Genomic DNA, 144179 nt, shown 5'->3' with positions numbered 1-144179 from the left:
ACTGCAGAGGTTGTCAGGATGCTGAAAATAAGAAGCCAACATTACTGCGGCTACATCTGTGCCTCTCAACACCAGAAGCTGGAGAATGGAGCCTGAGAAGCACCTCTGACCTTGTTTCTCACAGAATAATATTCAAAGGGGACAGAACGATTGTGTCTGTCTCCCAAATCTTATACCAGTGCACATGGCTAATAAGTCCTCCTGTTTAACCAGAAACATAACTACACGGGTATAACGTAGCACTAGTATTGGCATCCAATGGGCAGCATAGTTAAATCACTACCTGGACATTATCCATAGTGTCCTGAAGTTGGGACTAGCATTATCATTTCCTTTAATCACTATGTTGAAACATAATATAAGAAATACAGAGGAAACAAAACTTTAGAAGCAATTAAAATATTGAAAAGAGATCACTATTAATTTGTCACATGTTGTTATCATTGTTTAAGAATTTATACACTTGTATATTCATTAGTTAAACTTAGCAAGTAAAACAATGCCTCGCTATGCCTTAGGAAAACACACCCAAGCAATTTATATAAAAATTACCGATGAATGGATAGATAGATAGCAATAACTTACTAGTAAATATGTATACTATAGTGCTTTACTCCTTATACACTATAATTGAGGCATAAGAGAGTATAATATGTTCATTTACTTTTTTAAAAATCTTTATTGTTGAACAAATTATTAGAATATATAATGGCATTGAGAGAAATAGAAGACAGAAAGCATTTAAAAGTGTTCAAATCAAACAAACAAAAATGTTCAAATTCAGAAAGAAATGTAAATTGTGTCTACCAGAGAAAGCAGAATATAAAACAAAAAGTTTCTAAAGTCCTTAAAATGATTCCTCCAGGAACATTTCATATCAATTATTCATGTCCTTGAGCACAACTATAATGCTTCCCCACATTCTCAAGTTGCAAAGTAATCATTATGGTAGACAACCCCTTTTTTGTTCTTAACTTTATGTGCAAGAGAATAATTTGGTTCATATTGTGAAAAAATTAGACAATTGTGGACAGAGGCTGTCAAATAGACCAAACTGTCAGTTTGGTTTAAACATTTAGGAAAAGATGAAGTAATTTGCCAAGACTTGCCAAAAATATGCCAGCTTCTTCAGTGCATGCTTGAATAAACATGAAACAATATTTGGATATACTGATTAATGATAAGATTTTGTTATATATTTATAATATCCCAATTAAAACTGTTTCTTTCAGTAGGTGAGCCAATAATGCTTTTAATATCAAAAGAATACTAAAATCTATTTCTTAGAAAGTGTAACAAATAGAAAGATAATATTAATTACACAAAGGTTAAGCATAATGATCTGAGGTAAAACATTTTACCTACCATAAATTTTTGATTTAATAATTATATCTTCTTGCATAAATCTCTAATTTTCAGTAGCAAAACACTTGCCCATACACAGTATTTTAAAATAATTTTCTTATCTATTTGAATAGGATATAACATTGTGATTTTCTTATCATTCATATCTCTAATCTCAAGTAGGTTCAAAAATACTGACCAGCACAGACAGTGACAGACAGAGACCCAGTGGTCACTGGTTCTCTGCCATGTGGTGGCATTAATTTATTTTTTAAATATCTGAGTGTCCACTGGGTGCCAGATGTTGTTTTAAGTGCTTGGGGTTCGGCTTTTCCATGACAGGAAAGCTGTCTATTTTAGTAAATGCTATTAGTTCATAAGAAAAATATTTTAAAACAAACAAAAATATATGATATAAATGCTATGAAGTAATTTAACTCAGGTAAAAAGCACCAATATCCCTATTTGGACTCAAATTGGGTATTTCAACAACCTCTTTTAACCTCTCCTCATAACCTCAACATTAAAATACACAGTTACCTATAAACACATTTAGCACGTATACACAGTAATAACTGTTTTTCACACAAAGCCACAGCTTAAAAATATATTTATTAACATTAGCCTGTCTTTTTCCTCAAATGGAGCACTAGTAACGTTTCTATATCCATTTTACAAAATGGAGAAAATGAGCCTCGGGGACCTTAAATGGCTGGCCCAGGTCTAGTGACACAGCTGGGAACTGAACCTAGGTCCCCTGAAGAAAATGTTATTGAAATTCTTTGATGAGTCAGACACGTGATAAATATTATAAAAACAAATACGGTTCACTGTTTTTAATCCCTGGATAGAAGCAATCATGCTTCTTCTAAAATTAACCTAGTAAAGCACCCTAACCCTTAGAAAACACATGAGCCTGGAAGTAAGAGGCTTAGTCTCAGTCATGCTTCCTTCTGGTAAATGCCTGTCTCACTTCCAGAAGCTATCAGAGATTGCACGCCAAAAAATCAGTCTATCTAACTTAAAACGTAGCTTTCCCTATGATAATTTACAGACGTTATCTGAGGTGAGTGGAAAACAAACACAAAACACAAAGCAGAATGAGCTCAAAAGAGAACATGCGCAGAAACGTCCTTGTTTTCCCCAGGCGTGACTGACTGACACTGGGAGGCTGAGGTGTGGCTTCCAGGGCCCCCGTGGTCATCAACAGGGATGGGACAGGGGAAGTGGCCCTGTTTTTCCAGTTTAAATGTCATTTGATACAAGTAGCTTCTCTGGATCATTGATGTATTAAAGGCTTTTGGAGAAATGGACTTATTGAGAGGCAACCCAATAGATTTCCCTAGAGCTACTCAGGTAGATTTTCAAAGGAACGAAAAGGATTGTTAAATTCCTAGAGGTATCTTCTTTTGAATTAGATTCAAGTGGAGAGTTCATGTTGGTGCTAAAAGGCCTAATACTGGCTAATGTCCACAGCAGGACAGAACAATTAAGCAAATTTACAAAATTGCTTTCATTTATGCCTTCGATGATATAGGTAAGTTTTGCAAATCAAGTTCTTTCTTGCTTCAATGAATTCATGTTTATTAATAAATTCAAAGGTATCTTTTTAAAAAGTTATTTTGACTTTATTGTACTTTATGTCTTAGGAAAATCTCTTAAATACCACTAATCAAAACAATTATAAACTGCATAAAATAGGATTTAATCATGAGAATTAAAATATTAAAAGGGGAATAATTCACTAATCATTCATTTTAACTATCTTTACTTTCCTCCCAGAATTTTCTAATGGTTATGGCCCCATTATCTTGGGGAATAAGCTTCTATATAGCTTTTTCCACATAAGCCCTGAGTGTTGGAGGAGATCATCGAAAGGATGTAACCACCATGGACTCTCCAGCTGGACCCAGGCATTCAGAGGCTCCTTGCCCCTCCCCTGTCTTTACTAGTAGAATGTACATTCTGCAGTTTCCACAGTAAAAACCACATTCAAGAATACAGCCTGTAGAGAACTATGTGTTGTTGTGTCCACCCAAGAAAAAGCTGCTATGTAAGTTCCTTGCTCATTAAACCTGCCACCTACCAACAGGGAGTTGCCTGCCTCTTTCTTGTCTCTCCGGGCACTCTCTGTACAGGGGCCAGTTTCAGGTTTCACCTGGGAAATTCCTGAGGTCGCAAACCCTCACCAACACCAGTCAATCAAGGTTCCAGTAAATGAGGACAAGACCCCAGAGTCTCCATGGCAGTTAATTTCACAATTCCCTCCCAGGCTCCCATCCAAACCTGCCGCAGTCTGGTCCCTGGTGTGGAGCCTTGCTCAGAGGAAGTGGCCAGGTATGTACAGTGAAGCTGATATACCGCACCCAAGGGACATTGGTTCTTCAGAAAGCCCAAGCACAAGACCCCTGTGCAAACATCTGCTCTTAAACTCAGGACTGATATTCTCCCAAGTCAAACTCACTGGTGACAGTGCTTGGCACATGAGGAGCACTCAATGAATACCTGTTTAATTTAATTAATAACTTGAGGATAAGAAAAAATGGCAGGATCCCCAAAAGTGAGCATAAGAGTGGCAAATTTTAAAAGCTAGCAAAACAGAGTCAAGAGAAGATGATGAGAACTTTCTGTTTAATTTGCGTCCGATAAATCAAAATGTTCAATATGCTAAAACTGACAGAATCATAAGACTACAAGGGAGTCTAAGGGTACATTCGTTCCACTCTTTTGTTCTCAGAAAGGTGGATTTCTAAACTTTCCAATGGAATGATTCTCATATCTTTTCTAGAAAATCTCTAGGGACAAATGACTTCACCTTCTCCTGAGCATATTGACCCAACAATTGTATGAGAGTAAACCTAATGGTGTAGATATAAAAGAGATGAGTAATCACTGTGTCATTTTGAAACTTAAATTTTTCTTACTTTCCAATAAGTCATTTATAATGACTGTTTCTGTTTAATTTGTATTCATTTTTCTCATAATATAATGATTGTAAATATAAAAATTAAAATATATTTTCTTTGTAGAAAATTTTAAAAGCACTGGAAATTATGAAAAGAAAAAGCACCTGTGTTCCTATCAACCAGCATCCCAGCATGAACATTTTAAAATATTTTGGTATATTTCCCTTCCCTTTGAACACTTTGAATTCACAAATTTAAGTAAAATTAAGTTATTTACTCTGTGTGTTGCATTATCCTTTCTTAATTGGACATTACATCATGAAGATTTCTCAAGACTTTAAACAATAACCAATCTAAAATTCTTAATAGCACTGTTACAATGTAACCTATTATAGTGTATTGAATGGTAACCCCTCTCCCCAAAGATGTGTTTTTGAACCTGTGAATGAGACCCTATTTGGGGAAAAGGTTCGTTGCAGACTAAATGAAGGATTTTGAGATGAGATTAACCTGAATCAATATGGGCCCTAACTCCAATGAAAAGTGTATTTATGAGAGAATAGATGGAAAGAAGACACAGAGAGGTAATGTGAAGATTGAGGAACAGTGATGCACCAAGGATTGCCAGGAGTCACCACAAGTTAGGAAGCATAGAATGGATTCTGCCTCTGAGTCTTCAGAAGGAACCAATTTTGCCAACACCTTGATTTCAGATTCCTGTCCACCAGAACTATGAGAAAATAAATGTCTAATGTTTTAAACTACCCACTAGGGAGTAATTTGTTTTAATGACCCTGGGTAATTAATACGCATGTAAAAAGACTCTGACTTATTTAACAATTCTCAGACAAAAGAATTTTCCCATTTTTTTTTTTTTCATAAATAATGCTAGAATAAACATCCTTGATATTCACTCATTCACTCAACAAAAATTACACACCTACTTTATGCCAGATATTCTTCCATATAACTGGAGGAACAAGATGTCAGGAAACAAGACAAAGATTTCAGTCCTCATTGAGCTTTCAATGAACAATATACATGATAAACACATAAGTAATAGAGTATGTTGGAAGGTGTCGTGCTATGGAATAAAAAAACGGGAGGGGGGCAGAGGAAGGGATTTTAGGTTGAAATGGTTGGATTTGCAATTTAAATAGGTCAGTTAGGAAAAGCCTTATTGAGTAGTTGACACTTGATTAAAGATGGATGTAATAAGGGAGTGACCTATGCATTTAACCCAAAAAAAAGGCCTTCCAGGCAAAAGGGAAAAGTCAATGTAAAGTGCCAATTTCTGAATATGTCTTTAGGATAAATTTCTAGAAATAGAATTACCAAGTCAAAATGGATGAACATTTTTAAACCTACTGATAAATATCTACCTGAAAGGTGGCATCTTATTAGTCACCACTGGAAATATATATCAGTAATGAATTCCCTAAATTTTTACACTGCATATTATTCTTTTTAATTGCCAAATTGAAAGGCAAAAACAAAACAAACAAAAAACCTTCATTGTTCAAATTTGCATTTTCTGGTGCAAATGTATTTTTTCATGTATCTAGTAATCACTTGTATTTTTTTCTTTTAAGAAATGTCTATGCTTTGAAACGTATGTTTTTTAAAAAACATATTAAACTAGAGGCCTGGTGCATGAAATTCATGCACGGAGGGGGGTAGGTCCCTCAGCTCTACCTGCATCCTCTCCAATCCAGGAGCCCTCAGGGGATGTCCTACTGACGGCTTAGGCCCACTCCTCGTGGTTCTCTGCTCTCTGTGGGGCCTGCCTGCTCGATGCCGTGGCGATAGCCAAGCAGGCCCTGCTGTCTGCTGTCTGAGGGGCCGCTTGCCTGCTCGCCGCTGGAGGGACTGAAAGGACTGGGGGACTCCAGTGACAGGCAAGCAGTGGGGTGGATCTGCCTGGAGGCAGTCTGGCTGCGCCACCCACCTGCCGACCACTGGGACTGGGGCACTCCGGCAGGGCTGAGGGGACTGGGCACCACCGTCTTGTGGCTATGGGTGCCACCATATTTGCGACAGAGTGATGGTCAATTTGCATATTCCCTCTTTACTAGATAGGATTGAGAATGTTTATTCTTCAATCTGTAACCATTAATATTTAATACAAATGTTTTCCCCTTTTGGAGCTTGCCTTTTCTATTTGATTGTGTTTATATTAACATTCATGAATATTTTTAAGTTCATGTAGTAAAATATCTATCTTTTTCTATAAAATTCACTTTCAGGTAGTGCTCAATTATTTCTTATCTCCAGGAAAAGAAGGTTAACCAAGAATATTTTTTTTGCTGATTTATAAATCTATTTTTGATTGAGTATATTTTATAAGAATACTTATAACTTTTCATGAAAGATGACTAGAAACTCAAAAATACTTAAATTTACATTTCTTGCAAAATTCAAAGCTCAAAAGTTTATCTTGGGCAAAATATTTTGAAAATGAAAGCATGAAAAATTCAGCAATGATGTTTAAAATATATCACTCTGGATATTTATTGCAAAATTTAATTCTGCTGTACTACAAAGTGCTTATATTTGAGAAATACTAGTTTTAAAATAAAACTTAGAATTATTTTTATACATTGTACTTTATAATATTTAATTTTATTTAGAATGTATAGTATTGTGTAAAATACATTCAAAAATGTGTGTATATGTGTGTGTGTGTGCGTGTGAGTGTGTCTGTGTGTGTGTATCTAGTAGATAATATATACTGACAACAAACAGAACAAAATGTGGAACAAAAATGAAATGGATATATCAAACTCAGAGTAACTAAATTACCTTGATAGAGCATTAAATTTAACACAAGCTTCCTGGCTTAAAAAAATATTTGATACAACAAAATCAGGTCTACCCTCTGCTATCACATAACAAGTGGCCCACAGGGCTTTTGTAACCTTTGTTTGATTGAATTACTGCTTCTGAGAGGTTCAGTGAAGCATTTTATACCTCATAGCAGTCTCCATCATTCTGATATTTGTAACATCAAACAGCAGCAGGCTGCAGAGAAAAACTTTCACTGGAATAACACAGCTTTTTCCAAGTGTCCAATATAAATTAGCCCATTTATAAGTTTCTACTAAATTGTTAGCCACCTTTTAGCTTTTTATAATTTCTTACACTTAAAAATATAGGCACTGCAAAAAAAAAACACATTTAAAAGTCTTATTCATTCAAAATTTTTATCTGTTTATATGTGCATACTAGCATTAGAAAACTGTATTCATGTAATCAAAAAGATGTGACAAAATAAAAGACATTTATTAAGTATTCTAGTTATTTTTCCTGAATTTGATTTTCAAAAATAAGTCAGAATCACATTTACTATACTCTACACATTATTTCAATTTTGTTATCTGCATTCTATACATAAATTTATGCCAAAAAATTTCCTCATTGAGAAAGAAATTTAGGTTCTTTAAATTATGTGACTTATGGAGGACCTAGAAATATTTAGGCAATTTTTATTTTGTACCTATTGATCAACAAATACACTTGAAGGAATAAATTTTTTGAATTCTTAAACTTATTCCATAAATCAGTAAAAGAGAACACATTTTAAAATGATTTTTAATTCCTCACTAGTAAAACAGTGCCTTGTACCCCCTCTGCTGGCTTTAAAGTGTAGTTTAACTTTTAAAAGATTCATATAACTGTATTTGTATTATAATTTAATATAGAAAACAGAAACACTCAGAAGTGCTTTAAATCTTACATAATTGCTTCACCTTAATAATAATTTAACAAAATAAGCATGTTTATCTTCATTTAGAATTAAAAATTATAGTTCTATGTTATAGGAAGTGAATATTGAAAGAATATTAACATAAAATCACAGGACATTAATCAAAACAGTTTTGAGGTAAACATAAGAAAAGATCAGTGTAGAGAGTAGAATATACAAAAGATTGTACTAGGAATTTAATAAATGACAAACATGATAATTTACTCAAGTGCGGAATAAGGAGTTTGACAACAATTCATACTGATATAATTTTCTGGAAGAAAATAAAGATACACCTCCATCTCATACTCTAAAAATACATAATTCTATTGGTCTAGCACTATTTATTTAAAAGATAATACTTTCACCATTGAATTATCTTGTCACCTATTCAAAAATATTGATCATTTTCTAGTTTATTTCTGAAGTCTACACTTTCCATTCATCTTTGTGTCTATTCTTATGCTGTTTGCAGCATCAGTAAATGGGAACCTAAGTTTATGGTCTGACTTGGTGATCTTTTCTCAGTCTAATATTTTTGGTTGTTCTAATAAATTGGCTATTTCCATTTTTATCATCAACTTATAATTTATTCTTTCTTTTTATGTTTTTTAAATATATTTTTATTGATTTCAGAGAAGAGAGAGAGGGAGGGAGAGAGAGAGAGAGAGAGAGAGAGAGAGAGAAACATTAATGATGAGAGAGAATCATTGATGGGCTGCATCCTGCATGCCCTCTACTGGGGATCGAGCCTGCAACCTGGGCATGTGCCCTTGACCAGAATCAAACCCGCAAGCCCTCAGACCACAGGCCAACGTTCTATCCACTGAGCCAAACTGGCTAGGGTTCTTTTCTGTTTTCTTGAAGGCTTTACTACTATACACTACATGCAAAAAAAAAAAAAGAGCCAGTCTTAGAGATTCATTGAAAGGACTATACCAGGTAATCTTTATAGAAATACTAGAGGCCCGGTGCATGGATTCATGCACCAGTGGGGTCCCTCGGCCTGGCCTGCTGGGATCAGGCCAAAACTGGCTCTCCAACATCCCCCAGGGGGGTCCCGGATTGCCAGAGGGCTGTTCTCAGGTGATGCACCCCAGAATTGGGCTCCCTCCTCTCTGGTACCAGGTACATCACCCGAGAACCGCAGTTGCCAAATCACTGCAGCTTGGCAGTTCCTGTGTTGAGCAGCTGCCCCCTGGTGGTCAGTGCGCATCATAGCTACCAGTCAGACGATCGGCCAGTTGCTTAGGCTTTTATATATATAGATACACATGGTTACAGGTTTTGGAGTTTAAGCAGACATTGTGCAGACAATTTTAGACAGTCCAGAGGACTGAATTATGACATCCAGGAATGATTTTATCCAGAAGCAGAAGATTTAAAGAAAACAGATCCAAAATAAAAAGAAATTACTTGCATAGAATCAAATAAACCAATGAGGCATATTTAATTGTGGTCATTTCTTTTGGTGTACTATTAGCATTATTTCTAGAAATCTGCTTTCTGGTGGATTTATGAGGAAGTTTTTTCCTTTATTAAACATCTACCTCTAACCTAGCAATGATAAGGGGGTTACAAGGAGAATCAGCTTCTGAGGCAGTGTAGTCATTGAAATGATTTTATACAGAAAAGGTTTTTTCTTCCTTTTCCAGTCTTATATTTAGGTAATTGGTGGTGGACATGGGAAAAACATCAACATTCTCAGTTTCATCCATGCTTCTCAAATGTTCTTTTCTCATGATATAAAACTCTATCCCTTCCCGTCAACACTTTTCTATCAATGTAAGAGACCTACAGGGCTTGATAAATTAGTTGAGTTAGAACTCTGGAACCTTCACAACTGGTCCTTGGACATGGATGTCACCCATATCTTCCTTCTGGCCACAGGAAATGAGGGACTTTTTTAAGACTTCTCTTTAATCTTCCTGATCATCCATGCCAGATATTTTTAGTTTTCAATTGCCCATTTTATACATTTATACTCTCTAGGGCCATTAGATGGAGCCAGATAACACCACAAATCTTATCATCTGTATTTTTGTCATAGCAAAAATTTTATAATCTGTGTTGTTGTCATTTTTACAACCACTTGATATCCCAGTGCCATAACCTGTCCATGTACTTTATCCCATGCCACTGTCAGTGATCATTTGAGTCATCAGAATGACACATCATGGATTACCCATCATCCTTTTTCCCCAGGACACCTTAAATATGAGAGCAATTCATTTCCTAAATTTGAAGTTCTGCTTCCTTGACCTCTTTTTGGTATCAATTATTGTACCAGTCAAGGTCCTGGCAAGAAACAGATGAAGCAAAGTGGAGAAGGGGTTCGTAAAGAAACTATTTACACAGGTGCAGGTAAGGTGTAGGAAAACCACAAGGGATCATGTAGAATCCTGGATACTATAACATTTCCAAGTTTTTATTTCCACTTCCCTAGAACTTTATTTCACTGTGTCAAGCAAAATACAAATTTGGGAGTCATTCAATATTATTTTTTTCTATTACATACTACTTTTAATTATTTAAATAAAAGTCCTTCTAAATATCCACCTAAAATATCTACTCTTTCTACAACATTGCCCCATCCAGTGTGTCATCATAATTCAATTCTTATTGAATCATAAGAATTTTAGTGTAATTTAGATTTCATATACAAGAGTAGTAAGAGAGGATACTGGAGAAATAAGGAATTAGTAGGTCATGGAGGACTATGTCATAATGAGAAGTTCATTCTCCTTTAACTAATAGCAAAAAATAAATAAATAAATTGGGATAGCAGAGCCCTTTATATTTCCATATTATTTGTGTTATTGCAGTTGAATGCTCAATTTGAAAAAAAATACATTAATACAACATCAGCACAAAAGATGTGAATTTTAATATGTAGCACATCCAATTACAGCACTATAAAGAATTTGGAGAAAAGCAGCTATAAATATCCAGCTGCAGAGTTTAAGCTGTCTCATGCTGTGACTTTAGAAAGAGGCAAAGTATACGTTTTCATTTCATCTTGTATTTTATTAAAGATCAAGCTATATTATGACCCAGGAATTACAAACTTTAACACAATTCAGGGGACATATAGACTTATTTCATTATTTTCATCATTATTACTAAGGAAATGTTACATGGCATAAAATGGATAAGGCCAACATATCTAAAGCTCTCCCTATCTCAACTATGGTACTATTTACTAACTATTAAGTATAGAATGAAACATATCTATGATTCCTCCCACCTATTGTGTATTGCCTATGTATTTTATATTAAATACTAGAGGCCCAGTGCACGAAATTTGTGCACAGGTAGGGTCCCCAAGCCTGGCGAGTGATCAGGGCCGATCGCGGCCTTCTGGCTGCCAGCTGGGGCCTTCTTTCATTCTGTGCCGCCCCCTGGTGGTCAGCACATGTCATAGAGAGCAAATTGAACTTCCCAGTCTCTGGGTCAAACTCCTGAGGGGACACTTTGCATTTTAGCCTTTTATATATATGGATTAATTACTGTATTACTTTCCATATAAACAACTGTAAGTCTACTTTTGCCCCACACTGTATTTGTCTGGAGGCGTATACTGTATTTGCGTTTCCTGTCTTCATTGCTGAGACAGACATAGAAGCCAACCCAAGAGGTTAAATGAGCACTTTGCTGACAGGCAGCCTGCTCAGTCCCTAGTATTTGGGCTCTGAAATCTACGCTTGTTTAGGTGAAACATTAAAAAAATTTGTCTTCCTCCAGTAACTGAATTTATAAAACAGAGTGGACAATTACCACCTTAATTTGTAGAAATAAACAGGGTATAAAAAGAAAGTGGGGGGAGTTTGACCAAAAATTCTACCTCAAAGGTCATGATGACATTACTTCTTGACCAACAACCTTAACTTAATCAGCTTTCATATACTAAAAACTTGTGGGAAAGGGTAAAGGTTTAGGGGTTTGGAAAAGGACCAAGGAGGCCTTTAAAATCAAAGCAATTTTAGAATAAAAGAGAACAATTACTAAGATTCAACCTCTGAGTTTTCAAAGGTTTGCCATCGGGCCAAATAACAATGGTAAGTTCTTTGGGTAAGATGCACATTTACCAAGTTGGACATTTATAGCCACTGCCATTTGAAATATTGAACCTCCATTCATTTGAAACTTGCCTAATACTATATGACCTCTTGTATTTGTCTTGTACTGTTTTTAACTCTTGAAATACTGAACTTTTTAACACTGTATGTCTTATTCCCTCCAACTGAGACTGTAAACTCTTGGAGAAAATGCCTGTATTATACTCCTCACTTCCATTCCTTACCAAGAGGGTCAACCTTGAACTGAACCTTGAACTCTTTCATTTATTTTGGAACGCCCTTGGGATATGCATTCTGAAAATGGACACAACATGTTTTTAGTGAAAATCTAATGGCCAAGAGCCCAGCCAGTGTAAACACATTCTTTCTACGTCTTCACTTTAATGACAAAGGATTGTTTAGATTTAGAGAAGAAAAAGAGTGGATTTATTTTACAGTGTGTTAAAGTATTGGAAACGAAGCCACTGAGAGTTCTTTGGATTTTATGTGGCATCATGGTGCAAAGCCCAGGCCTCCCTGTTATCCTAAGGTGACCAGACGTCCCGCTTTTGGCGGGACAGTCCCGATTTTTAACAATTTGCCCCACGTCCCGCGGCGTTTTAAAAAAGTCCCGATTTTTGGAAAGAATGCACGACAAGCTAGGGAACGGCGGGAGAATGGGAAGGGAATATATGGTTTTCGGTGGCCATGTGGCTATTTAGCCAGGATATGAGTTTTATATTATTTTTGTTAATTTTATAATGTTAAACTTTAATAATAACAAATAATTGTTGAGAACTGATTATCGAGAACTGCTTATCAAAGTTCTTATTGTTGATTAGTTGTTAGAATTCGACCACCATTGTTTGGACTTAATGAACAATGGCATTTTTGGGGATTGGCAACGATGAAAACATTTTGTAACTGTCTCCCAGACGATACACATCGTACTGCATGCTAGTAAGCTAGTTAAACAAGTGATGTCATTACAAATCAGCTATTCAGACAATTTAGGTAAGTAATTTATTTATTTATTTCATAGATACATAAATTTTCTTGAATTTAGCAGACAGTACTCGTATTATTTATATTTTATAGTGGCAGCAAAAAGTCTAGCGCCGGCCTTGAAAGTGACACTTACGACTTAAGTTACGGCAAATTCAGAGGAAAAATAATACAAGTTAGTATTGTTATTATTTAGAACAAAATATAGGATTAAAATAATTTTTAAAATATAGTTACTTTATAACAATCAAATTAATTTAATTTATAAACTAACAATAAAATATGTTCATGTAATTATGTACCTACTTACTGTGTTTTTAAGCAATATGTATATAATAATTTATAACATAATTTTAAATTATTTTTTTAGATTTTTAACATAATGAGTAAGAAAAGAGGATGCAAATTCAATGATGATCTAAGAAGTGAATTTCCTTTTATTAAAAAAACCAAAAGCGGCCGAAACCGGTTTGGCTCAGTGGATAGAGCGTCGGCCTGCGGACTCAAGGGTCCCAGGTTCGATTCCGGTCAAGGGCATGTACCTTGGTTGCGGGCACATCCCCAGTAGGGGGTGTGTAAGAGGCAGCTGATCGATGATTCTCTCTCATCGATGTTTCTAACTCTCTATCCCTCTCTCTTCCTCTCTGTAAAAAATCAATAAAATATGTTAAAAAAAATAAAAAAATAAAAATAAAAAAACCAAAAGCGATTACAATATAGACCAAATTTTTAATCAAGAACCCCCCCCCCCCCCACTGGGCCGAAACTGGTTTGGCTCAGTGGATAGAGCGTCGGCCTGCGGACTCAAGGGTCCCAGGTTCGATTCCGGTCAAGGGCATGTACCTTGGTTGCGGGCACATCCCCAGTAGGGGGTGTGCAAGAGGCAGCTGATCGATGTTTCTCTCTCATCGATGTTTCTAACTCTCTATCCCTCTCTCTTCCTCTCTGTAAAAAATCAATAAAATATATTTTAAAAAAAAAGAACCACCTCCCCCCCCCCCCCCCATCAATGGTGTCCCACTTTACCAATGTTAAAATCTGGTCACCTTATGTTATCCTCAAAGCTGAACAACAGATTCCAGGTAACATAGCTCTCCAATACCACCCCCACCGCATGGGCACTTGAAGCTGACAGTTGTTTTGCTTCAGGGTCCGCACCACCAGGCTATAGACCAAATGCAAACTCCGGGCTTTTCAGCGGACAGGCCCACAATGAGAGGAGTGGAGCCGCACGCAGAAGAGCACCCCCAGAAAGCAGTCAGAGGCCGCTTTTCCAGCGTCCCGCTTTTGAAGATAAACCTACATAACAGAAGCGCATTTGTACACGACAGAACTGTAAGCCGGAGAGACGGACGGGCACATATGGACTGGGGACATTCAGAGCAAGAGAGCGAGGGCACAAACCACGCAGGATGATGAGAGTCCACCTGCGGCCAGGGTGCTGTGTGCTAGTGAGTATGTGGGCGTGTGAAATCTGCTCCAGAACCACTGGCCGTGCAGCCTGGCCCGGCATGGCTTCCAAGTCGAAGAGAAGCAGGTGGCTTTGTTTCCAGAATGTGAATGAAGGAGCGGAGCCCGGGCTTAGAGAAGACAATGTTCCCTGGAGGGAACTCGTAATCTACACCAAGGCTTGGACAGCATGAAACTCACTATCCAACTTCCCAGCTCAAGCTTCGAACCGAGCCAGAAGCCCGCAGTGGGGACAGCCTCGACGGCCAGCAAACAGCGCCCTGGGGAAGACACGGTGTGGGCCCCGCAGTGTCCCCCAGCTAGAGCGACGGCTCCAAGCTCCCACCCTCTCCCACCCAGCCTGCACTACATCCCATTTAAAACCAACACCCACGTGCGCCAGTAAACAACTGCAGGCGGCGAATAAACACCTCAGCGGCGTCACCCCAGCTGGCCTGCTGTGTCAGGAAGGACCTCGCAGCTGCCGTGAGCCCCCGGCCTCGCAGCCGTTGTGGCTTTGTCCGGAGCTGCCTTTCTCAGAACCCCTGCCCCACAGTGCGGGAGGCCAAGGTGGGGCGTGGCCGGGCCAGAGCTCTTAGCTGTGGAACTCGGACTTTCCCTCACCTGCCTTCGCTGCTGGGCTGTCCCTCGCTCACCTGCCTTCGCTGCTGGGCTGTCCCTCGCTCACCTGCCTTCGCTGCTGGTGCGGAGGTTTCCCGGCAGAGCGGCTCTGCTGCCACTTGGTAGAAGGAACCTGTGGTCCTTCCGGGCAAGCGGCAGCGGCCATTGGGAGCGCTCACAGCTGCCGCCGCCATGTGGGGAGTCCAGGCCGCCCTCCGCCAGGCCTGCCTTCCCTGCCCCCATCCCCGCTGCCGCTTGCCCAGGGTCGGCCCTGAGCAAGCAGCAGCCGCCATCGTGTCCCCAACGCTGCAAGTCCCCGCCCCCATCCTCAACGCTGCAAGTTCCCACCCACCTGTGCTGTTACTGTGACGGAGTCCTGACCAATTTGCATATTGCCCTTTTATTAGTATAGACTAGAGGCCCAGTGCATGATTGAATCATGCACGTGTAGGGTCCCCTACACGCTTTCGATCGCGGGGGAGCTGGGCACCTGTCCGCTGGTGCACCAGGCCTTTCAGAAGCCTCCGGCTCGGTGGAGGCTTCTGAAAGGCCTGGTGCCGGAGCAGACAGGCACTCAGCTCCCCGGCTTTTGATGGTCCGAGGTGGGACGTGAGCTCGCTGCCCCAGAAGCCCCTTCTGTGCCGCAGCACAGCCATGGCGCAGACGCTGAGCTCGTGCCGCCGCTGGCAACGCAAGCTCAGCGTCCCACTGGCCCAATCGGCTACCCCAGCCACCCTGAGTCCCGCCCCCTGTGTCTCCCGCTGGCCCAATCGTGGGTGTAGCGGAGTGATGGTAATTTACATATTACCATTTTATTAGGTAGGATAATATAATATAATATAATATATAATATAATAATATAAAAGTTGAGATTACCTATAAAATGTGAGGGTGAAGCATACCCATTGTTCTCCTATCTATATTGTAGTAACATGTGTTAATATAAAGTGTTGATTGTTGTATTACTTGCAAATTAAATGTAGGCCAAATTCATGGATTCTGTTTGTCATTTTAAGATATCATTTTATAATAATTTACTTTTAAGAATAAAATATGATAAAGAATCACCTTTTATGAGAGCTCTATGAAAAAAGTAATATCTAAATAAATTATGCACATGATTCCCCATTCCTCAATTTATTTATCAAATTTTTCTTCATTGAATAGCTTCTCTCGAGCTCATTTACTTTAACCCAAAAATGGAAGACATATTTTTTGAAGGAGAATCTCTACTACAGGATAAAACAGATGACTCTTTCAGGATATTCAATATATCTCACCGTGTTAGACATCTTTTAATTGCTAGAAAAAAACAGATCTTGGAATTTTGAGCCTTAATGAAGCATTATAGAATAGAGCATTCATGAAACAAAATGAGGCTAGGTAAAAGCATCACTTTTCCTTTCTTTTATAAACTCCATAAGGAATTGTTCAGGCCAGACAGCTTTGGGTTCAAAGAGGACATATCTATTAGGAAGAAAGATCAAATATCATGTATTCCAAGAAAAGGATTAATTAAAAGACAGGACAATAGCTGTACTTTTCTGCTATTCTAAAACTAATCAACGCATTGTTAACAGTTCCTACTGTGCATAGGAGGAAAAAAAATCAGACAAGATATATGTATAGTCCAGGTCAGCAGTCTCCCTATAACCTCTGTCCATCAAATACATTTTTAGTTCTTCAATTTGGGTTTCTATTTTTTGTGTGTGTCTTTTTTTTGAAGGCACGGGGCAGTTAAAATTCCAAAATGTCATTTCAAGACCTAATGTTAATTGCTTTAAAAATTATTTTCTGAAAACATATTTCTTTTCTGGAAGATATAGAAGAAATGGAACCATTCTAGAGAACTGAAAGGTTCTCGAAATATACTATAGTATCTCAGGATATTATTGAAAAGCAATGTGGTAATTATTATGCTTCATGTTTTTTGGAGCCTAAAGCCAATTCTATGAAATTATATTTTTTTCTAACTCTCATTTGCATGAACTACCATTTCAAATTAACTAGAAAAATAAAATATCTTTTCTTTTAAAAATAGTGGGAATTATTATATTCTTATGATAATATAATAGAAACTTTCATCTTTCAATAAACCTATTTATAATTTGGTTAGAAAAATAATCATATTTTTTCACTCTCTGAACTAAATAATATACAATACTATTTTTCTACATTTTCTTTCTATGAAAACTGATTGTGTGATATTTGAGAGGTTTTTCTAAGCCCAAAAAGAAATACGTTGCAACATCTACCTGATATACATTTATGGTGATAGCTAATAGGCTAAAGCTTCCCAAATATTTACTTGAACATAAAACATGATGTGAATTTCTGTATAGATATTTTACATAAGACAGAAATTTGTAAAGAAAATTTAATTGAAAAATGTTTAAAGATTTGTATACACAAATTTTATTATATTGTTTTTTTCTTTTAGGATAGTTATAATCTAAAAGTCAGTAATTTTCTGTAATTAAAACATTATGGCTCAACATTATAGTAAAATATTATTCAACTATAAATTATTAAAACATTGGTTTATCAGATTAATGATGCTTGCAATATAGTAATATAGATGAAACAGACCAGGGATGCCCCTTCTTCCAGCCTCTAACCACCCTCCAACCCCTTTCCAGTCATCACCTTCGGAACCACCTTAGCCATCCATCCTCAGCCTCTGAGTCCAGCCAACATCTTTTTTTTTATCTTAACTCCTTATTGTGGAACATCCATGAGCCCCCAAATTAGTCAGAACTATTCCACCAAGGTGGAGGCTGCCATCAATCGCCTGGCCAAGCTGAATCTGCCGGCCTCCTACATTTACCTCTCTCTGGGCTTCTATTTCAACCAAGACGACGTGGCAGTGGAGGACGAGGGCCACTTCTTCCTGGGGTTGGCGGAGGAGAAGAGGTGAGAGGGCACTGAGCATCTCTTAAAGATACAAAACCAGCACCGTGGCCGCATTCTCTTCCAGGATGTCTGAAGACTTCCCAAGATGAGTGGGATAAAACTCAGGACGCCATGGAAGCCACCATGGCCTTGGAGAGGAACCTGAACCAGGATCCACCTGCCCTGGGTTCTACCTGCGCAGACCCTCAGGCTCTGTGACTTCCGGGAGAGCCACTTCCTGGATGAGGAGGTGAAACTCATCAAGAAGATGGGCAACACCTGACTAACTTCCACAGGGTGGCTGGCCCCAGGCCAGGCTGGATGAGTATCTCTTCAAAAGGATCACCCTCAGGCATGACTGGGAGCCTCTGTGGCCGAGAGGCCTTTGAGGGGCACCTCTGCATTGCCCTGATGGCTGGCTTTTGCCTGAGCTTCCCCCCAAAACCACTAGCCATCCTTTTAACCAACCTGGAGCCTGCTCTCATGCATTGGACCAAATGAAAATAATAAAACTTTTGCAGTAAAAAAAAAAAATCTGCATTTTCATCTGACTCTAATATTTAGGAAAAATGTAATACTCATATACATATACCCTTTTAAATGTACTGTTACTCAGCCTATCCTTTAGCAGAATTAATACTGTATAACAATGTATTGGCCACCAGGTAGCTGAGAGAACTATTTTTGTGTATTCATTTGATACTAGAAAATGAAAAAAAAAAGTTTAACAATTCTTTAGTTAGCATTTCTTTGGAAACATATTATATGTTAGTTTAATAACTTTCAAATATCTTTTCTACTCAGTTTCATAATTATAAAATGATTTACTGGCTTACAAAAAGTATCATCAAATAAGTAAAGAATATCATTTCTATTTGGGAAACAAGGTGTTTGAACCAACTGTGGTACTAACTTTAAAAAATTTTATACAAAAAAACAAATTTTGAGAAGTTTAATTTGGGTGAATACTATTCTATGTATGAAATGTATGAATCCTGTCTTGCAAATCAATTCATTTACCAAATATAAGTAAGGGATTATATTACAAAGAATGATAATTTTCTCAAGTGTGAATGGCAGCAGTAATAGTATTTATCAAAGGATTGTTAGGAGATTAAAAGAAGTAATGTATGTAATGTATGTAAAGTTCTTAGTACAGTATTGGACAATATTAATATTACTATATTCATTATAATCATCATCATATTATTATTCAACCATTCATAGGGGTGAGTATAATCATAGAGTTCATTGGGGATTAAATAATACTTATAAATCTTATCACAGTGTCACATTATTATAATAATAACAAAAATAGTAATTAATTTCTGACATATGTTCAGCATCATATTAATATCTACTGGTTTCTCTAACATGTACCTCTTTAATGACCTCAAATTAATGGTTTGCTATTAACTGACCTCAAAATAATATTTCCACTTCAGGTGGAAATAACTGGTAATTACGAGAGGAAAAATATGTATTTAACTTTTAGCAAAGTAGTTCCAAAAGTCCAACATATCTGAACACTTAGCTTATATGGATATAAAAATACATTTTTAAATCTACATTTGAAAATGGACTTTAAGTGAAATTATATTTTTACTTTTCAAGTGGTATTAACATTAACCTATTTAAAGAAGCCTGTGCAATTAAATTTGAATGACGATAAAATTTAATTCATATCATATGATTAAAATCATATCTTTTTAAGTAACAAAAGTGTTAAAAGTTTTCAGAGAAAAATAAAGAAGAATGGATAATTTAAATATTGGGAGGTTTTATTTGTAAGACATCTAGAACGCTTGTCATTTGAGAAATTTTTTCTAGTCCCCTAACATTTGTAATTGTCATTATTAATTGACATTAATAATTCCCTTTTTAAAATGACACTCATATCTCCAGGTACCCATCTAACATTCCATATTTGATAATTTGTAATCATGAAAAGGAAGAAGGAATGGAAAAAACATTTAAAACCATATTAAATGTTTACATGGAAATTAATCACATTTATACTACATATAAGCTGTGTGACTTTGCAAAATGACTTACCATCTCTGCTCCAGTATTCCTATCAGTAAAATGAGCCTGTGACATTATTATAGTCAGTGACAAATATAATCCTGTATCATTTTACTTTGGCAATGTAAAAAAATATTGTTAAATATTACTGATACAGAACATAAAGTAATTAACATCTAAAATATTACAAGCAAATAATTTCAGACAGGCAATTGCAAGTGCTTCCTATTGAAAACATATATGCTTTTTTATGCCTTCATTATTTTTTAGTTTTAATTTTTTTCTTACAGCACGAATTTTGTCAATGACTCAACCAAATCTATTCAAGATTAATTTACTGTGAAACTTTGGTTAACTGGCCATATTTCATTGCAAACAAGATGATTAAATGTGTAACAACGGAAGGAAAAAATGAGATACATAATAGTAAAATAATAATAGCTAACACATATGAGTACTTAATATGTGCTAGTTACCATTCTAAGTGTTTTGCATGAAAAAACTTATTTATCTACTTAAATTACCCTACGATGTGCATATTATTTCAGGTCTATGACCTTTTGCCTACAATTTGAAAGCAAATGTTTCTGAAAACTTTGTGTGTGTTTTTCTCACACAAGCAGAAATCTGATCAGAATTGAAATGAACGTATTTATATTCTTAAATTATCCTTTAGTTTGAATAATTAATTTTGCTGCAGCAATTTTAATATGCTTCTTGAGACTCTGCTGTGACAGTTATATAAATATAATAGTGGCCTGGTGCACAAAATTCCAGCACTGAGGGGGCAGTTCCCTCAGCCCAGCCTGCACTCTCTCCAATCAGGGACCCCTTGGGGGGATGTCGGACATCCCTCTCGCAATCTGGGACCGCTGGCTCCTAATCGATCACCTGCCTGCCTTCCTGATTGTGCCTAACTGCCTCTGCCTGCCTGCCTGATCTCCCCTAACTGACCTCCCCTGCCGGCCTGATCTCACCCCCAACTGCTCTCCCTGCTGGCCTGATCTCCACCCCCAACTGCCCTCCCCTGCGAGCCTGGTTGCCCCCAACTGCCTTCCCCTGCTGGCCTTATCTTGCCCCCAACTGCCCTCCCCTACCAGTCTGATCTCGCCCCCAACTGCCCTTCCCTGCTGACCTGTTTGCCCCTAACTGCCTCTGCCTGCCTGATCACCCCTAACTGCCCTCCCCTGATGGCCTGATCTTGCTCCCAACTGCCCTCCTCTGCTTTCCAATTTGGTTCTGATTGGTCAGTTTCTGTGCCAGTCAGCGTCTCTGGGCCTATCAACGGGGCCTGATCAGAAAGGCGGGGCTGATCAGCAGCTCTGGTGGAGGCCTGCAGAGAAATGGACACTGGGTGGCTGGCCAGGGTTGGAGGGAAAGAGAGAGGCAAGTACTGGTCAAAAGCTGCCTCAGACTCTACAGATCAGCCCCTGCTTCTCTCTTCAGGTCTCTTTCTGGGCCTGATTCAAAGCCCCCTCAGCAGTCACTGCTAAGTCACCGGGCCTGCAGCCTCAGTAGTCAGCGCTGGGTCACCATGGCAACCCAGCGGCTGACTTCTGGTTGGTCAGCCTTTGGTCCTGATCGGTTGTTACACCCTAGCTCTTTATTATAGAGATAATGTTTGCAGTAAATTACCTATTTAAAATTCAAAACATCCTGAATTTGAAATAGCCTTGTACCCAAAGATTTTAGAAAATAAGTTGTAAACCTATATTATTACTAGTAGCCCATTTGCAATAAGAATCCTGCAAGCAGCCATTGCAGCCATGTGCACTGCCACTGCCGCCGCCTTTGTGGCTGCCGCGCCTGCACCTGCTCGCCACTACCGCCCGCCCCACTCCGCCCCGCTCCGCCCCGCTCCGCCCCGTTCTGCCCCGCTCCGCCCCGCCTGGGCTTTCCCTTTGGCAGCCACCTTGCTTTCCACTTTTCCTCCCTCTTCCTTCTAAGTTGTCTTCAGTCTTCACTCCTCCCTCCCTCAGCGTATGCAAATTAACCGCCATCTTTGTTGGGTAATTTGTATACTCACCCTGATTGGCTGTTGGGCGTGGCTTTGACTGGTGGGTGTGGCTTTGGCTGGTGGGTGTGGCTTTGGCTGGTGGGAGTGGCTTTGGCGTAGCAAAGGTGTGGTCAATTTGCATATTACTATTTTATTAGGTAGGATGCTCATTTAATCTTTTAAAAAATCTTTATTGTTGAAAGATTATATATGTCTCCTTTTTTCCCCCATTGATCCCTTCTAGCCTGCCCCCGCCTCCCACCCCAGGACTTCACCACCCTATTGTCTGTGTCCATAGGTTATGCACAGATGCATACAAGTTCTTTGGTTGATCTCCTCCCACCCACCCCCACCTTCCCTCTGAGATTCAATAGTCTGTTCCATGCTTCTATGTCTGTGAATATATTTTCTTCATCAGTTTGTTTTGTTCATTGTGGAATCAATTATGCTTATTTTACTGATAGGTAAACTGGGGCACAGAGACAGAAAGTCATTTTGCAAAATCACACAGCTTATAAGTAGAAATGTGAGTAATTTCCATGCAAACATTTAATATGATTTTAAATGTTTTTCCTATTCCTTCTTTCTTTTCTGCTGACTCCAAATCTCAAATGTAGAATGTTATATGAATACCTAGAGATATGAGTGTCTTTTTTAAAAAAATGAAAACTAGAAGCTTACTGTTCCCAATACTGCTAGCTAAAAAAACATTTGTATTTTTTAAAATATTTTTATTGATTTCAGAGAGGAAGGGAGAAGGGAAAGAGAGACAGAATCATCATTATGGAACTCCCATTTGACCCAGTAATCCCACTTCTAGGAATAAATCCCAAGAAACTAGAAACACCAATCAGAAAGGATATATGCATCCCTATGTTCATAGCAGCACAATTCAGCATAGCTAAGATTTGGAAACAGCCTAAATGCCCATCAGCAGATGAGTGGATTAGAAAACTATGATACATATACACAATGGAATACTACGCTGCTATAAAAAAGAAAGGCATTCTTACCATTTGCTGCAGCATGGATGGACCTGGAGAGCATTATGCTAAGTGAAATAAGCCAGGCAATGAAAGAAAAATACCACATGATCTCACTCATTTATGGAAAATAAAGAACATTATAACCTGATGAATAAAAAGATAGATACAGAGGAAGTAAAACACCAAACAGACTGTCAAATTACAGCAGGAAGGCTGGGGAGTTTTGGAGAAGGGGGGAAAGAGATCAACCAAAGGACTTGTATGCATGCATATAAGCACAACCAAGGGACACAAGACACTGGGAGGTGGGATGAGGGCATGCAACAGTGGGTAGGGGAGGCTGGGGGAAGGTCAATGGGGGGGAAAAAAGGAGATATATGTACTACTATATGTAATACTTTAAACAATAAAAAAAGAAAAAGAAATAAATGGTAGGAAAGGGAAAAAAATACCTATCATTTCATAAAGTAAAAAAAAAAAAGAGAGAGAGAGAGAGATAGAATCATCAATGATGAGAGAGAATCATCGATCGGTTGCCTCCTGCACACCCTCTACTGGGGGTCTATCCTGCAACCCAGGCATGTGCCCCTGACTAGAATCAAACCCAATTGAACCCAGGACCCGTCAGTCTGCAGGCTGACACTCTGTCCACCAAGCCAAGCAAGCTAGGGCTCATTTGTATTTTAGGAAGACCATACTGGTTGACCCAGATGAGTCAGCTGAGACTGGAACATTATTTATTGGAATGTATGTGTGTCATGGTTACTCCAAAAGAGTGCCAAGTGCAGTGCCAAGTGCAGTGTAGCATCTGCACACACTAGACATTGGAAGGCCTGCCCTACAAATAGATATAAAGTCACATTTGCATCCATTAGAAATTGGAAGATATGCCCTATAAATAGATATAATTTGATTTCATAGGTTCCTTCCTCAGTTTTAGCAGGTAGCCATTTTTTCAGTACCCAATCTCTTTACCGATGTCACATTTCCTAAAAAGTTAAATATATACCTACCATATGATGGAACCATTCCATTCCTAAGTATTTACCCAAGAGAATTAAGACCTATATACAAATGTTCATAGTAGCTTTATTTGTAAGAGCCCCCAACTGGAAACAACCCCAATCAATAGGTGAATGGATAAACAACTACTGGTATATCCACATAATGGAATACTCAGGAATAAACAGGAATAAACTATTCATAAATGCAACAACATGGATGAATCTCAAAATAATTATGCTGACTGAAAGAAACCAGGCCAAAAAAAAAAAGAGTACATGGTATATTATTCCAATTTTATAAAATTTTTGAAAATATCAACTATCTATAGTAACAGAAAGCAGATCGGTGGGTGCCTGGGACCAGTTTGAGAGCCACTAAGATGTTTAATTACTAAGGGCCATGAGGAAACTTTTGGAGATGATGGTAATGAATTTCTGATTATAGAGGTGGTTTCATCATTGTATACATGTACCCAGACTCACCAGATTATACTCTTTAAATATGGTCAATCTTTCATACCTCAATAAATCCACTTGTAAAAACCTGGGTCACTAGGCCCATGAGATGTGCATCTCTGATGCAGGACTCTCCTTCGGTTCCATGGGTGATTCAATCAGGTGTTCTCCATGGGAATTGTCCAAATACAGAAAGATATCAAAATATTTTAGTATAAGTATTTCCCCTTATTCAAACTCCTAGGGGGGAAATTAACTCTATATATTAAATACCTTTCAAGTTAGTATTCAAAGACCAAAATACCAAAACCCAGAATCAAATTCTCTTGCCCTCATAAGGTAAAAGTCCAATGAAAATAAAGTCCTTCCCAGTTTATTTTGTTCACTCACAACCAGAAATGTTCTTAATGGCCTAGATGGATTTTTATAGCAGCTGCAGCCTGTGTGTCTTTCTTGGGAATAGATGTGAATCATTCAGCTCCTTAAAAGTTAAATTAACTCCACAGTAAGTCTATGATGTGTCTCAATTTTTAAAAGGTCCAAAGAATAGAACACCCAAATTCACCATAACACTTGCCTAACCTCTACAAAATTTAACAAGCAGTAATCCTGAACAAAATTATGTTCCCAGAAAATTGCCAAAGGCAATAATAGCAGAAACCCTATCGTAGAAACTCATGAATCTGTAGGAAGGATTAGCTGTCAAGGGCTTTCCTCCTCGGAATGCCAATCAGTATGTGCCAGAGTCCATGACCTGCACACTAAAACTAAATTGGAAAAAAATTCTTATCAAGAAGTTAAATTTGCTCTAGCCAGTTTGGCTCAGTGGATAGAGCATCGGCCTGCGGGAGAAGGGTCCCAGGTTCAATTCCGGTCCAGGGCACATGCCTGGGTTGTGGGCTCGATCCCCAGTAGAGGCGTGCAGGAGGCAGCTGATCAATGATTCTCTCTCATCATTGATGTTTCTATCTTTCCCTTTCTCTCTGAAATCAATAAAAATATATTTTAAAAAAAGAAGTTAAATTTATCACCATGCATTTAGCCTGGCAAACTATCTTCTCTGTGTCATTTGAGACACTAATGCTATCTTGCAAAGGATAGATAAGCAGTGATGCAGTACCAATCACAATCTCTCTAGGATATTTAAAAATCTCTTTATAGTCAAAATTTCCTGTTTTACATTGCATTTTAACGACTGGCATGAGCAATTTAAACTTGAACTTCTCTAGAAATCCACATGGCATACAGTCTTCTGCCTTGAAATTTAAAGTAGCAAATATTGAGTCATTAATGTTTAGCATATCTACAGTATTTTTTTTTTCTGACATTAAATCCTTTCCTCAAATGAGTTGCTTTCCCATGTCCCTGCAGCCTCTAATGAATTAAAATGTAGGTCAAGGTCAAGCCTGCACCCTGAAAGCTGCCTAACCATGCCAACGCCTGTTAATGCCAGCAAAGCCAGGGCAGCTCACCAAGTCTCATCTTAGCTGGCACTGGCTGCAGCCATCCAGGAAGCCAGCATATGTGGGAGCCACAGTGACACGTTCTGTGACTTTGCTGAAGCTTGTGTCTCCACCCTCCCACGCCCCAACCCTGCTTCTTTGTTGAGGTCTGTGCACTTCTCTGCTTAAGGCCCAGTATTTCACCTTGTCTCTAGAAATAACCAATTTTCTGTGGACAAAGCTACCTTACATTTCATGTTAAAACCCCATGTGCCCTAAGGCTGAAACCCTCTTGCCAAAACCGCAGCAATTAAAAGCCTACTGCAGTAATAAAAATAAAATTAATGGCCCAATATAAGCTTCTACAAACTGCCAAGATCAAAACTCCCTGAATACACATGAAAGTGTGAAACAAGCTCTGGCCACCCAATGCTTCTCCACTTGTATATTGTGTTCCCTCAGATTTCATTCCTGCTTTACTTCTCACTGTACTCGAGCATACAGCACAAATTGGGAGGTTTAGCTGCTTCCTTCTACAAAACACGAGGTCTCTGCCCTGCTCTGCCTCCATCTCCATCCCCACTACCCATCAATACAGCCTGTTCTTTACAATTTTCAGTATAAAAATAGTAATCAAGAGTACATGCACTGTACAGACAGGCCAGGTCCTCCTCCCAAACTTAAGTCACTACCTCCCTGGGCAGAAAAGTAGACACCATGTTGGGCTGAGGGTGCCCCTCCATAAGGAAGGAAACAACAGGAATGGGAAGTTGAGTGTGAATCCCCCATCAGTAATAATATACAGGTAACATAACTACTCTTTAGACTTTTAAATTCACCATAAGTTTTGTTCCCTTTGTAATTTTCTTCATGCTGTCACCTCTAATTCTCTTCTCATTCTGGAAGGCTTTTCTCACATGCCATCTCATACATGAAACTTTCCTTGATGTCTTCAATGAGATGAAACCTCTCTTCTAGGGCCTGGGTCCAATGCTTTGCAAAGTGTGGTCTAAAGACCAACCACAACAGAATGTCTTAATAGTTGTTAAAATATGTATTACTGAGCGCATCTATGCTATCCAAATCTTGGGGTAGGGCCCTCGAATGTGCATTGTGAGCTCTCTAGGAGATTCTCTGGTGCACTCAAGTCTGAGTCTTTGTTTTGTACCTGATCATTACTGATTACTTTTTGTCCTATAACCTTACTTGGCATTTGCTCTATAACAGTGGTCGGCAAACTCATTAGTCAACAGAGCCAAATATCAACAGTACAACGATTGAAATTTCTTTTGAGAGCCAAATTTTTTTAACTTAAACTTCTTCTAACGCCACTTCTTCAAAATAGATTCGCCCAGGCCGTGGTATTTTGTGGAAGAGCCACACTCAAGGGGCCAAAGAGCCGCAGTTTGCCGACCACAGCTCTATAAGATCCTTGGAGAATCTTTTTTTTTTTTTTTAATGAGTAACTCCTTAACCTGGACCTTGCATATATAGCAACTGCTCAACAACAAACTTGTTAAAATAAACTTAATTTTTACTCTCAAAAGGACTAGATCTCCTGTTTTGTCCTACCCTGATAAAGTGTCTAGAAGTAAAACACAAGCAAAATCATTATAAAGGAATTAAAATATTTTACTCTGCTTCATAATGTACTGTCTTCACTAATGTAGCCAAATGTAGGTTTTCTGAGTTACTTTAAATGCAATATTATGCACTGAAAATTTTTAAGCATTTTCACTGCAATTAAAGATTGCCTTTCTTTAATAAGTTGCTTCCTCAGCATCTATTACACTTTTAAATGCGGAGTGATCAGTAGAATGCAAGGACTCCTCAAACCTTAATGCAATTTCAGGCTGTATCTCTTATTATTTTATAGACTTTATTATGCAATGTTTTACAAATATCATAAAAATGATGGCAGTGAAGGCTTTCTTATTTTGCAAAGATTGCAAGGAGGCAGGAGCAGCAGTATTTCAGCACTGTGTCTCGGTTCACAAGTATACACAGAGATAACAGAGTAATGTTCCAGTGACAATGTCTTACACAATAACTTGACCTGGACAGCTTAATTATTGGTGTGACACTGCCAAGTTCCTAAGATCTGACACTAATAAGCTATGTATTCCCACTTTGGGAATGTTTATAAGTATCAGGCTTTCTGTGTTTTTACACCAAACTCTGCTTTATGAATGCCCCATAGTTAAATGGTGGGGACAGAAGATATCGCGTAGCGTGTTCTCAGGTTTCTAGAAAGCCCACTCCCCTATAACATGTGCTTAGTCTAAAAATAAATAAATAAAAACATCCAAGGAGAATCACTGCCTCCATTATTAAAATGAATTTTAAAGCCATAACAGTTGTTTACTAAATTAAAAATTTTCATTGAAATGCTCCATTGAAAGCTCTGCTCCATTTTAAAAACATTTTTATTTCATCTGAATTTATGTGGTACAAAAGTACTATCACCCAAATAGCAGGTTCTTTCAGTCATTCAAGCAACCCTTCCTTCAGGGGCAAATAAATAGAAAGCAAATGATATTATGCAGAGTATATGTAGAAAATTTTCCTTTATATAAATGAACAAAAATTTTTGGACATTTTATATTTAGTATAGCTTAGCAATCCAGTTTATATTGACAAACCTAGTGAATTGTTAGGAAGTGCATTACATATACAAAAGAACTCAATAGGCAGCAGGTATTTTACCCCTTGACTTAATATAAAGTGTCTGATTTAATTGTTTTCTTGTATTTTTTTTAGAAGATACTCCATCTGTAAATTTAAGTTTGGTTGGCCCTTTTTAGTCTTTTTGCTCAATATTTTAAACATTTCCATTTTCTTCTTTTTGTAGAGTCTTTGAGCTTCTTCTCTCTCTTGCTTTCTCCTCTCAAATTCCTGAAATTAACATATGTAATTTTCATTAGTAACAAACAGTAAATATAGTTCCAAAATTGTGTTGAAACAGGTATCACCATGCTAAAACTTTAGGTCTGTCTCTTTTATTTTCAAATGTTAAATGTTAAGGCAAAGAGTATGCACTATAATACATGCTATTACATAAAGTTATTAAATAATTTTAATTATCTGTATGCAAATAAAGTCAGAGCACAAAAGGCATCTTTATGAAATGATTTCATCATTTAACTAGAACCATTTAAGAGTTAAAAGTGACTTTATCTAGTCATGTAACACTAAAACCTTCATTTCCAGAATATCTCATATTCTTTTTAATTTGCCACCTGACAGATTTAATTCCAGAAAAATGTTTGGTTATATACCGTATATGTGTAAAACACTGTGCTAGGCATTATGATTTTTAAGCATTTAAGAATGATCATGCTCATTTCATTTGCTAAGAGAAAGACTCAAGTTCATTCGAGTCTAAGGAAAATGATTCCGTTATATAGTGTATAGATCCAAAAAGCACTACTTAAAATGCACTATAACATTTACTAAATCAAATATAAAAGTTAAAACAAAAGTTCTTTAATAATGCAATATATGGACTGTTTTTCAATTTCCCCTGTAACACATATAGCCCTCAAATGACAGCCTTACATTTGTATGGTCACTCATATTCAACCAAGTACTTTCACATACATCATAGTACATTTCATTCTTTAAAAGTGTTATCTAGATTTTTTATCTTCATCTTACAGACAAGGAGCTGATGCTCAGTGATATGGATAGTGATTTGCCCCAAATTCCAAATAACTGGTACAGCCAAGTCTCATATCCAGATCTTGTGAATTCAAAGTCTGAGCAACTCTCTATTATGCTACACCACTGTCACTTAAATTTGTTCTTACATGGTATGGTACCTCATTTATTTTAAAAAGCACATCAAGATCTGGAACTTATTTGTGGGAATTTAGGTATGTGGAGTTTCACTAAACAAAGTAAAAGGAAAGTAGTCTTACTATTAATTATGGGTTCTTATTTAATTAATGTTCTTAATTTTGATTTCTCATAAGTAATGATGCTGGGTATTAACATTTGAAATCTAAAAGACTGTCAATTTTCATAATTATAAAGTCCTAGCATTTATCTATGTAAAGAAAATTTTAAGACATTAAATGTTTTACAGTACAATGGTCCTTACTGTACTTCATCTGGTATACTGTTTCCCAAGGTGGCAGATATCAGATGCTTGGTTAGGAAAAAGCAGAAAGTAACAAGCTATGAAACAAAGGTCCACTATTTCCATGGTGAAATGTTTCTGCTTCATCCTAGTCTGCCGCCAGTTTACGAATAATCATAAAATTTTAGATGTGAAACTTCCAGAAATTTCCAAATTCTAAAGCTAAAACACAAAAAAATTCTAAATCAGTGCCATCACTGATATGCTATCCTTTTTAAAGTGCTAAATTAATAAAGCTTCAATACAAAAACTCAAAGTTAATCAGATTAAACAAAAGGCCGATTTTGTTGAAGTTGTAGATAATTTTGTTTTCCTCATTAGAAAAAGTCTATTCTAATTGTGGGTTTCTGAATGATTACAGAGAGTGGTAATGTTTTGCTAAGTTAATGTCATAGACTTTTTATTTTATTTTTGAGAGAGGAAGAGAGGAAAGGAGGGAGGGAGGGAAGAAGGGAAGGAGGGAGGGAAGAAGGGAGGGAGGAACATCAATATGTTGTTCCACTTATTTATGCATTCAGTGGTTGTTTGTTGTATGTGCTCTGACTGGGGATCGAACCTGCAACCTTAGTGTATCGGGATGACACTCCAACCAACTGAACTACCTGGCGGCCAGGGCTCTAGTAGGCTTTTCAATTAGCAAGACTAACTCTTTATAGTAAAGAAATACTGTATTCACTTCCCCTCTGGCTTTTACTTGCTTCAATGTAAAATTATGCAAGTAATCTATATTTTTCTTACATCAGTGGTTCTCAAATTTTATTATTCATAAGAATCTCTTGAGGTACTTGTTAAAAGTGCCAGTTCCTAGACCAAACTCTTAGTAAACATTATCCCAGAAGCTCATATCATTAACCTCTACGCAGTATCTTTAAAATTCTATTTCTGACCACCTTTCAAGGATAATATAAACAATCAAGGAATCTGAATATGTTAAAATTCTCCAACTCTGATCATACATTCAACAAATGTTTACAGAGGGCATACTATGTTCCCCACACTAAGAAACACAGATTATATATACATTTAGCATAAATAGGAATCTGAATATTTTTAAAGATCTTACTTGTTTCTTAGCAGCACGCTTAGCTTGTACCCGTTCATATTCTTCTTGTGCTTTTTGATTTGATGTTTTCTTTTTATTTTTCTTTGGAATAGTAATGAAGCTTTATAAGATAAAGAAAAATAAGTTGTAAAGATTAAAAACAATATAACCGAAATTATGACAAGTATGTCAAATATAGTACTTGTATATTAAAATCTCACTAATGCAAATTAATAGAAGGGGGAAGAGATAAGAGGAAAGAAAGAGGACATTAATCTTATTGATAAAATATACAAATAACAGTATTAAAAATACAGTTATAACTTTCAAGATAGATTACAAGGGGTAACTGGAGACTCTTGGAGAAATATTTCAACCAGGGAAAATACAGAAAGATTTGAAAGATCCTAGAATGTAAAAAAACAAACAAAAAAACACACACACACACAACACACACACACACACACACACTAAAAAACACAACAGGAAACCAGCATATGAATGGCAGGAATGACAGACTGAAGAAGGCATTAAATCGAAGGTCATAACGGAAGTTGTAGGTGGATATGAACTTTAATCCCAAAGTTCTTTGACCACTTCATCTCTATTCCACTTCACCTACTTGTTCATAAATGACCACAAGTCCACTTAGAACTATTCTATCTTTTGTTTTTTTTCCCCTCACTTGAGGATATTTTTTCCATTGTTTTTCAGAGATAGAAGGAAGGAAGGAAGGAGGGGAGGAAGAAAGGAGGGAGGGATAGAGAGAGAGAGAGAGAGGGGAGGGGGGGGGAGGGGGGAAAATTGGCTATCTCCCATAGGCACCCCTGGGTCGGACAGTGAACCACAAAGTGCCCTTGATTGGGAATGGAACTCATGACCCTTATGTGTGTGGGGCGACACTCCAACCACTGGGCCACACTGGCCAGGGTGAACTATTCTATCTTGAAGTACTTCTCATGTCTCTGAAGGTATCCCACCCTGTCACAGATAATTCAACCACTTAGACCCAGACTCCATCCATTTCCTCAGGCTATCTGATTCATTAATAACCTTCCTTTTTCCTGTTTCTCAACTTTTCACTATACCAACTTCATAAACATAGTATAAAATATTTCAGTAGCTACCTTCTTAAAGTAAACAAATGCACTAATTATCCATCACCAAACTCTAGATCCTCTTCTAACTACAATCTCTTATTCCTCATCCTTTCGTGGTCAAGTATCTAGAAAGAATAGTGCCTAGACTAAGATAGGCACTTCATCTTCACTCAACTCTGTAATCTGATTTCTGCTCTCACATTGTAATCAAACTACCCATGCCAAAACAGTAATGGTCTTTTAGCCAAATATGATGACCAAGTCACTGGGCACTTTTCAGTTTCAATTAATTGACCACTAACTACTTTTGAAAATTCCATTCCGTTAGTTTTGGTGACATCCTTTCGCCCTGATCCTTTCTAACTGCTCCTTCTGTGTGCTATGCTAGAGCCTCTTTCTCTTTCTAACCCCAGGTTTCCCCCCAAGTGTTTCTCTCTTTGGTCCCCATGTTCTTCTTGGATAATCATATCCATGACCATGGCTTTGGATGCTACATGTAAGGGTAAACATTTCATCAGGGTTATCTATTGAAAATCTTCTTTACTAGGTCACTAATAACTGCCTAGAGCACAAACCCAGAAGACCTGCTCTCAGTCTTGTTTTCTTGGACTTTATAGTATTTGAGTTGACCAATCCCTACTCTGCACAATTTTCCTATATTGACAAACCTGTCACTGTATTATTCCCCTCTTTCTCCAATTAAGGCAGTTCTATTTAACTTCTTCAGTGACAACATTTCCCTTCAAAATAAGAAATCTTTAAAAATATTATTTTAACCAAAGAATTCTGTGTCATGATTAAACTCTCCTCACTTCAGTTATCACTGGAAATGATTCATTCCTCCATTTCTAGTGCTATTTTTTTTTGCCAACCTTTACACCCATTGATGGACAAGCCTACTGAAAAGCTGAATTTTTAGTGTCTCTGTCTTCATCCCCAACTACACTCTTTCCTGGGGTCCAAGTTCCTATTATGTTTAGCACAAATAACTCCAATTTGAAAGGACAGAATTTTAGTGAAGTTAAAGGTTATGGTCCCAAGTAACACCTAGCTTCTCTGCAAGTTTAGGTTTTAGTATCTTTTTTTAACTTGAGATATGTGCAGAGAAAGCTTTATGAGTTAGCATTTATAAAACCAAAGTGTAGGTGCTATGCTGTTTCTTTTTGAACTGATACTAAATCCACATCCTGTGGGGGGAAAAATCTGGATTAATAATAGTAGTAGCAGCAGTAGTAGCTAACACGTGGTACTTCTCACGTACCATATACTTTTTAAAGTACTTTATAACAAATGAACTCATTTAGTATTAACAATGTCACGATAGGTCAGGGACACCAGAGTCTGAGAATAATTCATTCTGGAGAGGTACAACATGGCAACTCTGAATTAAATACTTATTATTATAATTTCCATTTTAGAGAAGTCCAGCTCGAGTCCATTCATGCTGTTAACCACCAAACTATACCTCTCAAAAATTAGTTTTTAAAAAAACATATATTAACAACAGGCATTAACCACAGTCCAAGTAAGTTAATGTACTTGAAAGGCTGAAATCTAAAACCCAGATATTTTAATACCCATTCCATTACTTCTTCAACTAAGCTAACCTAGCCTAATTCAGTCATTTAAGATTGAAAAAAAGCGCCTCCATGAAAAAATTATCGCCTAATTACAACTGTGACTTCTAAAATGCCTCAAATAACAATTCCAATTTCTACATAAATTGTCTAATTTCATAAAATACTACTTAAAGTTAAAACAAAGGATTTCAAAATAAGAAAATACATACTTTACCCTTTCTTCTTTACATTGTTCTTCTGGCTGAGGCTGGTCAATGCTACAATGTTCTTCAGACAAAGTCTGGTCAATGTTACATTGTTCTGTTGGCAAAGCCTGATTAACTTGTTCTTCTGACAAAGGCTGCTCAACTTTTCTACGCTGCTTCCTGAGTCTTTCCTCTTCAGCTAAATAAAGATGTTTCAGATGATCGGGATATCGATCTCTGAATTGGGATTCCTGTGAGGTTTGAGCCTTGTTTTTCCGCCATAGCAATTTCTTGTAATTTTGCTGAATCTTCAATTTTCTTCGAAATGCAAAGCCTTGTCCTACATTGAAGAACATAAATCGTTAATTGCTTTCTCAGAAAATAAGTGGCATGAAAAAATGTAGCTGTGACTTTTCCATCATCATATTCAGATGCTAGAATTACTTTGTTTTGCTTTGAAAGGTCATTTCAAGAAAACAAGTTTAAACTAACGGAGTGAACAGTATGTTGATCCTTTGCAAAAGACCGGCAAACTTAGTCATGCAGACACTTCAAGCAAGAATCTCAAATAAGGCAAAATGACTAGAGCGTTGCACGACTCCAGTTTATTGCACTCACAAATCAAAACAAATTCCTTAATTCATCTAAAAGACTCAATCTAGGTCTTCAATAAATCCTTAAAAAATACAGCTCACGACTAATATTTTTACCTTAGAGAAACTACTGTACGACTTACTTTTAAAAGTAACTCAACACAAAAGAGAGAAGATGGTGCATGACTTTCTGAACAGCTACCTGAACTTAAGATGTATGCATTCCAAACGAGATCTGAGGGAACTTCCAGACAACAGGACAAACTGACAAACACAAACCAAAGCCAAGGAAAGGAAGATCGGTGAAAGAAGACTGGAGGGCTCTGGGTTATTTGTAATCAGCAAGGGTATGGGGCAGATCTCTGGCCCTATCCTCCTTTCTATCCTTTTCGGTAATACAGGCACCAAGGTATACACATAACACGTCCACAAGTGGCACCGTGGATGCTCTCTGCTTACGCTTTCGTGGGGTAAATATGGAGGAAGAGTTTTGAACAAGAACGAAGATAAGTGGGGGAAGATGACGAAAGACGGCCATCAACCCTGCCTCGTCTTCCCACCGGGAGCAGAGACCCCAAGGCTTCAGCTGGCTCAGGAATGCCTCCCTCCGCCCCAGGGAGGGCCCGGTCCAGTTCCTGAATCCAGCTTCCCTGCACCGCTGGGTCGCGTCCTCTCTGAGCTCAGAGGCCTGGGGACTGGGAAGGCCGCCTTCTTACATACCCTCGCGAACGCTCCCCACGAAGGCCTGCAGATGGTTGGGTCGCCACGTCCTCTGTTTCACATTCTTATTCTTGAATCCCACCGGAGAAAACCCTTCGCCGGGCGTCCCAAAACTCCCCTTCCGCCGCCCCGGTGCCGGCCTCATGGGCGCCATGGCTTACCAAGCGCGTCGCCGGAAAAAAATCACCAAGGTCGCTGTCAAAGTACGTCACCAGGCAGAAGCAATCCATCGCCCAACTGCAGTGTTAGATCGGAGCTCGACTGATCCGGCCTGTGCGACTTTCAGCGGAGCCCCCGCCTCGCGACCCCGTGGGCGCCACCTACAGCTCGGGCCGGGGAGCGTCATGGCGGCTTCCAGCCCGCTGCCGGTGGCCCAGGACTTGTCCACGTTGCGTGCCAAGCTGCAGGGGCTGCTGCGGTTCCTGAGGCAAGCCCTGTCCATCTCCGATGCACACACAGTGGACTTCTACACGGAGTCCGTGTGGGAGCAACTGGTCGACTTGCCGCCGGAGACTGTGCTGGAGGTGCTGAGGGCGACGGCGGAGGACCGGACCTCGGAGGCGCGCCCCCTGGCGGAGGCCGAGGGAGGAGCAGGTGAACGGCGGTGGGAGGGGCGGGCAGGGAGGCGCAGAGGAGGTTCCGCCCCGCGAAGCGCGCCCTCCAGCGGCCGCCGGGCGGAATCGCGCGAAAACCGGGGGCGGGCCTGGGCGGGGCGCGCGAGGCCTGCCTTGGGGGCCGCCGAGGTGGGGCGGGGACACGGTTCCGGGACCTCCTTTTCGTCCCCGGGTGCTTGTGTGTTTCCACAATCTAAAGAGAACCGGAGACCGGCAGGGGAGTCCATTCATTTAGTAACTCGGCACTCGTTGTGACCGGGAGGAAACGGGGAACCGGGTTCTCACCGAGCCGGTAGGTTCCTGGTGGAAACACGGCAGAAGGACACCCACACTTGACACGTCAAGATAATGTCAAACGATGAGGACGGGGAGAAGAAAATGAAAGCTGGCACCTGGGACAGCAGTTGTGGAGGAGGCTGCTCGAACCTCGGTGGCCGGAGCGGGGGAGGGCGCCGGCCCACAGGGAGCCCGGGAGGGGGCGCTGCGGCCGGAGAGCGGGGCCGACCCGGTTCGGGCGGAGGCTGGCGCCGGTGCCGGGCAGCCCCGGGCCTGGGAGGCGGGCTGGAGCCGGATCGCCTGGGGAGGGTATTGGCTCTTAAGCGGGATAGGAAACTTTGGGGCCCTTTAGTCAATAAACGTAGTGACCTAACTTACCTTTGAAAAGATAACTCTGATGATTGTTTGAAGAGCAGACTAGTGGGGCCAAAGCTGAGAGGCCGGTCAGAAGACCATTTCAGTAGCACAAGAAAGAGATGGTGCCGGAACCGGTTTGGCTCAGTGGATAGAGCGTCGGCCTGCGGACTGAAAGGTCCCAGGTTCGATTCCGGTCAAGGGCATGTACCTTGGTTGCGGGCACATCCCCAGTAGGGAGTGTGCAAGAGGCAGCTGATAGATGTTTCTCTCTCATCGATGTTTCTAGCTTTCTATCCCTCTCTCTTCCTCTCTGTAAAAAAATCAATAAAAAAAAAAAAAAAAGAAAGAGATGGTTATATCATGGCCTAGGATGGCAGCAGCGAAGACCTGGAATATTTATTAGTTCATTTGAAATTTGTTTATAAAGTATCTAGGATGTGCCATGGACTTTGGTAGGCTGTGGGTTTTGTTTTTGTTTTTTTGTTTTTTACCCTCAAGAAACTTAGATTCAACCAAGGCTAGTGTATTTTGGAAGCAGAAGGATGAGAGGACCCGAACAGGCTCCTGGGCTCGCTCCTGCTTTGCTCCCAGGTGCTCCCAACCTTGCCCCTGCGAGTGAACCTTGGGCATTGGGCTTTCTCTGAGTGCAAAGCCCCCCTAGAGGAGCCGCCTATAATAGGACGTGGTAAATATTGGTTTCTTTCCAAGTCACAGTTTATTGTTGACAAAGCTAGGCATGGCTTCAGTTTGCTCTCCTGATAGCCACTACTTCTGATAATGTGGCAAGTTACACGTCAAAAGGTCAGAGACCACGTCTTTCCTGCAAACAGCTGTATTCCCAGGAACTAGCCAAATCCCTGGCATGCATTAAATGCTCCATGAATATTTGTTACGTGAATGAATTAATGAATGACTCAGGACAGCTTCCCCCGTAAGAGAAAAGAAACTACCTTTAAATGTAAAGCCCATGACTTTCCTATGGCTTTAGCTTTGTCTTCATGCAATGGAAGAATTAGGTTGTCTTACATATTCCAATCATAACAATAGGATTAATTAATGTTTATTATTTAGTCTGCAGTGTACTACTAGTAAGTGCTTTCTTGCACGTTTTCTCTTTTAATCTTCCCATCAGCCTTGCGGGATGGGTTCTGTTTCTCCCAAGTTATGAAATTGCAAGTTGAGGAGTTAATTTGTCCAGGGCCCAGCTCTTCATGGGGTTTCAAACTTCTGACTCCAGAGTCTGAGCTCTTTGCCACCATGATAAAACTGTAGTCTGACTTATTTAGGGATGAATTCCAACGGCCATTATTATCAAAACCAGTGCTTTTTATGGCATTAATACATTTCTTAACTTTAGCTTTGTTTTTATTGTTTCCCCTTCAGAGATGGAAGAATTGTTTTGTTCCTGCTGTATACTTATTGCCTAGAAGAGTGCCTGGTCAGATTAGGTGGTTAGTAAATATTTGGCAAGTAAGTAAATGAATGAATAAAGGACATCACTTATTTAGGCTAGGGATAAAATTCTAACATCTTTTGGGAAAACCTTACAATCAATTTTGTATCTATCCAACAAAAAATGGAATCTGGACTCAGTTGTTCACCTTTGAAATATCTTTGGCCCTGGAAACAAAATACTTAATTTTACAGATGGCCAGTTGCCTATAGTGTTAAAAAGAATGAATTTTTACAATTTATGCTTGTAAGGAATATTAATTTCTGTTTCTGTAGAGATTATTTGAAGATGGGCATTTTCTCCATTCCTATTTGCAGTCTGTTGTTTGTGTCAGAGAAGAGCAGTGGAATCCTTTGACCAGATTTGTACTTAAGAATTGTTCGTTCCTATGGACAGTATAATTTAACAGTTAAAATTTTACACTTTTGTGTCTGACAGGGTTCAAACTCCAGTTCGACCACTTACCAGCTGTGTGACCTTGGGGAAGTTCATTCACTCAGCAATGAGTGTCTCCTGTGGGCCAGCACTATCTAGGAGCTGGGGAAATAGCAGTAAAGAAAACAAACAAAAATCCTCACCTTCATCTTGCCTGCATTCTAGAGGGAAGAGTTAGACTCCTCCCTCTCACTCCCCAAAAAAACTGCCACAGAGAAAAATTAAGTAGAGAGAGTAGGTAAGGCTAAGTGCAGAAGGAAAGTATGTTTGCAATTTTAAATAGATTGTTTCAGCAAGACCTCATGGAGATGACACTGGAAAAAAATCTAAATAAGGGGGAAAATGAGTCATGAAGCTACCTGGAGGGAAAGCAGGCCAGATAACGAGAACAGGGAGCGCAAAGGCCCTGGGGTGGGAGCCTGCGTGGTGTGTTTCAGGAGCAGCGAGGAGACTGGAGCAGCTTTCCATCCGGGACTCACAAGAAGTATGGTTTTCTGCTGGTTTTGTAGGAGGAGTTAGAAATAAACACAGTTCCCGGAGCTGCAGCCCGCTAACGCACGGTGTTTGGAAGTGCACTAACAGATGTTTGGCACAATCATTTGGTGTTTTATGAGAACAAGTTGTTTCTGAAATCCTCAGTGTAGCCATTTCAGTAGATTTCTCTTGCCAGGTGATCTTTGGGCCCAGTCAGAGTCCTGAAAGTTTCTTCTCCTCAGTTCAACTAAAAAGACCTAGAAAACAAAAACAAAAACAAAAAAAAAAAAACCCCACAAACTTGATTCTCCAGAATAAAAAAGAAAGATGTTTAAAATAGCTATATTTCAGAGACATAAATTATGGGTGTAATAGATTGAATTGTGTCCTTTCAAAATTTACATGTTGAAGCTCTAATCACCAATGTGACTGTATTTGGATATGGGGCCTTTAAGGAGGTAATTAATGTTTAATGAGGTCATGTGGGTGAATGCAATAGGAAGAGGACGAGACACTAGGAGGGCATACACTGGCAAAAAACTGTGTGAGGATACAGGGAGAAGGCAGCCATCTAAAAGCCAAGAAGAGAGGCTTCACCAGAAATCTACTCCGGCAGCATTTTGATCTTGGACTTTCAGGTTCCAGAACTGTGAGAAAGAACATATATTTGTTGTTTAAGCCACCTAGTCTGCGACAGCCTGAGCAATAGTTCAATAGGCTTTGCACGCACTACCTGGATTCAAAGCCTGGATCCCAAACTTAGTAGCTTTGTTAACTTGGGCTTTAATTCTCTGTGCCTCCGTTCCTCATCTGTAAAATGGGGATAATTATAGTACCTACGTGGTGGAGTACCATGAAAGTTAAATGAGTTAATACATAGAAAGGGTTGGGAATATGCCTAACGAATAGCAGCACTTAATCCATTCATGTATTTGACTAATGTTCATTTTGCACCATCTACCTGCCAGGTCCTGTTCTAGGCCCTGCAATTACGGTGTTGAACACAACAGAGTTCCTGTCCACATGGAGCTGATGTTTACTGGCAGTGAGGGTAGATACATAGTCAACTCTGTACGTAATACCAGGCAGCAGTAAATATAGCGACTAAAAGCATGACAGGTATGGGGAAGTGAAAGATGATGGTGTGGTGGAGAGAAATGCTATTTTAGGTACAGTGATCGTGATCAGGAAGTCTTATCTATCGAGGCAGAATTTGAACAGAGACTTGAAGAAAGTGAGAGAGCCAGTCGTGTAGTTGTCTGAAGGAAGAGTGCTTCGGCCCTAGTGAAGAGCAGGTGCCCACGCTGGGGCATGCTGGGTATGCTGGGAACACAGCAGAGCTGTCAGGCTAGACCGGTGAGCGATGAGGTTTGAGAGGTGAGCTGGGGCAACTTCATGTAGGACTTGTAGGCCACACTGAGGGCTTGGCTTTTACTCTGAGTAGCGTGGAAAGCTCTTTAAGGATTTTGTGTGGTGGCGTGATATGTGATTTATGTTTCAAAGGGATGACTTTGACTTCTGTGTGGAGAGAAGGCTATTGAAGGTAAGGCAGGAAGCAAGAAGACAAGATACGTAGAGGCTATTAAAATAGTCCAAGGAGACTTCAGGTAATGGCAGCTCGAAGAGGTCAGGCAATTTCTCTACTAGATAACAAGATAAACTCTGGCCAGGTTCCTCTTGGTGAGCATCTGTATAATTAATTTACTGTATTTTAACTGAACAACACAGAAAGTATATGCCCATGATAGATTATTACTTTCTGGAGCTTTCTCTTACATTGTGTTTCTTTCGTTTAATAGATTAAATTTCTTTTTGGCCATCCTTGGTGGTTTTTGTTGGTTGTGATGGTGGTGACTGTGGTGTATTGAAATGGCGCTCACCTGTGATTTGGAACACATGGGGCCAGGAAGCATGTTGGAAATAAAAAGGGAGAATAGAGAAAGTATTAGTGACATCTGTTTTGCTCTGCTGTATTTAACCTTTATTCATTCACTTTCCTCATGTAATTTATCCTGAACTCTGTTTATTCCTTTTTTAGTTTTTCCTGGGTTGCTACTGAAATTATAAGTAAGGATGAGCAGAAATGCAAACAAATCTGCAGAAACCCATAATAATTTGTCATCATACTTTGTTTATTTGATTTATAGAAAGTGCTGTCATATTTTTTAGATGAGTCCATTTAGAATTTAATTTATATTCTAGTTCTCAATGGTAATTCCCCCACTTCTGTTCTCTACCCCTCCCCATAACTCTCAATCATTAAAAAGTTCAGTAAAACAAAATTCATGGACAGTACGCTCATCTATGGCATTTTTTCCCCCTCATTCTACTTACATGACACTTTTGTTTAGCCAATCAGAATAAATTTGAATACCTTCTATCTGTTCAGATATCCATTTATGTTGTTGTTTGTTTAAATTTGTCACATCATTAACATTTCACTGCAAGCTTGCAGTTATAGTAATCTAGCTTCGTGATTTATCATAATTTAGATTTCTTCCCTGATTTATAAAGAAAGAAAAAAAAAAAAACTTGCCTACATGGCTTCATGACTACTAGTGTTTATATTTCTTTTATTTTTCTCATCTCATCACCTCAGTGGCTCCTCTATAAAGGGTATTAACATCCTTCCTGTTACTCAGGCTTATTTCTTCGTCCATTTCTCTTGGATCTGCTGCTGCTTATTTCCACAACCAATAGTTTGGCCCCGCCTTTCTTAATTCTGCAACAGAATTTTAGCAATAACTCAGAGCGCTCATTCTTGCCTCCAGACCCTATTTTTCAATTGCTTTTTCATTCAAACTTGATCTCCAGTTATCTTTCAAAATCATAGTTCTGCTCTTGTCATTCCTCTGCTCAAAAACCATCATCTCGGTCTCCATTTTGTACAAATTAAAGTTCTTTACCTTCTGCCCTTATTTACTATCACCTCTCTACCTGGAACCTCCCACTATTAATGAAAGCAAATAGGAGGCAACATAGAAAGGATATGGGTCTTGTGGTTATCATGTATAGATTTGAATCCTTGTTCTGATGCTTTAGTGCTATGTAATCTTGTGTAAATTAGTTAAGCTTTTGAGCCTCAGTTTTTTTATTTTAAAAAATAGGGATCAATTCTGGCCTGAATAGGTTATACAGAAGTAAATGAGATAGATGTTAAAACCTACTCATATAAGTGAGTCCGCATAATAAATATTAGTCACCTTCTTTATATTCTGCTCCCGTCAGGTAGCGGCAGAAGCCCAGAGTCAGAGACCTGCTTCTTTCCATCTCTAACTCTGATTAGCTGTATATCTTGCACAGGACATTTAGCTGTAGGCCTCAGTTTTCTCATTTAAGAAGTAACTGCCTAGGGTGTTCATCAATAGCTGAGGTGGAAAAATAGCCAACCCCAGTCTCACATGGCTTATAAACATGTCTTGCATGACCAATACGTTTACATTTTTTAATATTTTAGGAAACATTTCAAAATTCACACACAAATCTGGATTTACAGCTTCTCTTGAAAAAAAATTTTTTAAAATCTGACTACTTTGTTTATAGCTCCCTTTACTGGGTGTATCCTCTTCCCCTACCTAACTTCACAAACTGAAATAATCTTCCTGGCCCCAAAAAGACTATGGCTCTTGGTTTGTGGGCGTCAGTCAGTTTCCTTATACCCCTTGAAAATGAATTCAGGAGTTCGCTTCACATTTTCAAAGCAGAATAAGAATGAAAATAGTTATGGATCATTTGACAAAAAGATACCTAGGGTTGCTTCTGGTACTCAAATCCTATGAAAATATAATGATTTAAAGTTTTCAATCTCCATACCTTAATAATCCCTAATCCCAATATTAAAGCCATAATCATGTTGAGGGCCTGAATCAACTGGTATCTTGGGATGAAATGCCTATGGCAAGTTGTTATTGGGTCAGCCAAGTTGATAAAGGATTGAACTTCTTACATGATCCAACTATAGATAAACTTTAATCAGGGAGGTGGCTGGAATAATTTGATATCAGTTCTCAATTTTTAAAATGTGTCTTCAATTAAGAGTCGAAGAGAGGGAATATGAGGGAGTAGTATAGCATTATCAATGCTTTTTTAACCATTCTCTTTCTACACCTATACCTTATACTTCAGCTGCCTTGTTTCCTGATATGCCATGCATTTTTTTCCCTCTGTAATTGGGTATATGCTGTATTCTTTGCCTGGAACTCTCCCACCCCATCTATTTAATACACATTCATTTATTTCTCATCTTCTTTCAAAGCCCAGGTCAAATTATACTAAATTAATAACCAAACTAGTCATCTACATATTCTTTTATTCCTACCTTTATTCGAGCACTTAGCACATTTTGTTATAATGATTTGTTAGCTTTGACTCTCCTAGTCTGAGTTCTGGTACCTAGTATATAAGTGCCACAGAGTGGGCGCTCATTAAATGCTTGTTGAATTATTATGGCTAAGTAGAGAGTATATGGGCCTTCCAGGAAAGTAGAACAGTGTAAGCAAAAGAATGAAGAGATTTGGGGATAGTAAGGAACACAGAGCAAAGTATTCATCTATAATAATAAAAGGGTAATATGCTAATTAGACCTGACGACCTTCTGGACGAAGCTAGGGCTGCGAGGGAAGCCCGGGTCCCGGGTGCCTGCTGGCGGCCGGAGGGAAGGAAGGCCTACTCTTGTACAAATTTCTCGTGCATTGTGTCTCTAGTACAAATAAGGTTAGAAAAAATATTATAGTCAATTTCTGGAGACGGGTCTGGTAAATCGTTTGGAATCATCCTTCCTTGGGGACATGGGTTAAGATCCTTTTGTGCTAGTCTAGAGATGAACACTGTTTCTGGGGCAAGATGGAAATGGAAAGGAAGTGATGGTGATTGCCAGAGGGAAAGGAGGGTGAGAGGAGGCAGCAAAGGGTAAAGGGGCAATAAATGGTGATGGAAGTGATGCTATTATAATAACCTGGTTATTATTTAACAGGAAAGGAGGAAAGGGGAGACCAAATAATAACGGCATGCCATTTTATACAGATTTGCCAAAAAACTGCATTTAACACTCTCCATTCAAGTCTGTTCCCACTGATTGATGGGGGAAGGGACTGGACAAATGCCATTTAGACACATGCTCAGGAAGGTCTGAGTGATGTGGAAAGGTACCTACCTGTCTGTCAGTCATATCTGGGAACAAATAAGTGGCCACAATGGGCATTGCCACTGCAAACATACAAAATCTAAATATACTAGAGGCCTGGTGCGTGGATTCGTGCACCAGTGGGGTCCCTTGACCTGGCCTGTGGACATCCCCCGAGGGGTCCCGGATTGGGAGAGGGCGCAGGTCAGGCCAAGGGACCCCACTGATGCATGATCGGGGCCGGGGAGGGACCGCAGGAGGGCTCTAGAGCATGTCTGGCCCGTCTAGCCCAGTCCCAATTGGCTGGACCCCAGCAGCAAGCTAACCTACAGGTCAGAGCGTCTGCCCCCTGGTGGTCAGTGTGCGTCATAGTTACCAGTCGAATGGTCACTTAGGCTTTTATATATATAGCTAAACTTCTAGACAAAGAAGCCTCTCTCCCTTCTTCTCTAGCTCTTGGCTTCAGGGCACCAGGCTCCTGTGACTCCTGTTGCAGGGACACGCTCCCCTGAACCTACATGGCACTCGGGACTTTACATGGACTAATGGACTTTAATTAGCTTGGATACTAAGCCACCGCTGGCTACAACATAAAATGAAAACTCTGGACACTGGCCTTCCTTCTGGCTCTGCTGGAACCCCAACTGCACCTTTCCCAGACTGGCTTAAGGGGCAGGGGACTTTGGAACCTGAGAAATGTAACTCCACACAAATAAAACCTTTTTCCACATACCATCCTCCCATGCAAATCTTAGAAAACTCATTTTCTGAAGTTGTTGTAAGAACCTCGCTCCCAGGAGCAACAGAGGAATTCAATCCTCTGGTAACAGAAGGAGACTTAATTTGGGGTGGTGAACACACAATACAATATAAAGTTGATGTATTATAGAATTGTACACCTGAAACCTATATCATTTTAATAACCAATGTCACCCAATCAATTCAATTAAAAATAAGTAAATAGAAGGAAGTGATAGTTTAAAAAGATATTGTACAAAGAAAATTGGAAGTCTTGGTGAATGATATTTATATAGAGGTCATAGAAATAGAGGAATCAGAGATAATTCTGAGATTTTCACTCTGGGAAGGTCTTAAAGAATAATAATGAATAATACTATTAGCAAAATTAGGAAAATCAGTAGAGGAGCTGTTTGGGGAAATAATGCATTCTGTTTTAGATATATTGAATTTGAGATAACCCAAATAGTGCATCTATGCTCACAAATGGACATGAAACTTGACATACAGCTATAGGTGATTCATAGGCCTCTAGCTTTTACACCTCAGGACAAGAGGTTGAAAGCATTATTGGTCACAGAGCTCTTTGAAGTTATCTGGATTTAGTCCAACACCTCTGCTCATTCTGCATTTTCTTCTTGTAACTTTTTGTTCTTTATTATGGTATATTTACATATTTCTAAACATTTATTTAACTCATCTTAATCAAGTGCTGAAATAGGTCCTCTGTGAGGGGAATCAGCACCAATTGTCAACTACTGAAGCTTAATTCTTCCCTCTTATTTGATTATTTAAATAAAATGGTAAAACTTAAAGTTTAGGCTAACATTTTATGTTTATTCTCTGTACAGCAGCCACCAAATAATAAAATTGATTTGATTTTTATGAATTATGTACATTACTAATATTAAGCAAGTAAATAATAAGATCTGCTGGAGATACAGTGGAAACTAGATAGAGAAAAATATATATTTAACACAAATTCCTTTTGCATATTTCTTTACTTGGCAAATGTTATAACTGAATTTATGAGACAGTAGACTAGACATGCATGTATTTTGTATTAATGTTGAAATGTAAATAATGGAGTTTAGAATAAGAATAACAGAAGAAATTAAACTCAAGTTAATAAAATGCACAAAAAAGTACAATTTTAAGGGAAAGTTGTGACAATTTCACTCTCTCAAATCCCTCTTTAGTAATTTAATTACAATTACAGTTTACATGGGACAAAAAGTCTTTTATGTATCTTGCCTCAATAATAAAAATCTGAAAAATTTATTTTATTCTTGAAAGCCTGGAAGTGTAGGCCCATGTCAATGTATAGAAAAGAAATACTGGTCTTCTCGGTAAGAGGTCAATGGCAGAGTTAGTTCCTAAAATACTGGCATTTTGTTGAGGCACCGTGGGGAGTAGAGCCTACAGTGGGGTTGACAGTAGAAGTAGGGAAGGAAATGTCTGTGGTAGGAACAAGAGAAGAACAAGAAACTGATTTCAGAGCACTTAATGCACTGAAATGCATTCATTTTTTAAAATAGCCTTTACAATTATAACATCAATTTTTTGAAGTTTTGCAATCTGGAATTTGCTTATTTGCTAACAATCACATTGATTTATTAAATTTAAATTAACTTTTTGGATAATGTTTATTTCATTTATTAAATACTTCTAATTTTAAATTGAGTTTTGAAGTTGTTCAGTTTCTAGAAATCTATTACTTGGTTTTGGTTATCTTCTGAAAATAGAAACTTTTGATCATCCCATAGCCTATATAATAAAAGCCTAATATGCTAAGTGTCAGGTCGTCCCGTCATCTGTTCAACCAATCAAAGCATAATAGCTAACAATATGCTAAGGCCGCTCAACCGCTCGCTTGACGTGCACTGACCACCAAGGGGCAGATGTTCTGACCGGTAGGTTAGCTTGATGCTGGGGTCCGGCCCATCGGGACTGAGCGAGATGGACTGGACATGCCCTGGAGCCCTCCCGTGGCCCCTCTCCAGCTGGCCAACCTCCTGCGACCCTCCCCAGCCCTAATCGTGCACCAGTGGGGTCCCTCGGCCTGGCCTCACAAACTGGGACCCCTTGGGGGATGTCGGAGAGCCGGTTTCAGCCCAATCCCGCAGGCCAAGCTGAGGGACCTCACTGGTGCACAAATTCGTGCACTGGGCCTCTAGTTTTATAGATAAATCAAGTCTTAGAGCAAATAAATAGTTCATGGCCACACAGAGATAAACAGTCTGAGAATCAGAATTCAGACCTAATTCTTTTTTTTTTTTAAACAAGTTTGTTTCTTGTTTTTATTTTTATATTGATTTCAGAGAGAGGAAGGGAGAGAGGGATAAAAATTTCAATAATGAGAGAGAATCATTGATTGGCTGCCTCCTGCAATGTTCCCTATTTGGGATCTAGCCAGCAACCTGGGCATATGCCCTGACTGAATCGAACCGTGACCTCCTGGTTCATAGTTTGACATTCAACCACTGAGCCACACTGGCCAGGCTCAAAACTAGTTTGTGCTCATTTCTTTGTTCATTCATTGAGAACTTAACCAAGTGCCAGGCATTATTCTAGGTTCTAGAAATATGGCAGTAAATAAAAATGTGTTCTCTTGGACTTGCAATGTTAGATTGTGTGCTATAAAAATTAATAAAGAATCAGAGAGTAATAAGTTTGAGTGGGGTGCAGTTTTGAAAATAGGATTGTCAGAGAAGTTTTCACTGAAATGGTAACATTTGAGCAAAGACCTGAAGGAAGTGAGAAAGTCAGCCATAAAAATATCTGATAGAAGATGGTCTCAGACAGAGTTAAAAACAAGTGTAAAGACCTGAGTAAGCACATCCCATGTGGCATCTCAATAAAATTACAGCTGGGTAGTGCTGATCCCCTTGGAGTTAGGATCCACACTTTGAACACTTGTTGTTGAAATACTTTGTAAATGATAAGACACAATGTCCCATAGATGAATCACAAATTGTAACAAATTAGCTTTATTCAGGTTCAGTTATTATGTTGTACACTAGAGGCTCGGTGCACGAAATTTGTGCACAGCGGGGGGAGGTGTCCCTCAGCCCGGCCTGCACCCTCTCCAATCCGGGACACCTCAGGGGCTGTCCGACTCCCAGTTTAGGCCCAATCTGACTGCAGCCACAGGCGCCGGGACCACGGGCAGCTTCACCCAGGTCAGCCACAGGTGCCTGGGACCCCAGGCTGCTTCGCCCGGGCCTGGCTTTGTCAGGAAGGACGTCTGGAAGGTTGTCCAGAAGACGTCTGGTCTAATTAGCATATTACCATTTTATTAGTATAGATAGTGGGCACCTCTGAATTGTTTCTTTTTTTATTTTATTTATTTTATTTTTTTATTCTTTTAAATTTCTTTATTGATTAAGGTGTCACATATTTGTCCTCATCCCCCCATTCCCATCCCATACCCCTCCCCACGGATGCCCCCACCCCCCTGTTGTCCTTAACCATTGGTTAGGCTCATATGCATGCACACAAGTCCTTTGGTTGATCTCTCCCCCCCTACCCCCACCCTCCCCTACCCTCCCTCTAAGGCCCGACAGTCCGATTGATGCCTCCTTGTTTCTGGGTCTGTTCTTGTTCATCAGTCTATGTTGTTCATCATTTCCCCTAGATGAGTGAGATCATGTGTTACTAGAAATATACTTATAAGAACCGAATGTGAGACGAGCAATAATAGTTATGCTGACAGGCAAATGAATCAGTCTGTAGTGAGTTTCTTTCTGGACCAACAGTTCTTTTGAGACCCAATTTCAATGTCCACCAGTTCCTTATGTGTACATGTCGGCACTGACTTTTCAGTTCTGGATGGTGGACAAATGGTGGTAATGCAGGTCCGACTTCCTCTGGTTTGGTCTCGCCCGGACCCAGGGGCGCGGCCTCACCCAGACTCAGGGGCGCGCGGCCTCACCTGGACCCAGGACCCAGCATCACCCGGGCCCCGGGGCGCGTGGCCTCACCCGAACCCAGGTGCACGCGGCCTCACCTGGACCCGGGATCCAGCCTCACCCGGACCCAGGGGCGCGCAGCCTCACCCGGACCCGGGATCCAGCCTCACCCGGACCCAGGGGCGCGTGGCCTGTTTCTTTTTTTTAAATTGATTTTTAGAGAGAGAGAGATAGAGACATCAAATTGTTCCACTTATTTATACATTCATTGGTTGATTCTTGTATGTGCCCTGACTGGGGATCAAACCTTGGTGTATCAGGATGACGCTGTAACCAACTGAGCTACCCGACCAGGGCTCAATTGTTTATTTTAATCAAATTTATTTTTCATTTACCAAATCAACTTATAAATTGCTGGGAGTTTTGTATGGTTTTATATTTTCCTTCAAATCCTATCTAATAAAGAGGGAATATGCTAATTGACCATCACTCCATCACAAAGATGGCTGCACCCACAGCTGAGGCCAAGTTCCCATAAGGAGCCTTAATGAGCAATCAGCAGGGACCTGAGGCTACGCCCTTCCCCGCCCCTGTGGGGCTTGACAGGGGATCTCAGGCCGTGCCCCCCGCCCTGGCATCAGGCTGGGGGACCTCAGGCTGCACCCCCTGCCCCAGTGCCAGGCCAGGGGACCTGGGGCCACGCCCCCTGCCCGGCAGGGCTTGACAGGGGACCTCAAGGTGCACTTCCCATCCTGGTGCTGGGCTAGGGGACCTCAGGCTGCTCCCTTCACCCCAGCATCAGGCTGGGGAACCTCAGGCCGTGCCCCCCACCTGGCGGGGCTTGACAGGGGACCTCAGGCCATGTCCCCCACCGGGTGGGGCTTGATGGAGGACCTCAAGGCACGCCCCCCGCCCCGGTCTGGGTTGGGGGACCTCAGGCCATGCCCCCCGTCCTGGCGCCGGGCCAGGGGACCTGAGGCTATGCCCCCTGCCCAGCAGGCTTGATAAGGGTGGGACTGGCCAGGTCTGGATCTAGCCCAATGGGGGTGGGGGGCAGCTGGGTCTGTGTCTCATGCGATTTTGAGGCGCATGTGGGTGGGCGGGGACTTGACTCTGGGTCCCGTGGTGAGCCCCAGACTCTGACAGGAGGAAAGTTTTCATATACATTTTACTAATTTTCTTTCATCTCTGACACTTCTATTATAGAGAAAGGGCAAATAGCAATATTAAATTATTTCCTCTAATTAATCCCCTTTTAATGTGCACGAATTTTGTGCACCGGGTCACAACTATAGAAAGGGTCTGTTAGAATTAAAATACTGTGGTTAGATTTTTCCTATTTTTATATTTTATTTTTGTGAGTAACAGTTAAATGTGAATAATGCTTTTGAAATGCTTACACGTGCTTTATACATCCAGTCTCATGTTAATATTGGCACAATACGAACATGCGTGTCAATTCTTTGTTAGTAATATCTTATTCTTTCTAAGAGGTTTTCATGTGGAAATAACATATTTTTTCATTTTGCATGCAACCATAAATTACACTCAAGTAGCATTGGCAAAGTTTCTTAACACATAATTGGATGATATAAATTGATTTATTTTAAAAAGCATCAGTATGTGTTCTGTTTTCTTTCTTACATAAATGATAGAATTATAGGTATATTAAGGCACTCATAACATTTAATACATCCCATTTATATTTTCATAGTTTAACAAGTCAGACTTTAACTTTGTATTGAAGTCTCCTAAGCAAGTATAAAGGATTGAAGCCTCAAGTCAACAGAAGCCAAAGTCTTTAAACTACGTTATTAAATTTGCATTGAATATAAGTAAGTTTCCATTCTAGAAAACATGTCTAATTCAACTCAGCCAACACTTATTGAGCATTGTTCTATCGTAGTTTTGTCAGTAAGGAAAAATATCACCTATGGAGCTATTGCCATGGCACTGATGAGAGTTAATGGAGTTTGAAGCACAGCATGATAGTGTGTGTGGGGGGTCCCCACATGAAGGACATTTTCCATTAGGATTGATGGGAGGCTGGGTATGTCCATTGAAGGCACAAGATGCTTTTATGGTAATGTAAAGATTTTCAGCTTCAGCACCGGGTGAGGGATGACACTGTTAAGTAGATAGGAAACAGGAGAAAGAAAAGGTTTGGCAAACATGAGAACTTTTGTTCAGTTTTGAACTTTTTGAATTGCAGATATCTGTAGGGCATTTATGTAGAAACTAGAGGCCTGGTGCACAAAATTCGTGCACTCGGGGGGCGGGGGGGCTCCCTCACCCTGGCCTGCGCCCTCTTGCAGTCCGGGAGCCCTCAGGGGATGCTCACTTGATGGCTTAGGGGAGCGGGCCTAAGCCGTCAGTTGGACATCCTTAGCACTGCCACGGAGGTAGGAGAGGCTCCCGCCACCGCTGCTGCACTCACCAGCGTTGAGTGTCTGCCCCCTGGTGGTCAGTGTGCGTCATAGCAACTGCCGTTTGGCCTATTTGCATATTAGGCTTTTATTATATAGGATGAATTCAGAACATTTTTATGTCCGTGTGAAGATTGTTAAGAGGGCACTACTAATTTATTCTTGAAATTCTGGGCATGGGACTGTTCTAGTCTGTGTTATAATAGCAATAGTAACTTTTGCCCTAATCCCTTGTAACACAGTTAAAGCCCAGAATTAATACACTGTTGCATTTTATATTTCATCACATTCTAAATTTTCTAAATCACTCTTTTCTTCACCTTGCAATTATAAACTTTAGGGCTGAAGTGAGGTTTCATGCTGCTCTCACAGGCTCGGCAGTGCTAGTGAAGTCCTCCTAGTGGCCTCAGTAATCACTGCCACCACAGAATCTGAGAATTCATTCTGCCCAGGGTACCTGGTGATGCTACAGTAGCAAATGTACTGAGGAATTGTTTTCATTCATTCATTCATTCATTCATCCATTTATTTCCTATTAACTGAGTACCTGCTACATACAAGGTATGTTGCTTTTCAACTGGACGTGAAGCAGTACCATTGTCTTGTTTCTAGAAGTAGATACCACAACAAAACCTTATCATAAAAACTTTTATTTCCTTTTCAGAGACTTATCAGTTGTTTTAAATGTAGAAATTACTTTTTTAATTTCTTGAAACCTTAAGACCCCTTCTGGTAAAGAGGGAGGTGTTGAGGGGAGTAAAGAAAGTGAAAGAATTAAGAAGATAAACAAAGTGAGTATGAACTAGCTTGAGATATTACATGTATTGATCTATGCCAGAGGCAATTCTTGCTAGATCTGATTCTGACATTCCAATCTGTCTAGCACTTTTCTTAACTGCTCTTTTGACTGACTTCATTTGTTGTCCAGTGGACTTATTGTTATGGCATGCTAATTGAATGTGGGAATTAGAAGCAAGGTCGAACACTGCCCTGGTTCACACCTTGCCACTTCGTGTTTCTGTGAACCTGGATAAATTGCAGCCTCTCTAAGTCTCAATTTCTTCCTCTATAAATGGGGGTAATAGCACTATGTAGCTAACTTATCAGACTATTCCATTTAATGTAAGCTGTTTAGCATGGTGCCTGGCATATAGTATATGTGTAATAAGTGTTAGCAATAAAGCAATAATAGTGATGAGTTTTTGTGTATCCTAATAATACTCTGACTTCCTTAAAGAGCTAGGTAATATTCAAGTAAAAGAACACATATTTAGTTTTGACATTTTTTATTTATTAACTATAAATATTATATATTCATTGATTGTTTCTATTTTATTTTTAATACATTATTAGTCATTTCTTTACCTTAACTTCTTTAAAAAAATATATTTTCATGATTTCAAAGAGTAAGGGAGAGGGAGAGATAGATTCATCAATGATGAGAGAGAATCATTGATCAGTTGTCTCTTGCACACACCCCACTGGGGATCAAGCCCACAACCCGGGCATATGCCCTTGACCAGAGTCGAACCCAGGACTCTTCATTCTGCAGGCCGATGCTCTATCCACTGAGCTAAATCAGCTAGGGCTTTACCTTAACATTTTTACAATCCAATGTGTATATATAACTTCTCTGTCTTTCCTTATACATTGGTCTCTGCTGTTAAAAAAAACACAATATTTAGAGATTTCCTGATCTCATATTGTAGACAATACCTTCTCCCCTGCCTGTTTGCTCCCCTTGCTTCCTCATGCCCTATTAAGAAATCTCTGTGGAATAGTGATTTAGGGTGTATGAAAGCTATGTAAATATGGAACTGGAGAGCTAAGTGAAATAAGCCAGTCAGTGAAAGATAAATACCACATGATCTCACTCATTTATGGAATATAAAGAACATTATAAACTGTTGAACAAAAATAGATAGAGGCAAAGAAGCATGGAACAGACTGTCAAACTACAGGGGGAAGGTAGGGGAGGGTTGGGGAGGTAAGAGATCAACCGAAGGACTTGCATGCATGCATATAAGCACAACCAACAGATGCAAGACACTGGGGGGGGGGGGCGGTGAGGGCAAGTGTTGGGGGGTAGGGGAGTCAGGGGGGAGGTCAGTGGGGGAAAAAAAGGAGACTATTTGTAGTACCTTAAACAATAAATTTAAAAAACCCCACCTAAGTAAATAAAGACAATGCATGTAATAAAGCAAAACACGTATGTCCAGCAGAGGGAGATGTTGGCAAAATAATCAAGACACATAATATGCAGGTGCAGTGGGCAACAAATTTAAAAACAAAGCTTTCCCTGTATAAAAACATCTAACTAATTAAGAATTAACTAAATATAAATTCAGTAGCGCTGTGGATTCTGTTTTGCTAGCTGTCAAACCCAAACTCATCATACAATTACCTGGAGAAGCACTATGAGGAGTATGTACACTTTACCACTCCATGGAGTTTTGCTCACGTATTGTTTCAGAGATGGAAGTAATGACAAGAATATTGACACACACCTCTTCCTCTCTCTCAGTAGAAGTTACAGGCTGATTACTTGAAAACAAAGCAAGCACAGAATCTATATATATTTTCCTAATTCAAAAATATTTTTTCATTGAGTTCTAGATTTTTCTGAATAAACTGGTGTCACTCTTAGTGACGTAAACTGATGGACTGAATAAAAACACTATTCTTTTTATAAAAGTAAACATTATTGAAAAGATAATATCTTTGCAATTTAGATCTCCAAAATTCTGAAATTACTGGGAGGCCTATAATTAAAAGCAAATTAACAACATTTAATTAAGCTTGAATTGGAATTTTTTCACGTATTTTGAATAGGATAGTTAAGTTGATTTGAACCTTTACTCTTCCAACAGAAACATCACATTTCTTTCTGTTGGCAACATTGTCCAATAACTGACTACTATAATAGTCCCTCTGCACTCTGAGATTTAATACTCTTATTCTATCACACTCTAAGAAATTGCTGCCCTGGAACTTGGGGATGTTGAGACGGCCCTTAAACCTGAGAGTCTCACTTAATAGTTGACTGAGTTTTCCCCTCTGTACCATGCCTAAATATTTTGATGTGGATTTTATTACTTTTGGCTGCATTAGTAAATTCAGTTTGTAAAATGTCCAAAGAACTTTATATCATATACAAAATATATGTTAAATAAATCACTATAGTAATTAAAAATTTTTTTCTTTATTGACTAAGGTATTACATATGTGTCCTTATCGCCCCATTGTCTGCCCCCCCCCCCAAACCCCCACTCATGCCCTCACCCCCCTGTTGTCTGTGTCCATTGGTTAGGCTTATATGCATGCATACAAGTCCTTTGGTTGATCTCTCTCCCTTACTCCCACCCTCCCCTACCTTCCCTCTGAGGTTTGATGGTCTGATTGATGCTTCTCTGTCTCTGGATCTGTTTTTGTTCATTAGTTTATGTTGTTCATTATATTCCATAAATGAGTGAGATCATGTTATATATATCTTTTTCTGACTGGCTTATTTCGCTTAGCATAATGCTCTCCAGTTCCATCCATGCTGTTGCAAATGGTAAGAATTCCTTCTTCTTCTTTTTTTTTTTTTTTTACCACAGCGTAGTATTCCATTGTATAGATGTACCACAGTTTTTTAATCCACTCATCTGCAGATGGGCACTTAGGCTATTTCCAAATCTTAGCTATGGTAAATTGTGCCGCTATGAACATAGGGGTGCATATATCCTTTTTGATTGGTGTTTCTAGTTTCTTGGGATATATTCCTAGAAGTGGGATCACTGGGTCAAATGGGAGTTCCATTTTTAGTTTTTTGAGGAAACTCCATACTGTTCTCCACAGTGGCTACACCAGTCTGCATGCACTATAGTAATTTTACAGTTTAAATTTCCACTTAGTTGATTCAGAAATGGAAGTTATATATCTCTGCCAATTTTATTTTTATAAATTAAATTGGTAAATGTTACCACCAACAACTTAGTAGATAATAGCTTTAAAAAGATACTATCTTACCCTGCTGGCATGGCTCAGTGGTTGAGCGTTGAGCTATGAACCAGGAGGTCACAGTTCGATTCCAGGTTAGGGCACATGCCTGGGTTGCAGGCTTGATTCCCAACCGGGGGTGTGCAGGAGGCAGCTGATCAACGATTCTCTCTCATCATTGATGTTTCTATCTCTTTTTCCCCTCTCCCTTCCTCTCTGAAATCAATCAAAATATATTTTAAAAACTCTTTAAAAATACAAGTAACAAAAAATTAAAAGATACTATCTTAAGCATACAGTTTTTGTTTAGAATTCTTCAAACCTTCATTGATTTTCTTGCTCTTAATTTTTGCTAAGGAGCATCATTATTCTTTGTGTGTAAGTGGATTTGTATAATTTTATAAGGAACTATGAAGGATCAGCTATAATAGAAGAGACTTCATAGTATATAGTATGGTTTTTCTGGTAGGACCAAAGTTATTCTCTGGATTGCACATGCTTTTATAACCAGAAATTTTTAAATACTTCATTTAACCACTGGATGTGTGGCTTTTTTGAGTTATTAAAAATAATTTTCAGTAAATGGACTTAATTGAACTTCTTCATTCAAAGAGTTTCTTTGAACCACTATAGACACATTTGAATGCCTTTTTTAACCTTTCGTTAATAAATTAATATGTATTAAAAATGACCATGGGAAAGTGGGATTGAGTAAATACAAAGTAAATCTATCAGTGTTTATGCATATTCATTAGAATAGGTAATATTATGCTGCAGTAATAAGCCTAGAGTCTCAGTGACTAAAAACAACCAAGTTTACTTTTCTCACTCTGCATGTCCATTGTAGTTTGACAGCAGTGATGTCTTTGTTGTAGTTACTTGGGGCCTCAGGCTGAGGCAGGTTCCACCTTGACACATCCTTCAGCTATTGCAGTTCTGGGGAAAGGATGTGCAGTGAATCTTCTAATACTCTTAAAACTTCTGTCTATAAATGACATAGTTCCCCTGGGCAAGGTGTGGCCACACCTGAGTTCAACAAGCTGCGTGATCCTCCAGAATGGGCCACTGGATGTTGCAGACAGTACAGCAGTTCACCACTCTTCTAAATGATTAAGCATTTGGAAACTGTCGATAACCTCAGAGTGTCTGGTTTCAACTAAGCATGGGAAGAAAATGAAATGTTTTCACCTGATCATCATCTCATTAGTTTTAGAACTCATATTGGGTTCAGTGCACTGACCACATCCCCCGCCCCCCCCCCCACACACAATTCTACATGATTTAAATTATGTAGGAACTGTTTTACAGAAATATTTATACCACAGGGGATATTGGCATTGTTCCACATGCAGTGTGGACAGGGAATGACAGTGTTGTGGGGACGAACCTGCTTTAAATTCACATTTGTAGGTCGGCCGGGACCATTCATAAATTTCATGACTACATTATAGTTTAGCAGGATTTAAACTTCTTTTTCTTTTTTTCTGTCTCATGGGACAAAAAAAAGGCCAAATTCTAATTTGGAGTTTAAATATATTAATTGTGTACTGTGTTAGGAGAAAACTGAGTGCTACAATAGCTAACAGTTTAAATAACAAATATAATTGAACCATTAAAGTTATCGCAAAATTCACACTAAAATGAAAGTATTGTAATTTGTTGTAAAGATCCGCTGTTTTTTTCATTTATTTTTTTTAATTTCACACAGTTAGCTTTTATTTAATTATTGCTAACATTTCCTGGCTTTTTTTTTTTTTTTTTTTTTTTTTAGGTATTACTGGTTTTTCCAAAATATTTTGTGAAACTTCCCAGAAGCTAGTTAGTGTGGAAGCCTTTGCTCTGGCTGCGAAATATTATTCTATACAAAACTTGGGAATATGTACTCCTTTTGAGCAATTGCTTGTAGCCCTTCGAGGAAATAAAGAAGATAAATCTGGTAGGTTTGTGTATGTATGATTTTAGGCACTTAGAAGCAGTATATTGTTCATATATGTATGTATTTCCAATATGGTCTTAATTTAGTGTTCGACCTTACTAGTATGTCATGAACCCAAATAGGCTTATGCAAGTGGGTCTTCTCATGCAACATATTAAACAGAACTTCATTATGGATCTCCACATTTTTTTCTATATGGTAGTTCAATTATCAGTCTTTTTCTTTATAGTTAATTGTTTTATGTATCAGGGAACATTTTAATAATGTTCTGTGGGTCTTATTTATTTTATTAATTCAAATTTGAATCATAAGAGCTAAACCTATAGAGATCTATTATATACTAGTAGACACCACAATAGAATCTATATTATTTTTATAGTTACTTACAGAAAACATGAATGTCAAGCGATGGTCCTTATTAACTTTTGTTTCTTTAATAGCAGTGTTTTAATTTTGTTGTATTTTTACTCAGGTGACAATGTGAAGCCAGATGAGTTTATGAATTTGAAAAAATCTCACGAAGTTCAGGCAATGTCAGAGCTGATCAGCAGTATTGCTGATTACTGTGGTATAAAGCAGGTAAGAGTATTTCCCTATATTTTCAGGTGTTAAGATTATTGCCTTTTTTTTTTTGTATCATTCAAATTCTTTTTTCTACTATTACTATCTAGCCTTTAAAATGACATTAAATGATAGCTGACATGAGATATGTCAGAGCCTTTAAAAATATGCTCTCATTTCCCAAATACACTCCAATTATAACAAATCTATACCAAAAAATAAGATATCACCATGCATGTTTTGCCACAAATTTCACTCTTTTCAGAGTGGATAGAAGTTAAAAATGATTCCCTTTGACATGTTATAACTCCAACTTGAGGCAATATTATGATGATGACATTTTGCAAAATTGTTCTCAGGACCTGGCCAAGCTGTGATATGGGGCACCTACCTCATTATAGTAACACAAAGAAACTATATTTTAGGACTTGGATTCTTTTACACTGTCAGAATTACAATGCATTCCTGTTGTGAAAAATCGCTTTTGTGTAACAGATCTTTGAAAACAGATGTTAAAATAAAATCAAAGATTGCTTGGATCTATAAAAATAGTAAGTTATTTTTTCCCCCTGGCTTATAAAAATAGTAATTTCTTTTTCTTATCCCTATGAGAACATCTATGGGGGTAATGGACGATTTTCCCTCCTTCAATTTTTATTAGGTGTTACAATCTTTTCCATGGATTCTTCCAGACTTGTGGAGAGTCTGAGGATGATTAGAAAATTATCACAGTGTGGGCTAGGTGTGTGCACAGCCACATGTGACAATGTAGCTCTGTAGGGTAGAGGCTAGAGGCAAGAGCTAAGCAATAGTTTTTAATCTTTTCTCAAGAGTATCATATCTAAGCAATACTTTCAGGATTAGTAACAGGCTCACCATGGCAGTGATGCTCATCTAGACCAGAAGCTGCAAGTACACAGTAAAACTTAACAAACTATTGCCATACAAATCACATGGATGAATATTAGAAACATAAAATTGAATGGGGAAAAATAAGCAATTTACAGAAGACCACCATATTTAAAAGCTCTAAAGAAAAACAATGGTATATTCCTAAGGTAAAAAATTATAAGAAAAAAAAAAAACTAGAATCATAGTAATTTTATTTTTTATTTTTATTTTTATTTATTTATTTTTTTATTTTATTTTTTAAATTTCTTTATTGATGAAGGTGTCACATATTTGTCCTCATCCCCCCATTCCCATCCCACACCCCTCCCCACGGATGCCCCAACCCCCTGTTGAACTTAACCATTGGTTAGGCTCATATGCATGCACACAAGTCCTTTGGTTGATCTCTCCCCCCTACCCCCACCCTCTCCTATCCACCCTCTGAGGCCCGATAGTCCGATCGATGCCTCCTTGTTTCTGGTTCTGTTCTTGTTCATCAGTCTATGTTGTTCATCATTTCCCCTAGATGAGCGAGATCATGTGTCACTAGAGATATACTTACAAGAACTGAATGTGAGACGAGCAATAATAGTTATGCTGACAGGCAAATGAATCAGTCTGTTGTGAGTTTCTTTTTGGACCAACAGTTCTTTTGAGACCCAATTTCAATGTCCACCAGTTCCTTATGTGTACATGTCGGCACTGACCCCTCAGCTCTGGATGGTGGACAAATGGTGGTAACGGAGGTCCGACTCCCTCTGGTTTGGTCTCGGCCGGACCCAGGGGCACGGCTTCACCCAGACTCAGGGGCACGTGGCCTCACCCAGATTCAGGGGGTGCGTGGCCTCACCCAGACCCGGGACCCAGCCTCACCCGGATCCAGGGGCACACAGCCTCACCCGGACCCGGGATCCAGCTTCACCCGTACCCAGGGGCGCGAGGCCTCACCCGGACCCAGGGGCACACGGCCTCACCCGGACCCGGGATCTAGCTTCACCCGGACCCAGGGGCGCGTGGCCTCACCCGGACCCAGGGTCGCGTGGCCTCACCCGGATCCATGGGTGCACGGCCTCACCCAGACCCGGGACCCGGCCTCACCCGAATCCAGGGGCACAGGGCCTCGCCCGGACCCAGGATTCAGCTTCACCCGGACCCAGGAATCATAGTAATTTTAGAATTAGTTACCTCTGGTAGGGGAAGTAGGGAAATGGGTTTATGGATGGAAAACCATCCACAATTAATGCAGTAGAAATATTAATGTTCTAGTTTTTAGGATGGCTGGTAGGTTCGTGGGTATAGCCAGTGCTGTTGGACACCTAACCCAAATACTCTTAGGCCTTACCATTTCATGGTGTGCCAGCCTACTTTCTACCTGGCAATGTCTGCATTTCTTTCCCTGGCTGCTGAAACAAGGCGCTGCTTGCATACACGTTCTGGGAATTAATCCCTCTCTGTGGCAAGCCTTGAACCACTGATTGGTACAAGTTAATATGCAAATACATCAACTCCCTGACATTTTAGGTGGATGCTTCTGAGGTATGCCTTCTACACTAGCTCTCAGAATCTCCCAGTGCAATTAAACCCAAGCTGCCCTAAAAGTATCTTGATTAATAATGCACCTTTTATTGGGCTGCCTTCCTTTCTCTTTTTCTCTCCTCTACTTCCCTACCCTTTTTTCGCCTCCCAATTAAATCACTTATACTTAAATCTCTGGTGTAGAATCTGCTCTGTTGTGACACAAAAACTAAGATAAAGGGTATTTATTGTGTTTCATAACTTTACATTTTGACTGTATTTATTCTTTTATTTATGTAAAATATTGCATAATAATAAATAAATTTAATAAAGCAGATTTATTTTATTTCTAAATAGCAGAGAAAAATTTTGAAATAGCTTAATATATAATGTTAGACCTGCTTTAAGGGATTTTTTTCAAAGCAAAGGAGATTGTTTCTAGTGAATGAAATCTCCTAAAGTAAAGACTTTTACAAGGTCTGTGTCTTAAATCATTTAATAGCAATATTTGATTCTCACAGTAGTTTAGTTTAAAATGTTTTACATATGTACTACTGTACTTTTAAAATGCAGATTTCATGATGGTCGATGGAAATCCAGGATCAGAAACACTTGCCTTTACTAGTGACCCTAGAGAGCTCTCATTAACTGTGATGGAGAAGATTTTGGGAGAGGCAGGTTTTACAGAAAATATCAAGCACTTACTTTGGAACATGTTAGTTTGAGAAGCTTATTAGACACTCAAGTAGAAATGTTAGGTAAACTGATGGATATCCTATCTAATAAAATCCTATCTAATAAAAGAGTAATATGCAAATTGACTGTCACTCCAACACACAAGATGGCTGCCCCCATGTAGACACAAGATGGCTGCCACAAGATGGCCAACAGGGGAGGGCAGTTGGGAGGGACCAGGCCTGCAAGCGAGGGCAGTTGGGGGCAATCAAGCCTGCAGGGGAGGGCAGTTAGGGGTAACCAGGCTGGCAGAGGAGGGAAGTTGGGGGCGACCAGGCCTGCAGGGAAGGGCAGTTGGGGGGACCCAGGCCTCCAGGGGAGGGAAGTTGAGGGGGCCAGGCCTGAAGGAGAGGGAAGTTGGGGGTGACCAGGCCTACAGGGGAGGGAAGTTGTGGGTGATTGGGCCTGCAGGGAAGGGCAGTTGGGGGGGACCAGGCCTGCAAGGGAGGGCAGTTAGGGGCAATCAAGCCTGCAGGTGAGGGCAGTTTGGGGTGACCAGGCTGGCAGAGGAGGGAAGTTGGGGGGGACCAGGCCTGCAGGGGAGGGAAGTTGGGGGTGATTGGGCATGCAGGGAAGGGCAGTTGGAGGGGACCAGGCCTGCAAGAGAGGGCAGTTAGAGGTGATCAAGCCTGCAGGAGAGGGCAGTTAGGGGTGACCAGGCTAGCAGAGGAGGGAATTTGGGGGGGACCAGGCCTGCAGGGGACAGCAGTTGGGGGGAACCAGGCTGGCAGGGGAGAGAAGTTAGGGGTTATCAGGCTGGCAGGGGTGGGAAGTTAGGGGTGACTGGGTTGGCAGGGTAGGGCAGTTAGGGGTGACCAGGTTGGCAAGGGAGGGCAGTTAGGGGCAATTGGGCTGGCAAGGGAGCAGTTAGGCATCAATCAGGCTGGCAGGGGAGTGGTTAGGTGCTGATCAGCTGACAGACAGAAGTGGTTAGAGGTGATCAGGAAGGCAGGCAGGTGAGCAGTTGGGAGCCAGCAGTCCTGGATTGTGAGAGGGATGTCCCACTTCCCGTTTAGGCCCGATCCTACAGTAGGATCGGGCCTAAACGGGAAGTGGGACATCCCTTGAGGGGTCCCAGATTGGAGAGGGTGCAGGCTGGGTTGAGGGACACCCCTCCCCCGTGCACAAAATTCATGCACCGGGCCTCTAGTATTATTATGAAGTTCACCAGAGAATTCTAAAATTTGAAAGGCTTTAGCTTAGAATGGTAATTAGATCTTCAAGTTAGTCAACAAAATATAACTCCTATCTGAAGTATAGTGACCACTGTGTGTAACAATGTTTTTGTGAGAAAGTGTCCTAAACAGAATTAGGAAACTAGGAAGGTCAGTCACACCAGGCATTGGATTAGAGACTCCTCTGTCTTTTAACCTATAAAATGATCCAGTATGGAAAATACTATTGTGAGTAAAGAGTAGGAAATCAGGATTGTGGAAATTTTGCAATTGAGACCAGATAGTTTGAAGGCAAAACGTTTTATGGCTTATACAACTTTTAATAGCACAGAATTTTCCATTCTATTGCTAACACTGCATATGTTACTAAAGTTTGGAATGGGATAGAAGTCTTCTTGGGTCAATAAGATGTAAATGTAGGCTGACAAATTTTCTAGGAGAAGTTGCTCATTACTGAAAAGGTTTTTAGGTATAATATTGTGAAGACATGATTCTAAGGGTTTCTATAGCCATCTTGCAATAAGAGGAATTAAAAATAAGCTAGCAAAAGTTTATTTTGCTCTTTAAATTTTACATGCAAGTGAAATAATGGTATTTGTCTTTCTCTGACTTATTCCTCTTAGTATAATACACTTTAGTTCCATTCATGCTGTCATAAATGATAAGGTTTCATTCTTTTTTATGACTGACTTAATATTCCATTGTACATACACATGTATCATAGCTTTTTTTATCCACTTGTTTGTTGATAGGCACTTGGGTGTCTTCCATACCTTGGCTATTGTAAACAACACTGCCATGAACATAGAGGTACATATTTCTAAGGTTGAATGTTGTCAAATCTCTGAATGGTTCAACCATTGTACTGAAAGATTTCCTAAAATGAAGTGAATTTTCTTCATTGTTCAAAACTTGATGTTCTGTTACTTGCAGCCAGAATTTTCCTGATATACAAGTGGAATTGTTATAAATATACTGGAGGTCTGGTGCACGGATTCGTGCACCGGTGGGGTCCCTTGGCCTGGCTTGCGGGCATCGGGCCGAAACCGGCTCTCCAATATCCCCCAAGGGGTCCTGGATTGCAAGAGGGCGGTTCTTGGGTGATGAACCCTGGAATTGGGCTCCCTCCTCTCTGGTTCCTGGTGCGTTAGTGGAGAACCGCGGCTGCCAAGTCACTGCAGCTTGACAGCTCCTGTGTTGAGCATCTAGCCCCTGGTGGTCAGTGCATGTCATAACTATTGGTCAAACTGTCTGCCCCCTGGTGGTCAGTGCATGTCATAACTATTGGTCAAACTGTCTGCCCCCTGGTGGTCAGTGCATGTCATAACTATTGGTCAAACTGTCTGCCCCCTGGTGGTCATTACGCATCATAGCTACTGTTCGGACAGTTGCTTAGGCTTTTATATATAGAGATTTGAAAACAAACTCAATTACCTCTTGGTAAGAAAACATCTAAATTGGTGGGAACAGATATGCTGGTGTTTACATCAACCATTGGTTGCTAGCATTAAATTTGTCATTGACATCAGTGAGTGTGTTTTATAGAAGCAAAGGAAAGTTTTGCTTTCTCTGGAGATTCAGATATAAGGGAATTGATTAATAGAGTTTCTACTGTACAGCTCTTATATTCATGAGTATAGGTATGGTAACTTCAATCAGTTACCTTAAAGTCAAGATATATTATGCTTCTGTGTTTCCCAGAGATTAACATTAAAAACTGGTATAGGGAAGTATTTGTAAGCTAGTTACTTATTTAGAGGATATTATTTATTGGAGTCTTACCTATGAACTACTTGAATTACAAGACCCCTGAAAATTTTGAGGATTTAATTAATGATATGCATTACTATAAATATAGGCATGTTTCCTTGAGTGGCTCATACTTACGACAGAGTTTGATTGATTTTAGTTAAGAATTAAAGATAGATATAATAATATTAGATAATTTCTTATGATAGTGTTTCTGTAATTGTCCATTTATTTCTTATGAAGAGGCATGGCAATATAATAGTAATCTTGGTAACGTTTTATTTATCTTGTCATTTTTAGTTTAATTAATATATTCTCCAATTATAGGCATTCAGTTTGATAAATTTGTTAATTGTATGCAGTTGTGTAACCACCACCATAATAAAAAATATTTCTGTCATGGTAAAAAGTTTCCTCATGCCCTTTTGCAAGTTATTTTCTCCTCTATTCTCAGGGAACTACTGATCTGCTTATAGTTTTGACTGTTCTAGAACATTGTATAAATGATGTTTTGTGTTTGACATCTTTATGACATAGTTTTTGAGCACCATCAATGTTGTTATATTTACTCTTTGTTCCTCTTTTTTGCTGGGTAGTAGACTATAGTATGGTTATACCACAATTTGGTTTTTCATTTACCAGTTCATGACCATTTGAGTTGTTACCTTTATTTGTCTGCTATTACTGTTCACTTACAAGACTTTGTGTGGACATGTTTTTATTTCTCTTGAATAATTAGCCCAGAGTGGGATTTGTAGATTATACAGTAAGTATATGTTTTAACTTTATGTTAAACTTCCACTATTTTCCAAAGTGCCTGTACCATTTTACATTTGTGCATTTCTCATTATGATTTTAGTTTGCATTTCCCTGAAGACTAGTGGGTATTGGGCATCTTTTAATATTGGCCATTTATATGACATATTGTGAAGTGTGTGTTCAAATAATTTTCCCATTTTTAATTGGTTGCTTGTCTTTTATTGAGTTACTAGAGGCCCGGTGCACAAAATTCGTGCATGGGGGTGTGTGTCCCTCAGCTCAGCCTGCACCCTCTCCAATCTGGGACCCCTCGAGGGATGTCTGACCGCCTGGTAGGATCGGGCCTAAATGGGCGCTCAGACATCCCTATCACAATCCAGGACTGCAGGCTCCCAACTGCTCGCCTGCCTGCCTTCCTGATTGTCTCTAACCGCTTCTGCCTGCCAGCCTATCACACCCTAACCACTTCTCTACCAGCCTGATTGATGCCTAACTGCTCCCCTGACAGCCCAATTGCCCCTAACTGCCCTCCCCTGCAGGCCTGGTCACCCCTAACTGCCCTTCCTTTCAGGCCTGGTCACCCCTAACTGCCCTCCCCTGCAGGCTTGATTGCCTCCAACTGCCCTCCCTTGCAGGTCTAGTCCCTCCCAACTGCCCTCCCCTGCTGGCCTGATTGCCCCTTAACCACTTCCCTGCCAGCCTGATTGATGCCTAACTGCTCCCCTGCCAGCCCGATTGCCCCTAACTGCCCTCCCCTTCCAGCCTTGTCATCCTTAACTGCCCTCCCGTGCCGGCCTGGTCCCTTCAACTGCCCTCTCCTGCTGACCCAGTCACCCCTAACTGCCCTCCCCTGCAGACCTGGTCCCCCCCAACTGCCCTCCCCTGCAGGCCTGGGTCCTCCCAAACTGCCCTCCCCTGCAGACCTGGTCCCCAACAACTGCTCTCCCCTGCAGGCCTGGTCACCCCTAACTGCCCTCCCCTGCAGGCCTGGTCCCCCCCCCAACTGTCCTCCCATGAAGGCCTGGGTTCCCCCCAACTGTCCACCCCTGCAGGCCTCCTCCCCAACAACTGCTCTCCCCTGCAGGCCTGGGTTCCCCCCAACTGCCCTTCCCTGGAGGCCTGGTCGCCCCCAACTTTCCTCCTCTGCTGGCCTGGTCACCCCTAACTTCCCTCCCCTGCAGGCTTGATCGCCCCCAACTGCCCTCCCTTGCAGGCCTGGTTCCTCCCAAATGCCCTCCCCTGCTGGCCATCTTGTGGCAGCCATCTTGTGTCCACATGGAGGCAGCCATCTTGTGTGTTGGAGTGACAGTCAATTTGCATATTACTCTTTTATTAGATAGGACTAGTAGCCTGGTGCATAAAATTCATGCACGAGCGGGGGATGTTCCTCAGCCCAGACTGCACCCTCTCCAATCTGGGACCCCTCGAAGGATGTCCTATTGCTGGTTTATAGGGATCGGGCCTAAACCGGCAGTTGGATATCCTCTCACAATCCTGGACTGCTAGTTCCAGCCACTCACCTGCCTGCCTACCTTCCTGATTGCCCCTAACCACTCTGCCTGCCAGCCTGCTCACCCCCAACTGCCCCCCGCCAGCCAGATCACCCCCAACTGCCTCCGGTGCCAGCCTGCTCACCCCCAACTGCCCCCCTGCTGGCCTGCTCACCCCCTCCTTCCCTCCCCACTGGCCTGCTTACCCCCAACTGCCCCCCCTGCTGGCCTGCTCACTCCAAACTGCCCCCCCTGCTGTCCTGATCACCTCCAAATGATCCCCACTGATGGCCTGCTCACCCCTAACTGGCCCCCCTGCTGGTCTGCTTATCCCCAGTGGCCCCTGCCGTCCCATCCTGGCCTGATCACCCCTCGGTGACCCAAGGTCCCAGCCCCTCCTTTTCTTCTTCTTCTTCTTCTTCTTCTTCTTCTTCTTCTTCTTCTTCTTCTTCTTCTTTTTTTTTTTTTCAGCACCTCCTTGAGTGGAGGCCAGGGCTGGCTGGAAGCAGGTATCTGGGATTTATTTATCTTCTATAATTGAAACTTTGTAGCCTTGAGCGGAGGTCAGGGCCAGCCAGGGCGGGTGGGAAGCTTGGCTTCCTCCATCGCTCGGGGCAACCCAAGCCTCCTGCTCGCTCCAGCTCCGTGGCAGGCCACCATCTTAGTTGGGTTAATTTGAATACTCACTCTGATTGGCTGGTGGACGTAGAAGAGTGATGGTCAATTTGCATGTTTCTCTTTTATTAGTGTAGATAAGATTTCTTTATATATTCTTGACATGAACCATGTGTCAAATAAATGATTTGCAAATATACTATCAGTAGTTCTTTTCTTTTTTAACTATCTTGAATAGCAAAAGTTTTCATTTTTAAAGAAGTTTACTTTTTCAATTATTTGTAGTTGGTGCTTTTTATGTCCTACATAAGAAATCGTTGCCTCTCCGAAAGTGACAAAGGTTTTCTTTAAAAAGCAATTAATTTTTACTACTACATTTAGATATTTGATACACTTTTAATTAATATTGTTTTTGGAATGACACAAGCAAAGTTCATTTTTCATACAGACATCCAGTTATACCAGCGCCATTTGTTGAAAAGACTCTTGTCTTCATCGAATTACCTTAGCAGTTTTTTTGAAAAATCAGTTGTCTATATTAGTATGGTTCTGAACTCTGTGTTTTTCATTGATTTATATGTCTGTTTTTATACTAGCATTATACTATTTGGATTACTCTAGTCTTATATTGATTCCAAAATTGTGTAAATCCTCCAACCTTATTCTTTTTCAAAAGTGTTGCGGTTATTCTAGAAACTGCGCCTTTTCATATAAATTATAATACCTGTTTGTCAATTTCTTTTTTAAAAATCTGCTGGAATTTTTATTAGGATTGCATTAATCTGTACGTCAATTTGGGAGAATTGCCATCTAAAAATTGAGTCTCATGTTTGGTCAACATGGTATATCATTATTTAATCTATTAAATTTTTTCTATGCAGTGTTTTGTAGTTTTCAGTGTATAGGGATCTTACACAACCTCTGTTACTATTACTAGATATTCTAGTATTATGCTAATTTTATAATTTGCTACTGTATTGTATATATTCTAATGGTTCATTATTAATTTCTAATGATCCTATATTCTGACACATTGCTAAATTCACTTACTTGTTACGTTAGCTTTTTTGGTATATTAATCAGGATTTTCTGAGACAGTCATATGATCTATGAAGAAAGAGAGTTTTATTTCCAGTATTTAGGACTTTTGCATCTTTTTCTTGACATTACACTGTCTAGAACTTCTTTTAAAAAGTTAAATAAAAATGATGAGTGTGGTTGGTTTTTAATAAGAATCAAAATTAAAATTAAAAACATAAGAGGTTGTATAAAGTATACAACCATTTATTTACTTTAATTCATTCTGTTTTTCTTTAGGTAATTGACCTGGGTTCTGGAAAAGGCTACCTAAGTTCCTATTTATCCCTGAAGTATGGCTTAAAAGTTTATGGAATCGATTCCTCAAATACCAATACTCATGGAGCTCAGGAGAGAAACAGGAAGCTGAAGAAACATTGGAAAGTCTATCATACTCGGTCAAACTTAGATGTCAATGAACTGGCATTAAAAATGGCAAAAGAAAAGAAAATGCAAGATCAAATTAAAAATAAAGCAGATATTGAGGGAGTATGTAACAACAGTCCTGCAAATCAAGGAATTATGTCTACATCAGATTTCTTGCCAGACTTTTCCAGCTCTGTTATTTCTAACATCAGAAAACAAATGGAAAACCTACATGTTCATTCACATCGAGAAGAAAATTTGTGTTTTGAAAATGCCTTTTCTCTTATAGACCTTTTGCCTATTAATGCCATTGAACCTACTTCTTCCTCCCAAATACCCAAGAGAAAAATGTCTGAAGCAAATAAAGAGAGAAGAAAAACAACATCCAAGTCAAATGAATCAAATATATACTCACCTTTAACATCTTTTATTACTGCTGATTCAGAACTACATGATATTATTAAAGATCTGGAGGTAATTTCACATTTGAATTCCTTGATTTGATTTATAAAATTGTTCTAGGACATAGAATTAAATTTTAATAGTAGCTTACTTAACCTACATATCTTATTTGGTTACATTAATCTAAAGAGCTAAAATTATATATAGACTTTTATGATTCTCACAGCTATCAAAATCTGATGTATAAAATATGACAATTACAGTTTTCCAAAATAGAGTGCCTTCCACTCATTTCAAACCTCCTAAATCAAACAGAAGTACTAGCACAAAAGTTAGTAAGCTAAGTTCTCATTATGTAATATAGGGATTATTAAAATTCCAATTCAAGAAAACTTGTACATTTTAATTTATATTTGAAGAGATATCTACAGCAATATTATCTATAAACTAGAAGCCCAGTGCATGAAATTGCGCGGCCCCATCATGCGCACGTGCCTCACTATGCTCGCAGACCTGCCGTGCTCACAACCCTGCCCACCTGCATGCGCCTCGCTGTGCACGCAGCCTCCTGGTGACTGGTCCTTGGTCGTTACGATGTTACGACCACTGGGTTTTTATTATGTAGATATAAAACCCTAATATGCAAATAGACCGAACGGCGGTACAACTGAACAACCGGTTGCTATGACGTGTGCCGACCACCAGGGGGCGTGTGTGGAACATGGCAGGTGTCGGCAGCAGGCGGCAGAGCGTGGAACATGGCGGGCATCGGCCACAGCGGGATGGTGGAGCAGATGTGAGGGGGCACCAGACCAAGGCAGGGTGCCAGTCGCTGTCATTGGTGCGAGCCTCTGGTGGTTACTGAAAGTTCTTTGCTCCCTCCCACATGCCGTGGTCCTGCTTGGTGCTCATACCTCCTGCCGGTGCCAGCCCTGCTGGCATCCGCTGCTGGCAGTGGAGCTGCCGCTCGTACCCGCTGCTGGTGCCTGGCGCCGGCCCCGATGGCTCAGCGCTGTCAGTGGGTGCGAGAAGCAGCTTCCGGCCCCGATCGCCCCTCAGGGCTTCTCCACCTCTCCCTGCTCCTGAGGGCAATCGGGGCTGGCAGCCACTGCTCGCACCCACTACTGGTGCCAGCCCCACTTGCACCCGCAGCTGGTGCCGGCATCAATTGCTCTGCGCCGTCAGTGGGTGCGAGTGGGGCCAGTGCCATCAGCGCGTGGGAGTGGCAGCAGCGGCAGGAATGGGGCTGCCAGCAGACAGGGGACTGGGGGCTGCAGCGGGAGGGACCGGGCAGGATGGGCTGAGACCCACCCCTGTGCCCACTGCAGCCTCATGGCCCACAGTTCATTTCAAGGTGCACGAATTCGTGCACTGGGCCCCTAGTATTTAATGTTAGCCTTGGTAACCAAATATGCAATTTTTTTAGCAAATGTTAGCTTCTGAGTATTCTTAAAGAATTTCAACTTTTTTCTAAACTATGTCAAATGTAATTCAAAGAGAATATTTCTTAAACAAAGGCACCATTACATGTTAAGACAATATTGTAGAGGAGCTTCTAGAAATCATTCAGCCTAACTCATTGTTTAAAAACAAAAAACAAACAAACAAACAATGTAGCCTTTCAAGTTGTAATACTCTACTTATTAAATTTTTCAGTTTTTTAAAATTTTATTAGGGTGATATTGGTTAATAAGATTATATAGGTTTCCAGTGTACAGTTCTATGACACATTATCTATATATTGTGTTATATGTCCACCACCCAAAGTCAAAACTTTTGTCACCATATATTTGACCCCCTTATACTGTACTAACCTCCCACCTCCCTTCCCTCTGGTAACTACCATACTGTTGTCTATGTCTCTGAGTTTTTGTTTCTTTTCTCTGTTTATTCATTTGTTGCTTTCAGTTTTACATCCCACAGATGAGTAAAATCATGAGTGACTTTTTCTGACTTACTTCGCTTAGCCTGATATTCTCAAGATCCACCCATGTCACAAATGGCAGCACTTCATCTGAGTAGTATTCCATTGTTTACATGTACCACATCTTTATCCAATCATCTATCAAAGGACACTTCAGTTGTTTTCCATGTCTCGGGCACTGTGAATAATACTGCAGTTAACATATATCTTATGCATACATCTTTATGAATAAATGTTTTCAAGTTTTTTGGGTAGATACCCAAAAGAGGGGCTACACGATCATATGATAACTCTATTTTTTTTTTAAATTTTTGAGGGAGCCTCTGTGCTGTTTTCCATAGTGGCTGCACCAGTGTGCCTTTCCACCAGCAGTGAATGAGGGCTCCTTTTTCTCCACAACTTCTCTGACACTTGTTACTTGTCTTACTGATAATAACAATTCTAACAGTTGTCAGTGGTATTTCATTGTAGTTTTGATTTGCATTTGTATGCCTGCTTAGGAGATGTGTCTGTTCAAGTCCCCTGCCCAGTTTTTAACTGTATGGACATGTTTTCATTTCTCTTGGATAATTAGCCCAGAGTTGGATTTGTAAGTCATAATTGTTAGCAAGTATATGTTTTAACTTTATGGTAAGCTGCCAATGTTTTCCAAAGTGCTTGTACCATTATTAACCTCATTTTACAGATGAGGAAATTAAGGCACTGGAGAATTAAAAGAAAATTGGTATATTGATCAAGATTCCGTGAGTACATGCAGTTGTACCAATTCAGTATGTGTATACATTAAAATTAGGCTTTGAAACAGTTCATAGGAGAATATTTACATAAAACTGATGTTATAAAATTTAGAACAAAAATTATTACATTGAATTTTAAATTGTTATATTTGAAGCAAGGAATGAACTAAGTAAACTTTTTTGTTAATTTGGCACCTTTTATTTGTTTTTTATTACAGTTTTTTATAAGTTTTAATGGGCAATTTGTGAAGAAGTGAATTTATAAAAAATATTAGTAAGTTATAAATGTGTCTCAAATCACAAGTTTTTCATAGTCATGCATGCTACATTTGATTAGTCCAATCTTTAGTTTGGCTAGTTGTGAAACAGAAAAGAGAAAATCCAAATGGGTAAGTAACTAAAAACAGTAACTCAAAAGTATTTAGTTGTGATAAATGATCACAGTCATTTTGTCCATAAAGGAAATGATTATCTCTCTATATATAAAGGGGTAATATGCAAATTAGCCAGGACGCCGTAACAGTAACAACCGGCTCAGTAGGAGGCTGCACATGCAGATGGGCAGGAGGGGACTGCGTGCCGCCCCAGCCCCAGCAGCCATGGCGCGGCTGGGGGTGGGCCTGGAATGGAGACACAACACACAGGGGGGCCCGCCCCTGCTGGGAGACAGCGCACCAGCAGTCCTGCCTCTGTGCATGAGCTGCAGAGGAAACACCTTTTCTTACTGCTCATTGGCTAAGCTCCATGTACGCCGCCACTTGCAGTGTTCTTGGTAACTTGGGTAATAAGAATACAAGAAGGTGATCTAGGGTTTTTCCACCTCATTCCTGGAGGAAAAAATGAAGGTCCACTGCTGAAGGGGCTAAGAAATGTCATATCCTGCCCTAACCAGTTTGGCTCAGTGAATAGATTCTCAGCCTGCAGACTGCAGGGTCCGGGTTCGATTCTGATCAAGGGCATGTACCTAGTTGCAGGCTCCTACCTGGCTGGGGCCCAGGTCAGGGCTCATGCAGGAGGCAACCAATTGAAGTGTCCCTCTCACATTGATGTTTCTCTCTGTCTTTCCAACTCTCTTCCATGTTTTCTAAAAATCAATAGAAAAATATCCTCAAGTGAGGATTAAAAAAAAGAAAGAAATGTCATACCCTATGAAAGAGACATCTTGAAAATGCCTAAAGAAAGTTGTCATTTTTTCGTGATGAAGGGACTGGAGTCCATGTTGATGAAAACACTTTGGTGGCTGCGGCAGCCGGCAGTGGCAGCAGCAGCGGGGTGATGGGGGTGGCGCCTTCCCCTTATCAGCTGGTCACCTCCTGCAGAGGGAGGCCAGACTGCGGCTTAAGCCTCTGGGGGGAGCAGGCAAGCCGTCAGTAGGACATCCCCTGAGGACTCCCGGATTGTGAGAGGGGGCAGGCTGGGCTGACGGACCCCCCTCCAGTGCACGAATTTCATGCACCGGGCCTCTAGTTTGTTATAAAAATAAATTAAAAACAGTATTTTCTAGTTAGAATTTGGTCATTTTTAAAAGCTCCATATATTCTAATGAACATTTAAAATCTTCACCTGAAATGTATTTTTAGCCCTCCTTTTAATTGCCAAAATTTGTTTTTCTTCTCATTTTTAAAGGATTGCTTGATGGTAGGTCTACATACTTGTGGTGATCTTGCTTCAAATACTCTACGAATATTTACTTCCAATTCTGAAATCAAGGGAGTTTGCAGCGTGGGTTGTTGCTACCACCTCTTATCTGAAGAATTTGAAAACCCACATAAAGGTACAAAATTCTCCATATCTCATAATTTCATTTATTTCAGCATAATTGGTGCTTTCTAGCTCTCCATAATTTTTGTTGACATTGTTGTCATTTTGAATTAACATTTAAAATAATATCTGATATTCTTGCAATTTTAATATTATATCAATTGAAATTTGATGTACTATCACCTTATGCATTTTGATATACTTTCTTTGCTCATTAAATGGTCTTAGTGCATGCTGAAAACTGCAAATATTTGAAAATTTTATGTGGTATATATTTTACAGAACTTCTATTTAAAACTACTTGTAAGATATACATTTACTAAAATAATAAAACTAAGTTATTTTGTCATGAATATAGAGTTGCAAGGTTTGCTTTTATTTTCAAAACCTTTTCAGTTTTGTGAGAAATATTGATATTTCTCAAAAATCTTTCCTTATTGTATTTTTAAGAATTAACATTTTATTATTTTAAAAGCTGCAAAACTGTGCAATAGCATTAAAATAATGGTATCCAAACTGTGCTCCCTGGACTGAGATGCTGCCTGAAGAGCAAAGTACATAGCAGGATTTAAAGCACCACATATACCTTCATCCAGAGCAGCTCATTTAATATGTTACTAGAGGCCCGGTGCATGAAATTCGTGCATGGGGGGGGGGGGACTTGTGTCCCTCAGTCAAGCCAGCACCCTCTCCAATCTGGGACCCCTTGAGGGATGTCTGATCCAGTGGGATTGGGCCTAAACGGGTGGCCGTCCATCCCTCTCAAAATCCAGGATTGCTGGCTCCCAGTCGCTTGCCTGCCTCTCCTAATTGCCCCTAACCGCTTCTGCCTGCCAGCCTCATCACCCCCTAACCACTCCCCTGCCAGCCTGATCAACACTTAACTGCTCCCCAGCTGGCCCAATTGCCCCTAATTGCCCTCCCCTGCCAGCCTGGTCACCCCTAACTGCCATTCTTTGCCAGTCTGGTCAGCCCTAACTGTCCTCTGCAGGCCTGGTCGCCCCCAACTGCCCTCCCCTGCTGGCCCAGTCACCCCTAACTGCCCTCGCCTGCTGGCCTGGTCCCCTTCAACTGCCCTCCCCTGCAGGCTTGGGTCCCCCCCAACTGCCATCCCCTGCAGGCTTGATCCCCCCAACTGCCCTCCCCTGCAGACCTGTTCCCCCCCCTCAACTTCCCTCCCCTGCTGACCTGGTCCCCCCCAACTGCCCTCCCCTGCATGTCTGGTTCCCCCAACTGCCCTCCTCTGCAGACCTGTCCCCCCCCCCCAACTGCCCTCCCCTGCTGACTTGGTCGCCCCCAACTGCCCTCCTCTGCCGGCCCAGTCACCCCTAACTGCCCTCCCTGCTTGCCTGATCACCTACAACTGCCCTCCCTTGCAGGCCTGGTTCCCCACCCCCCAACTGCCCTCCCCTGGAGGCCTGGGTCCCCCCCAACTGCCCTACCTTGCTGGCCTGGTCTCCCCCAACTGCCCTCTTCTGCTGGCCTGGTCACGCCCAACTGCCCACAACTGCTCTCCCCTGCCAGCCATCTTGTGGCAGCCATCTTGTGTCCACATGGGGGCAGCCATCTTTAACCACATGGGGGTGGCCATCTTGGGTGTTGGAGTGATGGTCAATTTGCATATTACTCTTTTATTAGATAGGATGTCTCTTAATAAGATATGGTTTCAAAACTGCTGGTTTAGGTCAGATGGTTAGTTTATTCATATTAACATAGCAGTTTTCTTTTCTATTAGTTTAATGAACATCCAGTGTCTCTTGCTAAGAATTCTTAAGCCAGGAAGCTGTGTGCATATGGATGGTATTGTTTGTTCTTTTCTCAGTTTTAAAATCCAGATGAATAGGAAATTTTTACTTTTTATTTAGTTGTGCATAAGAGGTAAAAATTATCATTATATAATTCTACTGAAATTTGACTGGGTGAGACAGAGGTCATCCATTGACCTGGCAAAGGTTTTTATAAAAAAGAGTCAATCAAATTTGATTTTTTTATATCAGAGATTTTTAAAGTATCTTTTATGAAAGGTGCATAGAAGAAAAAATTTTAATATATAGAGATATATTGACTGAGAAAAAAATTGGCAAAAAGTTAACAATAGTTTAATTTATATGGAGAATATATGTTTTTCTTGCCATTTTTCTAATTTTATTCAGAGTACAAAAATCTTCAAGATAAAAATTTGGAGAAAATAGTGAACCTAAAAAAAGAAAAAAATATAGTTATAATAAAATATTTACCCAAATATCTACACTATATTACAATATTTTTGTGCATCTTTTCTAAAAGAAAGAAAAAAAACTCTTTAATACAATCAGAATTTTATAGCTTTTAAAATATTAAGTGTATAGTGTTTTCCTGGACCAACAATAGCATAAGATTCTATGTAAGGGAGGTATGGTTCATAGTTCAAAAATTTCCTCTTCTGTAGGTGCAATGAAATGGGTTTTTCATTTTACCCCATTGACCCTCTCCACTCCCAACCCCCTCCCCAGGTCTTCATTGCACCATTGTCTGTGTCCATGGGTTATGCATATATGCATATGAATTCTCTGGTTAATCTCTTTGCACCCCCTGCCTTCTCTCTGAAATACATCAGTCTGTTCCATGCTTCAATGTTTCTGGTTCTATTTTGTTCATCAGTTTATTTAGTTCATTAGATTCCACATATAAGTGGGATCATGTGATATTTGTTTTTCTCTGTCCGGCTTATTTCACTTAGCATAATATTCTCCAGGTCACACCATGCTGTCTCAAAGGGTAAGAGATCCTTCTTGTTCACAGCTGCATAGTATTCCGTTGTGTATATGTACCACAGTTGTTGTTTTTTATCCATTCATCTACCATTGGGCATACGGCCTGTTTCTAGATCTTAGCTATGGTCAATAACACTGCTAGGAGTTTCTTTAATCATAGGCTCTATTGGGATTTGGTGTAGACAGTTGGTGTGTCTTTCAGTTCAGAGGTATTGTCCTTTAGTATATTAACTTCAGCTTCCTGCTTCCTTCTTTCTTCTTTATCATCATGCTCCCAAAGATGTCCTTTCCCCTTCCAAAGGACTCCTCTCTTCTTAAGACTATCATCCCTGATCCTGTTGAACCCTTGTAGCCATTGCACTGCATCATCAGGTCATAGACCTACTTTCAGTATTTCCCACCATGGGGCAAATACTCTCTTTTGAACAAGTGACTAGGAATAGGGGAAAAAAAATCACTGTTCCTACACTGGCAGCTGCATTTCAGACTACTAGAAGATAATAAGCACTTTGGCATTATATATATATAATATGCTAAGTGTCCAACCGTCCGACTGGTTGCTATGATGAGCACTGACCACCAGGGGGCAGATACTCAACGCAGGAGCTGCTGAGCTGCAGTGACTTGACAGCAGCAGTTCTTGGGTGACGCACCCCAAAACCAGAGAGGAGGGAGCCCGATTCCTCACTGGGCCGCACGATTCCACCTTTGGCCTTGGGTTTTGTTTTTGCCGGGGCGCTGTTGGCCCCGAATCTGGTTTACTGCACACTTGTGTTTGCATTCCACACCCTATACAACAGCAACTTTGCAGAGTGCCCTCTCGCACTATGGGACCCCTCGGGGATGTCAGAGAGCCAGTTTCAGCCCAATCCCCGTAGGCCAGGCTGAGGGACCCCACCTGCCAGTGGGACCCCACTCACTCCACAGATGCCCTTTGAGCCACGGCACCACCCCAAGTGCAGTGGGCTAGGGAGGGACCTCGGGAGGTTGGCTCCAGGGCGTGTCCAGCCCATCTTACCCAATCCCACCCAGCCAGCCACCTTCTAATTAATTTTCTTTCAATGTGCATGAATTTGTGCATCAGGTCACTGGTGTATAATAAAGGGAGATGGCGAGGGCTCCAAAAAAGTCCCTTTCTCTTACATAGAATAATTTGAGAAAGAAGAAATTCAAATAGATGAAAAGCAAAGTTCAGTTCAGTTTAATAAACATTCACTGAATGTCAACTATATCCCACACAGTGCTAAGCAGGTGATATAAAAATGTATGTTATCTCATCTTCACCCTTGAGGGATTTAAAAATGGCCCTTAATCCCAGGAATCAGATAATCCCTGTTAGTAACTTAACATTTTTATTTGTAAAAAATTATTTAGAATAGAAAATTTAAATAATATAAAAATATTTTAAAAATTAAAACAAAAGTTTCCAGATCCATATTTTTGGTTTCCTGTATATCTTTCCAGAACAGAAAATACATACATACATATACACTACATTTGTATATAGTGCCTTGGAAGATCAGTAGAAATTAATCAGAAAAGAAGTGGGAAGGATATTACAGACAGATTAAACAAAGGTGTGGGCGATAAGTGTTCAAAATCCAGTTTTTTCTCTTTCCCTTCCATAGTCAGTGTTTCTCTTTGAGTCTTCTGGGAGAAAAATAATTGAATAAAATAACTCCAAATTTTTACACTCGAAATGGAAGCCTCTCAGTTAACAGATTCTCAAGTATTGGTCTTGTATCCGGCCTCTGTAAAGGCAGTTTCCCCTTCTCTTCTCTAGAGTGGAAGTTACCATTGTTCATTGAGTTGATAGGAAATTTTTGGTTCCCAGATTCAGATAAGAAAAGTGTTGGAAAGGTGACTGGTAGCTACAAACTCTCATTTTTCTTTCTTGTAAACAGAGTCAATTCATGGAAAGGCCTTCCTGTAAAAAATGTCTTAACCAGTGAGAAACATTGAGATTATCAGGGAAACAATACTAGACTTATGTGGCAAAAGCTAATAATAATATCTTAGTATTACTTGCTTTCCTCATACATACCTGAAATGAACAGAGTTGGGAGTTTTGCTTTCAGGAAAGCAAAGAATAAGCAGGAAGAAACAGGACTGATGATATGATGAATTAGGTGGAGATATATGAATATGAGTAACTTCACATATTTTGGAGATCGAGGCAAGAGTTGGAAAGCCAAAATATAGGAGAAAAAAATGTAGAAAAATAAGTCATATGAATAACAAAAGCAACCTCGGTTTATGCTGCAATTTTGCCTTCCTTTAGACCAGGGGTCCTCAAACTTTTTAAACAGGGGCCAGTTCACTGTCCCTCAGACCATTGGAGGGCCAGACTATAGTTTTAAAAAAAACTGTGAACAAATTCCTATGCACACTGCACATACCTTATTTTGAAGTAAAAAAACAAATCGGCAAAAACACCCGCATGTGGCCCATGGGCCGTAGTTTGAGGACGCCTGCTTTAGACTGCCACAATTTTCATCTCAAAAAACACACTCCTATCTCCTTTTTCTTGCCTTAACTCGGCTATATAGTAAAAGAGAGGCCATATGAACCACCTCTTGCAATTTTTGTAAACACTGATTCTCAACTCTGGTTACCCAATGAATCAAATATATTACTTTCAGTATGTGGGACCTACTTCGACCTTCTGAAGTATAATCTTTTGAATATAAGTATTCTTAAGTTCTATAGGTAATTCTGATGAACAGCATGGTTGAAAACAAGATATTTATGATGGTTCCATGAGAAGATATACAGAATTCTAGAAGATGATTTGTAGAAAAAGATTATTTTCAGTTATTTCAACCCTTCCCATGCAGAGACTTAGGTGGCCTCTACTTATGTACTAGTTTGCAGATCTGAACCAAAGGATGAACCCAAAAGGGCCCAGAAGGGTATATCGAAGTCCAGAGTGGAGAGCTAGAGTAAACAGCCCCCCAAAATCCTTGAAGTATAGAGCTCAGAGTGTAAACCTGGGGAAATCAAATAGAGCTGGAAACCAAATTATCAATGAAGTTAAGGTTTGGGAAATAGACACAAACAAGGTGGTGCTGGGGGAGCAGATGTAAAACAAGCAAGGAATGTCCACAGGTAAGTATGAATATCACTAGAATTTTGATAGCTTACCTGTATTGATGAGCAGGTATATGTATGTGTGTGTATGAAGGCAGACAGTGGCAGAGTTTGTTCTGGACTATTTAGCAATGACTATTTGGATAGATGGATATTAATGTAGTCTGGTTTTGTGTATACAACATACAGGGTAGGGCAAAAATAGGTTTATAGTTGTTTATATGGAAAATAGTCTCTACATATAAAATCCTAAGCAACTGCTCTACCATTCAACCAGTAGCTATGACACGCACTGACCACCAGGGGGCAGACACTCTGACCGCTAGGTTACCTTGCTGCTGGGGTCCGGCCAGTCGGGACTGGGCAAGACGGGCCAGACACGCCCTGGAGCCCTCCTGCGGTCCCTCCCCGGCTGGCCGGCCCTGATCAGCCCCCAATTGGGACTGAGCTAGACAGGCCGGACTGCCCTTTAGCCCTCCCGCGGTCCCTCCTGGGCCCCAATTATGCACCAGTGGGGTCCCTCGGCCTGTCCTGCACCCTCTTGCAATCTGCGACCCCTCGGGGGATGTTGGAGAGCCGCAGGCCAGGCCGAGGGACCCCACTGGTACACGAATCCATGCACCAAGCCTCTAGTGTTATAACAAATAATAATACAAGAATAAACTGTGTTTTATGTACTCACAACTGTAAACCTATTTTTACCCACCCCTCTATACTATATAGTACTAGTATTCCTTACTAAAATAGAAATCTACCACTATACAGTTTGATCATTATATTTTAACTAACTTACAAGGCCAGATGTTTGCATGCATATTTCCTGTCATATATCCAGCACTAGGTGCCATGGAGTTATATCTCTGAGTGATCAAGTATGTCATGTGTCTCTCCCTTCACATCTTACACACCTACCCCTCACCCTCACTTTGTTTGCACAGCTGTTTTTGAGTTTGAATTGGGGCAGTGTTGCCCTTTGGGATGTAAATTTGAGTTATTAATAGTCCAACATAGTATACTAGAAAAGTCTGGTATGTGTACTACAACTTTTTATGATGATGTGTACTATGTAAACATTATGCGTTTCACATGAATATGTTTACCCAGTACACTGTGGTAGACCATAGAGGTGGTCTTTCATGAATGTCAATTTTCAAAAGTACCTCAAAGCTCTCTGAGCCACTATGAATACCAAAGTTAGACCATATGTTTTAAAAACTGCCTTTAAATATTTATATATTATGGGCCAGTAGTTCCTAGGAGAACAAGAAATACCAGAAACAGTTTTATTGCAGTGCTTTATAGAATATATATATTTGTCTAAGCTTGACATGTTTCATTGTTTTGTGTTAACATTGATTATTATCATAATTAAGTCTTCAATACTTACATTATTTCTTCCCCTAGAAGTTGGAGAATTTCTTTTGGTGGTTTTTCCCAGAAAGGTAGAAACATGCTGTAGGAAACACTGCTGGTTACCTGTCCAGATCCACGTATCTTTTCCTCCTCACTAACTGATTTTGCTCAGGCGTAGGTTATTGGGAAGATTGAGCCCTTTTGTAGCCTCACAAGCAGGTGACTCTGAATCTAAATTATTACTGTAATTCCATGTGTACAGTAATGGATAAGAGACACAGTTCTCAACAGTGAGGTGTGAAGAGCATGTCTTCTAGGAGGTTTCCTGGAATTTTTGTTTTGTTGTTCTTAAAACTGAACAGAAGACAAGAGCATCACTTTCCTTCTCTGCCTCTGGGCTTGGTCATCCACATGTGTTTGTTCAGCCTACTATGTATTCTGTCAGAAATTGGTATTAGTGCTCTGAGTCCTGAGGCCCAGTCTGAGGGATGAAAGATAATTTTACTTTTCCTGGAAGTTTACCTGATCATTTCAGAGGCTTAGGAATGCAGGAGAGTAAAGAAAGAGCTCGGACCCCAAATAGTCACACCAGCTGGTATCACTGAGCTTCTTCCTTGGCCTTAATAGGAGCCCCTTCTAGGAGCAAACGTTGTCATGAAATAGATTAGTGCTTTGTCTTTCCTCACCTCTTCCCAGCCCGAGGCCAGGAAGCCTTCTAGTGCTATTAGTGCCCTCCAGAAAACTGCAGACATCAGAGTCAAATAGAAATGGTGTCACCTCTGAAAGCCGTTAATCTACTTTCATGTTTGTTCCCAGCATTAATGTGTTATAGGGCAAGAATGTGATTCTCCCAAAGATCCCTCCATTTACTTTTTTTTTTTTAAATGGGGGAAGGGCTGCAGATCATCTTTTAATGGCATCTTTCAATCTTGTCCTGCCGTTTTTGTATCAAACACATTTGTCAAGGGCATATGCTATCTATTCTACTGTAGATTGTATCTCAATTTATGTTACCAGGAGGAATTTACTGGAGGAGGCTAGATATGTATATAGTCTCTGTCTTTGAGGATTTACAGTTGGTTTCAGCACTGTAAATGTAGAGGCACTTCACCTGAAAATGTGTCTTGAGGTTGAATAAAAATATGTTGAGCACTAGAGGCCCAATGCACAAAATTTGTGCTAGGGCCTTGGCCCTGGGCCCCGCCTGCTGCCACGGCCAGGGGCCTCTGCCGCCTCTGCCTCGGCCCCACCCACTGCGGCTTTGTCCAGAAGGAAGGACATCCGGTCTAATTAGCATATTATGCTTTTATCATTATAGATGTATTTTATTAAATCTTTCTGTTTGCTATGGGTGTGTAATGCTAGAAGTTTAGAGGATGTAGAGGAATAAAGCATGATTTCTCTTTTCAAAAAAGCATGTATTTCACTTCCATCTTTAGCGTGGTGCGAGATGTGACTTTTTTCTGAGGAACCCTCCTATTAAAGTTCAGCTAGATCTCAGCTAAATTAGAACATGTATTTTTTAAGCATTACTGAATCCACACAAAAGGGGAGGAGGATTCTTTGTGGATCAAGAAAAATCACAAGAGTTAAAAGGAGAGAAGGAAGAAGAGGAGTTGAAACCAGAGCAGGGAACTGTAAGCCATAAAGGTTGCAGACAAGTGTCCCAACGCAAACGCTTATCACACCAGAATCTAGACACTAATATTGGGCTTCTGCATGGTGGGGGAGATGAGCCTGAAAAGTTATGACCTTGAATGAGATAAAGCAGTCTTCATTCAGCTCCGTGTAGAAGCAAATTCAAATCCTTGTGGGGGAATACTCCCAAATGCAGGCCCTTGGAATTTCTACAGATTAAAATATACCAAGTATAAGTTCAAAACTAAATATAAAAAGTGTGGCAAAAGTAGGTTTATAGTTGTTGTAAAGGAAAATAATACAATAATTAATAAATAATATAAGAATGAACTCTGTTTCACAATTGTAAACCTATTTTTGCCCCACCTTGTATACATTATGTATAATGTATATATGTATCCTATCTTTTATCCCTCCTCCCCATTTAACTAAAAATACTGATTATTGTAAAATTTTCTTTCCTGAAAGCACTGACATACTGGAAAGATTCATAGTACTTACCAAAACAATATATAGGAGAATGCAGGAGCCCACTAAGATGATGGAAACACTAAAGCTACAAAGGGTATCCGTGTATCATGGAAAACTTGAACTTTGTTTTTATAGCCCTACAAAGGGTAGAGTACAAATGATAAAGCCTATACTTACACATGCAGAAGAGGGTCTCATAGAACTCATACGACATTCTCTCATAAGTTGAGACCACAAAGGTGAGCACTAAAGTTAGGGCAACAGTAGTAGGAATAGAGAAAATTAGAAGAATTTAAGAAACATTTAAGATTGTTTAAAGGAATAGGAGATAAAGGAGAAAGAATTGTCAAGGATTATCAGTTTTTTGTTTTGGGTCACTGGGTAGGTGATGGTGCAACTTGCATGGTGGGAAACACTAAGGAAGGACCAAGTTTTGGGCCAAAGTTTTGAACACGATTGATAATTTTTATATATGAACAATCATATTTTGGGAAAGTTTTCTAAGTACAGACTTCTAAATACATGGAAATAGGACTATTGTAACATAGCCACATATGATTTATTTTTCTCTTGTTTTCCAGAAAAATCTGTAGAGTAGTAGCTGACACTGGTTTATATGATTTAAGAGTGTGAAGGCCAAGGTCTCTGCAGTGTTTTTAGCCTTTCACTTATGATTACATAATAGCTGCTACTGCTTCAGCCATTGCAGTCACAATGGAAAGAAATATGAAGATAGAAGAGCTTCTCCCATCTGAGACAGTATCCTTTAAAGAGCACAGTGAAGCTTCTAATGAAATCAATTTCTGTGGGTGACAAAAGAGAAAGTGAATATTGGTAGGCGATTAGTATTCTCTACGTGTGTGTGTGTGTGTGTGTGTGTGTGTGTGTGTGTGTGTGTGTGTAGTATATAGGGCATGAATAGGGCACTGGAAGGAGGAGAGAATGGATTTGAGAATTTTTGAGCAGAACAGTATCATGACCAAAAACCGGACATTGTCAGGACCAGTGATTCTCAACTATAAGATTCACTGGGACCCTAACAGTGGAACAGTAGAGAACAGAAAGTGAACCAGAAATCATGGGACCAAGGCTAGGGGAACTAACCTAACAGAAGTATTTGCCCCAGCTGTTTATATTGGTAATCAAAAGGTAAACTCCAGTTAGATATGAGTTGGCATCTATTATCAGAGTCTTAATGGAAATTTTGAGCACATACAGAAAGAGTTTCTGATCAGGTGCAAAACTATCCATGTTGGTTAATAAATGTTAATCTTTTAATGAGCACTTACTATGAATGAAGCACTATTCCAAATACTTTACTTTTATTAACTCCTTTATTTATCATAATACCCCTATCAAGTAGTACTGTTTTTATTTTGTCCATGTGCACATGAGAAAACTGAATCACACAGAGGTCAAGTAACCTGCCTCAGGTCACAGTTAATAAGTGAAGAAGTTAGCATTTAGACCAGTCAAGTCTGGCTTTAGAGTCACACTCTTAACATTTAGCCTCCTATGGACATTCTGTTAAATTTTAAAATACCAGGGTTACAACCCAGTGTTAGCATTCTGGAATGGGTTCCAGTTTTACCAGAGGACTAGAATCTAAACCAAAACCTGAGATACAAACATAGGAGACTCTGTGATAAAATGAAGTGAGTAGGGGAAGCTTTACCTTGGGGACACACAAATTCTAGTTCTTCCTAGATATAAAGCGGAGACCAAACATGAAACAGAAGACTATTCTAACCATCACCTGTTTTTAAGAATAGTGCTTCTTAAACATGGAAAAGCTTGGTTAGTTTGAGTGCAGGAACTGGTTAGGGCCATAGACTTTGGCAGAGAGGGAGACAGTTTTGGGATTGGTAAATAATTCCTCACTAACACTGGATTAAGACAATTTTCTAAACTCTGCCCCTCGCTTTAGTTTTGTGCCCTATAACTTGTTCACAGTTTAATAAGTGACCTGGTACTATTTGTTTTTCTCTGGAATATTTAAGGGTAAGGTGTCTCTGAGTGTCCTAGCACATGGAAGTACTCATCTTTTGTCTATGGGGCAGTACTATCTTTAAAGGCCGCTATTTTGTGTTAAGATTCAATAAATATATGTATTCATTATAAGATAAATGTGGCATCTCCCCCGTTCTGCTTTTTTATGTAGATTTCAGGTCTTTTGTTTACTAGGATTAAGATTTTATTGAACTGGCATGATTTTAATAGCTATATCCTGCTTTTTATTTCTCCTTTTATAACCTGTACCATATAGTTACCTTCTTATTTTTTAAATTCATTTTCTATTTGTGTGGGCCACATGGGCCTCAGGGGAAAGGAGAATGTGAAAGTTTTAGGGTAAATTCTGCCTATAATGTAGGAGGCATTTGACTTCTGAAAAGCCACGTCTTGGAAAGAAAGAAAATAGTGGTTAACCATTCCTAGCAACTAAACCAGAACCTGAGTTTTAATACTTTTAACTGTAAAAAATAGCAAGTTCATCTAATAGTGGCATAAGCAATAAAGCCATTAATTTCCTCATGTAACCAAAAGTCAGAAGGTGGTTCACTGACTTGGTGACACTGGCACACTGGTTTCACATCTGGACTTCCCTCTAAGGGCTGCAAGGTGACTGCTGCAGTATTAGCATCATGTCTTCCTGAGAAGTGGGAAGCTTCCTCCTCAATCATTCTCTTCTTTTGTTAAGGAGAGAAAAAAAAGTCTGTCCAGAAATTTCTTAGCAGAATTGTTTCATCTCTCATTGTCTAGACATGATTCACAATATCACTTCTAGCTGCAAGGGAGTCTGGAAAAGTGACTGACTTTTTCAGCCTCTGTGGTGAGGCAGGCAAAGTAGACAGGTATTAAGAATGACTGTCTGGTCTTAGCCTGTTTGGCTCAGTGGATATAGCGTCGGCCTGCAGACTGATGGATCCCAGGTTCGATTCCGGCCAAGGGCACATGCCTGGGTTGCGGGCTTGATCCCCAGTAGGGGGTATGCAGGAGGCAGCCAATCAATGATTCTCATCATTGATGTTTCTGTCTCTCTATCCCTCTCCCTTCCTCTCGGAAATCAATAAAAATATTAAAAAAAAAAAGAATGACTGTCCGGCCCTAGCCGGTTTGGCTCAGTGGATAGAGTGTCTGCCTATGGACTGAAGGATCCCAAGTTCAAGTCCGGTCCAGGGCACATGTCCAGGTTGTGGCTCGATCCCAGTGTGGGGCATGCAGGAGGCAGCTGATCAATGATTCTCTCTCATCATTGGTGTTTCCATTTTTCCCTCTCCCTTTCTCTCTGAAATCAATAAAAATATATAAAAAAAAAAAGAATGACTGTCTGACTGTCAAATAGCTTAATAACATCTTCAAAACATCCACCCTTTTTCTCTTTTTACTGCCCAACCCCCTCTTCCTTTCTTCCTCCTTTCTTCTGACTTCTCCCTATTTTATGTCCTGATTTTGAGGGTTGAGAAGAGTAACATAAAAATGCTCTCAAAAAAGGACCAGGGCATGATTCACTTTTTTTTAAAATTTTTGCTTTGGTACCTACCACACTAATCAAGGCTGGTTTAATATTTCTCTCTCACAATAGACTCTCAGCAACATTAGGACAAAAAAAACTTATCTGTGAAATTTTTCTTTGAATGCCCAGTATTCACCATAATATGTAATATATAACAAATGCTCAATAAAGAAATAACACGAAAGTATAGCTTATGAAAAAACTGATTCAGCACTGGTTAAAATAAACAAGAAATAAGGCACTTGATAAGACATCTTGAGATGAAATTATTATGTTGACAAAGGAATTTGGGAATTCTTGGGGTACTGGGCTGGCTTTGCCCTTCTTAGCAAAGAGAAGCAGAAGGATAGAGAAGAATGTTTACATTCCAGAGACTACTGGAGCAAAATGATGAGAACACACTATCCTGGTGAGACAGAGATCTTATTTAACTTTAAATCTACACAAACTCACATTTCTTTGTGATCATAAATTATAATTCCTCTTTGGTATTCCTTGAGAAGAAACAAAAAGCTTCCAAATATTCACCTATTAACGATGAAGTTTTTATTTCTCTCCCAAACAGGTAATGTTTAACCACAACACATATAGTTGCCAGATGATTGTAAAATGTTTGTGGAAGAAATTATATTTGTTCTCTTGAATATAGTAGTAGTTTCACATTTTTTAAATCACAGATCCATAATAAGAAATACATTTTACATCATTGTCTAGTATGTATATACCTATATAAATAAATAAATAAAACTGGTACTGACATTTTACAAAAAATACTCTCTTTTTTTGTTGTTAATATTTGTTCTTTGAAAAGTACTGGCTCTTACAACACAATGCATGCCGATGTTTTTATTCCATTTCTTTCTATTAAATTTTATAAAGTATTGGTCACAATCCACTAAATTAACTTCATGACCCATTAATGGTTATAGCCAGTGGTGTGATGGTAAATGTTTAGTGGTTGGCTCTGCCCCAGAATAAAAGCCCTAAAATCAATGTTTCCTGATTTCCATGGTGTAAATACATCCAGTGTGACCAATTTCAAGCTACCAACCTGATGTCACTGAAGGCTGCACTGGGAAAGGATGACACAATCAGCTCTCCCTAGAGCCACTACAGCCAGCTTCATCACACCACTGGCTGTAACCCACAGTTTAAAATAAATATAAGTTTATGTTTGTTTTAAGTTAAGTGAATATGCTCATTTAAGCTGTAAATCACCTTATCTGTAAACTGTCCCAAAGAGTATCTGGTATGTAGCAGATGCTAAATATATATTTGTTTAAAAAAATCAATTGCTTTGTTTTGACAAATATAAAAGAATATGTTTGTTTCTTTTCAGTTCAATTTTTACATAAGAAATTCAATTTATCAACTGATTATCACAGGGATTTTCCAAATTCATAAACTTTAGAGTTGGGAGAGGAAATATTTTTCTTCATTTATATGTATTATGATGCCTACTGTATCATTTGTTCATTATTTGAATTTTTTTCTAAGAATTATAGCACAAATTTTGATAAAATGGAAAAATCAACAATAAATTACAAGTAATTACACTTCAAAATCTTTAAATAAAACTTTAAAACCAAATGCATGATTGATTATATCTGAAATTCTTGTCAGAGAACTTTCTTTTAGCCTTTCTATATGTCATTCATATTTGATCCAGAATCTGAATGTTGGAGCCTAGAAATTCCTTAGCAGCTCCACTAATTTAAAACCAATCTTAAATTAAAATGAAGACTAAAATTATGAGAACAGAACAGCTGATTTAGGAACAACAATGTTGGGCATTGAGACTATCAACAAACATTCCTTATAAAATGTGCTGAAATTTGGGAGACACTCGAGAAACTGCGTACCCACCAACTTCCCACTTTGCTAGATACCAGGGATTTCTAGATAAAATGATTTAAAGAAATTTACAACCCAATGGGAAGACAGACAACAGGTCAGTTGTAATGCAGTGTGATAGGTGCTATATTAAATAAGTTACTTGGGAAGCATAGAGATAGTGATACCTAAAATGCTCAAGGGAGTCTAAGAATACCACATAGAAGAAGAAACACTTTGACTAAAGTTTTACTTCTGTAGCCTTGGTTACAGAAGTAAAATGCTATAGCCTTGGATAAATTAGTTAATCTTTGTGGATCACCTGTAAATTTGTGAAAAGAAAGGGGTTAATTAGATGATATTGGAGGTTTCTGATGACTAATCATATAATCCTGTCACTTGAATGGAACTTTATGAAACATGCCTTTTATTTCAACTGAACCTCACCTCTATTTATCATGATGTTTAGTTTCAGTTTTAATCTTTTTTTAAATTATATTGGGTTTGCATAAACAAATACTCTGCTTTCTTGCTATGATTCTGCACTTGAATGATAATGTGAAGTTTTTGAAAATCATTCTTTTAAATCTATGCCAGTGTAATAATGGCCATAAATTTTGTTTTTCCCAAAGTTTTATAAGTTTACTTTTTAATAATTAAAATTATATAATAATGATTCATAGTAAATGCCTATTTAAGTTTTTATTTACTTAACTATTAACAGTTTATTAGTTTGTTCAGTAATTCAGCCAGAGGCTATCGGGAGCTATCTCAGCTTGACTAAGGTATTGGTCTTGTAATTTTAGAGCAGATAAGTAGACTCTACTGTTAGCCTTGTAGATTTAACTATTTTGTTACATATCACATTACTTCTCACCATTCAACTGGCTTATGTCTCAGAAAAATTCTTGCCAATTAGTATGGGATGAACACAGAGATTTTTAGATGTACTTGGCAGTCTTTGCACAATTACCTCACACAGACAGCTGTATCTGATCTTCAGTCAGTTGTGTGTTTTCCAGAGTGTTGGCACTGATTTTACTTATATCATAGGGCATCTTTTGCTTCCTAGACGTAGTTAGATATAGAGTTTTAATATATTTTCCCATTTCTTTTGCTCCTCATTTTTGTGTGACTAATATAAAGTGGTTCTTGAAGCTCATACAGATTATATATATATATAATAATATATATATATTCAGCATTAAAAAAGTTCTCTGTGTTTATGATAAATAAAAAAGTCAAGAATGTAATTAAATCTAAAATAGAAAATTAATATATCCACTTAAAAGAAGTAGTAAAGAGAAATAGGTTATGCTTCAAAGATAAAATCAAAGCTGATAGAAATTCTTACTGGAAAGTTGACTATCAAATGAATATAAAACAGACTTTTCAAAAACAATAAATTTACTTATTTTTTTAAGTATAGTTGGTATGCAATATTATATTAGTTTTGGGTGTATAATACTTGAATTGACATTTATGTACCTGAAAATGCAGTCACCACACTAAATATAGTAATAATCTGTCACCATGCTAACTTATCACAATATTATTGACTATACTAACCTTCACCATTTTCACCCCATTCCCCTCCCCTCTGGCAACCATTGTTTGATTTCTGTTTATATAAGTCTGGTTTGGTTTTGTTCATTTGTTTTGCTTCTTTAGATTCCATATGCAAGTGAAACCATGCAGTGTTTGTCTTTCTCTGACTTATTTAACTTAGTATAATACCATCAAGGTCCATCCATGTTGTTGCAAATGGCAAGATTTCATTATTTTTTTATTGCTGAGGAATATTTCATTGTATATGTATACTGTATCTTCTTTATCCATTCCTCTTTTGATGGACACCTAAGTTGCTTCCATATGTTGGCAATTGTAAATAATGCTGCAATGAACATAGGGTGCATGAATGTTTTCAGATCAGTGCTTTCATTTTTTTCAGATAAATACTCAGAAGTGTAATTGCTGATCATATATTATTTTAGTTTTTTGAGGAATTTATATGCTGTTCTCCATTGTGCCTGCATAAGTTTCCAGTCCCACCAACAGTGCATAAGGATTCTCTTTTTTCCCCATCCTCACCAACACATGCTATTTGTTGACTTTTAAAAATAGCCATTCTTAGGGGTATGAGGTGGTATCTCAATGTGGTTTTAATTTGCATTTCCCTGGTGCTTAGTGATATTGAGCATCTTTTCATATGTCTGTTGGCCGTCTGTATGTCTTCTTTAGGAGAAATGTCTCTTCATGTCATCTGGCCACTTTTTGAAAACAGGATTAAAAAGAACTAACTTACATTTTACTAGTTTTATAAACAAATTTGGATTTGTATACTTTGGAGCAAATGATCTTGAAAAATATTTTGTTATAAATATGTATTCTCACATTTTTCCCCCCGTGGTAAACAAATTTTAAGCAAGTGGTCCAATTTTTTTCCCATCATCAGTCTGGCACAGTGAATAAATTTTTCATGGGAAACAACATGATTTATAATATTAATGTCAACACTGTCTTATTGACTTAATATTTCAGATGTTCCATTTCAAGACTAAAGTCTTGATAAAAGATTATACGGAGTCTATAAGAGCAAGCAGAGGAAACTTGTCTCGAAGAGTGAGAAGTGCCATTGGGAAGCTGCTATCACAGTGTTTGTCAGGCCAACAATGTTTTTGCTCAGCACCAGACTTTGCCATTATTATAGCCATGCATGAAAATACCAAGACAGTAGTATCTAGACTGATTGCGTTAAGAAACAGTGTTTTATGCCCAGCTGGCATGGCTCAGTGGTTGAATGTCGACCTATGAACCAGGAGGTCACCATTCTATTCCTGGTCAGGGCATATGCCTCGGATGTGGGCTTAGTCCCCAGTGTGGGGTGTGCAGGAGGCAGCCAGTCAGTGAGTCTCTCACTATTGATGTTTCTATCTCTCTGTCCCTCTTCCTTCCTCTCTGAAATTAATAAAAATATATTTTTAAAAAAGAAACAGTGTTTTAGTATAGACATGACTGTATTAAAGTAATATATACATTTTTAACTGAGTGTTTAGGTTGGGTTTTTTTTTTTTGTGTATAAGATTCTTTTACATATTCCCTTGAGATTACATAGCTGTACTTTTAACCAAAGAATAAGTGAAGTACTAATGTATTGATTATATAATAGAACTAGAAGTGTAAGAAAAATGAGACACTCTCTAGCCCCTTAGGGAGCTTATGATATAGTGAGGAATTCAGAAGGAATTACATAGAACTTCCATGTATGTTTGAGAGTAATATATTCATGCCTCTATGGATCTTAATCAGCTAGGAACATTAATTATTGAAAAAAATGAATGAAAAAAGTAATGAATGATGAGCATCTAAACCAAGTGCTATTAAAACTAGAAGAGGGAGTAATTTTTTATGAAGGGAAGCTTTCTAAAAAAGGTGACATTTGGTCTTCATTTACAAAGATGAATGAGATATGGAAAGACGTTTTGAGAACTTTGTGGAGAAAGGCATAGAGGCAGAAACTATTTGTATGTTCTGAGTAGGGCAAGTCCTTATGGATATATGGCAGAGAGTAAGGTGGGAGTGAAGGTGAAGATATGAAAATATAAAAAATAAATAATAACAATAAATTTTTAAAAATAAATAAAATATAGCTAGAAAGAAAAACAAATTAGGGCCAGATTGTGAGAGCTTTGAATGGTATGCTGAGACCTTAGAATATTATTCAGTAAGAGACAAAGTATACTTTGTTCCATAAAAATATCTTTTATGTGTTTGTTTAATGCAAAAGAGTTGCATAAATTCATCTACATTTTTTAGCATGGAGCTAGATCAGAGACAGGGAGACTAGTTAGGAAGCAGCTGTCAATGTCAAAGCAAGGATACATTAGATAAGAATCATAGGAGAAGTCAACAATTTACCAGGACTTTTTCAAAGGTAAACCAACTGACTTGGTGACCGATGGTGGGGAAATGGGTGGAGGGAGAGGCCATCAGGGCTAAAGATAATGGCAAGGTTTTAGCTTGGTTGATTATATAATGACATATTATTGGTGAAAGATCAGATTTGTGAGCTCAGGAAATTAGTTTGGTTTTGCATATATTTAATTTTAGAAATGTTAAGCAAACAGTTTAAAATTCTTATTTAGAAATTCAGAAAGAAGTTGATACTGGAGATATGTAGGGACTAAATTTAAAGGAGTGGATGTTAATTGCCCAAGAAAAGAATTTAGAGAGGGGAAACAGAAAACTTGCCATAATGTAATATTGAGTACACTAATGTTTGAAGAGTAGGTAGAAGACAGGGCCTTTGAAAAGAAGAACCTGTTATCAAAACCAAAAATGGCTGTGGGGCAGGGGTCAATTAGGGAAAAAGGAGACATATGTAAAACTTTAGACAATAAAAATATATATATAAGTAAATAAATAAAAAGAGAAGCAAATTTTAACAGAGAATTTTAATACTATGAAATTTATGGACTGGTCAAATAAAATAATAGCCAAGATTGATTTTTTTGTTGACTTCAAAGATGGCATTCTAAAGAGTGGAAAGCCAGAACAGATTGTATTAGTTTAGTCATTCTCTGTTCATTAAATAAACAGTGTCTTTTATCCTACTAAGTACCAGGTAATGTTAAACTCATGGAAAAATAACTGGATAGTGCAGAAGTAGAAGTAAATATTAATTTTTTAGAATTACAGTCATTATAACATTATTCAAGCACTTATTATGTACTTAGCACTGTTTTAAGCCCTTACCTACATTTTTATTTGATATCAAAACCGTTGCAGTTTTCCTCTCTGCAGATAGGGAAACTGAGTTATAAAGAGAGTAACTTTCCCAAGATGACACAAAGCTGGTAAGTAAGGTAGCCAGTTAAAATAATAAAAGCACACTTTGATCAAAGCTTCTATGAAGCAGTGCTAATGGATAGGCTAAAAACATAACATAGTAATGCTAATGAAGAAAAGCTTGGGTAGTGGGGAGGCAAAGTTAAAAAAAAAATTAATTGTGAAATTGCCATGAGAATATTGGATATAAGTTTTGCTAGTTTGCTATGACAAGTAATTCTTGAGGTTAAGTTACTTGTTTTATAAACATCTATATTCATTATCACCTATTTTAGCATTTATCTTTTTTCTACAATAGTAGAAGTTCGTTCATTCGTTCAAAAATATATATTGAATTTGAGATAGCACCAGTGAACAAAAGAAACAAAAATCCCTGCGTACAGGGAGCTTACATTATATTCTAATGTAAACTAGGGCAATGGTGTGGGTTGGGAGGGGGGTAGACAGACAATAAATAACTTAAGTAAGTAAATTAAATAGGGAGACAGAGGTAGCCTCATTAAGTGGTGAGATTTCAGCAAAGACTTGAAAAAAGTAAGCAAGTTACAAAGTGGATAGCTGGGGGAAAATCATTCCATACAAGAAGACAATCTGGTGTGTTTGAGGAATAGCAGGAAGCCGGAGTGGGGGTGAGGGAACAGTAGGAGAGGAGAGGAGATCAGAGAGGTCATAGCTTTGGGTGGAGGGTTGTGTAGAGCTGTGTAGGACATTACAGGTCTTTTACTCTAAGAGAAATGGGAATCAGGGAGTTAAGCAGATGGTACACATCAATTAGAATAATTTGAATTTTATTTACAAATGGATTATTTACAAAGACATGGGTGAAGAGGAGGGGAAATAGTGTAGAAATTGGGGGCTTACCATTCCTATGTTCAAGAGGATAAGGGGAGGAAGAAGTTACTGAAACCTTAAAGGAGAATGACTTAAGGATTGGCTGGCTTTAGAGGTGACCTTCGGTCAGTGGGTGGCTACCTCTCAGAGAGGCAGCCAAGAGTATGAATAGTCTGACCTCAGTCTTTTCTGTCTCCAATCTTCTGCCTAGACTCACCATTGGTCAAACACAGTCAACAGCTAGATGGCATAGGAACCAATTGACAAAGTCCATGTGAGTCAGCATCCAGAGGGGTACCTCTAATCCAATGTGTCTATGTCATTTGTTGTCACTTGTCTTCCACCTCTCCTCAAATTTCAAAATTTCACATTTCAGAATTCAGTCTGTCATTACCAAAATTGGGTATATTCTGTAACCTCTTCTCTAAAATTTTCTTTATTCTCTTTCTAATAAAAAAAACTAACCTTTTCCTAAGGAAGCACACTTCCCATATACCTCAAGCAGTGGATTTTTCTGTTTCACATACCTTCTGTGAGATAATTAGCTTCCTTATTGCTACTTCTACACTGTGTATCATCGAATGCTATTTGAGAAATCACCCCAAAATTAAATGGCTTAAAGCCACATAATTTTTATTATTTCTCACAGTTTCTGTGGGTCAAGAATTTGGGAGTAACTTGGGTGTGGGTTTCTTATAATCTTTTTCCTGGAAACAATATGCCCCTTTCAATGGAATGAATTTTCCAGAAATACTGTTGCACTTGCAATCTAATATTAAGTAGTAATTTTTTCCAAAGTTTTCTTTAGATTATTACCGAGGTAGGATTGTTCTACCTTTTTCAGGCAAGTAGACATGCTTTTTTCCTAGCAGGATAAGGTGAATTGCAGAGCAGTGATGGTACACTAATTATATCTTTCATTATAAATTCACCGTATATTTTTTAAATGGGATTCTCTTCACATTTTTGCAATAAGTTGACTTTCATCTCCTCTTTCCCAGTGTTACAAGTTCATTTTTTAGGCACTTGGTTGAGATATTACAAGTTAGAAAATTGCTAGTTAATTATCATTTTGAAGTATAAGATAATCTAGTATTATGGGTTTTTTTGGTATTAACTAATCCTTTTAAAACCTAGTTTGTTTCTTTGGGTTTTTTGGGTTTTTTTTTTCTTTCATTAGATCTTCCCTTAATCTCATGGTTTGCTTTCTCAGTTAAGTCTCTGCTCAAATATCACATCCTCAAAGAAGACTTCTGCATAATTAGGACAAAACTATCCAACTATGGATGCTTTGTGAGTGTTCCTGAGACACGGCTTCCTGCATCCCCTGGGTTTTGCTTCAACACAATCATCATATTCTGATTATTCCAGTTTGACATGCAAATTTTGTCATATTCCAAGAGTGATGAGCTATAAAAAGTTTGGAAAGCATTACATTAAGATAAAGATTTAGATGTGAAGTGGTTCAGACTCAAAGTAACAGTGACAGAGGGATATTTACCTTTCAGTCCAGAAGTAGGTGATGGGAGCTGGTATGGGAGCTCTGTAACAGAGTCTTCCAAGAACCCAGAATCCTTTTATTTTGTTGTGCCATCCTGTGCTGCTGTTGTTTACATGGTCCTAGGTGGCTTGCCCCTCCCTTTGAGCATATGACCTAGAATTTGCACACATCATTTCTGCCCACATTCAGTTCTGCAAAACTTAGTCTTATAGCTATCCTAATGGCTGCACTTAAGTCTGGGAATTGCAGTCTCTAATCTGAACAGCTAAAAATTGAGTGCTATCTTAATACAAGAAACAAGGAGAGAATGGATGGAGAGGAGGAAGAACTAGCTGTTTTATTGGTTAGTACTTTTCCTAAACACTCTGAATAAATAGCCCAACCCATCTTTGTAATGCTTTATCCTTTACAGTAAGACCTAGGTGTTTCTGTCTGTTTGTAAGAAGAAAATTAAACTACTTATAGTAGCCCTTTCATTTAGAAGTAATTGTGTCTCAGTTAAATCATAAAGCCTTCTCAAGACACTGTTTCAAGTCATCTTGGAAATAGAGGAAGTGGTTCAGGGTCCCTAGGACCTGGATAAGTTTCAAGGGCTCCATGAATCCTGTGTAACTGTGAGTGATATTGTTTATATATCTTGTAGGTTAGAGCATGGCCTCTGAAATCAGACTTCCTGGAATTAAATTCAAGCTGTGCCATGTGCTAGATTTGCAGTTTAGGCAAGCAATTCACTTAACCTTTCTGTGCTCAGTCTCTCTATCTGAAACATGAGAATAAGAGTATACCTACTTCATAGAATTGCTGTGGGGACCAGTTAATACATTTAAAGCACTTATAATAGTGCTAATAATATTAAATGCTATGTAAATAGTAGCATTATTATTTCTATTCCCGGGAGGTCCATATCTGATTATTAGTACGGTCTATTATAAATTTTAAGTTATTACCTGAAAGAAAACATTTTCACAGGCTTATGATCTCTGTGAAATTTTCTCTATTTTAATCTAAAGTCATCTGATCCTTCATAGCACAAAAGTTTATTTAATGGAATTTACCTCCGTATTTTCTTTTAGAGTTTTCTTGTTTTCAAGTTTTTAGTTCAATTTTACTTTTTAATCTAGTAGAATAATTTCACTTATCACAATTTTCTTTTGTCACAGTTTTGATAAAATTTAAGCTCTTATTTTTCAGGCTTTAATTTAAAATAGAAATTGGTTTGTTTTCCTTTTCAAAAACTTCCTAATAGTTCTACATAAGGTGTTTAAGCATCAGCAAGTTGCATATGTAACTCTACAGTTGGACAAGCAATGAATGTTGATTTTTGTTATTGTTACTTGAACCATAAATGCAATTGAGCCAGATTGAATCACAGTTGAAAATATGTCAGCCTCTTAATATGATGAAAAAAGAAAAGCCTTTACAGCTGTTCTTTTTTTGAAAAGTGAACAGTGGCTGAAAAAAAAAATGATGCTTCAACATTGTTAGGAGCAAATTAATATTGTTTTATAATAAACTGCCAAATGTCATATTTGATAAATCATTTTTCTAGAAAGTCAGGTCAGCAGTAAATGTCCAGTATCTCATTAATCATCTACTATACACTGAACATGAAAAGTATTTCTATTTTAAACTGCTTTTGCTAAATCTTACAGAAATAATTTTGGTTGGTTTTAAATTGTTGGCGCTTAAACACCAACAGCTGTTGTTGAGGAAATACCATTTTCATTACATTAATATGCTTTCAATTAAGAAACTGGAATGAACTGTTAAACATTACCACTTTCATGTTGAACTACTGTTTGACTCTCTCCGTGATTGATTTGCTTTCTCAATAGATTATTTACTTTAACTGAAAGAGGAAGAATTTTATTGAAATAATCCATATTTTTCCCCATCTGCAGAATGTACCCAAGAAAAGTGGGGATTTCCAATGTGCCACTATTTAAAGGAAGAGAGATGGTCATGTGGTCGCAATGCCAGAATGTCAGCATGTTTGGTATGATTGTATTTTTTTTCTGGACTAAGAACTTTATCCAGATGTTGCAGAATATATTATTTTTGGCTATTACCATGCATTAAATGCCAAATTTTGCAGAGCATCATCATTGATGCCTTTCAAATTATAGGGAAAAAAGACTTTCTCTTCCAACATTATCACTCTACATGCAATATGGTGACAATTTATAGTTATACTATAATATACATTATGATACTTAATTTTTAAATATAATTACTTTGGTTGTTATATAAAATGTACCAACTACCAAGTCTTTTTTTAAAATATTTTTTATTGATTTTTAGAGTGAGAGGAAGGTGAGAGGGAGAGAGAGAAACTTCGATGTGAGAGCAACATTGCTTGGCTACCTCCTGCATGCACCTACTGAAGATCAAGCCTGCAACCTGGGCTTGTGCCTTGACCGGGAATTGAACAAATGACCTTTCAGTGCACAAACGACACCCAGCCAATTGAGCCACATCAGCCAGGGCAACCAAGTCTTAAACAGAGAATTAGTTCAGTGCTCTATCCCCAGCTCTGTGGTGTGTTTGTGTTTATAGAAGATAATTTGGTCTCCTAATTTTTATAGAATAGGAAAAATATTATTAAGCTACCTGGAATATGAAATAACTATCTAGTTAAATAAAAACCTTTATTGTGCTTGATTTGTCTAATGTCCTTATACCTAGAACACTTTATCCCATTGTCTTCTCTGTTTTTGGTGCTATAATGGTTTACAAAGGAACAGATGCAGGTCAAACAGTACATTATTTTTATCATCAGAAATTTAAAATATGGTTGATTAAATAATGTGTTTAATGTTCAAAACCAAGATAAATTAATATTATAGGACCATTATATCTATGCTAATAGCATTGCAATATAAAAAATGTGTACCAGTGTTTTAAATCATGTATCATAGAATTACTTTAGAAATCTACTTATGCTCAAATAATAATTTATTTTTATAAGTCCTCTTAAAATTCCTTTTTGCAAACTTATCTTGTTCTCTATTTATATCTGCAAATGATACATGTTCAAGGTCTTGTTAGAATGGCAGTTCATAGTTAGAATGACTTGGTTCCAAGAATGCTGGCAGGCAGGATTCCACCTCATGCCATCAGGTAAGAAATGAAAATAGTCTTTCAATATAGGGAGTCTGACTATTCTAACAGAAAAGACCTAAAGATATTGGCATCGGGGATTTCTCAGTGAAACAGGACAGATCTCACCTTTATGGTGAGTCCCACAATTAATAGTCCTCCCTCATAAGCACAGTGCTTCTACTCAGGTTTGTGATACCCCCCTTTTGAATTGTCAATAGACAGCGAAATATCTAAGAAAGTCTAACATGAAAGAATCAAGATCCAATAAACAAATAGAAAGGGAAAAAAAGCAACTTGGAGGTAATGGACGCTATCCAAAAGAAAGTAGCTATTAATGTCCCAAAGAAAGATAAAACAATGTATCCACAAAACAGGAATGTACACTATAAGCATAAACATTCAAAGAACTAAAAAGAAGAGTTTTTGAAAAGTAAATTCCAAAATATAGAATTTGTAGACCATGGGAGGCCTCCCTCTAAACTTCATTCTAGTCCTGCCCACCTTGACTTCTTTTTTTGATGCTCGAGTCATCTTGGAAAGCATAAGGAACATTTCTTGTGATGCATCTTGTTTTATTGCCTTTTGCTCTACAACTGATTGGTTCCACAAATATTCAAAGCTTAAGGGGCTTTTTTATGTTGTTGTTGTTTTTTAAATACCTTTCTGGTGATGCCTTCAGATACATTGTTAAGGGCACTAACCAGAAATAAAATTTTAATTAGATTAGTGCAATCTTGTAAACATACTTTAAGCCTAACAAAACTGCAAAAATATTTTTAGTATGAAGTGAATACTTGCTATATTATCTTCATTATCTTTATTTATTGGCCAAGGGAAATATTAATGTTTGTTGGAAACTTATTACCTATGTGATTATCTTTTGTTATATAATCAAAGTTTAAATTTGTATTTCTGAAATAAACTCATCAGCAACACATACCAAAAGTAGCCTTGTGTGTTATGTGATATTTTTATTGACATAAAATAACTTATTATTAAAAACTATTTTGTTTCTTTATTCAGTTCAGCCTTTTAGCAAAAGCCATAACGAAAATCTAATCTGAAATTGGTACAAGTACTATAAATGAAAACTCATCGTTTTCTTCAATAATAAACCTGTTTTGGGGCCTATTTCTCTTTAGTAGGAAAATTATATAATTATCTCCTGTATTCATAAAACTCTGGCATTAGATATTCAGTAAAGGTATCCTTCAAGTCAATGGGAAAATTACATATTTTCTAAAATAATTTCTGTAAAACAAATTTTCATACAATGAACTCTTCTTCCCAATGAATCTATATGGTATGAAGTATGAGAAGTAAATTAGAGTTCACAGAGCAAGTTTTATGTCCCTTCTTAACTGCTAACCAGCTATATTACTTTACCTCATCAATGACCTTATGCATCTACAAAAATTGCACTTAACAAGATATTTTGTAAATTATCCTTCAGTTTTATAAGTATATGATTCAACTATATCCAAAAAGTGTTATTTATCAAAACAAATCTGAAGCAAATATGGGTATTTTAAGTTTGAATAGGAAGTATATGCAGATCCATTATGTTTTTGGTACTTTTCTTTATGTTTGAAATATATTCTAATTAAAATATCAGTTAAAATATTTTAATCTAAATTATTTATAAAACTATGTGAGTGTGGAAATGTATGTCTCTAAAAAAATGAAAGTTTCAGAAGGCTCTATTCCACATTTAAATTCTAATAAATCTTTCATATATATCTTTTATATGTTGGGTTAAGAGTATTTTTTTTAGAAATATTAGGAAATTTTTATAAAAATGTTTTGGATCTTAAGAAGATACAAATTTAAAATCAGCTATGTATAAAATTATAAAAATATGCATTACTTTCTCTTCTACTTGATACTTGATCATGTATGAATTTGGGTTGAATTTGCAGACCAAAAATATATGTACTTTTCTAAACTAAACTTTTACCTATAATCTGTTTTATTTTTTAAATGAGAGATGTATTCTATGTTTACAAAAAATTAAAAGAAAATAGGTTAAAAGTAGTATATAAATGTCTATGTATATGCATAAGAATAGCTCTTGATTTATCTGATTGTTTTAGCTACCCTAAAAGTGAGCCAAGAATATGTCATTTTATTTCTTTCCTGTTTTCTAATGCCTTCTAAAATTCAAGGATTGTATACAGTAGGGGTGTGTGTTTGTGTATGTGACACACGTATATTATAAATCAGCCCTAAATTATATAAGTAAACTAGTTAACATTCCTTAATGATGTTAACACTTTTAAGTGTATAAACATACATGTTATCACTTAATTAATCTTTTTAAATGTCACTTTTACAAGCCCTTATACAGTATGTTTATAAGTCTTATATGATAAGACTAAATATATCAGCTGTCTTAGTCTTTTTTTTTTTTTTTCTTTCTCTCTCTCTCCTTAAAGGCACTGGAGCGGGTTGCAGTTGGCCAAGGGGTAAGTTATCTGGTGTTTATCTGATTCAGCTGATGACCCCGATGGTTTTCTTATTAACTCATACTTGACCTGCTGATGAACTTAAAACCTGATGGATTTTCATAAATATCACCTCTTTTTTGTCACCTCCTCAAATTTAAATTTATACTTCTTTTTATACGTTTACATCGAAATATAAGTGAACTTTCAGAAAAAGTAAATTGAACTTTTAGGAAGACTTCCACATTATACTCTTGCACTGTCTTATTTCTTCACAATGTGCTGAACAGTCTTCAATACTTCCAAAGAATGCTGTCACTGACTGTCAGGCTTTTAATGGGCTCAGTTTAAGCAAGAAAACCAAGGTATAGTATTAAATTTATTTTCTGACTGTAATCCAAAACACGTATTACAATTGGTTGTTTTTAACTTTTTTCTTTATTGTCTTGATTATTCCTTAGTTGCAACAGCCAAATAGGTTTATGCACAAAAACAGAAGTTAAATATCGCCAAAACACCCATATAACTTCCTAATCCTCCACCTTAAGATTCATGAAACATACTAGGAACTTTTATTTTTTTTATTTATTTTTTATTTATTTTTTTAAATATATTTTATTGATTTTTTACAGAGAGGAAGGGAGAGGGATAGAGAGTTAGAAACATTGATGAGAGAGAAACATCAATCAGCTGCCTCCTGCACATCCCCTACTGGGGATATGCCCGCAACCAAGGTACATGCCCTTGACCGGAATCGAACCCGGGACCCTTCAGTCCGCAGGCCGACGCTCTATCCACTGAGCCAAACCGGTTTCGGCCATACTAGGAACTTTTAAAGTTATTTTTAAGAGTTCTTTTTAAACTTTTCACAAGATTTTTCTTGTTGGACTTAAATTTTAGAAACCTCTCTTTTGCTTCTCTTCAAGAATCATATGTCAATTTAAATTTTTTAAATAGTTTAAAATAATAGCAACAAGTATCATTTACTAAGTGCTTACTTACCCTGGACCAGGCACAATACTAAAAACTTTGTTTTTAAATGTCGCCATCTAAAATTGATAAAAACTGAATTTTTTAAGGCATTAGAGCATATTGTTTGGGCTTGTGCTTTAATCTTCAACTACTAGTTTGCATTTTCTCTTCAGTAGTTACTGTCTAGTGACCTTGGACACATGTCATAATTTCTCTGTAGCTTATTTTTTTATCTGTAAAATAGGAATAATAACAGTAATGGAATAGAAATAATACCTTCTTCACAGAGTTGTGAGAATTAAATGAATGAAAAATGTAAAATGTTTAAAACAATGTATAGCACATGGTAAATGCTCAATAAATGTCAACTGTTGTTGCTCTTATGGATAGTTAATAATTATGGTTATGAAAATAATATTGAAATCTAACACAGGTTACAAAGCATTATTCAAAGTTTTCTTCATCAACTGAAGCATACTATATACATAGTATTATGAGGTAGGTACTGTTATTATCCTGTGATACATTTGAGGAAACTGTTAAGTAGTGGACCCTGAGATTTGAATCTCTGACTCTGGAGCCCAAGCCCTTAACTCCTCTACTGCATATCAACTTAGTGGTTCCCTAGGAGCCTGGAAGATGAAAGTGCCTTTATCATAATAATGCCCCAAAGCATTTGTATGATATTTTACCAAACTTACATAGCATGATACCCAGCAGAATTTTAATCATGTATTCCAGCTCCCTTAATTAATTGCAGAGTCCCAACTTCCAGTGTAGTACCCTTTCCACAAGACCTGTAAAATGCATGTCATACACACACACACACACACACACACACACACACACACACACACACACACACACACTTTAATGGTGCACTCTTTCTGCTCCCTCCCATTTTAGCATGCATTAAAGCGTAAAGTTGATTTATCACTTGTGAAGGAAAAAAAGTAAACTCTGAGCCACATCCAGTTTATCCTGGAATAGTCAGGCCTAGGCTGCGTAAATGTTGACAGTGTTGACCCCCTTCCCACCTACCCCCTTCTGTATTTACCAAGATAGATAGTCCTAGTTATTCCAGGAATGCACATTTGAAGGCACTTCATTACTCTCTTCCCTTCCTCTTAGGAGACAGCTGTAAAGTTCTTATTTACTCAGAGTAACTTGGGAATGATGATTTATACCATCCTGTTTGTATTTTTCTATGTGTCCCATTTCTTTATGTTCTCTTGTTAAAATGCATTTCTTGGTCTTACTTATAGTTTTCTACAATTGGTTTTTAATAACAATATGAATATACACTTATTTCTCAGTTATCTTGATACAATTTTATATAATTTTCAAAAGCATGGCAAAGGAGAGCTTTAACTATTTTAAGAGTTTTATATAAAAGTCACATAAAATTAAAGTCCCCATCTCTTACACCTAATCAAATTAAGAACTTTGTAAGCCACTTATAATACTAATATTTCACTTTGTGTAATAATATATTTCCCCAAATGCTTTGAATTTTAATAGAACAATATAAAAGTAGGTGTCAATAGATGAAAAGTGATTTCAGCATTTTTGTGAGAGAACTGAAGGATATTTGGGGGGAGGGGAAGTGAGGCACAAATGATAAAGTAGAGATTTTGGGTATTGCAGAAATAAATTACTCAAAATGAAAAATATATCCAAAGATGGGAAATTTTGAATAAAATGTTTTGAAGTGTGAATGTTTAGAATATGAAATGTTTCAGGAAAGGAAACTTGAAGTCTCAAGGAATTGCATTTGGAAAAATAATTCATATAAGAAATGTGCCTTTTAAAGGTTATAAATTTTTGTGTGGGCACTCAAGTGTGTGTGTATGTCTGGTTTTAGTGAGTTATTGTAAGAGTTGAGACAGGGGCTGGTATTCCTAATGCCATTCTTACTAGAATCACCCTCCACACTATTCCCACCATCCAGAAAAGATACATATGTTCATTCAAAGTGCTCTATTGAGATCCTACAAGACATTCTTCAGTGACTTAAGAAGGTAGTACCATCAGGCGAAGACCCGAGAAATAATGGTGGACCTTCAACTCTCAATTTGTGGTGTTTTGAGTCTCAGCATCTGGGGCCCACTGTGTAGGAACTTGACATTAGATGGGGGAGAGGGACAACAGAGTAGGTTTTCTTCCTGAGCACACAGGCAAAATTTATTTTGTGCTAAACTCCATCTGAATCCAAACATTCCGGTCGAAAACAGATGAAAATAGCAATGTTGGTCTTTGATGAAAAATAGGAGTTACAAAAGGATAACTCATTGAACATATACATTTCACTGAACTCATCTTTAAAACTGTATCAAGTCATTGGACAGTTTTTAGATTTTATCTTATTTGACTTCTCAAAAGCAGTTAATATTGTTGACTTCCCTCCATTCTTGATTCTTTTTTTTTTCTTCCTAATAATAACTTTGCATGGAAGCAGGTCATTGTTGCTGATATTATTTTGAGTTTGATTTTTCTCTACTCTCAATATTAACAGGTCTTTGGGGATGTGAATGGAGTTTGATGAATTTCGTAGTTTCTTGGTTTAAAAGTACCTGTTGCATTGCTACTGTAAAATGCTCTTTTCTCTGTGCACTCTTTCTGTGTTGACACTTGAACAACATGGGTTTGAACTCTATGGATCCACTTTTATGTGGATTTTTTTTCAATAAATTCCTGTACTGTTTTCTAGCCATGGTTGGGAGTCCACAGATGTGGAGAGCCAACTGTATGCATTGATCTATGCCATTTTATATAGGGGACTTGAGCATCCACAGATTTTGATATCTGCAGCGGGTCCTCGAACCAATCCCCCTCATGTTACTGAGGAATAGCTTAAGTTTTGGGAAACTTAAAAGTTAGGCACAGATTTTTGACTGTGTAGAGGTTATCGCCCCTAACCCTAATGTTTTCAAGGGTCAACTATATAATATTGTTTTTACCTTCTGCTTCTGTGAAACTATCATGCTTCATCCATTCCTTTTTTCCTTTGAGGAAACCTTTGCACCTTCATGGACACCCCCTACCTCTTTTTCCCCAGGAAATGAAGCCTTGCCAAGACTTCAATCTCTGATACTGTGTCCATTCCAGGTTCTTTTTTTTAAGCCTACAAGTAGCCAATGCTATGATCATTCAGGCCTCAGACATATTTTTAATGTGTCCTTACTTAGGGTAGTACCATCTCTTTCTGGGTGTTGATTCCAGATAATATCCTCTCTAATCCACCCCCATTAGGACAAACCCACATTCTCTTTCACATATATTCTGTCCTACTGCTCTCTTATACAGATTTGGATGATTATGAAAGTTTATTTCTACATATTTAACTGATAAGCACTCCATTTGGAATGTTAGCTCATTTTTCTTTGGTAACATTTTAACTTAGGATGGAAAAATTATAAAAAATTGTATCTTAGGTTTCACATCAGGTTTTTAACATTCACTTATGGTCCCAACTCTCTTGTATTGATTTCATTTCTGTTATTTGTTTTCTGTGTTTATATATGTCTGCATTTTTTTTCAGCTGCCCACTGAATCACTCTTCTATCGTGCTGTCCTTCAGGATATTATTAAAGATTGTTATGGCATCACCAAATGGTATGAGGATTTTATTTTAATAAGAATAACTGCTGTATTGTATGTGAAGTGGCTTTTAGTTTTCAGGTGAATTTATTCAGGGTCACTTTATTGGTAGAAGAAGCTTTTAATTTGAGCATAATTTCAGTAAGTAACAAAGAAGTATGCAATAACTGTTTCTGGGTTAATCATTATTAAAGTGGAGGCTCAAATGATTTTTTGTCGTGAAAGATTGTTATAATGATAAAGTAATATATGCAAAATGTACTTTAGAATTTTAGTAGTATTGAAATGTTATATATAAGTAATTTGGTGAATATAATATCATTCAGGTCTATACTGGTAGAATAGTAGCCCTACATATGCTTTTGTTATTGTTTCTGATTTCCCCAAATAATGCCTTGCTTATGCAGAAGCAAGGGGTTGGAGAATTTTTCCATAATATTGATTCAATAACTGCTGTACTCAAGAATACATTTGTAATCCTAGCAAGTTTTATGAATGTCTTCTTTTTAATTATAATTTTGGGATTTTTATAGCCAACTGATAATAGGATTATTCTTCAAATTACCATAAGGAAACTTTCAGGTTCTCAAAAACTAATCTACACATATTAATGAAGATAGAAGGTACTTTAGATTAGGTATTATTTCTCTGTAAGAGGAAATCATTATTTTATTGAAAGAATTTACGACACAAATATCTACATATACTGTTGGTTTCAACTGTCTTTTCTATGTAGATAACTCCCAAATCTGTATCCTAATCTCCATTCTCTTCTCCATATACTAGAGGCCCAGTGCATGAGATTCATGCACTGGTGTGTGTGTCGGGGGGTCCCTCAGCCTGGCCTGCGCCCTCTTGCAGTCCAGGACCCTTCACTCCTTACCGCCTGCCTGCAGTGGAGGTGGGAGAGGAGCTCCCCCCACCACTGCTGCACTCGCCAGCTGTGAGCCCAGCTTCTGGCTGAGCGGCACTCCCCCTGTGGGAGCACACTGACCACTAGGGTGCAGCTCCTGCATTGAGCGTCTGCCCCTGGTGGTCAGCACACATCATAGTGACCAGTCATTCTGCTGTTTGGTCGATTTGCATATTAGGGTTTTATTATATAGGATTTACCAATCTTTAAAATGTCTATAAGCAAATTTCTTGTTTTCCTGAGAACTAGCTCTGTCTCTTGACCCTACCCCATGATGCAAACCTTGTTGAAAAATGTCACAAAATTTTGCAAAGCATATCCACTCAAATATTGATTATCTGCCTTCTTTTAAGACCTCAAATTTGTTCATTAATTTGTTTATTAATGACCAGTTAAAATCATCTACATTCTTTCTAAACCTTTATTCTCACTTAAAAATTTAAATCTTTCCAACATTCCTGCCTTCCTTTACTACTCAGAGATTGATGGTATTTGTTAGGACGTCTTTCATCCCAGAGTTTCATTGACCTTTCACCCACATTTGACCATGATAATTGCTTTTCTCCAAACTCTCTTTCTCATTATCTTCCATTAAGTTGCATTCCTCTAAGTTTCTTTGCCTACTCTAAACATTTATCTATTTTCTTTAAGGGTCTTTCTCCTTAATCATCCCCTAAGTATATCTAGGTATTCTCTTATGTTTTGTGCACAGTTTCCATCTCTTATCTCTTTGTATTTCCTCTCAGTAATTACCCTCACAACAAAAACCTTGAATCCTATATCTAGCTCCACCTCTTTTGAGAACTTCAAATCTACATTCCTCAATGCTATCTGAACAGCTTCTCTTAAGTACCTCATGAATACATCAGATTCAGCCATGTGCAAAAACCAAAGTCTACTTTCAACCAATTCTACTTCTCATTTTCCTACTGTCTTTTTTTTTTAATGTTTTTATTGATTTCAGAGAGGAAAGGAGAGGGAGAGAGAGAGAAACATTAATGATGAGAGAGAATCATTGATTGGCTGTCTCTTACATGCCCCACACTGGGGATCAAGCCTGCAATCCAGGCATGTGCCCTGACCAGGACTTGAACCGTGACCTCCTAGTTCATAGGTCGATGTTCAACCACTGAGCCATGTCAGCTGGGCTTTTCCACTGTCTTGACTTTTGTCATTTCTGAGAACAGTATGACCATTTTCCACCTTTAGAAATCTTAAAATGATATCTGATTCTATTCTTTTTAAAATATATATATATATTCTTAATGATATCAGAGAGGAAGGGAGAGAGAGAGAGATAGAAACATCAATGATGAGAACCATTAATCGGCTACCTCCTGCATCCCCCCTTCTGGGGATCGAGCCCACAACCCAGGCATGTAACTTGACCAGGACTTGAACCGTGACCTCTTGGTTCATAGGTCGAAGCTCAACCACCGAGCCAAGCCGGCTGGACTGATTCTGTTCTTTTCTCACCATCAAATCACACCTTCTAATTACTTGTTGAGACTTTCACATATTATTTTTTTTAGCCTAGTAGTTTTTTATTGTGTGACAGGCAGCCTATTAGGTTCTGGACACATAGGATATAGTATCCACACAGCCGTACTTCATATTCTAGGATTACATGTGCAAAAAGTAAAGAAAATGATAGAAACCTACTTCCAATAACAGTCAGCTAGATAATTAGGACCAAACCTCCTTGTGAGAAAACCTAAAAACACTGGAGATATGCATGCATGCCCCTGTGTGTATGGTGTGTTGTGTACATGTGTGAGTGTGTTTAAATTTGTTTTGAATTGATTTGTGAACATCAGAGACTGATCAAGGAGTTTAAATTAAGGGCAAATATCTAGGAAAAGATGGTAACCAAGAGAAATGAGCTCAGCTTTTAGGGCTGCATTTTCCCAGAAGCATCCATCAATTCTTGAATAAGCAGCTGTTGGCCAGTCAACACAGTGGGCAGAGAAGGTCATCACAGCTTTCAGTAGAATAACATTTCCAGTGAGAGAAAAGTTAAGAGTTCATGGCCTACCTACAATGAAGACCGTGTAGGCCGGGTAAAGCACTCATATTTAAGTTAGGTCTCTGGAGGTTCACACTGTATGAGTAAGGGTGAACTAGAAATAAATAGTCCTAAAATGGACTAGAGCCCCACTTGGAATTTAAACTGTGATTAAATTATTTTATTTTATTTTAGTTCTTTTTTTTTTATTTTTCAATCCCAGTTCACATTCAATATTATTTTACATTTATTTAAAGTGTACAACATAGTGGATAGTTATTTATATAATTTACAAAGTGATCCTCCCCAATAACTCTAGTACCCACCTGGAACCACACATAGTTATTATAATACTAGAGGCCCGGTGCATGAAATTCATGCACAGGGGGGCGGGAGATCCCCTCAGCCCAGCCTGTACCCTCTCCAATCTGGGACCCTTTGGGGGATGTCTGACTGCCGGAGATCGGGCCTAAACCAGCAGTTGAACATCCCTCTCACAATCCCGGTCTGCTGGCTCCTAACTGCCCACCTGCCTGCTGGCCTGATTGCCCCTAACTGCCCCCCCCTGCCAGCCTGGTCACCCCCAACTGCCCCCCCTCTGTCCTGGTTGCCCCTAACTGTCCCCCCTGACAGCCTGGTCATCCCTTACTGCCCCCCTGCTGGCCTGGTTGCCCCCAATTGCCCCCCTCTGCCAGCTTGGTCACCCCTAACTGCCAGCCTGGTCACCCCCAACTCCCCCCTGCTGGCCTGATCACCCCCAACTGTCCCCCCACCAGCCTGGTCACCCCCAACTGTCCCCCCTTCTGCCCTGGTTGCCCCACGCAGCCTGGTCATCCCTCACTAACCCCCTGCTGGCCTGGTCACCCCCAGCTGCCCCCCCCCCCCCACCAGCCTGGTTGCCCCCAGTTGCCATCCCTGCTGGCCTGGTCGCCCCACGCAGCCTGCTGTTCAGTCGTTTGGTCGTCCCTCACTAACACTCCTGCTGGCCTGGTCGCCTCACACAGCCTGCTGTTCAGTCATCCATCAGTTGTTTCTGTCATGACGGCCCCTGGCTTTTTATATATTACGATTATTGACTATATACCCATGACTATTTTGTAATTATCAATTTGTACTTTTTAATTCCTTCACCATTTTCACCCAGCCCCCTAAGCCCCTTTTTTATCTGGAGACATCAGCTTGTTCTCTATAGTATGAGTCTGTTTCTGTTTTTATTTGTTTGTTTGTTTGCTTGTTTTGTTCTTTAGATTCCACATATAAGTGAAATCATATGGCATTTGACTTTCTCTGTCTGATTTTTTTCACTTAGTATAATACTCTCTAGGTCTATCCATGTTGTTGCAAATGATAAGATTTCATTCTTTGTTTGACCAAGTAATATTCCATTGTATGTACCACATCTTTATTATCCATTTTTCTATTGATGGGCACTTAGGTTGCTTGCATATTTTGGCTATTGTAAATAACACTGTAATGAACATAGGGGTACATACATCTTTTCAAATTAGTGTTTTGAATTTATTGGGATAAATACCCAGAAGGAATTGCTGGGTCATAGGTAGTTCTATTTTTAAATTTTAAGAACCCTCCATACTGCTTTTTATAGTGGCTGCACCAGTCTGCATTCCCATCAATAGTGCACGGGGGTTCCCTTTACTCCACATCCTCACCAACTTGTTTGTTGATTTATTGATTATAGCCATTCTGATTGGTGTGAGGTGATATCTCAATGTGATTTTAGTTTGCATTTCTCTGTTGACTAGTGATATTGAGCATATTTTCATATGTCTATTGGCCATTTGAATATTCTCATTGAAGAAATGTCTATTTAGGTCCTCTGCCCATTTTTAAATTGGATTGCTTATTTTTTTAGGGTTAAGTTATATGAATTTTTTATAAATTTTGGGTATTAAACCCTTATCAGATCTATCATCGGCAGATATTTTCTCCCAGTTGGTAGGCTGTGTTTTGTTTTGTTGATGGTTTCCTTTGCTGTGCAAAATCTTTTTAGTTTGATGTATACAAGAATAAATTCAAAATGGATTAAAGACCGTGCCCTGGCTGGGTGGCTCAGTTGGTTGGAGCACTGTCCCATGCACCAAAATGTTGCAGGTTCAATTCCCAATCAAGGCACATACCTACATTACTGGTTCGATCCCAAGTCAGGTGTGTACAGGAGGCAACTGATCGATGCTTCTCTCTCACATCAATGTTTCTAGCATTCTGGAGATTAGCAGTCCAAAATCAGTTTCACTGGGCTAAAATCAGGTGTCAGCAGGACTACATGTTTTCTGGAGGCTCTAACAGATAAACCATTTACTTACCTTTGACAGCTTCTAGAAGCAGCCTACATACAGGGGTAGGCAAATAGATTTACACTTGTGAGTACACGAAACACAAGACTTTATTCTCATATTATTATTTATTAAGTATTGTAGTATTTTCCATGGGAGCAACTGTAAACCTACTTTTGCCCCACCCTGTATTTTGGCTCTTGGCTCCTTCCTTCATCTTCAAAGGTAGCATTGTAGCCTCTTCAATTCTGACTCTGACTCTGACCTCCTCTTCTTCCTCCCTCTTCCACTTTAAAGTGTTCTTGAGATTATGTTGGGGCCATCTGGATAATCCAGGGTGCTCTGTTTATTTTAAGGTCAGCAGACTGGAAAAAACTTCATCTGCAACCTTAATTCCTCCTCTTCATGTAACATAATATATGCATAGGTTCTGAGGATTAGAATATGGACAGCTTGGAGTAGAGTACTGTTCTCCCTGCCACATACACAAATAAATAAATCTGATTCCTACTTTATAACAAACACAAAAACAATTTCAGCCCAGCCGGTGTGGCTCAGTGGCTGAGCGTTAACCTATGAACCAGGAGGTCACAGTATGATTCCTGGTCAGGGCACATGCCCAGGTTTCAGGCTCAGTCCCCAAAAGGGGACATGCAGGAGGCAGTTGATCAATGATTCTCTCTCATCAATGATGTTTCTATCTCTCCCTCTCCCTTCCTCTCTGAAGTCAATAAAAATATATTTGAAAAATCAATTCATAGTATATTAAAAACTTAACTATGAAAGGCAATACTATAGTACTTTTAGAATATTGAAGAATATATTTATAACCTTTGACAGGGGAATGATTTCTTTAAATATACACCAGCAAATCTTAAAAGATTAAAAATTCAACCATGTTAAAAATTAAGAATTTCTGTTTTCTGAAGATACCATGAAAAGAGTGAAAAGAAAAGTGACAAGAGGCAGAAACTAATTATAAGATCTATAACCGACAAAAAATTAATATCCAAAATAGGTAAAGAGTTCCTAAAAATCTGTGAGAAAAAAAACCACAAACAAACCTTTGTAAAAGAAAGATAAAGACTTGATTAGTTACTTCACAAAGAGGACTCTCAAATGGCCAATGAACATAAGATAAGATGCTCAATCGTGATTATTAATCAGAGGAACAGCAAATGAAACAGCAATGGGATATTATTTTTATAAGCATTACATTAGCACAAAATTAAAAGTTTTATAATATCAAATGTTACCAAGCATGTACAACTGGAACTGTCCACATTGCTGGTGGGAGAAAAAATCAATCCCTTGGAAAACAAGTTAACATTATCTAATAAAGTTGACAATCCTATATAATAAAAAGCTAATATGCAAATTGTCCCCTCGGAGGTTCGACTGACCAGGAGTTCGACTGCTCGCTATGATGTGTACTGACCACCAGGGGGCAGTGCGGAATGAAGGAAGGCCCCAGCCAGCAGCCAGCAGCCAGGGGAAGGAAGGCCCCAATTTGCCCTGATCGCTGGCCAGGCCTAGAGACCCTACCTGTGCATGGATTTCATGCACCAGGCCTCTAGTGTATATATAACTTGTCTCAGCAGTTCCACACCTACGTATATGTCCTAGAGAAACTCTTAAACATGTGCCTTAGAAATTTATACAAGAATAGTCAATAGCAGCAATGTTGAACAGAAATCTAGGAACAAAGATTTCATTAATAGGAGAATGGATAAATTATAATGGAATTCTATGCCACAGTAAAAACGTATGAATTACAACTACATGTATCATCGTGGATCAATGTTGTGAATATAAGTCACAGAAAAATTCCTGCAGGATGGTTCCATTTATATAACTCAGTAACAAGCACAATTGTATATCTCAGAGTATAAATATATGGCAAAAAAGTCAAGAAAAATACACATAATAATGTTAAACACAAGCAAGTTTTAGTGCTTAATTTCCTATGGGGAAATGAGTAAACAGAGAAATAGGATGGGGAAGATGAGGGGTTTCAATATACTGTTAATATTCTATTTCTTAAGTTTGATGCTGACTATAAGGATTCATTTTATAGACATCCTTTATACTTTATACATATATTTTTTATAAATACTTATTTGTGTTCAGTAGCAATCTCTCATTGGCTACAATATACATTATTGAGCTACATATTATATTCTGAGCATTTATTACAGTCACCTCATGATAGTATTAAGAAAAATTAAGATAAAAGTGGTCAAAGGCTTGTCCGAAGTCTCAGACAGCCTGAAAGAATCATATTTAGAACTGAATTCATAATCTATAAGTGTTTTCAGTATACCATGTTTTTTCATTTAAATTTTGGGGGGGATTTTTAAAAATATGAGTTAAGTTGCATGGCGTTGTAAATCAAGGTTAACTTGATTGAATCTCTAGCCAGCAAGAGTACTAAGAAAATATGATCACTTATTTAACTTATTTTTCATTAACCAAAATAAATTGTCCTCTGGTGATAAACTGTTTCAGAATACCTGAATTATTTTTCTAAAAGTTTTTTTAAGTGTAATTGTTTATGTAGCCTAAGATTAGAAGTAAACTTTTTTATGTGGACTTAAATATATTAAATACATAATATATAATATTATATATTATATAAGAAATATATAATTTTGATACCTATACTTATGAGTAACCGTTTAATTTTTATTTTGCTATAATCAAATAAGAAAGTGAAAAACCAGATAATGAAAACTGGCTCACAAAATTAAAGCTAATAATTTAATCCATAATATGTGGTCACATTGGAATTAGCAAGCCTGTATCTTTTAAATTTAAGAATACAGTAGTCTATAAAGATTTTTGGAGCTCCCTTAAGTGTTTGCTATTTTCAGCAAAATTTTGATATTTTAAATCTTTTAATATCTACTAGCATATAAAAGATGCAAAATAAATAGTTCCATCAAGATTTTGTGATGCTGGAGAAAATGAATTTTAGTACTTTCTACCCTGCACATGCTTGTTTTCAGTTATTTAGTATACATCAGCTTCACCTCTTCCTAAAATTTTCTGCACTAATGTCGCCTCTTTGGAAAGTTGCACAAGTGAACCATGTTCTTACAGTTGTATTTTTAGAAAAGAATGTGGGTGGTGTAGGATTCACTTGAGTAGAATTTTAATCAGATCTAGTGCATTCACTTTTATTAAAAGAAAGAATAGTAATTCCTTTTTAGCATGCTGGCCATGCTTTATTCTGACAGAGGGCCCCTTTTAATCTGTTCTCCCAGTCCCATCATTTGTCTTTCAGAAATGGTCATGTCACTTTTCTACCTTCAAATGTTTGAGAATTCCTTTTTTTATACTTAAAAACTAAAATATCCTTATTATGCCATCAAGGTCATTTCTAATCTTTCACTAATAATATTCTTTCCAGCCTAATTCATCCTCCTTCTTCCTCCTCTGCACCTCAAGCACCATCCATGCACACTGGCCTGGATTATGCATCATTGCCCATGCAGTTAATTTTGCAACTTGTATGCTTCCTTGGAACACCTTTATTTTCTGGGAATACCCTTCTCCCCATTTCTGCCACTCTTTCCTCCCGTGATCTCTGGCAGATAAAACCCTAGGTAGTCTTTAAAACCCAGTTTAGGAAACATCCTGATATATATCTTTTTTTCTTTCTCACCTTCTTCTCTTCTTCCATAGTATTTAATCTATGATTCATGGCTCTTATTGAATTTAATAGTACAATTAGTTATTTGTATCTATTCTTTTACCACCTAGTGAGCTCTCCTGGTATTCAGTCTTATTAAATGAAATGACATATCATACTGGTTAAGAGCACACATTCTGAAAATGCTCTTTGGATGCCATTACCCCTCCAACCACTATTCTATATCTGTTGTTCCTTTTTACCAGAAAATTCCTTCAAAGTGCTGCCAGGTTTTTCCCCTCATTTTCTCTTGTATTCTAATCAGATTTTACTTCTGTGTTGCTGAATCCTATTGTTAGTTCCCAATCCTTATCTTATTTGGCCTGTTGTCAGGATTTCACATAATTTACCACTCTTTATTGCAGCCCCTTTTCTCTCATACTAGGGAAAGTCCCTCACAAAATACTCATCTTTTTCTCTCTCTTTTTTGTTTATTTTGCTGATTCTTCTTCTTTCAAACCTTTCATTGTTGGAGCGCTTTTTTTCTCTATATATCTACTACCTAGGTGATCTCATTGTGTCTCATGGCTTTAAATACCATATATGTTGATAAATCCTAAATCTCTAGTCCTGGAAATTACAATCTTATTCTTCCAGTTGCTCAGGCCAAAAATCCTGGAGGAGTCTTCAAATACTCTCTTTCTCACACTGCTAGATCCAGTCCTTCAGCAATTTTGTAGTCTCTCCCTCAAAATATATCTAAAGTTCTACCACTTTTCACCATCCTCAAGGTCACCAACCTGGTTCAATCCACCATTGTTTCTCATCTAGATTATTGTTATTTTATTTTTATTAAATTTATTGGGGTGACATTGGTTTATAGGTTCTTACAGGTTTCAGGTGTGGATTTCTATGTTTCAAGATCTTTATATTGCACTGTGTGCCCACCACCCAAAGTCAATAACTTCCTAATTGGTCTTCTTACTTCTAGTTTGTTCCCTATAGTCCATTCTTTCCACAATAGCCATGATGATCCTGTTAAAAGTTAGATTTTGCTCATAATATTCTCATTGTTTCTTATTCACTTGGAAGTGAAGCTAATATTTTTACTGTAGTCTACAAAACTTTACATGGTGTGGCTTCTCATCTCCCTAATTTCATTTCTATTGTTTTTCCCTTTAGTTATGGTCTATATTTATGTTCTTACTATTCCTTAAAAATGCCAGAAGCACTTCTACCTCGGGTCTTTGCATATGACATATCCTCTGCCTGGAATGTGCCTCCCCAGATATCCACATGGCTAGCTCACTCTCTTTCTTCAGTTTTTTTTACTCAGAATTATCATGTCTAATTATTGTTCCCATCACTCCTCTATCACTTCATATCTGTCCTCTCTCCTCCATCATCAGCTTCTCATCAAATCTTTTTACTAATGCATTATATATTTTACTTATTTGTTTCATTGATCGTGCCCCAACTAAAATGGTGTTTTGTTCACGACAAGTGATAGAACCAATAATCTGGTTCCAGAGTATTTTAGAAATGCTTTTGAAAGAGGATAAATCAGATTTTGATTATTCTATAACAGTGTTCTCTAGATTATTGTCCTGAAGAGCAGTGATTCTGTAAAAATAGTTTGAGAGAAAAGAACTTCTTAATCAAGTAAATGCTTTAATGTAATACTATCTTCTTTAAAATTACCAATGCCCATTCATATTTTAAAGACATTGAATAATTTGGTGAGAAAAGGCATAATGTAACAGTTAAGAACATCACACGAGCTCTACTGCCTGGTTTTAAATCCCAGACCTCACTAGGTTATTACACTGTGACCGTGGGCACGTTACTTAACATCTTTTTGTCTGTTTTACCATTTTTAATTTGGGAATAATAAGAATACATACCTCAAAGGGATGTTGTGAAAAATAAGTTAATATCCTTAAAGTATTTAAAACTATTCCTAGAACATAGTGATTGCTATTATTATGAAAAGAAATCTATTAAACTTTATTGAAACCAATATTTATTAATACTATCTTTCTTTTCCCTAAACTCTGTACACAATTAATATTTGCAGCACTAAGTGTTTTATGGGGCACACTCTAAGAAACACAGAAATATCTTGAAAATAATTATTCTAACTTCTTCTAAGATCTCATTTGTGATTTATGTAATAATATTTCTGTCAGTTCCAAATGAAATGACAATAACAAAATTAAATTCTTATATTTTCTTTATTATCACATATATTGTTGACAGCCAACTATAAATTCTATGAAAGATTCTTCTGAAATGTGAATACGTTCTAAAATTTAATCTTTTCTGTTAGGTATAGTCCAGTCATTCTTTAAATTCACAACAGGAACATGGCACAACATCCTTTCCCTTTGGTGACTGGTCTCTGCTCTCCTTTTATTTTTTTACTAGAGGCCCAGCACACAAAATTCATGTGCAGGTACGGTCCCTAAGCCTGGCCTGAGATCAGGGCCATCTTCCCCAGCTGCCTGCAGCCAGCCCCACCTGCTGCTGCCACCCACCCCCGGTTCCCCGTTCTACATCGGGTGATTGGTGCCTGATGGCCGGGGGAAGGAACCAAAAAGTCGGCTGTTCCTGCCCACTCGCCAGCCCCGCCCCCACCTTGGGTGGCCATCAGGCAATTCTGCCGGTTGGGGAAAGAGACCAAAAGGTGGTCAGTGCACCTCATAGTGACTGGTACAGTGGTCGTTCTGGTCGTTCTGCCATTAGGGTCAATTTGCATATTACCCTTTTATTATATAGGATATCATGTCCAGTTGACAACAAAATTTTCTATACCCTCTGAGTATGTGTTTGTTTGTTTTCAATCCTCACACGAGGATATTTTTTCCATTAGTTTCTAGAGAAAGTGAAAGGGAGGGAGGAGGTGGAAGGGAGAGAGAGAGAGAGAGAGAGAGAAACAGACATTGACATGAGAGAGACATATTGGTTGTCCCCCATGAGGCTCAGGAACCTGCAACCCAGGTACCTACCTCTGTCCAGGAATCAAAACCACAACCCTTCCATCCTTGGGCCGATGCTCTAACCACTGAGAAAACTGGCCAGGGCTCTGAGTGTTTTTGTTTGTTTGTTTTTAAATATATTTCTTTATTGATTTCAGAGAGGAAGAGAGAAGGAGAGAGATAGAAACATAAATGATGAGAGAGAATCATTGATCGGCTGCCTCCTGCATGCCTCCTACTGGGGATCAAGCCCGCAACCCAGGCATGTGCCCTTGGCTGGAATCGAACCTGGGATCAGTCCGCAGGCTGATGCTCTATCCACTGAGTCAAGCTGGCTAGGGCTCTGAGTGTTTTTTTTTAAATTATTTTAATTGAATTATCATTATGAAATACTTATACATATAGACATTATAAATTACAAGTTTTTATTTTAAATTATCAATCATGAGGGGTAAAATTTTAATGGAACGAGTCCCCTATTGAGATGGATAAGGGTGGCCTTTATAATGCCTTTAGTAAAAGGAATTATTTTGTTTCTGATGCTTCAGTGGATCTTCTGAGCCCTACCTCATAGCAATGCAAGAGAGTACTATGGGTGAGAGATATGCCGTTCCTTTGTTAGGCTAATGCAGGCAAAGGGCTCCTTGTGAAAGGGGATGTGTAAAACAGAATCCAAAACACAGGCACCCGCCCAAACAGGTGAGTTTTAGGAGTGTGGATTTAAGAAGGTAGAGGATCTGGAAATTGACTCCTTTAAAATTATTTCCAACTATATACTTCTTGAAAGTCTTTGCAGATCTCTCACAGCCATGTGAAGACCACTGTTTTATATCGCTGCAGTTAACCAGTTACATCCCTTATAGTGTCACTGCATATCTGTACAAGCAGTAAGGGAAACCTCTTATACAAGCAATGAGTAAAACCAAAACTTCTTATATCCTTAGTTATAGGAGTTCTGTTCAGCTAGTCTTCAGATGGTTCTCCAGGTTGATTGCATGATAATTTAGTTGTGATTTTGATGTGATCCTGGAAGGAGGTGGGCATCTCGCCATCTTGACTGGAATCCTCCACAATCAAAAACTAAAACTTTTAACAAGTCAAAATATTTATTTAAAAAATAAAATACAAACACAGTGATATTACCAAAATAAATACTACTATACTTAACATGTAGCACTTTGCAGTTTACAATTATATTCCACATGTGTTATCTCATTTACATCTTCCCATTGTCCTATGAAGTAGATGTTGCCTCCATTCCACCTGTTTTCTCAGTGAGGAAATTGAGGCTCTGAGAAGTGACTTGTTTACAGAAGGTGGAATTAAGATCTTTTCACTTCTAGTGTATTTTTTTTTTTTACAACACCATTTCTTTAATTCGTTGTTGTTTTGTTGTTTTTTTAATTGATTTTGGAGAGGAAGGGAGTGGGGGAGAGAGATGGAAACATCAATGATGAGAGAGAACCATTAATTGGCTGCCTCCTGCCTGCCCCACACTTGGGATCAAGCCCACAACCCGGGCATGTGTCCTGACCAGTAATCGAACTGTGACTTCCTGGTTTATAGGTCGACGCTCAACCACTGAGCCACCCTGGCCGAGCTATAACATCATTTCAGAGAGTATTCTTGATTTTAAGTCCGTACTGTTGATGAGGCAAAACTTTGGATTGTAGTCTGAATCTTTCTGTTAACCCTTGCTGCCATTGTCATATTCGTTGGATAATCTATTTTGTGTTAAGCACTACCCTCTATGCTCTGAGGCACTCTCAGACCTTGCAGATAATCTGTCAAATAATCCATGGATTCTGTCATCAAGAAGTTCACTCACAGTAGAGGAAAGAGTTATGCATATTAAAAAGGTAACTATTGGACATCACTGGAGAATCAAAATAGTACCATTTCTCTTTCTCAGGAGAATAGTAAGCAGTACTTAGAAGTATTCCAACAGTCTTAACACAGCAATAAGCTCCCATTGTTTGGCATGGGGCCCATGTTTTCTGGACCTAATAATCAAGGGACTCTAATGAGTAAGAGAATTCTTATAGAAAATTCATAATATACAGTGGCAACATAGAGAGGAATCATGTATAGTAAAATTTACCCTTGAAAATTCCTTACATGGTTTTCAATATATAACCCAGAGCAGTGATTGAAATATGTAAAGTGTTCAAGTGTATATTGATTGCCTGTATGCAGTATGAAATACATATATAACAAATTTTACAATGTTTTTAATTATATTATTGAATTTGTATAGGACTCAACTCTATCCTTTGGCCATGTGATATCCACCATTATATGGTAGATAGTTTTATGGTATGGAATCAGAGAGAGCTTGTGTTTTGGAGTATTTTGTTTGTTTGCTTGCTTTTTTCAGACAGAAACTTGAGCATTTTCATATGATAAGTGTAAAGACTCAGTGAATAAAGAGAAGTGGAAAATACAAAACAGGAGGCAGAAAAAGATGGCATCCAAGGGACCTTAGGAATTTTCTGACAGAAAACAATTATATTAACTGGATTAACCTTTGGATAGTTTACTTAACATCTCTGTGCTTTAGTTTCACCATCTCTAAAATGGGGATAATAATTTGATCTGCCACATGAGGTCGTTTTAAGAATTAAATTAGTAAATGCAGCAAAGAGACCCTGACACATACTAAACATGAAATAAATATTAGCTGTTATTTGTTTTTACATTGCACTTTTTCTTATATATTTGATCAGTGATTCTTTATATATTTTAATTATATTTTCTTATTTGTATAGTTAAGCTTGCCTATATTTTTGTCTACTTGATTAATAAATAGATCTACTTACCGTAGTAATGTATTTTTCTATTATAGTCTAACTAGATGTTTTTAGTTCTGTAAAACATCTTAAAAGTCTTTCTAAGATGACAAGCTGGATGTTAATATTAAATGACATCTTTTTCTAGCCACACAGTTAATCAACTCAGTATTCTGTGATACATAAGATGTACATATCTGTTATATGATATCTGTTATACACCAAAAAAAAAAAAAATGTAAGTATGTGTAGGATCTGAGAATTACATGAAAACTTATAAAATATGTAATTTCTGCTTTCTGGAACCTATACCTATTTAAATGACTATTATTTCAAAGCAGTATTTTGAGCAGGGAAGTAAATAAAAATGGTCCTCTAAAAAAAAAATAGTATAGCATTATAGACAGGAATGAAGGGGACAGGCTTCAGTCTTACCTTGGAAGTAACTATAATGATCAGGACCTGAGGTAATAATAAGTGGAATTGAGGTGGCTGTCTAGAACCAGAGCTGAAGCAATATATTTAAGGTGTATTTCAGTGGAAGAATTGATAGAACTTCATGTTTAATTAATCTTAGGGATTAATATTTATACTGTCAAATGTAAATGAGCTTTTATTCATTGGATGTGGCAAGTTTTTTATTGCCTTGATTTTTACATTATTCCTAAACTGCAACCAAATTTGTGAGATATAATAGTCTAGCATTAAATTTATTAAATTTTAAACCTTCCCACGATATTTTGTTTAAACCATAATGAGAATCTGCAGGGCATAAGTGAGATCAAGTCAGACCCAACTCAGTGTTTTGGTGCTTGATCAATGGCTGGCACTGAAGAAGATTTCTTTGCATAGCGATTGAATTATCACCACTGTTAGCAGATGGTGCAATGAAATGCGCACTGTAATGTTGAGCCCATAAAATTAAAATGTGTTTTGTAGCACAGTGGAAAATTTTGAAAGACCTATAGTTCCCATTAAAATTGAGACTTTTTAGTACTATAAATTTACATCTTTCTCATAATATTGTCTTCATAAAGTTGTCTTTCACTGGTGTATGTGGAAGGAATTCTCAAAAGGGAATCTCAAATACTGTGTAATGTGTACGTTTAAAATGTTCACAATAATATTACTACATTTTTATCACATCTGGATCTTGTGCCATATACACAGAAGGTATTTTTAAATATTTTGTGATTCAATTTTGTTTTACAGTGATCGAAATGTTGGTAAAATTTATTCCAAATCCTCTTCCTTTCTGGATTATGTCAGAAAGTCTCTAAAGAAGCTTGGATTAGATGAGTCCAAGGTCAGTATATGGTTACCCATTGTTTTCATAAAAACAGGAGAAGTTCTATGGGGTAATGAACTGAGATAATACAAAATCATTTGCCTTCTATTTTCCTCTTATTTAGTGAAAACATTCTAAATTATATTAAAACCAAACCTCCATTACCTTTATTTCAGTTTACCTTTCCTGTCACTGTGTATAGTTTGCAATCCTACACCTTCAGAGGTTCCCCTTTTAGGCTTATTCAAGGAAAAACATGCCAATTCTCAAATCAAAATGGGAATTGTAAGTAAAGCAAGAGACAATGGCTTTAATTTTGAACTGCTTATATTTAAGGATTATATAGCTAATTACAACTAAACATCTTAAATTCAAAAAGCCTTTAGTCTAAGCTAATAATTGAGAACATATTATTGAAGACAAAGAGTTAAGCCAATTGACTACCAGTAATAAATATTCTAACACGGAGAAAAAAAAATTCTCAACATGATTTATCTAAAATATTTAAGTTTATATTTAAACTTATGTTAAGTTTAGCTTCGGGTCGCTCTGCTATTTTGATTGATTATAAGTTGAAATAAAGAATAAAATATAGTTAAAGGAATGAACTATATTTCTTGAAAGAGAAAATATGGTTATTTTCAGATACGGTTATTTCAAAGCTAAAGGTTATTTTTAGTTATTATAACAATTATCCATTTACTCTCCAGTTGCTTTATTGCTTAAAGCAAGCAGACTGGTATGAAACAGTTTCCTCCCCCTGCAAAATTACTATTTTAACAAAGCATTTCTAACTCATAGGATTTAAGAAAGGTTAAATGAGGTAATATACAAAAAGACTGAGTGAACACAGTGTTTGTTCATAGTAAATGCTAACTAAAGAGTACTAGTGTTTATTCTGATCTTTGCATATTTACTACTTATCATAGCACCATTAATATGACTCCTATAAGTATTTTTATTAAGTCACTAGAATGAACATCCTTCTAGTCTTGAATAAATTAGGAAGAATAGACACTTTTATTATAGTTATTTTATTTTTAGATTTTGTAAAATATATTTTAATTAGACTGATCTTCCTTTCAATTAGTATAAATTAGTGCATATCTTTATTGCTGTCTCAATTTCATGTCTTGCATTTAATATCAAGATCACAAACCTATGCATTATTTTCACAAATAAAGAGCTAAGTTTTTACTTGAACTAAAAATATATTATCCTTTGCCAAAAACCAAACAGTAAAAATCCAGAAAGAATGTTACTTATCCTTTCAGATGGCTTCCTCTTCCCAGATTTGTCTTTAAAAATGATACTGTTAAATGTTCCTTAATATGCTTATTTTGTTACTGATAAGAATATTAATAATAGTTCATGTTTACTAAGTACTTACTATGTGCTAGTTATGCTAAGGACATTTCAACTTTAACTCATTTATTCTTCACAAAACACTTATGATCGATACTATTATATTTCCCAATGTAATGATCTAGAAAGAAAGGCTCAGAAAAAGACAAATCGGTTTCCCAGGGTCAAAAAGCTAGCAAGTGGTAGAGCTGGACCTTAAACACAGATTCAACATCTAAACTTCAACATTAACCACCACCATACTGAGAAGTGATATTGGAAACAAAAGTGAAAGACTAATGTAAATGAGTGTTACCATGTAAAATTAGTCTCAAATGATTAACTTTATCCTATCTAATAAAGAGGGAATATGCTAATTGACCCTCATGCTGTCTCAAAGATGGCAGTGCCCACAGCCAATAAGGAGGGAATATTCTAATTGACTGTCCCACCCTCAAAGATGGCAGCACCCACAGCCACAAGATGGTGGCACCCAGTCCCCTCAGCCCCGCCAGAGCGGCAGGTGAGCGGCAAGGCTGGGCCCATGGGCCTGGCCACTCCGTGCGCCTGCCTCCAGAGTCCCCCAGTCTCCTCAGCCCCCCAGCTGCCCAGGGCCAGCCCGAAGCGCAGGCAAGCCTCGGATGGCGGCTGCCCAGCTGACGCCTGAGGCTTAGGCAAGCCTCAGGTGTCAGCTGCCCAGCCGCCCAGGGCCTGCTCGGAGGCGCAGGCAAGCCTCGGATGGTGGCTTCCCAGACACCCAGGGCCGGCCTGAGGTGCAGGCAAGCCTCAGATGGTGGCTGCCCAGTAACCTAGGGCCGCCCAAGGCTCAGGTAACCGGGGCCAGCCGAGGCTTGCGCTGCCAGCAGTGGCAGCAGCAAATGTGTGATGGGGCATCGCCTTCCCCTTATAGCGGGGTTGCTTCCCGCCCCTGAGGGCTCCCGGACTGTGAGAGGGGGCAGGCCAGGATGAAGGACTGCCCCCCATCCAGTGCATGAATTTTCATGCACCGGGCCTCTAGTTAGTTAATAAAGACAAAAATAGTGCCTCACTAATTTTCTCATAATACTATTGAAACTCATTGAAAACAAATAAGTTGAATAAAATTGGTTAGAAAAAAAAGGAACAGGAAAGTACAGAACAATATAAGGTGTTTAAAAGGATGTGCTAATGAGAGGAAGTAAATAGCTGAGTTTATGTAATTTGGGCTTTGTTTGTTTTGGGTATTTGGGGCTTTTTGTTTGTTTGTTTGGCCTGTTTTAATTTTAAGCAATAGGAATTAAGAGATTTGTGTTCATCAGGCCAGAGTGGTTGGGAATAGAATAAATAATTAAAACCAGACTTATATTTCTAGTCCAATACAAAATCCTATTTTTTTCTCCCACATCATGAAGTATCAGTGCTAAAATGAAAGTTTTAACCACAAGCACAATAAAGAAGATACTTGTGTATATGTATAGTTTTATTTTTTTAATTAATTTTCACCTGGGATTCTGACTACTAAAAAGTATCAAAACCACTTAACTTTAAAAGAGTAAATATGCCAAAATATTTAAGATCTTTGACTAAATTTATAATTATTTGTTAACAAACTGTATAACTGAAAGTGTGGTGATTCATTGATGTATTTCTGAACTTTTAAAGTACATTTCTTCATATTTAAAACTATGTAAGCAAATGAAGTTCCTAGAAAATCTCCTAGCATGGTCTGGATACATTTTTAGTCTCAAGAAATCATGTTAAAAGTGGAACTATACAGAGAACATTCACAGACAAATCATTCCAGAGACCAGACCTGCCTGTGCTGGGTACAAAAGTGGCTCTCGACAGCTTAAAAGATTAAGTTCTGTAGTCAGTTGTGAAAGACAGCTTTGGACATTTTCTATTAGAGCAGGGTTTTTGAATCTCAGGAGTACTGACATTTGGATAATCCTTTGTTGTGGGCGGCATCCTGTGCATTGTAGGATGTTTACCCACTAGATGTCAGCAGTAGCAACCTAGTGCTAATAATCCAAAAAAATTAAATAATAAAAAAAAAAGCCTCCAGACATTGCCAAAAATGCCTCTAAGGGGCAAAATCACCTCGGTTGAGATCCATGTTTGAGCATTTGTCATCTGGGTAGTTCCATTTGCAGTCATCTAACATCTCCATTATAAACTCCATGTTTAAAAAAAAAAAAAAAAAGCCATGTTATACCAAGAAGCTTGGAGAGGCGAAGGGGGGGGAAAGCAGTGATTTTGAAGACTTTTTATTCAAAATGATACCCTCCTGGATCTTTATTTTGTATAGCCCTAACTACCTAAGGATGATATTGTTTCAGCCCCACATAATATATAGTCTATTTAAGAGGAGAGTTTAGATTTTACAGTAAAGGTAAGCCCAACTCTGTACTACTGAAAACAAGTTGTGGCAGAACACCAACTCCATATATCAGCAGGTATACTGTTTATTAGATGGATTTCTTAGAATGAAATGGTACAGTAAAATCTTGTAAAGTTCAATGATCATTTTAAAATATTTTAATAGAACTTTAAAAATGTTTAAAATAACAAAATCCTAGTGACAGGCTTTACCTAGACCTAAGAAAAATAAATAAATAAATAAAAATTACTCTCTATCTTCTGTCCCAAACTTTATCTCATCAAATTTCAGAAAAACTCCAAAATCATCTTTAAGGATTCATGTTTTCCTCATGATGATCCACAGCACTTTAGCTTCTTTTGTATTATTTTTCTGTCTCCTTTCCCATGTGTGTGTGAGCACGCATACACACACACACACACACACACACACACACACGTAGGATTTTAAAAGAATCATTACAGGTATTGTTTGCTAGACAAAAAATGAACTGTAGTATTGTCCATAAGAAGAGGGGAATAAAAGGTGCTTATGTTCTAGAGTTTGTGTGTGTGTGCGTGCGTGTGTGTGTGTGTGTGTGTGTGTGTGTGAGAAGAGAGAGAGAGAGAGAGAGAGAGAGAGAGAGAGAGAGATGTAATGAATACTCAAATAAATGAAGAATTTTAAGTATTGAATTGATGGAAGGGGATTATGCTGTTGAATGGACAAAGTTGAAATCCAGCAAGCTAGAACTTTAATGGAAGTAGATAAAGGATAATTCAGAAAAATATCTTCAGATATTTTTCCAAAGCAGGTCAGCAAATGCAAAACTTTTGAGACTGAAATCATTTAATTATTCATCAACAAACACTTATTTTGAAGAGTCTCTCATATGCCAAGAAGAGTGAAAACTGTAACTTCAAAGATAATTAAGACCTAACCCCTGAAAAAAGAAAATGAATAATTGTAGCATGAACTTGTAATAAAGTACAGTGAAGGCATAGGGGAAAGGAGTGACTTACTCTACCTGTGAAGATTTTACAAATGATTTTGGTGCCTTAGCTTGGTCTTGAAGGGTGCATAGGAGTTGGCTAAGCAAACAAGGTGGGAAGGTTGGGAGTAAGAAACTCATTTCAGGTGTTGGGGGCGGGGAAGGACTTCTGCAAAACCACAGAGATGTGAAAAACATGTTTCTGGACTCAGCATTGCTGGAACATAAAGCGAGTAAGGAAGGCAGTGGTGAGAGATAAGGTTAAAGATAGGGCACATGTGGAGGCCAACTAAACTGATCTTTGGAAGTTAAATCAGAGACTGATCAGGACTAATCAGAGTAGTTTAAATACAGGTGGGAGAGCAGGAATTGTTCCACAGTTGGCCAACAACAGATGTAAGGAGCTCATAAACTTTTTCTTGTGGTAATGTATTCAGTAATGATCTAGATCGAATGAAAACCTCTAACCCTAAGGAAACAGGGGATTCCTGATACAGATTAAATTTATGAAAAACCTGTCGTCTTTGCTAACATGAGAAAAACATGTGCATTATTCCTATAAATAAGTTCCTGATGCTTTTTGCAACCACCAATGTAATAATTGACTCACAGGAAAATCATTCATGGATGTTACAACCATTGGGTAAAAGATTTTGGGGGAATGAGGTATTTACAGTCTCAAAGTACCTCCCACAGATGATTTATTAATTACAAAAGTGAATAAGCCTGGTCAACATGCTATACCAAGTGATCAAAGTTAGCATCACCATTAATGGAACAAAATGACATCATCTGACCCTGTCTTTTACAGCATGTACTTAAAAGCATCAATCCCAGATGTGGCATTGCATTTGGTCGTCATGTCTCTGGTCGCATTTAATCTGGAACAGTTCCTCAACTCTTGTTTTGTCTTTCATGACATTGACATATTTTGAAAAGGCCAGTTGTCTGAGTGTTTCCTCATGAGTAGATTAAATTTATATATTTTGGGTAGGAATATTATATAATGGATTTTGTGCCCTCCCAATGCATCTCTATATCAAATATTCAAGCCCCATCTCTATATCAGTTCAAATCACTACCTACAGTAGTTCATCCCTGTAGGGATGCATTATCAGAACTATCCTATCTAATAAAAGAGTAATATGCAAATTGACCATCACTCCAACACACAAGATGGCTGCCCCCATGTGGTCAAAGATGGTTGCCCCCGTGTGGACACAAGATGGCTGCCACAAGGTGGCCAGCAGGGGAGGGCAGTTGGGAGGGACCAGGTCTGCAAGGGAGAGCAATTGTGGGTGATCAGGCCATCAGGGGAGGGCAGTTGGGAGGGACCAGGCCTGTAAGGGAGGGCAGTTGGGAGGGACCAGGCCTGCAAGGGAGGGCAGTTGGGGGCGATCAAGCCTGCAGGGGAGGGCAGTTAGGGGCAAACAGGCTGGCAGGGGAGCAGTTAGGCATCAATCAGGCTGTCAGGGGAGTTGTTAGGGGGTGATCAGGCTGGCAGGAAGAAGCGGTTAGGGGCAATCAGGAAGGCAAGCAGGCGAGCAGTTGGGAGCCAGCAGTCCTGGATTGTGAGAGGGATGTCTGGTAGGATCGGGCCTAAACAGGCAGTCGGACATCCATTGAGGGGTCCCAGATTGGAGAGGGTGCAGGGCTGGGCTGAGGGACACCCCTCCCCCCGTGCACGAATTTTGTGCACTGGGCCTCTAGTGAATAAATAATTTGCTTTTGTCAAGATTTTAAGAAGAAAGAAATGTAGCTATTTGATTGCAAGGAATAAAGATTTACTCAGCTTTTTTTCAATAATTGGTGGGAGGTTATTCCAGGAATATGTATACTTAAAAAAACAACAAAAAAAACTAGTCTCTCATCTTCACAAGAACCCAGAAAGATATGCAGCCTTGCCTCATTAGGATGTAATTTGTTAGTGGGAGCAGGATTCAAAACATAGTGACTGAGTTACTGTTACTTTTTTTTTTTTTTTAGCAATAATTCATGTTTTCAAATCCTTCACCATTATAGTGATTCACTCCTGAACTACCAACTATTTCACTCTTTGTCCTAGATAATTTTTCTCTATAGATTTTTGCTTAGCAATGGGTTGTTTATTCATGATTTTGCTTCTCACTTTCAACAAACTTTGTATATCATTTTCAGTCTCCTTACCCTGCCTCATGTTGACCAGGCTTATTCACTTTTGTAATTAATAAATCATCTGTGGAAGGTACTTTGAGACAGAAAAAGAAGGTCTAGTTGACTAATTTGGTCTCTTTCATAACTGTTTGCAAAGACTTTTTATTCCCCACCATTTCATCAGCTGGGCCACCAGAGAGGACTATGCAATCTTTGCTCTGCACAAAGGCATCTAGCTAAGAGCAAAGTAGAGCTAAAATTACTGCCCATCTTCCTTTTACGATAGGTGCATTGGCATCTACCACAAGGAAGGTGATGGAGTATTTTTTTTAAAATTTTTCACAAAGACACATATCAACTAGCAGCAGCAGCCCTGTCATAAGTCACAAGTACCCTAAATCCAGTAAGGTGAGAGACGTAGAGAGGAAATGTGTAAGACCTCTGCATGAGCTGCAGCTCCATGACCCTTTCCCTCAAGCAGTGATTGGGCAGGAAGACGTTAAAATGAGTTAATTCTGAGTATTAACTTATTTAGTATGAGGCTATTTTTGGATATTCTGTAAGACAATATTAAGAAGCTTTTTATGTTATCTGAGTTCTGTTATACAATAATCTACATAAATTGTTTAATTTTTCATGATAAGATGATCTCCAAAAAACATTCATTTTCTTTTTTGCCTTAGCTATCAGGCGACCCAAAGATCAGTTTATTTTTGATTTCAGCAACTGTCCTTAGCTAGGTTATTTTGGTATTATTATATTATTTTCTCTTGAAAATTTATCCTTTACCCTTGAAAATTTATCCTTTCTTTAATGGCCCTACTATTGATATGTTTTTGTGTTTCATATTATAAACCACCTCAAATTGTTCTTGCATATAAGCACATCATTAATAATGTTTCTTTTAACTTATGATTATGTAGATATGGAGCAATTAAATTTGGGGGAAAAACAAGTATTGACAATTAAACTTCTTTGAAATTGTGATCAAAAAGAATATGTCAAAGCTATATGCAAAGACCAAGTCTAATAACATTTTAATGCCAAATTCACAGAAGATAAAAGGATGTTTTCATTAAGCAACAGAACATTCTTATGTAATATAAGTCTAATTCTACACAATAGCCATATTGCCTATAAAAATCATATTTTTAAATATATTTTTATTTATTTCAGAGAGGGAGAAAGATAGAAACATCAATGATGAGAGAAAATCATTGATCAGCTGCCTCCTGCATGGGGATAGAGCCCAAAACCCAGGCATGTGCCCTGCCTGGGAATGAAACCTTGACCTTTTGGTTCATAGGTCGATGCTCAACCACTGAGACATGCCCGGCTGGGCTAAAAATCATCTTTATTCTCCCAGCTAAGCACAGAGAAGCATTAGGTATAAAAATGTCTCCCTGACAACCAATAACTCTAGGGAGTAGTAGAAGATATAATCATTGAAAGAATAGGAAAACCCATCACACCTTTTATTTTTTATTTAAGGAAGGAAAATAAGAGCTGTTTAATTTATTAATGCTGTTAATATAGGAATAAAACAATAATTTCAAAATTACATTATTTTAGTTTATTAGAATTGTTAGTTTACAAAAACTGCAAATAACTTATTTAATTCAAATGAAAATGCATGTAATATATGCTGTATCAATAATCAATTTTAGAATAGATTTTAGCTGAATTTTATATGTAGATTGTGCTATTCAGATAGTGTTAAGTTCAGATTTTATTTTCATCAGCTAGTAATTGAACAGGTAGTATACATTATAAAATATGGAGAGTACTTTATGCATTACATTTTGCTTTCTTTTTAAGAAAACCTGCATCTTATTGTCCATAATTTCAGGCTTAGGGAGATTAGTTATACACACAATTACATCATTTCTAAAAGTAAGAGTAACCACCCTTGCTGAGTAGCTCAGTTGGTCAGAGTGTCATCCCAATTCACCAAGGTTGTGAGTTCAATCACTGCCAGGGTACATATAAGAATCAATTGATATTCCTCTCTCTCTCTCTCTCTCTCTCTCTCTCTCTCTCTCTCTCTCTCTCTCATCTCTCTACCTCTCTGTATCTCTCCCACTCCTTCCCTCCCTCCTTTCCTCTCTCTCTAAAAATCAATCAATAAATTTAAAAAGTAAAAGTAAGCATCAGCTTTGTGTGTGTGTGCTCCAGAACATTCTCACTGACACTAATCTTTTGAGTGATCACATGGATACCTTCCTCTGTCAGCCAACCTAAGGCTATCAGGCCCACTTCAGCCTCATTGCCACTCCCTAGACTGGACAGCTAATAGACCTTAAACCCACATTCACCTACCTTAGTTCTTGACCTAATCATGAGCTCCCCGAGGGTATATCAGCATCTTCAATCCCTCAACTAATGTTGACAACTAGGTCACTTGCTAACTCATCTTCTGATCACATAGGATATGGGAGGGTTCTCTGAATAACTGTGTATATCTCATCTATTCACCATTTCAAGTTAAGTTGAAATGTGGTCCAACTTTACTTATCTGGGCCCCCTTATGTAAAGCTATAAAAAAAGACAGTTTTAATTAATAAATACACGGAGAAGAGACAAGTCTCCCATGGAAAATAATTCCTTAAGTATGGGCTGCACATAGTGACTTTTTTCCAAAGCATACAGTGTAGAAAGGGGAATAAAGAGGAACTTTACAGTGAAGAAATGTGACAAACATTATCTCAGCCAGGTAATCAAGGTCAACATCAACAGTGATAGGTCATATTGATAGTATGTGCCTTTGATATAATGTAGGAACATTGACATTCTTTGGTCTTTCTCTCAAAAACCCATAGCCCTAGTCTAATTATGAGCAAAACATCTGACAAGTCCCAGAAAAGGAACATTTTGCAAAATGCCTGATGAGTGCTCCTCAAAGCCGCCCAGGTCATCAAAATCAAGACAAGTCTGAAAAATTCTCACAATCAGTAGGAATAAATGCAGTGTGGTGTCCTGGATGGGGTCCTGGAACAGAAAAAGGACATTAGATAAAAATTGAGAAAATCTGAATAAAATATGGATTTTAGCTAATAATAATGTATCTATATTGGTTCACTTATTATAACAGATAACCATATTGTAATGTTTAATAGGGACACGTAGATATACGAAAACTTATCTTTGAAATTTCTGTAAATCTAAAACTTTAAAAATATAGTTTATTTTACAAAGAACAATATGAGCAAAGCTAGTTTTTTGAGCCTTTGTGTCAGACACTGTGCTATAAAGCTTGGTTTGTGTTGGCTCACTGAAGACTAAGGATGACCTTATGAAAGGAGTAGTTACCCTCATTTTATTGGTGAGGAAATCGAAACATAGGTTAAATGGATTTCCTAAGGCCAAAATTTAGGAAATTTGGGATGGAGGGATTCCAATTCAGACTGTCTAACTCTAGACCCCATGCTCCTTTTTGTCATCCTATATAATAAAAACCCAGTGACCATAATGGCGAAACAACCAGAACGACTGGTCGACCGGTCACTATAATGCACACTGACCACCAGGGGCCAGACACTCAACGCAGGAGGAGGGAGAGGGGGGCGCAGTGAAGCCTGGAGGCGCATGCTATGGCCCAGGGATCCCAGAAACCGCAAGCCGAGCTTGCTTTCCAAAAAAAGAAAAAGCAGCCGACGTTGCCACCCTGGGGAAAATGGCTCCAGGAGGGAAAGGCCTCCCCAGTCCCCACTTGGCCCGGCTGGCGTGCCGCAGGCTTGCAGGGACTCACTGGTGACATATGGGAAGCGCAGCCCCTCTGACTCCAAAGCCAGTTGCACCCACAGCTGCTCCAGCTTCTGGCTTTCTGCCCGCCCCTTCAAATACTACATGCACTTGGAGGCGTGGCTCCGCCCCGCCCCCAGTCAATATCACCACTGCACAGCCAGAGAGGGGCAGGACACAGCCACCAGCGCCGGCTGGGCATTGATTTGGCCATGTGACTGATGTCCATGTGCAATTACACTGCATGTTTTCAATGTAGGGAAGCAGGGCAGCCTGCTCCTTCTAGGCCAGTGGTCGGCAAACTCATTAGTCAACAGAGCCAAATATCAACAGTACAACGATTGAAATTTCTTTTGAGAGCCAAATTTTTTAAACTTAAACTTCTTCTAATGCCACTTCTTCAAAGTAGACTCTCCCAGGCCGTGGTATTTTGTGGAAGAGCCACACTCAAGGGGCCAAAGAGCCGCCTGTGGCTCACGAGCCACAGTTTGCCGACCACGGTTCTAGGCTAAGAAAGGCCTGCTGATATCCCCCGTGTTTCTCCTCCCATCAGGAATCAAAACCTCTTGGGGATGAATGATCCCAGCAATGGCCCCAACACATGCTCAGTGTCACTGTCACAGACATTCCCAGTCATTACAGCTCGTTCCTCAGCCCACAGTGTCCTGCTCCACCCACTGCCACTCCTCACCTGTCACCCCCTGAGGACCACCTTATGTTATCCTATCTGAAATGTGAGCAAGATCTCAAATGCCCCCCTGTCAGTTGCTCCCTTGGCCTACCTTTCTTCCTCTAAAAACCTTCCATTAAATAAATAAATAAATAAATAAATAAATAAATAAATAAATAAATAAATAAAACAAAAACCTTGCATTATAAAAATATATATTTGATTGATTTCAGAGAGGGAAATAGAGATAGAAACATCAATGGTGATAGAGAATCATTGATTGGCTGCCTCCTGCACGTTCCAAACTGGGGATCGAAACCTCCCCTGGCCCCTCCCCCAGCCAGCAGACCCCGGTGATGGTGCGGCACTAAGGAAAGGAGGGGGGAGAGGCGGGGAACCGTGGGGTGGTGGGGCGCCCAGGGCAGCGTTGGTGTCTGGCATCTCTTCCTTCCACACCTGGCCCGGCCACCGTCACCTCTTCTCCCAACCCCACTGGGGCCTTCGGGCCCTGATGAGCCTGACCCTGATTGGCCCTGATTGCCCGCCATGCCTAGGGACCCCACCTGTGCACGAATTTCATGCACCGGGCCTCTAGTTTTTATATAACTTGTTAACAGACACTGAGCAAAAGAAGAATGTTTAAGTTTTCTAAAACTAGCGGTCATCAGACAAATAAGCCTATTAGGAAGAAGAAAGAGGAAATTTGTGCTAACCAACAGACAAAATAAATGCACATTTAAACTAGACTGAACAATTTAGGTCTGAAGTAAAGCAGAAGAATTTAAGGAATGTTGAATCTCATTGAAGAAAAAGATGCTTATATGCAGAACTTTGACTCTTGAAACTTGTACAGACAGGATGAAATTGGTCAGCCATTTGAAATGTGTTGAATAATAACATATACTTTTTAACACACAGGCTATTTTGAAGATACAGTAATTGTCCAAAAATTATAAGAACTGTGGTGGAGGAGAACCTATAACACCTGAACATCGCTGTGCATTTACTCCATCCCCCCAGTTTTTCTTGAGGACTAGATATCTATCTGAACCCAGACTATAGCCCACTGAGTTAGGGCCCCATTACACAGCATAATTCATATCACTCCCTTTTTTTGGAGTCTAGGGGATGGGCAGCAGGGAGCAATGGATTTCATGACCAATACTCCCAGTACCATTCAATGTGCACTTAAGTTTCCACATATGTCTTTACCTAAGTATGCTCTACACCAGGCAGTACCTCAATTCTGATACCTTCCTTTATCTCTAGGATGTTGGCCCTACCTAGGCTCTCAGTGGCTTTAACACTCAGTAATGTTATCTTTAAAATGAGACCATGGCCCGGCTTGTGTGGCTCCGTGGTTGAGTGTCAACCTATGAACAGGAGGTCATGGTTCGGTTCCCAAGTTGTGGGCTCAGTCCCCAGTGGGGGGTGTGCAGAAGTCAGCCAATCAATGATTCTCTCATTATTGATGTTTCTATCTCTCCCTATCCCTTCCTCTCTGAAATCAATACAAATATATTTAAAAATAAAATGAGACCATGAATATATGTATGTTACAGATTGATGTTAGGATTAAATGAGATAGCATCTTTATTTTTAAATTTTCATACAATCTCTGTGATCTGATCAGTCTGGTAGTTGAGCATTTGATTTACAAAGTTGATTATAGCATGAAATCATACCTTAAACATTGAATATTTTACTTCAAAATATATTAATATACTTTTACTCACCAAACTTTTGGTGTAAGAACAAGGCCATTTGTTTTGCTTTGTGAAACAGGTTTGCATATAGTTTCACTATTTGAAATTTTACCTGAAAATTTTGCATCAAACATACCTATAATGTATAATCTATAACGTCCAGCTTTGTTTCACATTAAGTGAAGCAACAGACTTCCATTTTTTAGAGAGTAAGGTGAGATTGTCACTTTTTTTCTTCAGAATCCACAAAAGCAACAAATAGAGAAACAGAAACACAAACTTCTTTGACAAAATCAGACAGCATGTTAAATCTCAAAACATGGGAATTGTGAAGTGCAATGAAGGTAAAGAGGGATGCATAAGGATGCCAAGAGAACATGCATAGGGTTATACAGATCAACAACAAAACCAACATAATACAGTTCTCTGAAGTAGCATATCCTGAGCAGCAAAATCAACAATTCCTAGTTTAGGTGGTGCTTCCAGTCTGGCATAAATGAGAAACAGAATATTGGAGAACCCAAGAATCACACAGACACCATGTTTGTAGGGAGCAGTGTGCTGGTGAGGCAGGATCGAACAAAGATTGTGTGTTGTCCCATAACTGCTGATCTCAGATGGCCAGAGCAAAGTAAACACTAAAGACTAACTTACACACACAATTTTGTGAGATGAGAATTTTTTCTTGCTTGAAGTGCAGGCCTGGATCCAATCCAATATACTCTGGTGCAGAAACTTGGTTCAGGCGTATGCATTTGAGTCAAAGATGGGCAAAGTTTTAAAAGGATCTTTATTGGAAGGCTACACTAAAAATTGGATGAGACAAAGCCTCACTTTTTTTACTGTTACACTTTTCTATTTTTTAAATTCAAAAGAAATTTAGTACAATAAGAAAAGGAATAGGGGCTTTGCAAAAAAAAAACACACACAAAAAACACAAACAAATTTATTTATACATTTGCAAAGAAATGAGTACAAAGCCTTTCAGATTTTTTACTCTTTTTGTCCAGTCTTTCATTTGTTTTGACCACAACAGTTTCCTCTGGTGACTCTCCTTTATCATGCCTTTCACAGAGGCACTCAACTTATAGAAACAACTTTTTGCATTCATATTTCATTGATTACATAATATTTATATTATTTTATTACAATACTATAACTAGCATAACAAGTGTAGAAACAAATACAGTTGACTCAGTAAGCAAAAACAGAAACATGTAGGTGATCTAGAAAGTGGCCTGCTAACCACAAGGGTTTACTGGACTATGGGTATCATATGTTTTAGAGAAAGAAAAATCAAAGAGTAATGATTGTTCATAAATTAATTTAGTTGATGTTAGAGGAAATAACCTTAAATATGAATTTGTATCATTATTGTGTTTCTATTATTTTCTTTAGAATGTATAGTTTTAGATAGAGTGTTTTAAATCTTAATTTTATTCAAAAAATATTTATTGAGCTCCTGCTATGTACCCCTAGCATAAAAACAAATCAGAGTAAATATTTCATCACTACTGGTTGAAATTAAACAATATTAATAGGATGTTATTGGTAATTTTATTTGTGATGTGCTAAATAACCTATATTGGTACAGCAGAGTTAAGTAAAAATAATTTAGATTTATATTGACTTGCTTCATGAATATCCTCAGAGCTCTTCAGACACCTTTACATTTTTATGTTTATTTTACTTTTGGGTGTGTTTGATAAGAAAAAAATGTTAATTATTGTTAAATGTATTGTTGTTGTTTTATCTTGAAGCTGCCAGAAAAAATGATAATGGACTACTATGAGAAGTATAAGCCTAGAATGAATGAGCTGGAAGCTTTTAATATGGTAAATCTCAGAATTAAACATCTTAAATTGGGTTTGTTGCTAGACTTGAATAGGATCCTATTAAATTTTATTATGGGGCCAACCAATCTATGTTGTTTTTCTCTTATTATAGAAAAACCGTTTGGGATCACTTCCTATTTCAGAACTATATTAGGTGTTAGTAATGTAATAAAGAGAACACATGGTAGATTTCTCTTAAAGTGTATTATAAATGCACAGAAAGAAGTTTCTGAGTTCTTTGAACACATATTGCTCTCAATTCTGTTATTTCACAAGCATTCCTTTTAATGAATTTCATTCTTAGTGCCCATTTAAAAGCTTTCCATCACATATGTATGATAGCCTTTGGATTCTACCTCAAAGTCACTTAAAGGACATTCTTTTCCTATTATTAAAGAAAGCTTTTGATCTCTGCAGTATTCATTTTCTGTAGATGTACAATGGGTATTGAAGATTTGGCCATATACAAACTTCTATAGATACATTTTTTTAAACATAATATTAAGTTAGTTGGCTAGTCTTTTTTTTTTTTTTTTTTCCTTTTAAGTAACACCATCTTATCTAATTCTTTAGTTGAAAGTTGTTCTGGCTCCTTGTATAGAGACATTGATTCTTCTGGATCGACTTTGCTACCTGAAAGAGCAGGTAAGTTGTGTTATTTTTAAATGCATAATAAAAATCTTTATTAAATTCAGTAATTTGGATCCACTTATATATAGGATAAGTTTCTTTCACATAAAACTTAAGATTAAAACATAAGGTGATCTTTCTCATCATATTTTCAAAGTTTAAATATTCATTCCATCTTTTTAAAACATAAACATGTGCATAACAGATGTTTTCAGCAATGCTGCCATAATAAAGCTTACATTCTTTTAATTGTATGATAATTACTATACAGTAGGCAGTGAGCACAAATTATCATATATTCCATATTGTACAGCTAAAAGTAATAAAGACCAGACATAAAAGATATATATATGTTATATTTTGTAAGAATTTGCCTTTTATTTCCCTTTTGAATTTTGGGACATATGCACTCTGCAGTCAGAAACTTCTTTCTGTTCAGTGAAGACTGCTTCTATTTTTTGTGGAGTTTTTTCCAATCTTATTTATCTATGTTGAATAACTAAAAATATTGTCCTTTTGGCTATCTTTAGGGAAAATGTTTTTTTGCAGATTTTACTCAGCTTTGATCAAAATAAAAGTTTTGTGAACTGTTTAAATTAAACCCATTTGTGGATTCAGGCTGTGTTTCCACTATATAGACCCTTTATTTTAACAATTCTGTTTTATCATATGGGGAGCTTTGCTTTCTTCTTTTCAACAGGCTACTTGGAACAAATGGATTTTAATAAATGTTTGCTTTTGTTCTAATTTGTATTTATATGGAGAAAGGCAGTTTTTAAATATTTATAAAATGATGTGTTTTCCTAAGCTACTAACTCAAAAATTACTGCAAAGCTTTGGTTCAGTTGTAGGTGACAGAATCAGTCCTACTTTACTCATCATTTCCCTTTTCAAAACAATTTTTATTGACTTAAGTATAATAGGTAGTAAAAGTGGTATGCACAAAGATTAATAGACTGGTAATGAGATAATAGAAATCGTAGAAATATTCATGTGTTAATATTTTTAATAATACCTTATAAAATTAATGCATATTTATTTTGGAATTTAAAATGAACAATATAAAAAAAAAATTAAAAATAACAATGATGCCACCTTTAAGCACTAACTATTTAATTTTTGGTTTGTTTTTTAGTGCTTCTCTTGTATGTGTGTGTATATATATATATATATATATATATATATATATATATATATATATATATATATATTGCTTATATATGTGCACATAGTTTATACTTTATTTAAAATTGAAATCAAATTATAAATGCTATTTGCATCTAATTTGTTTCATTAATTTAAAATTTTTTCATCTCATTAAATTTACTACAGAAGCTGAATAATGTTTCATCATATAATAATTTAAGTAATACCCAATTGTTATTGGCAAGTTTCAGTTTTTCACAATCACAGCAAAGAGTAACCTTATAGTTCACTCTCTATGTACATCTTTAATTGTTTTCTTAGCATAAATTCCTGAAGGTAAAATTGTGAATGTTAACTTTATTGAACAAAGAATAGTTTTATTTTATATGGTTTGTTTTTACATAGTTTTTAATATTACATTATATAGCCTAACTTATCTCTCGTTTTTATCTTCAACAAATGGTTTTATTTCTAAATCACTTATCAATTTGCAGGGAGATATTTCATGGTCGACACTTGTGCAGTTGTTTGATCCTGTGAAATCTCCCAGATGTTATGCTGTTATTGCTCTGAAGCAGCAGCAATGATGTCAATAGAAGAAAGGTATTAGATGTATCTGTTTGTGGAACCTATTCCTAATTTTTCTTTTCTAAACATTTATGTCATGTTATGTAAATACTTTTAAAACATTGCCTTCCTTGTATTTGAAATAAACAATAAAATAATAGCTAACAACAGAATACCATAATTCATTTTCTCATTGTCAAAGCATACATTTAATAAATATAACACATGAAAATATTATAAAAGGATTGATCTACATTCCTGATTTAGTACATAAATAGGACATTGTATTTTGAGCCTTGTTTTCTTTTTTGTTGTCGTTTTTTTAATCCTCACCCAAGGACATTTTCATTGAATTTAGAGAGAGAGAGAATGAGAGAAGAGAGAGAGAAAGAGAGAGAGAAACATCGATGTGAGAGAGAAACATCAATTGGTTACCTCCCATACTCACCCCGACTGGGGATCAAACCCACAACCTAGGTGTGTGCCCTGGCCTGGAATCAAACCCACAAGCATTTTGGTGTATGGGATGACGCTTCAACCAAGTTACGTGATCTGGCTGAGCCTTGTTTTCTGTTCAATATTTGAGACCCTTGATATTTACTATATATCACATTTGCCTTTAATTTATTTTAAAAAAGAGGAAAGGTATAGGTATAGTAAAATTAGTTGTACTGAAGATTATTTGCCTTTTTCTTCACATTTTGGAAAGACTTTTCATGTTATCAGAAGGTAAAAATCCACATTTGAAGGAAAGAAATGCCCAGGAACCAGGCCAGACATAGAAAGTGCCTGATATAAATTATATTTTACATTGTGTTTTAATCGAAGTTACATGATGGAATATTCTATGCTCTTAAAGGAATATGCATCTTATAGTGAGATATTTATTTTTAAGGATTCTTAAGGTTGTTTATCTTAAAATAAAGGGGTAGGTTGGCACTTAATGAAATTGCTTTGTGCTCTGTAAAAAGCCACTGAGTAAAGCAAGAGTGAGTGAGAGAAGGCCAGCACTCTGCCCAGTGTGGTACATGTCTCTTTCATTAGCAGAAAACTGGAGGTTTCTAATACACTCAGAAGAGGTGAACAGCTGGAGAGTCTTCCTTGTTGCTTAGCTAGAGACTGTATAAAATTATCCTAACCTGAGATATAACTGCTTTCATAAATGTTGGACTCTATCCACAGATGAGAAGAATGTTTTGCTTTGAATTTCGGTATTAATCTGGAATTTGCAGCCAATATATATGTGAATGATCAGATGCTTTGTATACCTACTATAATACGTGTGAAATTAGCCATTTTTTATTCTGGGGAATTTCAAATATGTAGAAATAGAGAGTAGACTGTAATGAATCCCCATGTACTTATCACAAACTTTAACAATTATCAACATTTTACTAATTTTGTTTCATATTTACACATTGAGTATGCACACAAACACACTCACCACCACAACCCTACCCGCCCCCTGAGAATTTTAAAGCAAATCTCAAGCAGTTTATTATTCTATATAAATACTTTAGTATATATTTCTAAGTTATGGATTTTTTTCCATAACCTCTATTCACATTTCCATTATTGGCTCACAAAGTCTTTTATATCAATTTGTTCAATTCAGAATCAAAATGGGGTTTACATATTTGCATTTGGTTGATGTGTGTCTTTAGGTTGTTTATTTTGTATTATTTTCTCATATTGTTTACTATGTTAGTAGCTATCTCAGAATGCGCAAAAAGCCTTTCCAGCCCACTCTCTTTCCTTTCATAACATACCTTATATGTAAAATTTTAAACTTTTCCCTGCTGCCCAATATTTATAGGACATTCATTTCTCATCATAGTAAAGAAAAAAAGAACTTTATATGTATAAAGCACAGTTTAGAATAGAAAATTACAACTCTTTCAATATCAATGAAACTACATAGAACTTCCCTATGTTTTAAAATATTTTTGCAATTTTTAATTACTGTTTTTTTAATTTTTATTAATCAGAGGCACATGTATGATTCAGGCATCTAATCAACATGAGATGGCCTGTCTGATCACACTGAGATGATAATATTATAGCAAAAGCAAAGAAATATAATACTTCGGTGGGACTGTAATGTCTGTAGATTTTCGTCTCATTAAAGCTGCTCTTTGAGAACTCATTTTCAGTTGAGCTAGAGAATGTGGTGCATTGGTGGGAGCATCACTTCTGACAGTTCCTTTCTGGGTGAGCTAATATCTCAGAACCTCTGTTGTAAAGTGGAGTTTCATATAAAATTTATTTTATGAATGCCTACCATATAGCAGAGATTATAGTATGTCCCTATCCACAAAGAGGCCCCAGTGCCATGAGGAAGACAGACAATAAAATTACTAATTACAGTAGTTAGAGGCTTAGGGCGGAGAGAGTCAGAGAATAGAATTCTTCGGGGATTCTTCAAATTGATTGGCTTAGGGGAAGAATGGTGCAGTAACATTAGTACCGTGGTTTAGATTCCTGTGAATTAAATTGTTTTGTGGCCTTGGGTCAGTCACTTTATTCAGTGTACCTCAGTTTTCTCATCTCTAAAAGGCACATAATAATAGAACCTATATTAATAAGGGTGTTATGAGGATTAAAAGAATTAAAAATATATTATTGAACTCCCTTAAAATATTGTTAGATAACTGGTTAATAAAGCAAAACTATAGTTTATTAGAACTTTCTGCAATAACAGAAGACTCCGTCCTGACAATCTTTTTTTAAAATATGTTTTTATTGAGTTCAGAGAGGAAGGGAGAGATTGAAACATCAATGATGAGAAAGAATCATTGATCAGCTACCTCCTGCATGTTCCCTACTGGGGACGCAACCCAGGCATGTGCCCTTGACCAGAATCGAACCTGGGACCCTTCAGTCCGCAGGCTGACACTCTATCCACTGAGCCAAACTGGCTAAGGCTGCTGTGACAATCTTGACAGTCTCTGAAGGGGCAAGTCTGAGGAGGATATTCATAGAACTTGGGAGTCTGGGCTCAAGTGGTTTAGGTGGAGAACAGACTGGGATTTGAAAAAGTTCATGACACAATAGTTTTATGATTAGTATCTATAGCAAGGCAAGAGTCTTGAAGCAAGTCTTGATAAGCAAACTGTTGCTTAGTAAGTGAACTCTTTGCCAAGGTGAGAAGATTGTTTGTCTGAGATAAATGAATATATGGGAATTTCCTGAAACAAACAATGAAGTTATTTAGTAGTTTACAGCTTTATCTTTTCTGGGAAAAGATTTCCTGTAACAAACAAATGAATCATGTTGACACAGGTAGTCTCAGTTCTTAGACACCATTGCTCTCTCCTATTGATGCAGATGCTTGCAGTTCTCAATATGAAAGCACTTAATTTCAGACACTGTGCATAATATAAAAGCAATAGCTGTATTTGTTAAATGCCCTAGAGCAGTGGTTCTCAACCTTTTTAATGCCGCGACCCTTTAATCCAGTTCCTCATGTTGTGGTGACCCCCAACCATAAAATTATTTTCGTTGCTACTTCATAACTGTAATTTTGCTGCTGTTAATGAATCGTAATGTAAATATCTGTGTTTTCCGATGGTCTTAGGCTCTACAGCAGTGGTTCTCAACCTGTGGGTCGATGGTCTTAGGCGACCCTGCTAGTGGTTCTCGACCTGTGGGTCGCGAGCCACAGGTTGAGAACCACTGCTGTAGAGCCTAAGACCATCGGAAAACACAGATATTTACATTACGATTCATTAACAGCAGCAAAATTACAGTTATGAAGTAGCAACGAAAATAATTTTATGGTTGGGGGTCACCACAACATGAGGAACTGGATTAAAGGGTCGCGGCATTAAAAAGGTCGAGAACCACTGCCCTAGAGGGATAGAAATGGAAAATTAACCATATTTATAACATTGATACAAAATATGTTCTAAATCAAACAATGTGGACTTGATTGTTGGATGAAAAGCATTGACTTACATATAATATTACTTGTTGAAATAAGCTGTTAAGATAGATGTTTATTCATAGGGTAATTTCTAACTTAGCATATATTCCACATCAAAAGTATAAATGCAGAGACTTGTACAAAAGGCTTTTCTATACTACATGCATTCCAAAATGGTTCTTTGATTTGTAGGTTTAGCCACTGTGCATAATTATTATTATTCATATTTATTATCATTATCCCCTTTCAACATACATAGTTATTCTAGAGTCTTCGTCATGAGGTATGAAGTTCAATCCTTTCCTATATGGCTATGAACTAAATTGATTATTTTTTGTTTTGTTTTGTTTTGTTTTGTTTTACCCCAGCATTCTGCTGCTCTTCTACATTCTTTAAAGTTTTTTTCAAAACACATCTAAATATTTTGTTTAAATCTTAACTTTACTTCATTATTCTAAAGTCATTTAAAAACACTGATGCCATTAATTCTTCATAAATGTATGTAATCCAGAGACATACTGTTAAAATATGTGAAGGTGGACAAGCTTCTAATCTTCACTATTGATGATCCTGACTTAATTAATATTCAGGAGGTCTAGAATTGATAGAAATTATCAAGAAACACAGATGAGGCTCCTGAATATGTCTGTGTATTCCACAGAAGGAATCTGTAACCAAGGTGGATTGCATCTCCCAACAATTATCAGGCACATTTCTTAAACCCAGAACCCAACACCATGCCTACAGCATAAAACGTTCATGACAAGTATTTCTTAATGAATGTATCAGTTCTACCTTAAATCACTCACCAAAATGTCCTTTAGAATATTATCTGATACATTTCTATCTTTATATACTATAAAACATTGATTTTTGCTTAGGCACTATCCTAAGCACTTTACTTGTATTAACTCATTTAATAACCAGAACAACTCATGAAGTAGGTATATTATTTCCATTGTCCCATTGTATAGATTAGGAAATTGGTAGAAGTAAACATTAATCTTCCCTGGAAATAGTAGCATCATTCTTGGCCTCACATTATTTGTACAAACAATTTTGCAAATACAGTGTCTGGCACACTAGAAAAAAAAAATGACCTGGCATTTAGTGAAGTTGAAAAACAAGTTCCTGTCATAGATAAGCACAGTACTCAGAACCTCCCACAACAACATCAAAATTATAATTAAATTACAAAACAACCATCATTCAGGACACCTGAAATCTAGCTGAACATAAGTCCTATAAATAAGGATATTAAGAAGAAGCCACATCCAGACTGGTAGGAGGGGAGGAGATGCAGAACAGGCTGGGCACACACCCACATGAGGCAGTTAAAAATTGGAAGGGATAGCCCCTACCAGCTAGCTTGGTTGGAGCATCATCCGTACACCAAAAAAAAAAAAAAAAAAAAGAGGTTGTGGATTAAATTTCCAGTCAGGAGGCATTGGGAGACAACCAATCAATGTTTCACTCTCACATCGATGTTTCTCTTTCTCACTTCCTCTCCCCCTTCCTCTCCCTCTAAAATAAATAAAAACATATCCTCTTGGGAGACTAAAAGAAAATTGCAGAGGTCCCCCCTAAGGAGTGACTGACTGGTCCTGGCCCCACATCAGAACCCCCACCCCAGGGCTCCAGTGCCCTGAAGAGAAGTCCCCATAACTCCTGGCTGTAAGAGCCAGCATAAATTGTGGCTGAGTGAGAGGATGGGCTCCTAGAGTCCCAGACATTCCTCTTGAAGGACCAGCACATGGATTTACTCCAACTCAGTTGCTCTGAGCTCCAGTGCTGGGACAGCAGCTCCAAAGGCGCCAGATACATATGAGGAGGAACTGAATTGGCTGGCTTCAGGATGAGTGCTTGAATGGTAGCTTTATCTCAGACAGGAGTCCTGGCAGAGGCCTCTATTCCTTTGTTGAGCCTCTCCCTCCGTCCCCCGCCTCCCTGCCCCCCCCCCCCCCCATGCACAGAGCTGGCAGGAAGTTTCCAGCAACTTGGTTCACATTGTTTGCCCCGCCCTACTGATTCATTGGGCCCACCCAATTTGTGTGCCCACCCATGCCATGTCCAGTGGCTTTTCCACATAAATGGCTCTCTTGTCTCATGTTGCAGACTTTTCCTAAAATCTCTCAAAAAAGCAGCATCTGGCATCTGTGAAACCCTTACCTGGCACTAGCGGCAGCCAGCCTCAGTTTGCAGGTTGGCCTCTCCTGGGAACCTCCAAGCCTAGCACAAATAGTAGCCTTCTGAAGATTGCTCAGTAGCTCATGCTGGGTAGCCTCAGGCATGGCATAGGTGATAGCTGACCTTGCACCTCCCAGAAGACCACAGAGCCAGTGTACTCAGGGGACAGCTTCAGACCACACTGGATTACAATCTTACCACTTCCACGAGTGACACACTCAAGGGACAAACTCAGGGGGCACCCAAGCCCCACTGAATCAAGTCCTACTCCATGGGGTCAGCCCCTGCACAGCTACTCTGCTGTAGTAACAGATGGTCCTTACAGTTGATTTGCCTGGGGATCAA

The 144179-nt window shown here is 38.2% G+C and overlaps 2 protein-coding genes across 2 annotated transcripts; one reads left to right on the top strand and one right to left on the bottom strand.

Moving 5' to 3' along the window:
- Positions 1-28337: 28337 nt before the first annotated feature.
- CCDC59 (coiled-coil domain containing 59) lies at positions 28338-35483 on the bottom strand. Its single transcript, XM_054718819.1, has 4 exons — positions 35291-35483; positions 34002-34317; positions 31134-31233; positions 28338-28824 (listed from the first exon to the last, which is right to left on the bottom strand). Exons 1-4 carry the CDS (start codon positions 35442-35444, stop codon positions 28663-28665), a joined length of 732 nt encoding a protein of 243 aa, XP_054574794.1. The 5' UTR covers positions 35445-35483; the 3' UTR covers positions 28338-28662.
- Positions 35484-35582: 99 nt separating this feature from the next.
- METTL25 (methyltransferase like 25) lies at positions 35583-137886 on the top strand. The gene is made up of 12 exons (XM_008143797.3): positions 35583-35884; positions 56849-57013; positions 57486-57592; positions 67821-68420; positions 72636-72783; positions 96504-96598; positions 100140-100169; positions 104662-104735; positions 120546-120639; positions 135305-135379; positions 135953-136024; positions 137650-137886. The coding sequence occupies exons 1-12, from the start codon at positions 35635-35637 to the stop codon at positions 137740-137742; spliced, it is 1803 nt and encodes a 600-aa protein (XP_008142019.3). The 5' UTR covers positions 35583-35634; the 3' UTR covers positions 137743-137886.
- Positions 137887-144179: the final 6293 nt, after the last annotated feature.

Source organism: Eptesicus fuscus, chromosome 7, assembly GCF_027574615.1.
Source record: "Eptesicus fuscus isolate TK198812 chromosome 7, DD_ASM_mEF_20220401, whole genome shotgun sequence".
Classification (NCBI taxonomy): domain Eukaryota; kingdom Metazoa; phylum Chordata; class Mammalia; order Chiroptera; family Vespertilionidae; genus Eptesicus; species Eptesicus fuscus.
Note: the sequence above shows the minus strand (reverse complement) of the source record. Positions and strands in the feature narration are given on the sequence as shown.

What these genes read in the sequence shown, in the direction of transcription:
- CCDC59 (XM_054718819.1), bottom strand. Translation starts at nt 35,444, where the DNA reads ATGGCGCCCATGAGGCCGGCACCGGGGCGGCGGAAGGGGAGTTTTGGG. An exon ending in CGTGGGGAGCGTTCGCGAGG is followed by an intron (nt 34,318 to 35,290) that starts GTATGTAAGAAG and finishes TCTTCAATGTAG; the next exon opens with GACAAGGCTTTGCATTTCGA. An exon ending in AGCGTGCTGCTAAGAAACAA is followed by an intron (nt 28,825 to 31,133) that starts GTAAGATCTTTA and finishes TGTTAATTTCAG; the next exon opens with GAATTTGAGAGGAGAAAGCA.
- METTL25 (XM_008143797.3), top strand. Translation starts at nt 35,635, where the DNA reads ATGGCGGCTTCCAGCCCGCTGCCGGTGGCCCAGGACTTGTCCACGTTG. An exon ending in ATTACTGTGGTATAAAGCAG is followed by an intron (nt 57,593 to 67,820) that starts GTAAGAGTATTT and finishes GTTTTTCTTTAG; the next exon opens with GTAATTGACCTGGGTTCTGG. An exon ending in ATTTGAAAACCCACATAAAG is followed by an intron (nt 72,784 to 96,503) that starts GTACAAAATTCT and finishes CCCCATCTGCAG; the next exon opens with AATGTACCCAAGAAAAGTGG.